Source organism: Electrophorus electricus, chromosome 10 (genome assembly GCF_041902795.1).
Source record: "Electrophorus electricus isolate QZ-2024a chromosome 10, ASM4190279v1, whole genome shotgun sequence".
NCBI classification, from domain to species: Eukaryota; Metazoa; Chordata; class Actinopteri; order Gymnotiformes; family Gymnotidae; genus Electrophorus; species Electrophorus electricus.
The window spans coordinates 19,453,821-19,561,902 of record NC_137506.1 but is presented as its reverse complement, the minus strand read 5'-3'; the positions used below and the strand labels follow the sequence as shown (position 1 = coordinate 19,561,902).

Here is a 108,082-nt window from a genome sequence, read left to right as displayed (position 1 = left end):
GCGGCCGGAGTTGGAGCGGGGAGTGCAGGCCGCCTTGCGCCATGCCTCCCCGCCTGTCAGGCTGATCACACGCGCCCGACTGCGCTGCCACACACCAGCGCACCCGTCAGCAGCAGGCGGGGGAGGGACCTGGGCCATGCGGATAGTGCAACAGTGACAGGCAATAAAATTCAGAGTTAAGGAGGAGGCGAGAAAAAGAAAGGGAGAGAAAGGGACGGGGGGGGGTAGCATGAGCGAGCGACACTCAAAACTCTCAACCCATTTTAACCTCACTCTACCAGCGCTGGCAGTAGAGAGGGAGAACACTACGGCAGAGTGCTGGGCCTCAGTGGCTGCAGATGCACATAAAGACATTAGGAATTCAGCAGAGTCCCACAAGCCCTGCTGCAAGCTCACGCGACCTCAGCCCACCCCAGCCCGCCGAGATCAGGAGAGCCAAGCTTCGGTTGAAACAGCCTGGTAGAGGTGTCTGTTTTAATGAATGCACACGTGGCGACAAGTGTGGAACATCAACTCAAAACACCCATTTATTTGGGAATTGAGTGAGGAAGAGGATGAAAGAGTGTGATGAACGGCATGGAAGGATACATGCACAAGGCAGACAAACCATTTTATTTGGAATGTACAGGGGTAATTGGATAGTGTTACTTACAAATGCAAGATGAGACATAGTCCTATAATTGTTCATCCTGCAATAAAGAGAATTCCTTTCGCAAGGCTCCAAGAACATACATGCCTTTCAATAAATGAGCTCAAACATTTAAATAGAAAATATTTAGTGTCAAACAGAACATACAGAATACACACACCTCCACTCAGCATCTGCCAACACATTGCGAGCTCCTTGTGTTAACTCGTGTTAAAAGTTCAGGTGGTCTTCAGTTCCTCTTTCTGGACAGCTGGGGCTGTTAGTAGGGGAGGGTGTGGCAACTAGGAGAAAGAGTCATCTTGGAGTAAGAGCAGGAGACTGGAGGAAGAGGACAGAGCTTGCTGGGCTGCTTGCCCCTGTATGCCTTCCTCCATGCCTGCGCTTTGTAACCGGCAGTGGGACAGGGGCCAGCCGAGCGACTGCCTGAGGCAGGGTGGCGTGAGGCGAGCCAGGCCTGGCGCCCGGGGCCGGCACTGGCTGTGCACGCGAGGAGCCTTTTCAAAGGCAAACGCCGGCTCCATGCCCGCCGGGCCTCTCCGCTTCAAACAGACCCCCAGTCACCCGGCCGCTCTCTGGGGCTACCTTTAATTGGTGGTGTTAATAGCGGGCGTGTTTTATGCTAATGTCTTCCCATTCTCGCTTTTACAGCCTAACTCCTTTTCCTTCCAGGATCTTGTCTCTCTTGTGTCTATACCATATGTGCTCATAGCTCTCAGTGTCTCGCCTTCGTCTCGCTCTCGTCTCTTGCGTCGGGCAGGTCGGCAAACACCTCTCGTCCACCGCCGCTGTTCCAGTTTGCTCTACAGCAGGATGCGGTATTTGAGTGCGCGGGGCACACGGTTGATGACCAGCCTTCCGTCGTAGCTGAGCGAGGCGAAGAGCCAGGGGTCGGCCGATGACCACTCCGCCGCGTACACGCTGTCCTCGTGCTCCTCGTACGTGGCCACCACGCTGTCCTGGAGCGGTTCCCTGCTCCTGTGCACAGGAAACATGGCTTCAGCTGCACCGCACGCTGAAAGTCTGCCTCCGCCACACCTCAGCCCCTCCCGTGGCCCTGACCCGCACTAACATACACCCAACCCAGACACTCGTACACAAACCAGCTGGATTCCTCCTTGAGTTCAGGAGAGTCCAGACTCCAAATGTATGACAGTTTAATTAAAGCAATGCTTTAGGTTTACGTTTTGCTTTACTTGGCTTTTCATTTCGACTACAAATTCATACAGGGTATTGTGGAGAAGAAAATATGTTTCTACTTTAAGTGCCATGTGTGTATTTTAGGCTGACAGCCATGCCCTGTCATCTGGAATGCTTGCATAGCCCACCTGAACATAAACAAACTTAAATCATGCTTTTAGCCATGTGACTCACATTGTTGCTGCTATTATTGTGCATCTGTCAGAGGCATGGGAGAACAATAAAGGATGACAAACAGACAGCAACACGCTTCTTCAGAGTGGAAGAGAGATGGGGAGGGGGGAGGGAGCGAAGGACGCCCCCCCTCCAAATAAATAAATAAATAAACAAACAAACAAAATCCCTTACTTCTCCTCGTGCCGCGCCTCCTCGCCGTCGCTGAGGTCATCGTCATCCACCAGGTGGCCAAAGGGCTCGGAGGAGATGGACACCATGTTGGACAGGATCACCCTGCTGTCACTGCTGGCGGTGAGCAGCAGCTGGTCATGTGAGTGGTTGTACCTCACGCTCCACACCCTGGAACACGGACGCGCGCTTAGTAATCGTCGCTGCACACACACCCCAGTGTGCGGCTTCCCCTGCATATACAGGACTCGATTTTCACTCTCTAGCTCATCTGTGGGGTTTCTCTCATAATGGTTCCCCCCCCCCCATTTTTCCGTCCCTGTACATTTTGTCTTCTTAGTTTTCTACCCACACTAATACGCTCTCACTTACACACTCACTCCGTTTCTTTCTCCTCATCTCTCTCTCTCTCTTTCTCCCTCTTTCATTCTCTCCCTCTTTAAGCCTCAGGCATGGCTCAGGAGACGCTCCCAGCCCCTCATAGACGGGGATTGTTGGAGGATAACTTGGCTGTTGACAGCAAAATCTGGCTCAGTCAACCCTGCTCCCCCAGCCTAACTAATCTGCCTCCATCCTGAAATATTCCCTAATACTGCTGCCCCAAGGCTCAGCCGAGGTTCTCACTGCCAACGGAACAAATGAGAAAACCCACATAGTGTAGTCTCATTGCAGGGCTGTAATTTCCTATCTAAATAGGATCAAAACTGCACTGATATTGATACAGTGCCTCTGTGTTTTTAAGAGATAAGATCCTATGTCTCACATTTTATCACATAGTGATTTGGGAGAGCATGTGCATGTGTGTATGGCTGGTTGGGGCTATGATATGTGATTGAGCATTACACTCTCTCTCTCTCTCACGCACAGGCACACATGCGTATGCACTCGCAAACACATAACACACACACACACACACACACACACACACACACACACACACACACACACACCTAAGTGGGAAGGGCAGTAAGCCTTCCTGGTTACTGCAGAATACTAACCACTCTGGAATTAATGTATATGACAAAATGCACATCCAAGCACACGCATATGTGCACGTGTACAAATGGATACACCCTAGCAAGCTTTCAGTGTGATCTGATGGTACAAGTTGAGTAAATAAGAATCTTTTGTTTGTATGGGTGGTCATATATAAGCTAAAATTCATTTGTGTTTGTACACAAATGCTTATATGTTTACAACATGTATACTCATGCATAAATCAGCCATTAACTGAGTACTATATGTGCATGTGTGCAAGCATGCGTGTGTGTGCCAACCAGTGAGAATGCTCTTCCAGTGTTTTGACAGGTTCGTTGATATGCCTCACATCCCAGAACTTGACCTTACAGTCATCCCCGCAGCTGGCCAGGTAGTACTGCTTGTTGGGGTTGAAGTCCAAGTCTCGCACCAACTGCCCATGGGCATTCTCGATGCAGTAGATTTGACTGTGTGGGAAAGAAAAAAGGAATCAAACCTGTCCAAATGTTTTTAATGACACAGAGAGACAAAGAGCAACGAATTTACCCGGGGGGGGGGGGAGGGGGGGGGGGGGTACAGGAGGAGGAGGGAGAGAGAGCGAGAGAGAGAGAGAAAAAGAGAGAGAGACGGAGGATGAGACGTCACATGAATCAAAAGTAATCTGCCCCTATAGCTCTGAAGGCCAAACCTCCATCTCATATCATATAAAAGTGTGACAAGCTATAAAGCACAGACTGCTTCAGTCTGCATGCGAGGTGATGACTTCCCAGCATACTTTGCACAGCTGGGCTGGTGGGAGCTTGTAAAAGCTGCCGCGTGTGTATGGACGCCGGTGTTGCAGACAGCTGCGCTCGGTGTGAAGGACCCTGGGTTCATTAGTATGAGCAGCTGACAGGGGCGGTGGCATGCCTTCAACAGCTCGCTGCACCCGGAGCTTTCTGTCTGCCCTAGCCCGCTATCTCGCCATCCCACTGATCTCATTATGCAATTAACATGCTAATTAAAAATCTCATTAAAACTGGAGGTGGAAAAAAAAAAATGACCAGAGGGGAATGTGGGGCTTCAATTAGGTCAAGATTAGAGTCCTGATCTGAGTTGTTCTGTGGGAACTGGTGGTTACCAAGCACAGGCAAAGGTTAAAATCTAGTGGGGCATTACGAGATGAAGTATGAACTGACAACAGCAGGGAAGGCTGAGAAAAACATCATCTCTCATCAGCTTATCAGAAAAGGAGAGGCTGCACTCTGTCAGAGTGCAGAGAGCATGGCAAGTTATGGAACGATCACACTCAACACATTTCCTGCAATGAGGCGGTAGCCGCACGACCTTTGGCCATGGTGACAGTCATGGCTCCTCCCTCCACGGTGAGCCAGGGGGCTGCAGCGGCCAAGGCCAGCCGGGGAAATGGAGCAGGAAATTGGGTTAGCCGCACTGCTTCCGAGCCCTCCATGCTTGCAAATCTGAAATTGGGATCCAATGGAGCAAAGCCCGGGCTCAAGCCTGATTCAGGAGCACACTCCACAAAAAGGAGACCAGGATTATGCTGCCTGCGCTCGTAAGCCTCTGGACACGGCATGGTCCGATCGTCAGAGAAGCCCCCATCTAGCCCCAGGTTTCAGGCCATGAAGACACTCCAAGCCCATCCTGCCTCCACTCAGCCAGTGCAGGCGATGGACGGCCACGGCTGAAGGGATCCGGATGCGTTTCCGAAACACTCACCAATTCATGCCTCTGTTGCCATAACAACAGCCATGAAAAAAAAAGGGTGGTGGGGAGGGGGAGGGTGGGGGGGAAATTTCACACATCACACACACGCTGTTGAAATGAGACTGAAGTCACACTGAGAAGGTTAAGGTAGGGGTCTACTTTAGCATAGAGAGTGAAGTCAGGAAGAAGGCCTTACAGGGAGAGGCTGAACGCTCTCTAGGGCACAGAGGAGTAAAAAGGTCATGGTAGATCAGAGTGACAGCAGAAAATTGTAGAGGTCAGAGCTCAGGAAGTGATCTGCCCCAGTGAATGCCAAAATACGGTCTGACAGGATCATAAATATAATCAGACTTTGAATTAATGTTACTAGCCACAGGATTAGGTAGGTTTTTTGTTTGGTTTTTTTGTTTTTTTAAGAATATCTTGGTTCATCACTAGGAGTTTTGTTACTCCCCCCCCGCATTTTACTTCCCCCTCTTGCCTACAACCAGCGATAGAAACCAGAAACCAGTAACTGTTTAATGCATGTAAGCATACATTTATTCAAATTATTATTAACAACAGTTTTCAAAAGAGCAATGAGAATATGTTTAACCAACTTAAAAAAAAATGTCCTTTATGCTAAACCAGCCTGCTTTGTCAGAGGTTTATCATTTGGCTAGCATAATTTTTGGTTTAACCTAGTAAATGTGAATTGGTTTTGACAATCCATACACCTATATCTGGTTCTTAACTCTGCTTAGTGAGTACTTACACATTTACATTATGTCTAAAGAGCTGAGCTACTCCACCACCTCTGTCTCGGCTCCGCTCCAGTTCACCTATAAGAACTCTACTCCTAGTCCTCCAGTCTTATCTTGACCAAGAACAGTTTGTCATTGACTGACCAATTAAGTCACCATATGCAGATATCATCCCATCACAGGACAACAGCCAAAGAAACTCATAAATGGTACGACACTGATTTACAGTCCCCTATAACCATTTTTGCGCTAAAGTGACCACTTTGACATGACCACCCTTATCTCTGTGAGGCTTTTATTCTCCACTACAATGTCTGCAGTGGCTCGGTGAAGTCACTCAACCATAAGGCTCTCTGCTTCAGCTTCTAATGTTGGACTCAATAATAAGCAGAAATGACAGCAGATCTGAGTTCCATGTTATTTGCTTCATTTGCACAAACTAGAGCCCTTTTCATCATTTTATATAATATATGCCTGAGTTCCAAGATATCATGGGGGCTGTCTTTATATAAATAATCTTTTTGTTCTTATAAGACGGTAAGTTGTTGTAACAGCAAGTGGTCCATTAAGGTGCAGTGCTGGGACTTCTTTAGATTCAACAGCTTCACCTAACCAAACTTAAATGTAAGCAATCAATACCATTCTATTCTGTTAGAGCAAGAACTTTTACCAACCTAACCATTTTTTTTTTTTTTTACATTTATTTGCATACTAGGACTACATTGTGACATTTTAAAACCACAGTCCTGAACCCTTTTACTATTTAAACTATTTTACTTGTTTGACAGTGCGAATTCTGTGATGCATAAAAGCACACAGACAACACTCACTTGCAATGTCTGAGATTGGCCAGAACTACTGCTGTGATGTGTTCCTTCATTCAGATCATTTGCATATTACAGACTTATTTGAGATCGGTCCAGTGTTGCCATCCCGATTATTGAGTGATGTATTGTGCTTCCCAACAATATACATACACTTTTAGACATAGTCCACTGTAAACTGGATTTTAAGGGCTAAGATTCATTCTCAATGTCTCAGGTTATGGAATTCCTTGGGGATAAATAACACACAAAAGTGAACAGATATACAAGCACTAGCAGACATTTCTAAATTCCTACAACGTGTTTATGTTTGTAAGTATGGAAGAGAGTTCCTGTAGGACAAAAGATGGAATGGACTTCCTGCAGGGCAGGATCTACAGGCAAAATTATAGCTAAAAAACAATCATGCATGCTATTAGAGTACAACTGTACATATATGCATAAGTATGCGTTTATCCAAACAACTTATACATGTTTAATTTGTGTATGGGTCTGTATTTGTTTAACATTACTGAATTTAAATAATTGTCCCTTGAATTCCGTTATTTTGCTCTGCATACCAATGTGACAAAGCATACAGCAAAGACAGATTAATGATGTCCCATTGTTCATCCATCTGTACAAGTCCAGTTACAAACTACAATTTACACAATGCAACAAACCAAACTATTAATAGGAATTATCCCCATACAATGTTGCTAGCACTGAATGCAGAGGCCAGGTCCCTCAAATGCCCACTGGTCCTTCTCCCATCCTCACACACATGCACACACACTTCCCCCAGTCCATCCATTCACAGAAGTGTCACTGTAGCACATTACACCGTTTCTGTGTGCATGGGGTGAAGCGTGTCACGGCATCAGTCCGGACAGCTAACAGTGCATCGTCAGTGTTTGCGTTCTAGCTCTCTCCTACAGAGCTTGAGAGGTGTTAAGCATGGTTCCAGACAGATGCACAAAGAGAGCAAAGCTCTGCAGACCTCTGCTACCTACGGCAGCTCAGCATCTCAATTCCTGCCTAAATAAACCAGCATGCACTCCCAGTTCACACCGAGCACACCAGTCTGCACATGTGTGTATACTTATAGACCCTGGAGCCAGAGTGCTGCTATGGAAATATTCTTCATAAAACACCACTGTGTGTGTATGTTGAGATTCTACCAGATTTCAAGTTTGGACCTTCCCCCCGCAAGCAGCGAAATAATTTCAGAAAGATGCAATTATGGATCACGGAGAGAGGATGTGCCTGTGTTATCTGGACAGAAAACAGTATTTCTATCAAAGATGAACATCCTTTGATTAGCTGAGCTAGTGACCCACATATGTAATTACAGGTTTATGATCGACTTTAACAGCACACAATGCTGCCTAAGGCATGCTCCACTTTCTTAACAATATGCAGCCAATGCCAATGTGTTGGCATAGCAACCCTTAACAAGCAAACATCACTTACGGCACTGTTGGGCGAGATCTTTTTTATTAGTAGTATTTTGCTTTAGTACCTCATCAAAACCAATATTTACCTCTAATCCCATTACCTTTAGAAGGCGGAGATTAAAAAAATCTTAGAATCTCACTGTGTGCAGTTTCTGTTAACTGTGTGGTATGGAGAGGTGCTCTGCTCTACTTTGCTATGGTGAGACACTGGGAGAAACCCTGTTCTGGAGCAGGGTGTGAGCTGCTTCCAGCTGTCAACCGAGAAACACAGACAGACAGGACGGGCCACCAGCCCGTGCAGCAGGGCGGAAACGGCTCTTGCCGCTCACACACAGCTGCTACACCAACTGGACGCCTGTGTGCAGCCATGTGGAAGGCTCTGGGTGTGTGGGGGGTGGTGTAGTGAGACCATGTCTTTGCTGTCCCACAGTGCTGCAGCGCAATATATCGCTTGTCCATCATTATCACAATACTGGCCTTTGCAATGCTGACATCGTAGAAGGCTGCATTAAGGCGTAAGCATTCTGACTAAGCTTAGATGATCCAGACTAATGTTCTATGGGTAAATAATTACAAGGTAGGCTAATCATGTCAGAAGGGTTATCAAATGTGTTACAATGTGTTTATACAGCATGGCATATTGCAAAGTGTACCAACATAATTACAGTTTAATGTATTTGCTGATACTTTATAGACATGTCCTGTTTGTTTCTTGGATATGGTATAGTACAATACAAACTTCTACAAAAACATTTATACTTAAATAGATGTATTGTTAGTTAATATTATACACACAGACACACACACACACACATCTATATATATAATCTATATCTATATCTATATATATTATCTATCTATCTATCTATCTATCTATCTATCTATCTATCTCTATATATATATATATATATATATATATATATATATATATATATATATATATATATAATTATCTATATATCTATCTATATATAGATATCTATCCATCAACACACACACACACACACACACACACACACACACACACACACACACTTGTATCAATTGGAGAACACCATCCATTAACTCCTAGTGTTCAGTAATCAAATTCTTTTTTTTGTGGGCTTAGGAAATGTTTTAGCTGGATTCACAAGGAGAGCAAAAGAGAATCTGGGGATAAAACGATGTGCAGAAACTTTCCTAGTGCAACAGCCCCTTTACACTATTCCCAACCTTACACCACCACTGCTGTTCCCAGTTTTCACACATTCCTCCTCTGGCAGATCTGTGCTGGCTCGCCGCGTGCTGCCTCCGCCCCCTCGGCCCAGCTCGCCATCTCCACAGTGTGTGGCGCACTGTCGCTGTGGATTTCTGCTGCTCCTCTCTCGCTCCATGTCCATCGCCCCAACCCCTCATCCCGCATACCCTCTGTTCACCTCCCCAGCTCCCAGCACTGGGATCAATAGCACTGTGATTCGGATTCCTGAAGCAGAGCCCATGTGGGCACCCGCTCCTCCCAGTCACTCATCTGCAGCATGTGACGCAGCACGCTGGGTCTGCCCGCAGTACACACAGACACGGCCTGGCCCGTTAACAGGGAAAAAGCAGGCCTGCCCCTCCAAGTCCTGAATACATCATGACTGTGCTGCAGGCATCCTGGAAGGTATGCGCTTATGTACTAGATAACAAAGCTCCATGTTTAGAGGGAAGCAAAAGCAGCTGGAGCTGCTGGAAATATTTATTTATTTGTTGATTTTTTTTGTGTGTGTATTTATATTGTATATACTTTGGGTTCACGCGATCACATAAAATAAATAAATAAATAAATTTTAAAAAAATCAGATTTCTCGTCATGCCCATGCCCTGTGACCCCTGGCTTACCTCATGCTGCGGAGGTCCCAGCCACGGATGGCCGTGTCATTGGCTGTGGCCAGCTGGGTGCAGTTGTGGTGCGGGCTCCACTTGCCCGAGGTGAACTTCAGCTGCCCTTTGCCTTCCAGGGTGGCGCTGCTGGACATCTGGGGAGGCAAACCAGTCCACACGCATATCAGTCATTGGCCACGCTCTGGGCCAGGAGCCACGTGCGGTCATGGCAGCGACAGCGCCCCCCCAGGGAGCACAGGGGGAACTCGCACTGATGCAAGTCAAAGCGACGGGAGCCCCTGCAAGAGAGAGGCCATACTTCCCACCTTTTCATGGGAAAAGTCAATGACATGGACTGCTGGAAGTCTCTGCTGTAAAAGTGAGAGTGTGTGCGCACGCGCGCATGTGCATGCGAATGAGATAAACAAACAGAGAGAAACTACCATCAGCATTTGTAAACAGACAGGAAAAGGAAATACAAGCAGCTGGAGAGGACTGGGAATTTTGAGCTAGCTACTTTTGAGCACACCCAGAATACTTAATATCCTTCTAGATCAAATTAAGGAATCATTATTACATAAAGCAGCTCAGTTTGAAAATCACCTGTTCTTATTCCAAATTTAATTGACTTTTAATTAGAGAGAATTCTGTAAGATAGATTATGCTTATAATGGCATTTTGCGGCAGTAAGCGCAGTTTTCATATTGTTTCTACATATATATGTACACTGTGTCAGCTTCAACCACAGCAGATGTCTAATAAGAAAATCTTAAACTGCACACCAAGTAATTCTCAGCATGAAGAAAACCACAACGGTTTGTGAGAAGCAATAAAAAGGAGTTGACGACGACCAGCGCTGTGGTTTACAAATCAGCGCTTAAAAGAGAACGGCATCAACGTAGCATCACCACTGCAAAATTGCAGTCCGGAAACGCAACATACAAGAGAAACAATGGTGGCTTATCGAGCGGTGGCAAGGCCAGTGCTGGGAGCATCTGTGTGGCTCCACCCCTCAGTTCCCTCCCTCGCCCCGCCCCGCCCATGCCCTTGCAGGAGGAGATCCAGGGCACAGGGTCTTGCCAGGGTGGACCGATATGTGCCTCGCTGCTCCAGTATTGATGTTGCCCGTCCTAAGCTGGACGACGCAGAGCACGGTGCTCGGGGGGCCAGCCTGCTGCTGTCGCCTCTCTCGCTGGCAAGACCTGGAATGGGTGATGGCAGGCCACTATTCATCACGCCACGGCGCTTGGCAAAACTGGCCTGGCTTTGGTTTGTGCCCGTTTGTGCGGGCGGTGGGGGTGGTGGTTGGGCTGGGTGTGCTTACCCCATTCTCCCCTCTCTGTTCCACAGCGTAGCTAAATTCACGAAGATTTGTGCAACGGCTTCCAGTGGGAGAAGAAGCACGCCTGCGATGAACACATCAACCTGAGCTGCTCCGAGGAGGAGGATGAGCGAAGGAGCTGGAGGAGGAGAGCTGACGCAATCGTCTGTCTCTTTTTCTCTCTCTCTCTCTCTGTGTGTGCGAGCGTGCGTGTGTGTGTGCGCGTGTGTGTGTGAGAGAAAAAAATAAGGGGGCATGGGTAAGGCAGATTAGCATTCCCATCAGCACTGGTAGGATCTGAGTGAATGTGCTCGCTCTCTCTCGCTCTCCCCTTGTTAATGGGCGCCGTGGCCTTAGTGGGCCTTGCCACTCAATAACCCCCCCCCCCCCTTCTCGCTCTGCATGCAAAGCTGACATTAGCCGGACTGCACCAGAGAGGCTTGGCCTGCTACTGACCACAGCCCTCTTCAGTCACCTCTGCGGAGGGTGAGAGCCCGTGTGTACACGTTTGGACTCGCACGTCTGGTGTGAAAGGATGTGTGAGGACAGAGGGAATGGTGATCTCAGTTTTGCAGTCCCCTTCCACACAAAGGCTCCCAAATGCCAAGCCGGGGTGATGTCCTCAAAGGTCTGGCCTGCGTATCTCGGTCTGGGAGGCATTAATTAGTAATGACTGCAGCACATTATTAACAAATACCCTCAACTCAGCGGCTCTGCACTAATGGGACATTAAGTGACCAACCTAAACCCACTTTTCATCTGGACTTTCAGGACTATGGACACTTTAATTGCTTAGGCAGGGACTTATGGGGGAAAAAAAGGCTAATCCAGCGATAGGTGCTACACTGTGATTGGGGCTTTTTGGTGTCTGCTGTAGCTCATGCATCAATCTTAATTCATCAGGTTCACACCGTATTGTTTGTTAAGTCCAAACTCTTTCAATGTTAGTTAGAGTGACACTAAAGTTTTCTTGGACAAACATTATTCTGGAAATACAAATTTTTCCTGGAGAATCCCAACGAGCAGTGGAAGTCAGCCGACGTGTTAAGACTAGTTGTGTCATGAGTAACTATGCGATCAACAGACACTTCAGTGCATAAGCACAGTGGAACTGTTAAGTGACTTAGGCTGGCTGTTTGGTCGACTGCCCCAGTGCTGCAGACTGGGAGAGTGGAGGGGGACGCACGGGTCATGTAATGAGGAGAGGGCTGCTGTCTCACCATTGCCTTGCTGGAGCTCTCCTGGAGGTCCCAGAGCACGGCGTGGCTATCGGCCAGGGAAATGACGCGCTTGCCGTCGCCCATGGGCTCCCATAGCACACTGCGGGAAAAAGAGGAGAGAGTGCTCAGCCAGGATGCCGCATGCTACTCCACTTACTGCGTCCCCCTCGGCGTCCGCCGCCTCACGGAACGCCTTACTTTATAGCGGATTAAGGTGCATCAAGAATAAGGAGGAGGAGAAGAAAAACAAAAAAAACAAAAAACAAAAGTTGCTGTGAATAACTGGTTTTGACAGTGCGCTAGACTCACCAAGCCTGGTTTATAGCAGAATAACAGTCTTTCAAACTCAGTAACTATTCCATAGGAGCCCTGACGAACACAGGCAGAAACGCCACCAGAGAGCATTACACAGGAACGATGCCATAGGGAAGAAAAGCCCTGTTTGGGATTCCACACAACTCTTATCATTTGCATTCCTCTTTTGAGGAGGGATACTAGGGGCTAAAAAGGGGGGAAAAAAACCGCAAAACAAAACAAAAAAAAAACCCAAACAAGAACTATATATATATATATATATATATATATAAAAATATAATATATAATATAAATATATATATATATATATATATATATATATATATATATATATAAAATATATAATATATAATATATATATATATATATATATATATATATATATATATATATATATATATATATGGCGGGGGGGGGGGGGGGGGGGGGGATATGGCGGGGGGGGGGGGGGGGGGGGGTTTACTATGCATCCAAGATGTTGAGAGTCAATGGTCTGTGCGTCAGGACAGTGGGGGCACATTCATTTTGGCCATGTTCACTTTTTTGTTTCATTGGAAAGAAAAAGAAAAAAAAAAACACACAACACACACCTATACTGATTCTAACTCAATTTATTCCTCAGTTGGAGATTTAAAGTCCTCCCAAATGTATCAATTAATTCTTAAGGAAGGAAGGTTCCTTTTTTATAGCTGCTTTTGGTCTTATTATGCCAGACCCATAAGTTAACTAAAAGGGTGGTAAGATTAAAAAAAAAAAAAAAAAAAGTTGAATGTCTGACCTTGAAGAACAGAGGTTTGCATCCTTGAATATGTAAATATAGTCTGGCTCAACCCAACTTTCTTAAAAGGCCTTCATATATTCCAAATTTGGTTTTAACATACTTCATGAATCATGTCTAATCCACTTTGCATGTAAATGAGATGTGTTCAATGTATGAAGCCTATGACCAGATCAATCTTTTAAGTTGGTACATGCAAAAATTATGTTTGGCTGCTAAACCATTAAATGAATCCTGAATAAAACTATAGATGCTCTGAAACCAATATATTTATCCATAAAATGATCCTTGTATGCCAACTTTTATCAACGTACAGTTACTTATACATGCAAAAGGTACAAAAACCCACACGCAACACAACAGTATACTAAGGTCATTCAAGGTGGTTCCGTTATACTTCCACTTCAGAGAGGACAGCTGGGGCCCCCAAATCATTCATGCAGAGTAAATGTGTCCAATATAAGAGGTGCTTGAGGATCGACAGGCCACCAGCCCCCACAGAGATTATTTCATCATTACTGCCAGTATTGACTGACCTATATAACACGCTTCTCCTTCGCTCCTTCTTGGGCCCCCATTGATCTGGCAGCAGCCCCTTGGAGTGCAAATCGCACCGTGATTACGCCGTCTCGCACCGCAGTCACAAGCCAGGCCCCGAGATTCCTCACGGCCCCCTGCAAATGTCTGATTGGCCACGGAGCGCTTATTGGCCATCGATTAGGAGGTGTAAGACGTTCAAAACGAGGCTCTACTGAAAGTTCTCTTTCTGAGGTGCAGCAGAAATGAGATTACAAGAAGCATCTTCTCCCAAGTTTTCTTTGATGTTTTGTCTGTTCTCTTCAGATCCAGGCCAGGCCTAATAGACAGGCCCTCCCTGGTTGTAAGGGAGAACAAAGGGAGTCTCCAAAAAGGGCCAAACCTGCTTGGTCCTGCAGTGGTGGGTGGGGCGCTCGGCTCCCAGCCATGGAGAGGACGTGCCCGTGTGCTCTGTGCGATCGAGATCGAGCGCTACTGCCTGCGAGAGATCGAGGAGACGGGCGGACAACGAGACCATCCATCTTATGAGAAAAAAAAAGCCAATATCAAACAGGCAGTCACAGTGCGAACCCTCATCAAACACAGACTTGTACACACACACCCACACATCCTAAAGTGTGAGTGTACATACAAACAAGCTCATCCCCTCGCACACACACACACACACACACACACACACACACACACACACACACACACACACACACAGCTACTGCCCTTGAGATTTTCACAGCTCTTGAGGTAAGAGGAGGGCAGACACCACCACCATCAATCTCCACCCCAGGGCTCCAACTCTCCAGCCCTGCAATCTCTGCCAAGAGACTGTTCAACCTCCCCACACTCTCTCTCTCTCTCTCTCGCTCACACACACACACACATATAGGCTTACATACACACACCCCCTAATTCAGAACGGAGGACGCATTGCCAAAAACCGATAACAGCCACACTCACCAATAAAGCCAGTCATCCCCTCTTCACCGCAGTTTGATTTTTCAAGAGAGATCATCAGGGAAAGGGACATCTCTGTTGCGCAAGAGGTGTTCTTCATCACACGATTTCACTCTCACAACAGGAAAGGAGACAATTATGCTCTAGATGCCCTCTTATCCTGTTCCGTGGAGCTCACACAAACAGCCAACGGCCGTGCCCAGTTGCCACGGTCACCATCGCTCTGTGATGTTTACCTTCTTTCTGATGTTACATCAGCTTTTAAGTACATATCAGAGTAAATTCTGGATTCTTCCCACTGTTATACTATTATTTGCAGAATCCTGCATATGGAACAGCGTGTGCATGCAGGCATAGTTGCTCTGGGACTGACTCTGCTGCTCTTGTTAAGTATTGAAAGGTATGCCAAGGTATATACAGCATGGACAAGTGTTAACATACTCTTGCCCTTGGCACCATGTTATTATAACATAAGGATACAGGTTGCTGCGGTAAAAGCAAACTTGTGGTGACCTGGCCAGTGAACTGCAGCTATGTAAAAGGAGTGATTATTGTGCCTGCCTGATCAGCGCTCAGGGCTTGCAGACACGATTGCACGGACTGAAGTTATAGCTGCAGAGCCACAGCAGCGGGTTGGCATACAACACACCGCTAGCCGACGAGGGAGTCATTTGTGTTACTTTCGACCTGAAGCTGCGGCACCAGAGCTGACGCTCAGCAGGCCGCCCACAAGCACCACGCGAGCTACAACTGGCAGGACAACAGAGGAGAGCGGAATTCATTGTTTCTCTGCTGAAACCAGAGCTCTGAAACACGGGGCCTCTTTTATTATGACGGATAATGGAAATTCTATCAGAGTGCGCAAGCTCTATAACACTGCACTCCCCAGCGGGAGACAGCGGGAGGCTGGCATTCAGCAAATGCTTAAAAAAAGAAAGAAAAAAGGGGAGAAAAAACAAGGCTGAGTTTTTATTCTTCTCTTGTGAATTATGGCATATGATATAATGCAGGGTTCTAAAACAAAGGCAAGCACACAGGCTGAGCCCTGAAATATGTAGGTCAGGCAATCGGCTCCTGACACAATGGCAAAAGCCATTGAGGAGGAAAGGATGACAGATAAAGAAGAAAGGAGAGCAAGGGGTAGCCAAGAACAAATAGCAAAGAACAAATAGATTCACCAGGAACCAGGATATGGAAAATGCAGAGGAAAATATAATTTAAAGGAAACATAGAGGAGTCAGGAGGAGAGAGAGAGAGAGAGAGAGAGAGAGGGAGGGAGAGAGATGGTGAGTAGTGAAATCCCAAGAACAGCAAAATTAAAAAGGAGACAGTGAGCAAGAATGTATGTAAGAGGAAGGAGAAGGAGGAGGAGGAGGAGGAAGAGGAGGCAGCTGTAGGGTTAAATCGATAGCGTGCACCGTACCAGGCCACGTTGCCGTGGGCTGTGTTGTCAAGGTGACAGAGGAGCTCCAGGGTCTGGGGGTTGTTTGATGAATCGTCGGGGGATTCGTGGCTGCCTGATTCCCATTCCGCGGGCATCCTCCACACCGAAGCACAAGTTAGCACACGGCTCTCTGAGGCTGGCCAACAGGATACACACACATACACACACACGCACGCACGCACGCACGCGACAGTTAGAATCTCACATCAGCATGGACCCACACAGTCTCCCCTTTTCGATCATACACACAGTTACTGTAAGTAAACAAACAATAAAATTCGTTAAACACCATATGTTTGTGTAGAGAGTAAGGACTGTCTGTGTGGTCTCCTTTCTGCTCATGTGTGTAGTGTTGGATAATGATGAATTGGGCACATACTGCCTCCAGACACCCCCCACCCCCACCCCAACACACACACGCGCACACATGCAGAGCCGCTTTACCTCCTCCTGGGAGAAACCCAGAGATAAACAGTTTTGTGGATAAATAACTTGAATAAATGTTGTTTCTCCCTAATATTAACCCTGCATCCTAACCATCTAGGGGTCAGAGGGAGAGATTTACTTTTCTCAGTTCTAAGTGATCTTTTCCCCATCATAGCTTCTACAATAAGGTTTAGTAAAATGAAACAACAGACTACAATCCAGAGTACAGCCTGGATTATCTATTATCCAGATACCCTCCATTATCTACACAATTAACCTCAGGGAGCTGTCAAAACCCTCAACCCAAGTTTGGTGGTTTGAACAATTAACCATGCCAGAGTAAGACTAGTGTTAGACTAGTGTTAAGTTACATTACCTAGTTCCTTTTCCAGTTACTTCTGTGTGTACCAGCAGCAAAGATTCTCAATGCCATTGCATTTTTACTCAGTAGTCTAACTCCCTGTGCCTCATTAATACTGCTGCAGCTGTAACAGGCCTGGTAAAGTGGTGCTGACATGAAAACGTCTGCTACTAGCAGGGGTGCCGCGGGTCTTCAGCTCTCATTACCGTAACGCAGCAGCTAGGCTAGTGTGCTGCAGTGAGAGGGTGACAGAGGGGGCTGCGGTGCCCTCTGATCAGATAGCTGAGTGGTGCGTGGTGTGGCAGCGTCTAGCGGGTGGGGGAGCCATGGGTTTGCTGCCCAACCCCTCCACCAACCCCACGCGTCCCCCCCGGCGCCCGCCTTTGACTCGGGCCGCTCCACGAGATTGAATGTCATGGTAATTACAATCTTCTTTTGAACTCTGTTATGACATCGCTTGCATTGCCCTCGTCAAAATGGAGACTGGGAGGGAAGGAACACAAGTCAAGTCCTTGTTTTTCGCCTACTCTCTACAGAAACAGAGATGCTCCCCACTATTCGGACTGTTGGAAACCAGTCAGGGCCACAGGCTGCAGGCACAAACGCAGGATTTAATTTAACCCCCCTTCAAATCGTTTCTTCATGTTCGTTTAATTTTCTAATTGCCTGGTGGCGAGAGTGTGGAACTTGGAGTGCCGGAATGTGGCATGTTCCATTAGCACTGCTGTGGCCTGGACATGAGCCAGGACGTCTGGGAAAGGAGGCCTCGGTCCACTGGCATGAACATGCTGCGACAGTGCTCTTCTTTGTTTATGTCAATGGCAATTTCAGATGTAAATTCAAATATGTCTGTAAATGAGCATTGTGGGCAGGGTGCCAAGCACAGCTAATTTAAGTATCTTAAAGTTTCACTGACCTGCCCAAGATCTTACTATTAATACGCTGCCGAAGATAACTGTTGTATGTTTTGCAGTGTCTGTGAAATCAATGTTGTTGATAGATTATGCAGTGCAAAATGAGAGAATTTCTTGAGAGAACCATGATCTTAAAGTGTATTGAAGAATTTCTTTCTTTTTCTGAGGGTCAAAGAAAGTCTGTGCCTATCATAGGAAAAACTAAGACAGGGCACTGAACCAACAGGTTGGCAATTTCTGATGCCTCATAATGAAGTAACAGTATTATATAAATGGGCACTTAGACTTCACTTTATTAGAAACACTTATCTTGTACCTACACTCACAGGCCACTTTATTAGCTTACCGGAGCATCTGAAGATTGTACAGAGCGTAGGCCATCTGTTTGTTAGCCTGCATCTACTCTATCAATCACTGGTCAGTATTAATACTGACATGGTAGTGGCATGGTTGCAGGTGCTGAGCTGATACAGGATTATTAGCCACAGCAGTGGGTGTTGGAGTTTTTACATGTGCCGGTACCACACTATCCCGAACAGTGATACCTACAAACTCTTAACTGTATAACTGCTGATATACTTTACATATTCATACATGTGTAAATATATATGCTTCAGATTTTAATATACTTTGTACCAATTGAGAAACTGCTAGCAATGACATCTAATTCATATTATGACTTGCTGTGTCTGCTATGGATAGATGAAGGGAATTAGTGGGGGAAAAAGAAGGTGCCACAGTCACAAAAACTGATGGAAGAGAGAGAGAGAGAGAGAGAGAGAGAGAGAGAGAGAGAGAGAGAGAGAGAGAGAGAGAGAGAGAGACTGAGACTGACTCACTTTTGTTGTAGCACGTGGTCAGCACTCCTTTGTCAGCGGGGCTGGAGCTGATGTGCCATATCTCACCAGCGTGATGCAGGAGCACATTCTTATTAATGATATTGTTCTCATCATCAAAGTCAATGATGTGGATCTGCCAAACAGAGGGAAAAAAGGCAAGTGGAATGAGGCGGGAGGAAGTAAACGCAGGGAGAGTACTGAAGAAGGAAAGGGCGGGGCAGGCTGCATACCACTCTCTCACCCTAACCAGTACAAAACAGATCCCTCACGTCAGTTCAAAGACCAAGATTCACTCCAAGACATTTGCTTTAATATGACAGTAAATGAAATCTTAAGCATCGAAATCACTTTTGATTTTCACCTTCACACATCCTGATCCTTATCTCTTCAACTTTTTTTTTTTTTTTTTTTTTGGCTTTGAAGCTGCTATTAAAAACTCCTTTTGAACTTGATAGATTCATAAAAGTTATGCAAAGTGCCAGACGTTTGTTGGGTCATGGCAGCGTGTGGAGTTGTAGAGTTTAGAGTCTTTTTTAAGGGTCTTGGGGCAAAAGCAATCCTCAGCAAAGCATATTCAATCAATCGTCTATAGGATCAGTTAATAGGACAGGACCAACTGAAAAGGAGCAGGACATGTACTACAAGACAGATGAATGCACATAAAAAGCTTATTACAATATTCCAACTTTCCAAAGGTAAATAGTTCTTCATGCACCAGACTGTGTCACACTATTATAATCTAACCTATTTTCCAATGGATTCTGTGTATTAAGCGATTAAAAACTTCCTTCTGAAATACACATAATATCTGAACACAAACAGTCAACCTGGATAGTTCAGAGCAGGAATATGTTTCTGTGGATACAATGTTTCTGTAGATACAAATATCTAAATATTGAGTAATGCAATGTTAAACAGCCATTTATTTTCTACAAGATCAATATTAATACATATTTAAATGTTAAATAAAATAAATATCCATGTTTAAAAAAGATGCTAGTGAGGATTAAAATATTACTTATATTTTAATATTGTAAAGACACTATTTAAAATTATAAAGAGACTGTTGTTTGATGGCTGCGTTCTGTGCACATGCAGACTCAGCTGAAACTGTCCAGCACCAATCATAATCCAATCACACAAGACTGGAGACTCGGTCTGGCAGGGACACGATTCCTTTGAGGGAATATTAATTGGCTGTACCTGAATATAGCCCATGAGGCATTCTGCCTGGCCACTCTCTCTGTGTGTGTGTGTGTGTGTGTGTGTGTGTGTGTGTGTGTGTGTGTGTGTGTGTGTGTGTGTACACTCTGTCTATACAGTTATGGGGCGGGGGGAAGAGTTCTTGAGAGCAGTCGTGTTGCTCAGACAGCTGAAAGTCGGAGAGGAAACCATTAACCTTGGGTTGGACCACAGTGGAGGAAAATTATTAGGCAAAGTTATAATTTTATGGAGGGGAGCAACACAAATAAATTCCAATGGCTGGACAGGATAATTGGAGGCAAAAGAAGGTCTTATAATAGGGGCAGGAATGAGTCGAGCTCAGGCAGAAGTCCCATCTCATGATTAATGCAACTTTATCCCAGAGATGCAGAGTGAGTCATCACTCTTAGCCACTAGGGCCCTCTTCTCTACCCTCTTAATTATCAGAGGGTTAGGAGAAAAAAAACACACAGGGCTAAGGTGTAAAATAGGACAGGACGTTGGCCTGCAGCTTGGGTGGTCCCACTGGGAGCTCTTTAGGGGGAGTAAGGTGGAGGTATGCCTGGCTCTGGCTGGTGCAGCAGGGTGAGGCGCTGGGGGAGAGGAGCCTCGTTCATCGAACTGCAATGAGGGGCAGGGGGTGGGGTGGAAGACAACCCAACTCACTCTAATCACAGCCTTCAATATGCAGCTCTCTCGAAGGCTTGAGTGGTCATCAATGGAGATGGAGGGTGGAATTAGTCGGCTGAGCTCCCCCCACTAATAGGGCGAGAGGCCAGCGGATGTTATGATAAAGCTTAGGGCTTGTAATAGACCTGAGCTGGAGATGAGCCGAAGTAATACAGCCCAACTGAACATGCAGCATAGCCCGAACATTAAGGATGGTTGCGTAGCACTGCCACTACGCTTTTCTTCACACCGCATAGGTGCATAAAAACAGAGGAAAACTAACCATCACAAAGACCAATAAAGGCATGCCAGGATCATTCCGATAAAGAGAATCTTAAATAAACCATGCATGTAATACACCAAGTGACCACTCGTTTGTTCCATAGGCAGGCATTATGCAAACTAATGCCCAGATTCATTACCAAGCCAAACCAAAAGAGAAACTGCTTAATGAAAAAGAAGTTTCATAAGGGATGCAAAGTTTTCTCTCTAGTACGGGAAGTCCTTAAACGTGATAAATGAAAATATGTGAAGTGCTATAAATTAGGGTTTTAAAAATGACTGTGTGAAAACCATTTTAAATAGAGTGCAGCTGAATTCAAAGCAGTACTGCAGGGGCACTTCATTCCATGCTTCAGGCGCAGTATCCTCTACAACGTTCAGTGTGAATTTCTTTTTAAACTTTTCAGTTCCACACACAAACCCTGTCAGTAGCACTTAATGAACCACAACAAAGACACAATATATACAGTATTATACCAACCATGAACCTCACGTCACTAAATTTAAATGCAATAAGCAACAATAGAGTACAGTGTGAACAACCCATGGATTTTTTTTCCTGTCTTTTATCTCATCAAAGTATGGATGCACATGCGAGCATGCACGCACAGACACTATTATTTTTTTTTACTTTCTTTTTTATTCATTTTTCCTAAAAGCCTCAGAAATGAAGAGGTCTTCTAGAGAGCCATAATTGCTACTAGTATGTAAATGAAATTGAGGGGAGCTTTGTGAACCCAGGCCAGCCTATGACAGAAGAGATGCACTCAGGCAGGAAGGACTTATGGATCACATCTGAGTGAGACCTGAGTCCAGGTTTTCTGTAACTTTATTACTACAGTTACACTGGTTCATCGAACATCAGGCTATTGGGAAATAACTCAGTTCAGGCAACGGTAAAAGTACTCCTTTAGTAATGTCTAATGTTAGAAAAAGCATATGAGATAAAAGGTAAAAGATTACTCCAAATCTACCATCTTTTAGTCCGATTAAGAGCACCGGTGTTTTTCCAAGTCTCAGCCATTAGGTTTATACTGTATGGCCACTTCGGATGTATGCTAACCTTCATATTTTATTAACAAAATAAAATTGAGAGTGCAAGCTAATAAGAGTAGTCTTAGGCCTGGTCTCCAATAGTGCTACTAAAAATAGTTTCAATGGGACATATTTTAGCTAGCTACGATAACTAACTAAGCAGCGTTACTTACCTGATTATCAAATTTGAGCGACTGAGTTCCCACTAAAAACCGTATGGTATCGGTTTCAGCTGTCTGAGCAGTCAAAGCTCGGGCCTAAAACGCAACAGGAAGAAAAAAAAAATCAGATTGGTGCATGGACTGCTTGCTATCTGAAAAATACATACATGGTGCACAACATAAAACATTAAGAGAAATAAATTATAGCCTCAATACTATGCCTAATCTCCCATGGAAAAGTTCAGTGACAGACAAGCTACAGAGACAATTTGCAGACAAACATGCAGTGACATTATTGGGACGGTTCCTATTTTTATAAGCAAAATGAAAAATGCACGTTTATACTGTACACGGAAATGACAAGTTAGCAAACAGAGCTGACTAGCTAACACAGCTAGCGTTAACGGTACCTGAAACTCAAGGCCATAAATGACTGGCGCGTCGTCCTCCATGTTGTCAACAGACTTGTTCTTGAACAATATTACTTTATCGTTTACTTTTATTTTACAACAACTGATCGCAGATCACAGACAGTTTTAAAAACGATATCCCAAATGCTACCTTTTCTCGGAACATCTACCTCACTTCAAAGTTCCGCAACGGTGAAGCTCGTGTACGGAAACAGTGCAGGAACATCGTACGCACTCACGCGCCTCCAGCACTGACGTCTGGGCTTACACGTGCGTATTTGTTTCAAGAATATCGACGCTCGCGTCCTCGCAGATTCTGACCCTTTTCGGACGCCATACATTCTTCTTCCTACTGACTTTACGTATGCGGGTGTTTGCTCCTGTCATTCTACCATAGGGTGAAGCAGAGGTAAGAGTGTCGTTGTTGCTTTATAAATCTATGCGCGACATGCCTCAGCATGGCTAGCGTTAAATTGTTTCAGGACGATGGCTTAAGATGTGTAAGTTCCTTAAAAAAAACAAAACACAAAATCGTTGCAGCACAGATTGTGCGTAGCTAGCCGGCTGCCACTTGCTAGTTAGCGAGCTAGGCTGACTGTCTGGCTATCTAGCTAAATAGTTGGCTAGCTAGCGAACTAGCATTCACCTGCCAATTTGTTTGTAATCAGACAAGTTGCGTCTGCCTGTGTTTTTAATATGTTGCACGAATGAAGACCATTTGTGGCACATTACTTTGCTGTAGTGGATCGTTTGCCTGTTCTAATCGACAATAGCTTACCTAGCTAGCTATGCTAAATAGATGAATTGCAAATAAGCACTTTTGTTCACTTACCTGATCGTGATGAGTAAGTTTACGAAATCTGTAGCTCGTAATAATTTCAATTCAGCTGACCGTCGTGGTGTGTCTCGTGTCAGTGCAGAAGAGCTTTTAGTGTTGCCAGCTTGTAGATCTTAAAACAGAGCTGTATCTGTTATAGTAGAGAAGCTCCTAATACTTCGGACATCAGTGTTATAACAAGCTACGGTTCCACATATACTAAATTCCAATGACTCTATCATGTTTGACAGGAAAAAGTCATGAATAGCACTGAGGATGCAGCAAAGAGACCTTTAACTCTGTATATAGAAGGGGTAAGGAATGATGAGCCCCAGACCAGTGCCCCTTCACAGGCAGCCACCATCAGCAGCCAATCCAGCGCTACAGACACTCTGTTCAGCCAGCCCAATGTCACAGACACTCTTTTCCAGGAGGAGAGCATTGACCTGGATGTCGAGGCATTTGTCTCCCCTCAGGATGACAGCGCTGCTTCAGGAAGCGTGATGGACAGGCTCAATGACCAGATGATGGAGAGTGTTATGATCTCGGACTCGCCCAATAGCGAAGATGACGAAGTCCCTATTGACTCGCTGTTGGAGCAGGTGGAGGACAAGGAGCGACTCGACCCCGAAGAGCCCGATGAAGAGAAAAAGAAGGAGATCGAAGAGGATACGAAGTGTGGGGTCAACCAGAGCACACCCGACACTGCTGGGGAGCTTGAGGAGGCCTCTGTTGTGGAAGAAGAAGAAGAAGCAGAAGCAGAAGCAACAGCAGAAGAAAAGCCTGATGAGGCCTGCGGAAAGGAACCTATCTCAGTCATCCAGACTGGCCCTGGCACCCCCACTCCTGGTAGCCCCAAAGTTCAGGAGACCAAACTTGACATGGGCATAGCTGTCGCTAAAGAGGAGCCCATCCCTGTCTGTACCATTTTCAAACAAGGCACACAGCCCACAGTACACGCCCTGGTTCCTGATGGCTTTCAGCCCACTCTCATCAAATCTCCAAGCTTTGGCAGCAGCAATAGCGAAACTCCCCATAAGTTGGCACCTCTGGTGTGCCAGCCCAGTCCCAGTCTCAGCAAGTTCTTCGCCGACAACGGCTCGATCAACCCTGCCTCAGACTTCTTCGATTCCTTTACCACGTCCTCGTCCTTCATTTCAGTCAGCAACCCCAACGCGGAGTCACCAAAGTCACCTGATCGCCAGCTGTCCTCTGGTTCAGGAGGCATCCCGTCTGCCGGTCTTCAGGACGAAAGGGACCCTGGCATCTTCTTTAGCCCAGGGCCTCAGGATATTTCCCGCCCTAAGCCCCTGACGGGTCCAGCGGAGCCTGTGGTGTCCATGACTAAACTTCAGACTGTCTTCTCGGGCAGTGATGACCCATTTGCCAGTGCCCTGAGCATGAGTGAGGTAGACAGACGCTATGACGCATGGCTGCCCTCAGAGGAGACCAGAAGAGTACTGATCTCTGTGGCAACGCAGCAGGTCAATCCTCTATATGTAGAGAGAGAACGCTTATCTATGCCTGGACTCAAGTTTGACAATTTGCAGGTCAGTATGCTTTTTTTGTGCATAGCTTACACAAAATCAACCCTTTAACATAACTTGGCTAATACCTGTGCATACTTACTTGCTTACTTATTTACTGATTAATTGATTGATTGATTTGAAGCACAGAGCTTTTTAAAACAAAAAAAGCGAAGGAAAAACATCTTGCAACTGTCTGTACGTTCTTTAAGTTCTAATGGACTAATATGAATGTCTTCTTGGTTAATTCACAGTGAATTTATGAATCGGCCTAGATAATACTAAATATTATTTTGCAATATAGATGTCACTGGTTAAGTCCACAGTGGTTAAGTCTACACAGATGGTTTTGGGGGCTTTTCCTGTTCAATGTGGAATCAACTCTTGAATAAAGTAGCAGAGAAACTGTGACAGAAAGCAAATGCTGCAGCTTGAAACTCTCTGTTATAGGGTGATGCAGTGAAGGAGCTGATGGTGCGTTTCCTTGGAGACCAGGCAGCAGCGAAGAGGCAGGTTCTCACAGCTAACTCAGTGGAGCAGAACTTCTTGGGTCTCAAGCAGCTCATTGTAAGTTCTCGTTCTCATTGCTGTCTAATGGAATTCTGCTCGCAATTTTGGAATTTTTACGTATGTGACATCTAGCTCATGCACAGTTTAGTTAGTTTAATCACATTAATGGGTAATCTTTGTCTGAAATGCACCAGACAAAAAAGATGTGTTATTGATGTGAATGAGGAGCAATATTGTGCGTAAATCCATAGAAATGCTGCTTTGTTGCTGCAGGTGTGTGTTTTGTGTTTGTGTGGGCGTAGTCCCAGTTGTAGCCTAAAGGGGCTTAGCCCACTGCATCAATGAGCTGCCTTAGAGCAAAAATGTCAGACACACAGATAGGCCTGAAATGCTCAGCCTTACCTGCTGTGCTCATGCCCTTCAGTGATAGACAAGGATACACAGAGGGTGTGTGTGTGTGTGTGTGTGTGTGTGTGTGTGTGTGTGTGTGTGTGTGTGTGTGTGTGTGTGTGAGTGAGAGAAGCCTATTTTTAAGCATTGAGCATGCAGGTGCAGCCTGTAGGCCTGCTGTGTGTGTGTGTATATATGTATGTATGTGTGTGTGTGTGTGTGTATATGTATGTGTGTGTGTGTGTATATGTATATATGTGTGTGTGTGTACATATATATATATATATATATATATATATATATATATATATATATATATATATATATATATATATATATATAAAAATAAAAATAAAAATTTTATTTATTTATTTTTGAGAGAGAGCGAGAGAGAGAGAGATTCGGCGCAGGGGAGATAAGGGAGCTCCCTGGTTCTGCTGATGCCCTGCGTCCCTCCAGCATGCCCAGTGGGGCGGCGTGGCCTAATCCTGCCTAGCCTCCATTTTATAGCTGCAGCTCAAGGCGTCGTAGGCCAGACGTCTTTCTCAGCCCACTGGAACTGCTAAGAAATATCTCCCTCCACCAACACATGGATTTAGGGCTACTGCATGTGTGCGCATGGAGCCATTTTGTGTCCAGATCGTTCACGCAGCCGTGTTGAACAGCCTTACTGAAGAATTCTTCAGGCTCCGTTTCACTCTGCTTAGGAGTGCATTGAAACTGAAATGCTTTGACCCATGGGCACATGAAAGGCACATCTCAATCACAAGCAACCAAAAAGGGGCAGTTATTTTGTTACTTGTTTTGCGCAGTGGTTATAAATTATGCAATGCTTTGTAGGGATAATTCCAGGACTCTGAGACAGTCTGACTATTCTAGGCTGTTTTCCAGACCTTAGAATGGTTAATCTGATGCTAAAATAAGATCAAATTAAAAATAAACTCCAATACTTTAATTGTGAAGTTTATTTATGATAGAGAAATTGTTAAATATAAAACAAAATTTCATGTAGTATTTGGCCTTTTTTAAATTCTGTGTTTTTCCCCTCTCTAACATGTCACTCTAAAACCCAATTACTTGCTTCATGGAAAATAATTTGCCTCGACTTCTCTAAAGTGCCGCAGAGAGACATCAAAAGACTCAGCTGGATCCATTTTACCTGCAGGCATTCTCTGTTTTAGTATCATTTTAAGCTGCGACTGAAAATAACTCTGGTTTCTTGCGTTTGCTAGTTTTATGGAAGTGACGTGAAGACCAGACTGAAATCACATCACTTTGATGAGGTTCTCAGGACCCAAAGGTTATTGTCAATACTAGAGTACAATACATATATCTGTGGTAATATCTGTCCTGATGCTGATACACATCTTATTAATATGGCCAGTAACCTCAACATACATTGATTTGATTTGCTATCAGCAGCTGTAGCCTTAAAGTAACTGGTCTGGTTGAAAGATCAAGCCTAATACTGGATGAGCAGTAGTTTACTGACATGCAGAATAATTTTCTCTGCCTCTCTCTCTGAGGATGAAGATTCCCACATTCCCCAGAGCCAGTGACATTTTTAGGCACACAGACTATTTATTTATTTAACTGCCTGTCTCTCTGTCTACTGAGAGCTAATGTGTGAATCCTCTTCAGGCTGCAGTATCTAGATGGTAGTCAAATGTCTCTGCATACGTGCATGTAGGATCCGTTTGGGAGAGTCTGAGTGAGCTGGACTCTTGGGTCACTCTGTTTTAACCACGTCTGTTGGATGTTCCGTCGACGCTCTGAGCTTGAGCAGGCTGCCCAGACCTGCCGCAGCAGCTCTTCCGTGGGTGACTCACGCTGCAGTGGCTGTGCGTGCGCGCATGTGCGCGTTTGTGCATGTGTTTGTGCCTGTGCGAGTGTGTGCATGTTTGTATTTAGGCCTGTGATCATGCTCCTGTCAATGTCACTATTGTGATTGTAAATTCCCTCAGCACAGTGCTGGAGAAAGAAAGTGCAGCAAGGATTGAAGTGATGAGGAAGAATAAACCAGCATTGTTAAAAAAAAAAAAAAAATAGCAGATGTCTCTCGGTTTTTCAAAACAAGTCTGGGCTGCATGTTGCTATAGCATGCATGACAAAAAAAGTATAGGAGAACCCACCTTCATTCCTTGCTACGGGGATCCCTAAGAAATTAACCCAATCTCTTCGCCATAGTCTGTAGCACTGTGTCCGTTAAGCTCCGTTTAATGTGCAGGGGTGGCGTGAGAGTTACTTGTGAGGGAGTGCTGAATGAGAGGAAGAGTCTGTCTAGAGGCTCGTGCTTCTGGTGGATGCCAGCCTTGGATGTTCGTCTGGGGTTTTTTCATGTTTCCCTTTACTGATCTTCGGCACTGTTTAGTGAAATTGCTCGTTTTGATCTGGCGCCAAAGTAAGTTTGATGCGTGGCTGCTGGCTCTGGGTCATTTTCCCTAGCCTTCCCAGAACAGGATTCTGACTCTGTCGGGCGGCTTATGTCCTCAACGCTGGTGTCTTGGGAGGTGCATGTTGGGGGCTCCTGAGCCGCTGGTGTAAAATGATGGTGAAGTGGTAGCTGAAATGTGCATGGTTTGAAACATAACAGATATGGGAGTCAGCAGATGGATACTAGTTGGGTGTTGTAGAGTGAGTGGGCCACGTTATCTGTGTAATAGGACAATACGCAATTGTTAACCAGATAAATTATGCCACAATACATGTTTTCTGGACATATGACATATAATTTTAGAACATACTGCAAACAAAAAAAATATTGCAATATGTATCATGTATTGTAAAAAATATCGTGATATTACTTTTTGCCATATTGCCAACCTCTGCCGTGCACCTACATTCACTGGCCACTTTATTACTTTACAGATGCATTTTATAGCTGTATAATTACAGACTGTAGCCCATCAGAGTCTGTCAGCCTTCCTCAATCCCATTTATCAGCGGTTAGTTTATAACCGCAAGCGCGTTTCTGACCAGACATAATTTGGGTGTGAACCATTCTCAACACAGCAGTGATGCAGACCTAGTGGGTGTTTCAAAGGTATATCAGGCACTGCAGTTAAAAATAGGAATATAAAAACATGTACAATGAATGTAATAAAACTAGTTAACATTAATTAATTAGCTGTACCTAATAAAAAACCCATTGGGTGTATAGTGATGTGATGAGGACAAACAGTTTGTCATGATCTTGGCAAGAGTGGGTCTGGACAAGATGAGTGGTCAGGTGATTTGCAGGAACTGCAGCGGTGGTCAGACAGCTCTCCTCGTAAAGAGCCTGCGCGAATATGACTAATGTGGTTGGCAAAGGCGGCTTACATGACATGTGAAGAGTGTTTCAGTTACACCCAGAGCACCTGCCATTCATCTCAGGCTGGGAGTGAGAGAGGCAGAGGGAGAGAGAGAGCGGGAGAGAGAGCAAGGGAGAGAGGGAGAGCAAGGGAGAGCAAGAGAGAGGGGGCGAGGGAGGGGGAGAGAGAGGGGGAGAGCGAGGGAGGGGGAGAGAGAGGGGGAGCGCGAGGGAGGGAGAGAGAGAGAGCGGGAGAGCGAGGGAGGGAGAGAGAGAGAGGGGGAGAGTGGGGGGGAGAGTGAAGGAGAGCGAGGGAGGGAGAGAGAGAGCGGGGGGAGAGTGAAGGAGAGCGAGGGAGGGGGAGAGCGGGGGGGAGAGTGAGGGAGGGAGAGGGGGAGAGCGAGGGAGGGAGAGAGAGCGAGGGAGGGAGAGAGAGAGAGCGAGGGAGGGAGAGAGAGCGAGGGGGAGAGCGGGGGGGAGAGTGAGGGAGGGAGAGGGAGAGGGGGAGAGCGAGGGAGGGAGAGAGAGAGGGGGAGAGAGAGGGGGGAGAGCGAGGGAGGGGGAGAGCGGGGGGGAGAGTGAGGGAGGGAGAGGGGGAGAGCGAGGGAGGGAGAGAGAGCGAGGGAGGGAGGGAGAGAGAGCGAGGGAGGGAGAGAGAGCGAGGGGGAGAGCGGGGGGGAGAGTGAGGGAGGGAGAGGGGGAGAGCGAGGGAGGGAGAGAGAGAGGGGGAGAGCGAGGGAGGGAGAGAGAGAGGGGGAGAGAGAGGGGGGGAGAGCGAGGGAGGGAGAGCGGGGGGGAGAGTGAGGGAGAGCGAGGGAGGGAGAGAGAGAGAGGGGGAGAGAGAGGGGGGGAGAGCGAGGGAGGGGGAGAGCGAGGGAGGGAGAGGGAGAGCAAGAGAGAGCGGGGGGGAGAGTGAAGGAGAGCGAGGGAGGGGGAGAGCGGGGGGGGAGAGGGAGGGAGAGGGGGGAGAGCGGGGGGGAGAGTGAGGGAGGGAGAGGGGGAGAGCGAGGGAGGGAGAGAGAGCGAGGGAGGGAGGGAGAGAGAGCGAGGGAGGGAGAGAGAGCGGGGGGGAGAGTGAGGGAGAGCGAGGGAGGGAGAGAGAGAGAGGGGGAGAGAGAGGGGGGGAGAGCGAGGGAGGGGGAGAGCGAGGGAGGGAGAGGGAGAGCAAGAGAGAGCGGGGGGGAGAGTGAAGGAGAGCGAGGGAGGGGGAGAGCGGGGGGGAGAGGGAGGGAGAGGGGGGGAGAGCGGGGGGGAGAGTGAGGGAGGGAGAGGGGGAGAGCGAGGGAGGGAGAGAGAGCGAGGGAGGGAGGGAGAGAGAGCGAGGGAGGGAGAGAGAGCGAGGGGGAGAGCGGGGGGGAGAGTGAGGGAGGGAGAGGGAGAGGGGGAGAGCGAGGGAGGGAGAGAGAGAGGGGGAGAGCGAGGGAGGGAGAGAGAGAGGGGGAGAGAGAGGGGGGGAGAGCGAGGGAGGGAGAGCGGGGGGGAGAGTGAGGGAGAGCGAGGGAGGGAGAGAGAGAGAGGGGGAGAGCGGGGGGGGAGAGCGAGGGAGGGGGAGAGCGAGGGAGGGAGAGGGAGAGCAAGAGAGAGCGGGGGGAGAGTGAAGGAGAGCGAGGGAGGGGAGAGCGGGGGGGAGAGGGAGGGAGAGGGGGAGAGCGAGGGAGGGAGAGAGAGGGAGGGAGGGAGAGAGAGCGAGGGAGGGAGAGAGAGGGGGGAGAGAGAGGGGGGGAGAGCGAGGGAGGGAGAGAGAGAGGGGGAGAGAGAGGGGGGGAGAGCGAGGGAGGGAGAGCGGGGGGGAGAGTGAGGAGAGCGAGGGAGGGAGAGAGAGAGAGGGGGAGAGCGAGGGAGGGGGAGAGCGAGGGAGGGAGAGGGAGAGCAAGAGAGAGGGGGTGAGGGAGGGGGAGAGCGAGGGAGGGGGAGAGAGAGGGGGAGAGCGAGGGAGGGGGAGAGAGAGGGGGAGCGCGAGGGAGGGAGAGAGAGAGAGCGGGAGAGCGAGGGAGGGAGAGGGAGAGCAAGAGAGAGGGGGTGAGGGAGGGGGAGAGCGAGGGAGGGGGAGAGAGAGGGGGAGAGCGAGGGAGGGGGAGAGAGAGGGGGAGCGCGAGGGAGGGAGAGAGAGAGAGCGGGAGAGCGAGGGAGGGAGGGGGAGAGCGGGGGGAGAGTGAGGGAGGGAGGGGGAGAGCGGGGGGGGAGAGTGAGGGAGGGAGAGGGGGAGAGCGAGGGAGGGAGAGAGAGCGAGGGAGGGAGGGAGAGAGAGCGAGGGAGGGAGAGAGAGCGAGGGGGAGAGCGAGGGAGGGAGGGAGAGAGAGCGAGGGAGGGAGAGAGAGCGAGGGGGAGAGCGGGGGGGAGAGTGAGGGAGGGAGAGGGAGAGGGGGGAGAGCGAGGGAGGGAGAGAGAGAGGGGGAGAGCGAGGGAGGGAGAGAGCGGGGGGGAGAGTGAGGGAGAGCGAGGGAGGGAGAGAGAGAGAGAGGGGGGAGAGCGGGGGGGAGAGCGAGGGAGGGGGAGAGCGAGGGAGGGAGAGGGAGAGCAAGAGAGAGGGGGTGAGGGAGGGGGAGAGCGAGGGAGGGGGAGAGCGGGGGGAGAGTGAGGGAGGGAGGGGGAGAGCGGGGGGGAGAGTGAGGGAGGGAGAGGGGGAGAGCGAGGGAGGGAGAGAGAGCGAGGGAGGGAGGGAGAGAGAGCGAGGGAGGGAGAGAGAGCGAGGGGGAGAGCGGGGGGGAGAGTGAGGGAGGGAGAGGGAGAGGGAGAGGGGGAGAGCGAGGGAGGGAGAGAGAGAGGGGGAGAGCGAGGGAGGGAGAGAGAGGGGGGGAGAGCGGGGGGGAGAGTGAGGGAGAGCGAGGGAGGGAGAGAGAGAGAGGGGGAGAGCGGGGGGGAGAGCGAGGGAGGGGGAGAGCGAGGGAGGGAGAGGGAGAGCAAGAGAGAGGGGGTGAGGGAGGGGGAGAGCGAGGGAGGGGGAGAGAGAGGGGGAGAGCGAGGGAGGGGGAGAGAGAGGGGGAGCGCGAGGGAGGGAGAGAGAGAGAGCGGGAGAGCGAGGGAGGGAGAGAGAGAGAGGGGGAGAGTGGGGGGGAGAGTGAAGGAGAGCGAGGGAGGGAGAGAGAGAGCGGGGGGAGAGTGAAGGAGAGCGAGGGAGGGGGAGAGCGGGGGGGAGAGTGAGGGAGGGAGAGGGGGAGAGCGAGGGAGGGAGAGAGGGTGAGAGGGAGAGGGGGAGAGCAAGTGAGAGGGGGAGGGGGAGAGGGAGAGAGGGGCAGAGGGAGGGAGAGAGAGAGAGGGGGAGAGTGGGGGGGAGAGTGAAGGAGAGCGAGGGAGGGAGAGAGAGAGCGGGGGGGAGAGTGAAGGAGAGCGAGGGAGGGAGAGAGAGAGCGGGGGGGAGAGTGAAGGAGAGCGAGGGAGGGGGGAGAGCGGGGGGGAGAGTGAGGGAGGGAGAGGGGGAGAGCGAGGGAGGGAGAGAGGGTGAGAGGGAGAGGGGGAGAGCAAGTGAGAGGGGGAGGGGGAGAGCGAGGGAGGGAGGGAGAGCGAGGGAGGGAGAGAGAGAGAGGGGGAGAGCGGGGGGGAGAGCGAGGGAGGGGGAGAGCGAGGGAGGGAGAGGGAGAGCAAGAGAGAGGGGGTGAGGGAGGGGGAGAGCGAGAGAGGGGGAGCGCGAGGGAGGGAGAGAGAGAGAGCGGGAGAGCGAGGGAGGGAGAGAGAGAGAGGGGGAGAGTGGGGGGGAGAGTGAAGGAGAGCGAGGGAGGGAGAGAGAGAGCGGGGGGAGAGTGAAGGAGAGCGAGGGAGGGGGAGAGCGGGGGGGAGAGTGAGGGAGGGAGAGGGGGAGAGCGAGGGAGGGAGAGAGGGTGAGAGGGAGAGGGGGAGAGCAAGTGAGAGGGGGAGAGCGAGGGAGGGAGAGAGGGTGAGAGGGAGAGGGGGAGAGCAAGTGAGAGGGGGAGGGGGAGAGGGAGAGAGGGGCAGAGGGAGGGAGAGAGAGAGAGGGGGAGAGTGGGGGGGAGAGTGAAGGAGAGCGAGGGAGGGAGAGAGAGAGCGGGGGGGAGAGTGAAGGAGAGCGAGGGAGGGGGAGAGCGGGGGGAGAGTGAGGGAGGGAGAGGGGGAGAGCGAGGGAGGGAGAGAGGGTGAGAGGGAGAGGGGAGAGCAAGTGAGAGGGGGAGGGGGAGAGCGAGGGAGGGAGGGAGAGCGAGGGAGGGAGAGAGAGAGAGGGGGAGAGCGGGGGGGAGAGCGAGGGAGGGGGAGAGCGAGGGAGGGAGAGGGAGAGCAAGAGAGAGGGGGTGAGGGAGGGGGAGAGCGAGGGAGGGGGAGAGAGAGGGGGAGAGCGAGGGAGGGGGAGAGAGAGGGGGAGCGCGAGGGAGGGAGAGAGAGAGAGCGGGAGAGCGAGGGAGGGAGAGAGAGAGAGGGGGAGAGTGGGGGGAGAGTGAAGGAGAGCGAGGGAGGGGGAGAGCGGGGGGGAGAGTGAGGGAGGGAGAGGGAGAGAGCGAGGGAGGGAGAGAGGGTGAGAGGGAGAGGGGGAGAGCAAGTGAGAGGGGGAGGGGGAGAGGGAGAGAGGGGCAGAGGGAGGGAGAGAGAGAGAGGGGGAGAGTGGGGGGGAGAGTGAAGGAGAGCGAGGGAGGGAGAGAGAGAGCGGGGGGGAGAGTGAAGGAGAGCGAGGGAGGGGGAGAGCGGGGGGGAGAGTGAGGGAGGGAGAGGGGGAGAGCGAGGGAGGGAGAGAGGGAGAGGGGGAGAGCAAGTGAGAGGGGGAGGGGGAGAGCGAGGGAGGGAGAGAGAGCGAGGGGGAGAGCGAGGGAGGGAGAGAGAGAGAGCGGGAGAGCGAGGGAGGGAGAGAGAGAGAGCGGGAGAGCGAGGGAGGGAGAGAGAGAGAGGGGGAGAGTGGGGGGGAGAGTGAAGGAGAGCGAGGGAGGGGGAGAGCGGGGGGGAGAGTGAGGGAGGGAGAGGGAGAGAGCGAGGGAGGGAGAGAGGGTGAGAGGGAGAGGGGGAGAGCAAGTGAGAGGGGGAGGGGGAGAGGGAGAGAGGGGCAGAGGGAGGGAGAGAGAGAGAGGGGGAGAGTGGGGGGGAGAGTGAAGGAGAGCGAGGGAGGGAGAGAGAGAGCGGGGGGGAGAGTGAAGGAGAGCGAGGGAGGGGAGAGCGGGGGGGAGAGTGAGGGAGGGAGAGGGGGAGAGCGAGGGAGGGAGAGAGGGAGAGGGGGAGAGCAAGTGAGAGGGGGAGGGGGAGAGCGAGGGAGGGAGAGAGAGCGAGGGGGAGAGCGAGGGAGGGAGAGAGAGAGAGCGGGAGAGCGAGGGAGGGAGAGAGAGAGAGGGGGAGAGTGGGGGGGAGAGTGAAGGAGAGCGAGGGAGGGAGAGAGAGAGCGGGGGGGAGAGTGAAGGAGAGCGAGGGAGGGGGGAGAGTGAAGGAGAGCGAGGGAGGGGGAGAGCGGGGGGGAGAGTGAGGGAGGGAGAGGGGGAGAGCGAGGGAGGGAGAGAGAGCGAGGGGGAGAGCGGGGGGGAGAGTGAGGGAGGGAGAGGGGGAGAGCGAGGGAGGAGAGAGAGAGGGGGAGAGAGAGGGGGGGAGAGCGAGGGAGGGAGAGAGAGGGGGGGAGAGTGAGGGAGAGCGAGGGAGGGAGAGAGAGAGAGGGGAGAGCGGGGGGGAGAGCGAGGGAGGGGGAGAGCGAGGGAGGGAGAGGGAGAGCAAGAGAGAGGGGGTGAGGGAGGGGGAGAGAGAGGGGGAGAGCGAGGGAGGGGGAGAGAGAGGGGGAGAGCGAGGGAGGGGGAGAGAGAGGGGGAGCGCGAGGGAGGGGGAGAGAGAGGGGGAGGGAGGGGGAGAGAGAGGGGGAGAGCGAGGGGGAGAGCGAGAGCGGGGGGGAGAGTGAAGGAGAGCGAGGGAGGGGGAGAGCGGGGGGGAGAGGGGGAGAGCGAGGGAGGGAGAGAGGGTGAGAGGGAGAGGGGGAGAGCAGGAGAGAGGGTGAGAGAGCGGGGGGGAGAGTGAAGGAGAGCGAGGGAGGGGGAGAGTGAAGGAGAGCGAGGGAGGGGGAGAGCGGGGGGGAGAGTGAGGGAGGGAGAGGGGGAGAGCGAGGGAGGGAGAGAGAGCGAGGGAGGGAGAGAGAGCGAGGGGGAGAGCGGGGGGGAGAGAGAGGGAGAGGGGGAGAGCGAGGGAGGGAGAGAGAGAGGGGGAGAGAGAGGGGGGGAGAGCGAGGGAGGGAGAGAGAGGGGGGGAGAGGGAGAGGGGGAGAGCGAGGGAGGGAGAGAGAGAGGGGGAGAGAGAGGGGGGAGAGCGAGGGAGGGAGAGAGAGGGGGGGAGAGTGAGGGAGAGCGAGGGAGGGAGAGAGAGAGAGGGGGAGAGCGGGGGGGAGAGCGAGGGAGGGGGAGAGCGAGGGAGGGGGAGAGCGAGGGAGGGAGAGGGAGAGCAAGAGAGAGGGGGTGAGGGAGGGGGAGAGAGAGGGGGAGAGCGAAGGAGGGGGAGAGAGAGGGGGAGCGCGAGGGAGGGGGAGAGAGAGGGGGAGGGAGGGGGAGAGAGAGGGGGAGAGCGAGGGGGAGAGCGAGAGCGGGGGGGAGAGTGAAGGAGAGCGAGGGAGGGGGAGAGCGGGGGGGAGAGTGAGGGAGGGAGAGGGGGAGAGCGAGGGAGGGAGAGAGGGTGAGAGGGAGAGGGGGAGAGCAGGAGAGAGGGTGAGAGGGAGAGGGGGAGAGCAAGTGAGAGGGGGAGGGGGAGAGCGAGGGAGGGAGAGAGAGCGAGGGGGAGAGCGAGGGAGGGAGAGAGAGAGAGCGGGAGAGCGAGGGAGGGAGAGAGAGAGAGGGGGAGAGTGGGGGGGAGAGTGAAGGAGAGCGAGGGAGGGAGAGAGAGAGCGGGGGGAGAGTGAAGGAGAGCGAGGGAGGGGGAGAGCGGGGGGGGAGAGTGAGGGAGGGAGAGGGGGAGAGCGAGGGAGGGAGAGAGAGCGAGGGAGGGAGGGAGAGAGAGCGAGGGAGGGAGAGAGAGCGAGGGGGAGAGCGGGGGGGAGAGTGAGGGAGGGAGAGGGGGAGAGCAGGAGAGAGGGTGAGAGGGAGAGGGGGAGAGCAAGTGAGAGGGGGAGGGGGAGAGCGAGGGAGGGAGAGAGAGCGAGGGGGAGAGCGAGGGAGGGAGAGAGGGAGAGCGAGGGAGGGAGAGAGAGAGAGGGGGAGAGTGGGGGGGAGAGTGAAGGAGAGCGAGGGAGGGAGAGAGAGAGCGGGGGGGGAGAGTGAAGGAGAGAGAGCGAGGGGGAGAGCGAGGGAGGGGGAGAGCGAGGGAGGGAGAGGGAGAGCAAGAGAGAGGGGGTGAGGGAGGGGGAGAGAGAGGGGGAGAGCGAAGGAGGGGGAGAGAGAGGGGGAGCGCGAAGGAGGGGGAGAGAGAGGGGGAGCGCGAGGGAGGGGGAGAGAGAGGGGGAGGGAGGGGGAGAGAGAGGGGGAGAGCGAGGGGGAGAGCGAGAGCGGGGGGGAGAGTGAAGGAGAGCGAGGGAGGGGGAGAGCGGGGGGGGAGAGTGAGGGAGGGAGAGGGGGAGAGCGAGGGAGGGAGAGAGGGTGAGAGGGAGAGGGGGAGAGCAGGAGAGAGGGTGAGAGGGAGAGGGGGAGAGCAAGTGAGAGGGGGAGGGGGAGAGCGAGGGAGGGAGAGAGAGCGAGGGGGAGAGCGAGGGAGGGAGAGAGAGCGAGGGGGAGAGCGAGGGAGGGAGAGAGAGAGAGCGGGAGAGCGAGGGAGGGAGAGAGAGAGAGGGGGAGAGTGGGGGGGAGAGTGAAGGAGAGCGAGGGAGGGAGAGAGAGAGCGGGGGGGAGAGTGAAGGAGAGCGAGGGAGGGGGAGAGCGGGGGGGAGAGTGAGGGAGGGAGAGGGGGAGAGCGAGGGAGGGAGAGAGAGCGAGGGAGGGAGGGAGAGAGAGCGAGGGAGGGAGAGAGAGCGAGGGGGAGAGCGGGGGGGAGAGTGAGGGAGGGAGAGGGGGAGAGCAGGAGAGAGGGTGAGAGGGAGAGGGGGAGAGCAAGTGAGAGGGGGAGGGGGAGAGCGAGGGAGGGAGAGAGAGCGAGGGGGAGAGCGAGGGAGGGAGAGAGGGAGAGCGAGGGAGGGAGAGAGAGAGAGGGGGAGAGTGGGGGGGAGAGTGAAGGAGAGCGAGGGAGGGAGAGAGAGAGCGGGGGGGAGAGTGAAGGAGAGAGAGCGAGGGGGAAAGCGGGGGGGAGAGTGAGGGAGGGAGAGGGAGAGGGGGAGAGCGAGGGAGGGAGAGAGAGAGGGGGAGAGGGGGGGGGAGCGAGGGAGAGCGAGGGAGGGAGAGAGAGCGGGGGAGAGAGAGGGGGGAGAGCGAGGGAGGGAGAGAGAGGGGGGAGAGTGAGGGAGAGCGAGGGAGGGAGAGAGAGAGAGGGGGGAGAGCGGGGGGGGAGAGCGAGGGAGGGGGAGAGTGAGGAGGGAGAGGGAGAGGGGGAGAGCTTAGGAGGGAGAGAGAGAGGGGAGAGAGAGGGGGGAGAGCGAGGGAGGGAGAGAGAGGGGGAGAGTGAGGGAGAGCGAGGGAGGGAGAGAGAGAGAGGGGGAGAGCGGGGGGGAGAGCGAGGGAGGGGGAGAGCGAGGAGGGAGAGGGAGAGCAAGAGAGAGGGGGTGAGGGAGGGGGAGAGAGAGGGGGAGAGCGAGGGAGGGGGAGAGAGAGGGGGAGAGCGAGGGAGGGGGAGAGAGAGGGAGGGGAGAGGGAGAGGGAGAGCGAGGGAGGGAGAGAGAGAGGGGGAGAGAGAGGGGGAGAGCGAGGGAGGGAGAGAGAGGGGGAGAGTGAGGGAGAGCGAGGGAGGGAGAGAGAGAGAGGGGGAGAGCGTGGGGGGTGAGAGCGAGGGAGGGGGAGAGCGAGGGAGGGAGAGAGAGCAGAGAGGGGGTGAGAGGGGAGAGAGAGGGGAGAGCGAGGGAGGGGGGAGAGAGAGGGGGAGAGCGAGGGAGGGGAGAGGAGAGGGGAGTGCGAGGGAGGGGAGAGAGAGGGGGAGGGAGGGGGAGAGAGAGGGGGAGAGAGAGAGGGAGGGAGGGGGAGAGAGAGGGGGAGAGCGAGGGAGAGCGGGAGAGCGGGGGGAGAGTGAAGTGAGAGCGAGGGAGGGGGAGAGCGGGGGAGAGTGAGGGAGGGAGAGGGGGAGAGCGAGGAGGGAGAGAGGGTGAGAGGGAGAGGGGGAGAGTGAGGAGAGAGGGTGAGAGAGCGGGGGGAGAGTGGGAAGGGGAGAGCGAGGGAGGGGGAGAGTGAAGGAGAGCGAGGGAGGGGGAGAGCGGGGGAGAGGAGGGAGGGAGGAGGGGAGAGGCGAGGGAGGGAGAGAGAGAGAGCGAGGAGGGAGAGCGAGGGGGAGAGCGGGGGAGAGAGGGAGAGGGGGAGAGCGAGGGAGGGAGAGAGAGAGGGGGTTATGAGAGAGGGGGAGAGCGAGGAGGGAGAGAGAGGGGGAGAGGGAGAGGGGGAGAGCGAGGGAGGGAGAGAGAGGGAGAGAGGGGGAGAGCGAGGGAGGGAGAGAGAGAGAGGGGGGGAGAGTGAGAGAGCGAGGGAGGGAGAGAGAGAGAGAGGGGGAGAGCGGGGGGGAGAGCGAGGGAGGGGGAGAGCGAGGGAGGGAGAGGGAGAGCAAGAGAGAGGGTGAGAGGGGGAGAGAGAGGGGAGAGCGAAGGAGGGGGAGAGAGAGGGGGAGCGTAGGGAGGGAGAGAGGGGGAGGGAGGGGGAGAGAGAGGGGGAGAGCGAGGGGGAGAGCGAGAGCGGGGGAGAGTGAAGGAGAGCGAGGGAGGGGAGAGCGGGGGGGAGAGCAGGGAGGGAGAGGGGGAGAGCGAGGGAGGGAGAGAGGGGTGAGAGGGAGAGGGGAGAGCAGGGAGAGAGGGGTGAGAGGGAGAGGGGAGAGCAAGAGAGGGGAGGGGAGAGCGAGGGAGGGAGAGAGAGCGAGGGGTGAGAGCGAGTGGAGGGAGAGAGAGAGAGCGGGAGAGCTTGGTGGAGGAGAGAGAGAGAGGGGGAGAGGGGGGGAGAGTGAAGGGAGAGCGAGGGAGGGAGGAGAGTGGGGAGAGTGAAGGAGAGTGGAGGGAGGGGGGAGATGTGGGGGAGAGTGAGGGAGGGAGAGGGGGGAGAGTGAGGGAGGGAGAGGGGGAGAGCGAGGAGGGAGGGAGAGAGAGCGAGGGAGGGAGAGAGCCGAGGGGGAGAGCGGGGGGGGGGAGAGTGAGGGGAGGGAGAGGGGGAGAGAGAGAGGGTGAGAGGGAGAGGGGAGAGCAAGTGAGAGGGGAGGGGAGAGCGAGGGAGGGAGAGAGAGCGAGGGGGAGAGCGAGGGAGGGAGAGAGAGGGAGAGCGAGGGAGGGAGAGAGAGAGAGGGGGAGAGTGGGGGGAGAGGAAGGGAGAGCGAGGGAGGGAGAGAGAGAGAGGGGGAGAGAAGGAGAGAGAGCGAGGGGGAGAGCGGGGGGGAGAGTGAGGGAGGGAGAGGGAGAGGGGAGAGCGAGGGAGGGAGAGAGAGAGGGGAGAGGGGGGGAGCGAGGGAGAGCGAGGGAGGGAGAGAGAGCCAGTAGGGGAGAGCGAGGGAGGAGAGAGAGAGGGAGAGCGAGGGAGGGAGAGAGAGAGAGGGGGAGAGTGGGGGGAGAGGAAGGAGAGCGAGGGGAGGGAGAGAGAGAGCGGGGGGAGAGTGAAGGAGAGAGAGCGAGGGGGGAGAGCGGGGGGGGGAGAGTGAGAGGGAGAGGGAGAGGGGGAGAGCGAGGAGGGAGAGAGAGAGAGAGGGGGAGAGGGGGGGGGAGCGAGGGAGGGAGAGAGAGGGGGGAGAGCGGGGGGGAGAGGGAGGGAGAGAGAGAGAGGGGAGACGAGGAGGGGAGAGTGAGGGAGGGAGAGGGAGAGCAAGAGAGAGGTGAGGAGGGGGAGAGCGAGGGAGGGGGAGAGAGAGGGGGATGAGGGAGGGGAGAGAGAGAGGGGAGGGAGGGAGAGAGAGGGGAGAGCGAGGGGGAGAGCGAGGGAGGGGGAGCGAGGGGGAGAGCGAGGGAGGGGGGGAGAGAGAGGGGGAGAGTGAGGGAGGGAGAGGAGAGGGGAGAGCGAGGGAGGGAGAGAGAGAGGGGGAGAGGGGGGGGGGAGCGAGGGAGGGAGAGAGAGGGGGAGATCGGGGGAGAGGGAGGGAGAGCGAGGGGAGGGGAGAGCGAGGGAGGGAGAGGGAGAGCAAGAGAGAGGGAGGGAGGGAGAGGGAGAGCAAGAGAGAGGGGTGAGGGAGGGGAGCGAGGAGGGGGAGAGAGGGAGCGAGGGAGGGGGAGAGAGAGGGGGAGGAGGGGGAGAGAGAGGGGGAGAGTTTGAGGGAGGGGGACAGGGTAGAGAGCGAGGGAGGGGAGAGAGAGAGGGGGAGAGCGAGGGAGGGGGGTGAGGGAGGGAGGAGAGGGGGAGAGCGAGGGAGGGGGGTGAGGGAGGGGGAGAGCGAGGGAGGGGGAGAGTTTTATAGGAGGGAGGAGGGAGAGCAAGAGAGAGGGGGTGAGGGAGGGGGAGAGCGAGGGAGGGGGAGAGAGGGAGCGCAGGAGGGGGAGAGAGAGGGGGAGAGCGAGGGGAGAGCAGGGAGGGGAGCGAGGGGAGAGCAGGGAGGGGAGAGAGAGGGGAGAGCGAGGGAGGGAGAGAGGGGGAGAGCGAGGGGAGGGGGGTGAGGAGGGGGAGAGTGAGGGGAGAGAGAGAGGGGAGAGGGGGAGCGAGGGAGGGAGAGAGAGAGGGGAGATCGGGGGAGAGGGAGGGAGAGCGAGGGAGGGGGAGACAGGAGGGAGAGGGAGAGCAAGAGAGAGGGAGGAGGGAGAGGGAGAGCAAGAGAGAGGGGGTGAGGGAGGGGGAGCGAGGAGGGGGAGAGAGGGAGCGAGGAGGGGGAGAGAGAGAGGGAGGGAGGGGGAGAGAGAGGGGGAGAGCGAGGGAGGGGGAGCTGCAGGGAGAGCGAGGGAGGGGGAGAGAGAGGGGAGAGCGAGGGAGGGGGGTGAGGGAGGGAGAGAGGGGGAGAGCGGAGGGGAGGGGGGGCAGTGAGGGAGGGGAGAGCGAGGGAGGGAGAGCGAGGGAGGGAGAGAGCAAGAGAGGGGGTGAGGGAGGGGAGAGCAGGGAGGAGAGAGAGGGGGAGCGAGAGGGAGAGAGAGGGGGAGAGCGAGCGAGGGAGGGAGAGAGAGAGGGGGAGAGGGGGGAGCGAGGGAGGGAGAGAGAGGGGGAAAGATCGGGGGAGAGGGAGGGAGAGCGAGGGAGGGAGAGGGAGAGCAAGAGAGGGAGAGGGAGAGGGAGAGCAAGAGAGAGGGGGTGAGGGAGGGGGAGCATGGTGAGGGGGAGAGAGGGGGAGCGCGGGGTGGGAGGGGGAGAGAGAGGGGGAGGGAGGGGAGAGAGAGGGAGAGCGAGGGAGGGGGAGCGAGGGAGAGCGAGAGGGGAGAGAGAGGGGGAGAGCGAGGAGGGGGTGAGGGAGGGGAGAGAGGGGGAGAGCGAGAGGGGGTGAGGGAGGGAGAGCGAGGGAGGGGGAGAGCGAGGGAGGGAGGGAGAGAGAGGGGGTGAGGGAGGGAGAGCAGGGAGGGGGAGAGAGAGGGGGAGCGCGCGAGGGAGGGGGAGAGAGAGGGGGAGAGCGGGGGGAGAGCGAGGGAGGGGGAGCGAGGGGGAGAGCGAGGGAGGGGGAGAGAGAGGGGGAGAGCGAGGGAGGGGGAGAGAGGGGAGAGCGAGGGAGGGGGGTGAGGGAGGGGGAGAGGGAGGGGGAGAGAGAGAGGGGGAGAGGGGGGGGGGAGCGAGGGAGGGAGAGAGAGGGGGGAGATCGGGGGGGAGAGGGAGAGAGCGGGTGGGAGGGGAGGAGCGAGGGAGGGAGAGGGAGAGCAAGAGAGAGGGAGGGTGGGAGAGAGAGCAAGAGAGAGGGGGGTGAGGGAGGGGGAGCGCGAGGGAGGGGGAGAGAGGGGGAGCGCGAGGGAGGGGAGAGAGAGGGGGAGGGAGGGGGAGAGAGAGAGGGGGAGAGCGAGGGAGGGGGAGCGAGGGGGGAGAGCTGGTGAGGGGGAGAGAGAGGGGGAGAGCGAGGGAGGGGGGGTGAGGGAGGGGGAGAGAGAGGGGGAGAGCGAGGGAGGGGGGGTGAGGGAGGGGGAGAGCGCAGGAGGGAGAGTGCAGGGAGGGAGAGGGAGACAGGGAGGGGGTGAGGGAGGGGGAGAGCGAGGGAGGGGGAGAGCGAGGAGGGAGAGGGAGAGCAAGAGAGAGGGGGGTGAGGGAGGGGGAGGAGCGAGGGAGGGGAGAGAGGGGGAGCGAGGGAGGGGAGAGAGAGGGGGAGAGCGAGGGGGAGAGCGAGGGAGGGGGGAGCGAGGGGGAGAGCAGAGGGGGAGAGAGAGAGGGGAGGAGCGAGGGAGGGGGAGAGGGAGAGCGAGGGAGTGGGGGGTGGAGGAGGGGAGAGGGAGGGGAGAGAGAGAGGGGGAGAGGGGGGGAGCCAGGGAGGGAGAGAGAGGGGGAGATCGGGGGGGGAGAGGGAGGGAGAGCGAGGGAGGGGGAGAGCGAGGGAGGGAGAGGGAGAGTAAGAGAGGGAGGGGAGGGAGAGGAGAGCAAGAGAGAGGGGTGAGGGAGGGGAGCAGAGGGAGGGGGAGAGGAGGGGGAGCAGGAGGGGGAGAGAGAGGGGGAGGAGGGGAGAGAGAGGGAGAGCGAGGGAGGGACGAGGGGGAGAGCGAGGGGAGGGGGAGAGAGGGGGGAGAGGGAGGGGGGAGAGGCGAGCGGGAGAGGGAGGGAGAGAGAGGCGAGGGGGCGAGAGAGCGAGAGGGGGAGAGCGAGCGAGGGAGGGGGAGAGAGAGGGGGAGGGAGGGGGAGAGAGAGGGGGAGAGCGAGGGAGGGGGGAGCGAGGGGGAGAGCGAGGGAGGGGGAGAGAGAGGGGGAGAGCGAGGGAGGGGGGTGAGGGAGGGGGAGAGAGGGGGAGAGCGAGGGAGGGGGGGTGAGGGAGGGGGAGAGCGAGGGAGGGGGAGAGCGAGGGAGGGAGAGGGAGAGCAAGAGAGAGGGGGTGAGGGAGGGGGGAGAGCGAGGGAGGGGAGGGAGAGGGGGAGCGCGAGGGAGGGGAGAGAGAGGGGGAGAGCGAGCGAGGGGGAGAGCGAGGGAGGGGGAGAGAGAGGGGGAGAGCGAGGGAGGGGGAGAGAGGGGGAGAGCGAGGGAGGGGGGGAGAGGGAGGGGGAGAGGGAGGGGGAGAGCGAGCGGGGAGGAGGGAGAGAGAGCGAGGGGGCGAGAGAGCGGAGGGGGAGAGCGAGCGAGGGAGGGGGAGAGAGAGGGGGAGAGCGAGGGAGGGGGAGAGCGAGGGAGGGGGAGAGGGAGAGAGAGGGGGAGAGAGAGAGAGGGGGAGAGCGAGGGAGGGGGAGAGAGGGGGAGAGCGAGCGAGAGAGGAGGGAGGAGAGAGGGAGGGAGAGAGAGCGAGGGGGAGAGTGAGCGAGAGGGGGAGAGCGAGCGAGGGAGGGGGAGAGAGAGGGGGAGAGCGAGGGAGGGGGAGAGAGAGGGGGAGAGCGAGGGAGAGAGAGAGGGGAGAGAGAGGGTGAGAGGAGAGGGGGAGAGCAAGTGAGAGGGGAGGGGGAGAGAGAGCGAGGGGGCGAGAGAGCGAGAGGGGGAGAGCGAGCGAGGGAGGGGGAGAGAGAGGGGGAGAGCGAGGGAGGGGGAGAGCGAGGGAGGGGGAGAGGGAGAGAGAGGGGGAGAGAGAGAGAGGGGGAGAGCGAGGGAGGGGGAGAGAGGGGGAGAGCGAGCGAGAGAGGGAGGGAGAGAGAGGGAGGGAGAGAGAGCGAGGGGGAGGAGTGAGCGAGAGGGGGAGAGCGAGCGAGGGAGGGGGAGAGAGAGGGGGAGAGCGAGGGAGGGGGAGAGAGAGGGGGAGAGCGAGGGAGAGAGAGAGGGAGAGAGAGAGGGTGAGAGGGAGAGGGGGAGAGCAAGTGAGAGGGGGAGGGGGAGAGAGAGCGAGGGGGAGGGGGAGGGAGGGAGAGGGAGAGCAAGTGAGAGGGGGAGAGTGAGGGGGAGAGAGAGTGAGAGAAAGAGGGAGGGAGGGAGAGGGCGAGCGAGGGAGGGAGAGGGAAAGGGCGAGAGAAAGGGAGAGGGAGAGAGAGAGAGGGGGAGAGGGAGGGGGGGTGAGGGAGGGGGAGAGGGAGGGGGAGAGCGAGCGAGAGAGGGGGTGAGGGAGGGGGAGCGCGAGGGAGGGGGAGAGAGGGGAGCGCGAGGGAGGGGGAGAGAGAGGGGGAGGGAGGGGGAGAGAGAGGGGGAGAGCGAGGGGAGGGGGAGGGGGGAGCGAGGGAGGGGGAGAGAGAGGGGGAGGAGAGGAGGAGGGGGGGTGAGGGAGGGGGAGAGAGGGGGAGAGCGAGGGAGGGGGGGTGAGGGAGGGGGAGAGCGAGGGAGGGGGAGAGCGAGGGAGGGAAGAGGGAGAGCAAGAGAGAGGGGGTGAGGGAGGGGGAGAGCGAGGGAGGGGGAGAGAGGGGGAGCGCGAGGGAGGGGGAGAGAGAGGGGAGAGCGAGCGAGGGGGAGAGCGAGGGAGGGAGAGAGAGGGGAGAGCGAGGGAGGGGGAGAGAGGGGGAGAGCGAGGGAGGGGGGGTGAGGGAGGGGGAGAGGGAGGGGGAGAGCGAGCGGGAGAGGGAGGGAGAGAGAGCGAGGGGGCGAGAGAGCGAGAGGGGGAGAGCGAGCGAGGGAGGGGGAGAGAGAGGGGGAGAGCGAGGGAGGGGGAGAGCGAGGGAGGGGGAGAGGGAGAGAGAGAGGGGGAGAGAGAGAGAGGGGGAGAGCGAGGGAGGGGGAGAGAGGGGGAGAGCGAGCGAGAGAGGGAGGGAGAGAGAGGGAGGGAGAGAGAGCGAGGGGGAGAGTGAGCGAGAGGGGGAGAGCGAGCGAGGGAGGGGGAGAGAGAGGGGGAGAGCGAGGGAGGGGGAGAGAGAGGGGGAGAGCGAGGGAGAGAGAGAGGGGGAGAGAGAGGGTGAGAGGGAGAGGGGAGAGCAAGTGAGAGGGGGAGGGGGAGAGAGAGCGAGGGGGCGAGAGAGCGAGAGGGGGAGAGCGAGCGAGGGAGGGGGAGAGAGAGGGGGAGAGCGAGGGAGGGGGAGAGCGAGGGAGGGGGAGAGGGAGAGAGAGGGGGAGAGAGAGAGAGGGGAGAGCGAGGGAGGGGGAGAGAGGGGGAGAGCGAGCGAGAGAGGGAGGGAGAGAGAGGGAGGGAGAGAGAGCGAGGGGGAGAGTGAGCGAGAGGGGGAGAGCGAGCGAGGGAGGGGAGAGAGAGGGGGGAGAGCGAGGGAGGGGGAGAGAGAGGGGGAGAGCGAGGGAGAGAGAGAGGGGGAGAGAGAGGGTGAGAGGGAGAGGGGGAGAGCAAGTGAGAGGGGGAGGGGGAGAGAGAGCGAGGGGGAGGGGGGAGGGAGGGAGAGGGAGAGCAAGTGAGAGGGGGAGAGTGAGGGGGAGAGAGAGTGAGAGAAAGAGGGAGGGAGGGAGAGGGCGAGCGAGGGAGGGAGAGGGAAAGGGCGAGAGAAAGGGAGAGGGAGAGAGAGAGAGGGGGAGAGGGAGGGGGGGTGAGGGAGGGGGAGAGGGAGGGGGAGAGCGAGCGAGAGAGGGGGTGAGGGAGGGGGAGCGCGAGGGAGGGGGAGAGAGGGGGAGCGCGAGGGAGGGGGAGAGAGAGGGGGAGGGAGGGGGAGAGAGAGGGGGAGAGCGAGGGAGGGGAGCGAGGGGGAGAGCGAGGGAGGGGGAGAGAGAGGGGGAGAGCGAGGGAGGGGGGGTGAGGGAGGGGGAGAGAGGGGAGAGCGAGGGAGGGGGGGTGAGGGAGGGGAGAGAGGGGGAGAGCGAGGGAGGGGGGGTGAGGGAGGGGGAGAGCGAGGGAGGGGGAGAGCGAGGGAGGGAGAGGGAGAGCAAGAGAGAGGGGGTGAGGGAGGGGGAGAGCGAGGGAGGGGGAGAGAGGGGGAGCGCGAGGGAGGGGGAGAGAGAGGGGGAGAGCGAGCGAGGGGGAGAGCGAGGGAGGGGGAGAGAGAGGGGGAGAGCGAGGGAGGGGGGAGAGAGAGGGGGAGAGCGAGGGAGAGAGAGAGGGGGAGAGAGAGGGTGAGAGGGAGAGGGGGAGAGCAAGTGAGAGGGGGAGGGGGAGAGAGAGCGAGGGGGCGAGAGAGCGAGAGGGGGAGAGCGAGCGAGGGAGGGGGAGAGAGAGGGGGAGAGCGAGGGAGGGGGAGAGCGAGGGAGGGGGAGAGGGAGAGAGAGGGGGAGAGAGAGAGAGGGGGAGAGCGAGGGAGGGGGAGAGAGGGGGAGAGCGAGCGAGAGAGGGAGGGAGAGAGAGGGAGGGAGAGAGAGCGAGGGGAGAGTGAGCGAGAGGGGGAGAGCGAGCGAGGGAGGGGGAGAGAGAGGGGGAGAGCGAGGGAGGGGGAGAGAGAGGGGAGAGCGAGGGAGAGAGAGGGGGAGAGAGAGGGTGAGAGGGAGAGGGGGAGAGCAAGTGAGAGGGGGAGGGGGAGAGAGAGCGAGGGGGAGGGGGAGGGAGGGAGAGGGAGAGCAAGTGAGAGGGGAGAGTGAGGGGGAGAGAGAGTGAGAGAAAGAGGGAGGGAGGGAGAGGGCGAGCGAGGGAGGGAGAGGGAAAGGGCGAGAGAAAGGGAGAGGGAGAGAGAGAGAGGGGAGAGGGAGGGGGGGTGAGGAGGGGGAGAGGGAGGGGGAGAGCGAGCGAGAGAGGGGTGAGGGAGGGGGAGCGCGAGGGAGGGGGAGAGAGGGGGAGCGCGAGGGAGGGGGAGGGAGGGGGAGAGAGAGGGGGAGAGCGAGGAGGGGAGCGAGGGGGAGAGCGAGGGAGGGGGAGAGAGAGGGGGAGAGCGAGGGAGGGGGGGTGAGGGAGGGGGAGAGAGGGGGAGAGCGAGGGAGGGGGGGTGAGGGAGGGGGAGAGCGAGGGAGGGGGAGAGCGAGGGAGGGAGAGGGAGAGCAAGAGAGAGGGGGTGAGGGAGGGGGAGAGCGAGGGAGGGGGAGAGAGGGGGAGCGCGAGGGAGGGGGAGAGAGAGGGGGAGAGCGAGCGAGGGGGAGAGCGAGGGAGGGGGAGAGAGAGGGGGAGAGCGAGGGAGGGGGAGAGAGGGGGAGAGCGAGGGAGGGGGGGTGAGGGAGGGGGAGAGGGAGGGGGAGAGCGAGCGGGAGAGGGAGGGAGAGAGAGCGAGGGGGCGAGAGAGCGAGAGGGGGAGAGCGAGCGAGGGAGGGGGAGAGAGAGGGGGAGAGCGAGGGAGGGGGAGAGCGAGGGAGGGGGAGAGGGAGAGAGAGGGGGAGAGAGAGAGAGGGGGAGAGCGAGGGAGGGGGAGAGAGGGGGAGAGCGAGCGAGAGAGGGAGGGAGAGAGAGGGAGGGAGAGAGAGCGAGGGGGAGAGTGAGCGAGAGGGGGAGAGCGAGCGAGGGAGGGGAGAGAGAGGGGGAGAGCGAGGGAGGGGGGAGAGAGAGGGGGAGAGCGAGGGAGAGAGAGAGGGGGAGAGAGGGGGAGAGAGGGGGAGAGAGAGGGGGAGGGGAGGGGGAGAGAGAGGGGGAGAGCGAGGGAGGGGGAGCGAGGGGGAGAGCGAGGGAGGGGAGAGAGAGGGGGAGAGCGAGGGAGGGGGGTGAGGGAGGGGGAGAGAGGGGGAGAGCGAGGAGGGGGGTGAGGGAGGGGAGAGCGAGGGAGGGGGAGAGCGAGGGAGGGAGAGGGAGAGCAAGAGAGAGGGGGTGAGGGAGGGGGAGAGCGAGGGAGGGGGAGAGAGGGGGAGCGCGAGGGAGGGGGAGAGAGAGGGGGAGAGCGAGCGAGGGGGAGAGGGGGAGAGAGAGGGGGAGAGCGAGGGAGGGGGAGAGAGGGGGGAGAGCGAGGGAGGGGGGGTGAGGGAGGGGGAGAGGGAGGGGGAGAGCGAGCGGGAGAGGGAGGGAGAGAGAGCGAGGGGGCGAGAGAGCGAGAGGGGGAGAGCGAGCGAGGGAGGGGGAGAGAGAGGGGGAGAGCGAGGGAGGGGGAGAGCGAGGGAGGGGGAGAGGGAGAGAGGGGGGAGAGAGAGAGAGGGGGAGAGCGAGGGAGGGGGAGAGAGGGGGAGAGCGAGCGAGAGAGGGAGGGAGAGAGAGGGAGGGAGAGAGAGCGAGGGGGAGAGTGAGCGAGAGGGGGAGAGCGAGCGAGGGAGGGGGAGAGAGAGGGGGAGAGCGAGGGAGGGGGAGAGAGAGGGGGAGAGCGAGGGAGAGAGAGAGGGGGAGAGAGAGGGGGAGAGAGAGGGGGAGGGAGGGGGAGAGAGAGGGGGAGAGCGAGGGAGGGGGAGCGAGGGGGAGAGCGAGGGAGGGGGAGAGAGAGGGGGAGAGCGAGGGAGGGGGGGTGAGGGAGGGGGAGAGAGGGGGAGAGCGAGGGAGGGGGGGTGAGGGAGGGGGAGAGCGAGGGAGGGGGAGAGCGAGGGAGGGAGAGGGAGAGCAAGAGAGAGGGGGTGAGGGAGGGGGAGAGCGAGGGAGGGGGAGAGAGGGGGAGCGCGAGGGAGGGGGAGAGAGAGGGGAGAGCGAGCGAGGGGGAGAGCGAGGGAGGGGGAGAGAGAGGGGGAGAGCGAGGGAGGGGGAGAGAGGGGGAGCGAGGGAGGGGGGGTGAGGGAGGGGGGAGAGGGAGGGGGAGAGCGAGCGGGAGAGGGAGGGAGAGAGAGCGAGGGGGCGAGAGAGCGAGAGGGGGGAGAGCGAGCGAGGGAGGGGGAGAGAGAGGGGGAGAGCGAGGGAGGGGGAGAGCGAGGGAGGGGGAGAGGGAGAGAGAGGGGGAGAGAGAGAGAGGGGGAGAGCGAGGGAGGGGGAGAGAGGGGGAGAGCGAGCGAGAGAGGGAGGGAGAGAGAGGGAGGGAGAGAGAGCGAGGGGGAGAGTGAGCGAGAGGGGGAGAGCGAGCGAGGGAGGGGGAGAGAGAGGGGGAGAGCGAGGGAGGGGGAGAGAGAGGGGGAGAGCGAGGGAGAGAGAGAGGGGGAGAGAGAGGGTGAGAGGGAGAGGGGGAGAGCAAGTGAGAGGGGGAGGGGGAGAGAGAGCGAGGGGGAGGGGGAGGGAGGGAGAGGGAGAGCAAGTGAGAGGGGGAGAGTGAGGGGAGAGAGAGTGAGAGAAAGAGGGAGGGAGGGAGAGGGAGGGAGAGGGAAAGGGCGAGAGAAAGGGAGAGGGAGAGAGAGAGAGGGGGAGAGGGAGGGGGGTGAGGGAGGGGGAGAGGGAGGGGGAGAGCGAGCGAGAGAGGGAGGGAGAGAGAGGGAGGGAGAGGGAGAGGGGGAGAGCAAGTGAGAGGGGGAGGGGAGAGAGCGAGGGGGAGAGCGAGGGAGGGAGAGGGAGAGCAAGTGAGAGGGGGAGAGTGAGGGGGAGAGAGAGTGAGAGAAAGAGGGAGGGAGGGAGAGGGCGAGCGAGGGAGGGAGAGGGAAAGGGCGAGAGAAAGGGAGAGGGAGAGAGAGAGAGGGGGAGAGGGAGGGGGGGTGAGGGAGGGGGAGAGGGAGGGGGAGAGCGAGCGAGAGAGGGAGGGCGAGAGAAAGGGAGAGGGAGAGAGAGAGAGGGGGAGAGGGAGGGGGAGGGAGGGAGAGGGCGAGCGAGGGAGGGAGAGGGAAGGGGTGAGGGAGGGGGAGAGCGAGGGAGGGGGAGAGAGGGGGAGCGCGAGGGAGGGGGAGAGAGAGGGGGAGAGCGAGGGGGAGAGCGAGGGAGGGGGAGCGAGGGGGAGAGCGAGGGAGGGGGAGAGAGAGGGGGAGAGCGAGGGAGGGGGAGAGAGGGGGAGAGCGAGGGAGGGGGGGTGAGGGAGGGGGAGAGGGAGGGGGAGAGAGAGAGGGGGAGAGGGGGGGGGAGCGAGGGAGGGAGAGAGAGGGGGGAGATCGGGGGGGAGAGGGAGGGAGAGCGAGGGAGGGGGAGAGCGAGGGAGGGAGAGGGAGAGCAAGAGAGAGGGAGGGAGGGAGAGGGAGAGCAAGAGAGAGGGGGTGAGGGAGGGGGAGCGCGAGGGAGGGGGAGAGAGGGGGAGCGCGAGGGAGGGGGAGAGAGAGGGGGAGGGAGGGGGAGAGAGAGGGGGAGAGCGAGGGAGGGGGAGCGAGGGGGAGAGCGAGGGAGGGGGAGAGAGAGGGGGAGAGCGAGGGAGGGGGGGGTGAGGGAGGGGGAGAGAGGGGGGAGAGCGAGGGAGGGGGGGTGAGGGAGGGGGAGAGCGAGGGAGGGGGAGAGCGAGGGAGGGAGAGGGAGAGCAAGAGAGAGGGGGTGAGGGAGGGGGAGAGCGAGGGAGGGGGAGAGAGGGGGAGCGCGAGGGAGGGGGAGAGAGAGGGGGAGAGCGAGCGAGGGGGAGAGCGAGGGAGGGGGAGAGAGAGGGGGAGAGCGAGGGAGGGGGAGAGAGGGGGAGAGCGAGGGAGGGGGGGTGAGGGAGGGGGAGAGGGAGGGGGAGAGCGAGCGGGAGAGGGAGGGAGAGAGAGCGAGGGGGCGAGAGAGCGAGAGGGGGAGAGCGAGCGAGGGAGGGGGAGAGAGAGGGGGAGAGCGAGGGAGGGGGAGAGCGAGGGAGGGGGAGAGGGAGAGAGAGGGGGAGAGAGAGAGAGGGGGAGAGCGAGGGAGGGGGAGAGAGGGGGAGAGCGAGCGAGAGAGGGAGGGAGAGAGAGGGAGGGAGAGAGAGCGAGGGGGAGAGTGAGCGAGAGGGGGAGAGCGAGCGAGGGAGGGGGAGAGAGAGGGGGAGAGCGAGGGAGGGGGAGAGAGAGGGGGAGAGCGAGGGAGAGAGAGAGGGGGAGAGAGAGGGTGAGAGGGAGAGGGGGAGAGCAAGTGAGAGGGGGAGGGGAGAGAGAGCGAGGGGGCGAGAGAGCGAGAGGGGGAGAGCGAGCGAGGGAGGGGGAGAGAGAGGGGGAGAGCGAGGGAGGGGGAGAGCGAGGGAGGGGGAGAGGGAGAGAGAGGGGGAGAGAGAGAGAGGGGGAGAGCGAGGGAGGGGGAGAGAGGGGGAGAGCGAGCGAGAGAGGGAGGGAGAGAGAGGGAGGGAGAGAGAGCGAGGGGGAGAGTGAGCGAGAGGGGGAGAGCGAGCGAGGGAGGGGGAGAGAGAGGGGGAGAGCGAGGGAGGGGGAGAGAGAGGGGGAGAGCGAGGGAGAGAGAGAGGGGGAGAGAGAGGGTGAGAGGGAGAGGGGGAGAGCAAGTGAGAGGGGGAGGGGGAGAGAGAGCGAGGGGGAGGGGGAGGGAGGGAGAGGGAGAGCAAGTGAGAGGGGGAGAGTGAGGGGGAGAGAGAGTGAGAGAAAGAGGGAGGGAGGGAGAGGGCGAGCGAGGGAGGGAGAGGGAAAGGGCGAGAGAAAGGGAGAGGGAGAGAGAGAGAGGGGAGAGGGAGGGGGGGTGAGGGAGGGGGAGAGGGAGGGGGAGAGAGGGGGAGAGCGAGCGAGAGAGGGAGGGAGAGAGAGGGAGGGAGAGAGAGCGAGGGGGAGAGTGAGCGAGAGGGGGAGAGCGAGCGAGGGAGGGGGAGAGAGAGGGGGAGAGCGAGGGAGGGGGAGAGAGAGGGGGAGAGCGAGGGAGAGAGAGAGGGGGAGAGAGAGGGTGAGAGGGAGAGGGGGAGAGCAAGTGAGAGGGGGAGGGGGAGAGAGAGCGAGGGGGAGGGGGAGGGAGGGAGAGGGAGAGCAAGTGAGAGGGGGAGAGTGAGGGGGAGAGAGAGTGAGAGAAAGAGGGAGGGAGGGAGAGGGCGAGCGAGGGAGGGAGAGGGAAAGGGCGAGAGAAAGGGAGAGGGAGAGAGAGAGAGGGGGAGAGGGAGGGGGGGTGAGGGAGGGGGAGAGGGAGGGGGAGAGCGAGCGAGAGAGGGGGTGAGGGAGGGGGAGCGCGAGGGAGGGGGAGAGAGGGGGAGCGCGAGGGAGGGGGAGAGAGAGGGGGAGGGAGGGGGAGAGAGAGGGGGAGAGCGAGGGAGGGGGAGCGAGGGGGAGAGCGAGGGAGGGGGAGAGAGAGGGGGGAGAGCGAGGGAGGGGGGGTGAGGGAGGGGGAGAGAGGGGGAGAGCGAGGGAGGGGGGGTGAGGGAGGGGGAGAGCGAGGGAGGGGGAGAGCGAGGGAGGGAGAGGGAGAGCAAGAGAGAGGGGGTGAGGGAGGGGGAGAGCGAGGGAGGGGGAGAGAGGGGGAGCGCGAGGGAGGGGGAGAGAGAGGGGGAGAGCGAGCGAGGGGGAGAGCGAGGGAGGGGGAGAGAGAGGGGGAGAGCGAGGGAGGGGGAGAGAGGGGGAGAGCGAGGGAGGGGGGGTGAGGGAGGGGGAGAGGGAGGGGGAGAGCGAGCGGGAGAGGGAGGGAGAGAGAGCGAGGGGGCGAGAGAGCGAGAGGGGGAGAGCGAGCGAGGGAGGGGGAGAGAGAGGGGGAGAGCGAGGGAGGGGGAGAGCGAGGGAGGGGGAGAGGGAGAGAGAGGGGGAGAGAGAGAGAGGGGGAGAGCGAGGGAGGGGGAGAGAGGGGGAGAGCGAGCGAGAGAGGGAGGGAGAGAGAGGGAGGGAGAGAGAGCGAGGGGGAGAGTGAGCGAGAGGGGGAGAGCGAGCGAGGGAGGGGGAGAGAGAGGGGGAGAGCGAGGGAGGGGGAGAGAGAGGGGGAGAGCGAGGGAGAGAGAGAGGGGGAGAGAGAGGGTGAGAGGGAGAGGGGGAGAGCAAGTGAGAGGGGGAGGGGGAGAGAGAGCGAGGGGGAGGGGGAGGGAGGGAGAGGGAGAGCAAGTGAGAGGGGGAGAGTGAGGGGGAGAGAGAGTGAGAGAAAGAGGGAGGGAGGGAGAGGGCGAGCGAGGGAGGGAGAGGGAAAGGGCGAGAGAAAGGGAGAGGGAGAGAGAGAGAGGGGGAGAGGGAGGGGGGGTGAGGGAGGGGGAGAGGGAGGGGGAGAGCGAGCGAGAGAGGGAGGGAGAGAGAGGGAGGGAGAGGGAGAGGGGGAGAGCAAGTGAGAGGGGGAGGGGGAGAGAGCGAGGGGGAGAGCGAGGGAGGGAGAGGGAGAGCAAGTGAGAGGGGGAGAGTGAGGGGGAGAGAGAGTGAGAGAAAGAGGGAGGGAGGGAGAGGGCGAGCGAGGGAGGGAGAGGGAAAGGGCGAGAGAAAGGGAGAGGGAGAGAGAGAGAGGGGGAGAGGGAGGGGGGGTGAGGGAGGGGGAGAGGGAGGGGGAGAGCGAGCGAGAGAGGGAGGGCGAGAGAAAGGGAGAGGGAGAGAGAGAGAGGGGGAGAGGGAGGGGGAGGGAGGGAGAGGGCGAGCGAGGGAGGGAGAGGGAAAGGGCGAGAGAAAGGGAGAGGGAGAGAGAGAGAGGGGGAGAGGGAGGGGGAGAGGGAGGGGGAGAGCGAGCGAGAGAGGGAGGGAGAGAGAGGGAGGGAGAGGGAGAGGGGGAGAGCAAGTGAGAGGGGGAGGGGGAGAGAGAGCGAGGGGGAGAGCGAGGGAGGGAGAGGGAGAGCAAGTGAGAGGGGGAGAGTGAGGGGGAGAGAGAGTGAGAGAAAGAGGGAGGGAGGGAGAGGGCGAGCGAGGGAGGGAGAGGGAAAGGGCGAGAGAAAGGGAGAGGGAGAGAGAGAGAGGGGGAGAGGGAGGGGGGGTGAGGGAGGGGGAGAGGGAGGGGGAGAGCGAGCGAGAGAGGGAGGGCGAGAGAAAGGGAGAGGGAGAGAGAGAGAGGGGGAGAGGGAGGGGGGGTGAGGGAGGGGGAGAGCGAGCGAGAGAGGGAGGGAGAGAGAGGGAGGGAGAGGGAGAGGGGGAGAGCAAGTGAGAGGGGGAGGGGGAGAGAGAGCGAGGGGGAGAGCGAGGGAGGGAGAGGGAGAGCAAGTGAGAGGGGGAGAGTGAGGGGGAGAGAGAGTGAGAGAAAGAGGGAGGGAGGGAGAGGGCGAGCGAGGGAGGGAGAGGGAAAGGGCGAGAGAAAGGGAGAGGGAGAGAGAGAGAGGGGGAGAGGGAGGGGGAGGGAGGGAGAGGGCGAGCGAGGGAGGGAGAGGGAAAGGGCGAGAGAAAGGGAGAGGGAGAGAGAGAGAGGGGGAGAGGGAGGGGGGGTGAGGGAGGGGGAGAGGGAGGGGGAGAGCGAGCGAGAGAGGGAGGGAGAGAGAGGGAGGGAGAGGGAGAGGGGGAGAGCAAGTGAGAGGGGGAGGGGGAGAGAGAGCGAGGGGGAGAGCGAGGGAGGGAGAGGGAGAGCAAGTGAGAGGGGGAGAGTGAGGGGGAGAGAGAGTGAGAGAAAGAGGGAGGGAGGGAGAGGGCGAGCGAGGGAGGGAGAGGGAAAGGGGGAGAGCGAGGGAGGGAGAGGGAGAGCAAGTGAGAGGGGGAGAGTGAGGGGGAGAGAGAGTGAGAGAAAGAGGGAGGGAGGGAGAGGGCGAGCGAGGGAGGGAGAGGGAAAGGGAGAGGGAGAGAGAGAGAGGGGGAGAGGGAGGGGGGGTGAGGGAGGGGGAGAGGGAGGGGGAGAGCGAGCGAGAGAGGGAGGGAGAGAGAGGGAGGGAGAGGGGGAGAGCAAGTGAGAGGGGGAGGGGGAGAGAGAGCGAGGGGGAGAGCGAGGGAGGGAGAGGGAGAGCAAGTGAGAGGGGGAGAGTGAGGGGGAGAGAGAGTGAGAGAAAGAGGGAGGGAGGGAGAGGGCGAGCGAGGGAGGGAGAGGGAAAGGGCGAGAGAAAGGGAGAGGGAGAGAGAGAGAGGGGGAGAGGGAGGGGGGGTGAGGGAGAGGGAGGGGGGAGAGCGAGCGAGAGAGGGAGGGAGAGAGAGGGAGGGAGAGAGAGCGAGGGGGCGAGAGGGCGAGAGGGGGAGAGCGAGCGAGGGAGGGGGAGAGAGAGGGGGAGAGCGAGGGAGGGGGAGAGCGAGGGAGGGGGAGAGGGAGAGAGAGGGGGAGAGAGAGAGAGGGGGAGAGCGAGGGAGGGGGAGAGAGGGGGAGAGCGAGCGAGAGAGGGAGGGAGAGAGAGGGAGGGAGAGAGAGCGAGGGGGAGAGTGAGCGAGAGGGGGAGAGCGAGCGAGGGAGGGGGAGAGAGAGGGGGAGAGCGAGGGAGGGGGAGAGAGAGGGGGAGAGCGAGGGAGAGAGAGAGGGGGAGAGAGAGGGGGAGAGGGAGAGGGGGAGAGCAAGTGAGAGGGGGAGGGGGAGAGAGAGCGAGGGGGAGAGCGAGGGAGGGAGAGGGAGAGAGAGGGAGGGAGAGAGAGCGAGGGGGCGAGAGGGCGAGAGGGGGAGAGCGAGCGAGGGAGGGGGAGAGAGAGGGGGAGAGCGAGGGAGGGGGAGAGCGAGGGAGGGGGAGAGGGAGAGAGAGGGGGAGAGAGAGAGAGGGGGAGAGCGAGGGAGGGGGAGAGAGGGGGAGAGCGAGCGAGAGAGGGAGGGAGAGAGAGGGAGGGAGAGAGAGCGAGGGGGAGAGTGAGCGAGAGGGGGAGAGCGAGCGAGGGAGGGGGAGAGAGAGGGGGAGAGCGAGGGAGGGGGAGAGAGAGGGGGAGAGCGAGGGAGAGAGAGAGGGGGAGAGAGAGGGGGAGAGGGAGAGGGGGAGAGCAAGTGAGAGGGGGAGGGGGAGAGAGAGCGAGGGGGAGAGCGAGGGAGGGAGAGGGAGAGCGAGGGAGGGAGAGGGAAAGGGCGAGAGAAAGGGAGAGGGAGAGAGAGAGAGGGGGAGAGCGAGCGAGGGAGGGGGAGAGAGGGGGAGGGAGAGGGAGGGAGAGAGCAAGAGAAAGGGAGAAGGGGGAGAGAGGGGGAGGGAGAGGGAGGGAGAGAGCAAGAGAAAGGGAGAAGGGGGAGAGAGGGGGAGGGAGAGGGAGGGAGAGAGCAAGAGAAAGGGAGAAGGAGAGGGAGGGAGAGAGTTGTTGTGTTTTTTTTTGTTTGTTTTTTTTTTATCACCACCATTCTTATCCTTAGAGCCTGCTCACCTACTTTCTCCCTTATGTGGGGCTCATTTTTCCTGTCTTAAGGCTGTGGTCATTTCGCAGCTTGCCCAATCTCTCGACACTTTACTTCTGGCTGATTATGGTTGCATAGCCAAATTGTTTATAAACCAAGCTTGTTTAGTATTGGCTGGTATGTTCACTACTTATTCTGCTGCTTATTGTATATATTGTTTAATATTGTAGTGTCTGTTGTCGGCCAGAGGAGGATGGGCCCCGCCCCCCTTTGAGTCTTGGTTTCTTCCTCATGCTCTGGGCAGTTTTTCCTTGCCACTGTCGCCCTTGGCCTGCTCACTGGGGGCTTGGACTCAGAGATGTGTAAAGCTGCTTTGTGACAACAACTGTTGTAAAAAGTGCCATATAAATAAATTTGACTTCACTTTGACTATTAGCTACTCTGGGTGCACTTGTAAACCACCAGTCCACCAGATATCAGTTTAATTTACCATAAATAATAAATGTGGAGGTGTGATGTGGGGGGAGGGGGAGGGGCTCGAGTAGCTGCAGTTCACCTGGACGTTGTGTTGGTCTTCTCTATGTTCAGCCTTGTCTTTGCGTAATTCAGCATGCTTCTCGCTGCATTTTGGTGCAGCGTGCAACAGCGTTGTGTTTGTGTGTCTTATGGATTGAAGCATAAAACAAAGGCACTCTCTGTTTCCAGGGGCACCTCGCGATCCCCGAGCTCGCAGTACATCACGGCGGGGGCCCATCTCCCCTCGCATTGACTTTTTTATGTTCTGTCTCAGTGGCTGCAGCTGCTTTTGCCCATTTCCCTGCCAGTCGTTTTAGGCTTCATTTCCCCCTCTAATGAAGATTTAGAGGCGCCGGCGGTGCAGTGTGAGAGCAGCACTCGGGACGCGCCACGGATGCAGTGGGGAGAATTACAACGGGGAGGGAGGCATGTCAAATGAGAGAAGGAGCTAAGACACAGGGCTGAGGAAGTGCGGCGAGGGGGTGGGGGGTGGGGTGGGGGGGCAGGTGAGCCGACTGTGGGCTGAGAGGATCGGAAAGGGATTTTAATTGTTTATTTCTTTCTTTATTTTTGGCTCACAGCAGTCTCTATAATGTCATCCCCCAGTCTGCTCTGCTGTAGTAAAGGCTGTGGTGCCAGCACTAGTTATTCTGATGTTGTTTTATTCTTGTGTAAAATCTCCTAAGGCACTTCGCTAAAGGTCTAGCAGTAACGAATGACATTCTGGTTTAAAAGAGGATGGCCACAGTGACCTTGTCTTCGTTATGGATGAGGGGGACACTGCTGTGCTCTCTCTCTCTCTCTCTCTCTCTCTCTCTCTCTCGCTCTCTTTCTCACACCCACACATACCCAAGCACACACATGCATGAGTGTGTGCCCGCACTTACACACACACATACACACACACAGGTACATCCTCACCTCCTGCGTGAGCAGCTGTTGACTTAATGGGTTCATCTCTCCCTTAACCTGCCCCCACGCACCAACCAGAGCACCAAGAACTGGAGGGCGGCGGTGGACCTGACGGGCAGACTGCTGACGGCCCACGGCCAGGGCTACGGCAAGAGCGGCCAGGCCAGCAACCACACCAGCGACTCCTTGCAGGTGAGCACTGCGCTGGAGGTGGGGTGCTAGGTTTACCTGCCTGGGTTACACAGTCTCAGCGTAACAGCCACACCACTGCCTGCATGGCACAGGCAGAAAGGGAGCACTTGACTGCGAGCTCAGGGGGTGATGTCTGGTGCCACAAACAGAGGGTTCATTAACGTCAAGCACAGTTGGGGTTCGTGTAGTTAATTGCCATTGGATAGTGTTGTGGATATGTAACTGAGAATGAATTACAGTGCTTACCAGTGCTTCTATTATCGCTTTTCTAAACCTTACACTGTATTCTAGCTTGGTTTTGTTTATGGAGCTTATTACTGATAACAGCCATAATGCTACTCTCTTTGAAGTGCTGTGTTGTGCCCATTTGAAAAATATGTTGGCACCTTAGTTAAAAGTTTGTGCTGTTTTGGCACTGTCTTACTGCGCAGGGCATTTGGGCTCCACCCACACCCTGGCTATACGAATGTGCCAGCTTCCCATTGGCTACCACATCAGGTGCATCAAAGCGCTACGCTCCTCTGATGTACCATCCTCCGGTGGCACATGCGTGCATACATTACATTCCACTGCCTCTCCCTTTGTTAATGCAAAACCACTGACTTGCATTATAAAAGTTCTAGCCCTGTAGGCTATACAAACCACTTTAGGGTAATGAGTCAGATTAGTCCTTAGATACTCCTAACTGACTCACCGTTTCACTGTGTTATGGGGTTTTTTGCTGGTTTTGGGATGTAAAAAGATTTTTTTTAAAATGCTGGAACTGCAGAATTCGCTCTACATTCAGAAAAGTGCCCCATCTGCGGAATTCTACAAATGTTTACTGGACGTCGTTACTAACTAGTGAAGTGTGCATGGGTTCTAATCTGTGGCTGGCCTCCTTCTCGCAGCTGTGGTTCGTACGACTGGCTCTGCTGGTCAAATTGACCCTGTTCCAGAACGCAGAGCTGGAGTTTGAACCCTTTGGCAATCTGGACCAGCCGGACCTGTACTACGAGTTCTACCCTGCAGTGTACCCAGGAAGACGAGGTAACTGCTTAGCAACTCGCCAGTCTGTTTGAATCTCCAAAATAAAAGTCTATTTATTCAAAATTGGAAGTTATATTAGATATATATTGCAAATGCTGGTCTATTCAGACAAAATGTACCCCCCACTGATCTATAATATAGAACTTTATATTATAGATCACTGGTACCCACTGACTGGAAGAATGAATTGAGCAATGGGCTCAAGCTGAGGTGCAGTGCAGCCTTTAAAAGCCTCTTTAACATACCGTAGCTAAGGGTGACAGGAACATTAATGGAGTTCTAATGTGATAGAAGCTAGGCATGTTAGACCGTATTAAAAAAAAAACAAAACAGTAATAGAGGAACACAAACTCCAGCTTGGTCCCTGCCATAGGCCATTTAGGCTCTTTGAGGGTTAGTGTTTGTCTTTTCTGCTTGAGTTGCATGTCAATTACAAGGGATACAGACATTCCAGTCAAAAATAACAATTTCACATGTGACTTTTCTTTGAAATATAAAGAACCTAATTATATTTCTAAGTGTGAAAAGACCTCATATCTGTCAACAAGTGTAGTCATATTCAAAAAGTATATTTTGAATGTGCAGAAACTCCATTTTAAGATCATACAGCTTATTGGGGCAAACTTGGGCTATTTAGTGCTTTTTTTTTTAAGCCGTCAAAAGGCTTGAGATGTTCCAGGCAGAGAGAGACCCTGGCCACCTCAGCACAAGGCTGTGCGTCTGAGTCCTCTAAAGAGGCTAAGTAATCAGTGTGGGCATTAAAGCTGGCTGTGTCTCGGCCGGCACCCATTCCACCCCTGCACGCTGCCTCAGGCACTCTCCACATATCAAAGAGTTATCTGATCAAAGGCAGCACCGAGGTCATAGGTACACGCCTCACCTGGATGGACAAGTTAAAGGGAAAAAAAAAAAAGAAAATGTGAAAAATGGGAGAAAAAGAGAGGTGAATGATGGATGATTGTGTGTGTGTTCAGGCTCCATGGTGCCGTTCTCCATGCGAGTGCTGCACGCTGAGCTGCCTCAGTACTTAAACAAGCCCCAGGAGTCCTTGGACCGCCTGCACAGCATGAGGAGCGTCTGTCAGAAAGTGAGTCCTGCCCACTCACCAGCCCAGAACGTTCCGCCAGCCTGCCTGTCCCGCCTGTCTCTGCTGTGCTCGTGCACACGCTTGGCCTTGTCTGAGGCTCTGCAACTCTGCCTCTCTGCGGACAGATCCTGGCTAACCTGGAGGAGGGCCTTGCGGAGGACGGGAGCACGATGACCCTCGCGCAGGAGAACAGGCAAGGTACCGCGCTCCAAGCAGTGCTCCATCAGCTCCTGCAAAGGCTTCTGCAACAGATGATGATGATGATGATGATGATGATGAGATTACACTGGTTTATGAGAATTACGTACGAGTTAGAACATTCAGCCTTTCAGTTATTGGTTCACTGCTCCACTAGAATATTTAATTGGTTACAGAACTATTGCAAATTTGAAGGTTTTAAATTTTGTATGCATATATGAGCAATAAAATTTGTTTATCATGAATAACTAATGATTTAAAAATGCGCAAATATATGCATATAATTGTAAAATTGCCTGCAGTTTCAGTGAAATAGCACAGGGGGCTTGGTATGTGGAGGTCACAGAATATTTGAAAATGTAATCATTTAAATCTTTTCCCATTAAAGGGGTAATCTGCATATCTCTAATGACATTTTGATATTGCAGATTGTACAATTCTCCAAACACCTACTGTAGTTTTTCTAACACTCTTTCCAACACTATTGTTTCTGAAGCTAGCATCATGTTACTACACGGCTCAGTGAAGCTTGAAAACAACTTGGCAATTACAAAATAAATTAGATCTAATAGAATCAGATAATACATTACAAGATTCAATGCCAAAACATTTGAATATACTTATTAGCAAGTGGGCACCATCCGCTGAAATAACAAGGTTGCAGTATGGAGCAGACCGTGCAGACTGGTATTTGATCCTGGTCTGTTTTGGTGTCAGGTGGAAAGTTGACACCTCTATAAATCCTATAATTGCCTCCCATACCCCAAGCTTTGCTCTCAGCTCTGTTGGATGAAGGCGACAGTGTGCGTAGGGCAGGTGGGGGCATGATGCTAGCCCCCAGGCGGAGAGCCAGTACGCCTGATATGGGCAGAATGCTGCTCCATGCCCCCTTTCACAGGCACATGTCTCTGGAGAAGCAGCCAAGTGCTGACAGCCCAGCTGCCTTCCCCTGACTGCTGCCCCCAATGGCAGGGGCCACAGGGCTGGGGGGAACCTGGACTGCTATTCCCCACTGGGGGCCACAGGGATGGGGCAAACCAGGGGCTGCTCGACACTAATGTTGGCCTTTCCCCTGATGACCAACGGTCCTCCACTGAGATTCAGAGGTTAGACAAAAGTGCAAGGCTGAGAGGCTCTTGAGAATACAAGTAGGTCAGTAGGCAAAAGCTCTGAGTAAAGCATTTAAAAAGAACATATGCTTACAATGGTTCACATGCACAAGGTGAGGCTGTGGTTTCAAAACACTGCAACACTGTTTATGCTTGTGTAGGATAGAGACCGTGTTAAGAGATCAGCAGTGATCAGACTGTGACTAAACTTGGAACAACACAGTCTGATCTTAAAATTGCTGGTTAGCATACAGCAGTAGTGCTCCAGATTAGGAAGGCTTCTGTAAACATGCTTTTGCTATCTGCCCTCTGAAGCGAAAAGTTTTGACTTCCAGCAACTGGCAGCATAACAGCCATCTTTATTATTGGTCACTTTAATAAATTCGATATTATATTCTATTGGGTTGTTTTTAATTCATTTACATGCTTGGAACTGTCATAAAAAGCGTACAAATGTTTGTGTTTTAACCACTAGTCGAATTTCTCATGCAAAAAGGCACAGCTGTGCACACTGAGGAGCACAGATTCCATCACTATCCATTGCTTATTAGAAGTGTGATCGCCGTTTTACGTCGCACTGCTTGCTTGCTTTTTCATATTTTGCTACAGCAAACAGAAGCAACGAAGCTTCTTGGCCTCCCCCCCCCCCTCTCTTTTGCCCCACCTCCTATTCACCGCATTCCACTGCTGTGTAGTCCCTCTTCATTTCTGAGCGGACACCAGATGCACTCTAGCTCTGCTGTGGCTCACAAGAACTCCCTCCCCTGCTCCCTTTTGATGAGTGCAAACAAAAACACACACACACACACACACACACACACACACACACACTATGAGAAGACGCCAGCTAAGTCACAGGGCCTACAGTAAGCCGGAGGGAAAAATCATCATGGTGTCTTTTCCTACTTTCCCATAATTCCCTTTTGCGTGCACATAATTGATGGCTTGAAAAGGATGGGGGGGGAGGGGTGGACGCTGCAACTGGCTATTCCTGTCCTTTGCTCAGCTCTCTCCCTCTCTCCCTCCTTCTCTCTCTCTCTCTCTCTCTCTCTCTCTCTCGCTCAGCCTCTGTTCAGCTTTGGAGGTCACGTCTGAGCCGGGTGATGTACTCCATGGCTAACTGTCTGCTGATGATGAAGGTACGTGGGCGGGGCTGAGGAGGCGCTGCAGGCATGCCATTGCCGTAGTTTCACTCATACACGCGCCACTGGCTGGCAAACTGGCAGCACGGCACAGGACGAAAGCTTGTGGAGACATGAACAAAACGCAGTGCGCTACAGGCGTGATCAAAAAATTAACATTTGCTCACGGTTTATTTTTGTTTTGTTTTGTAACTGCTTCAAAACTACTATTAATAAGTGCAGTATGTGAATTGTAATGTTTCATTTAAATCAATTTCAATATCTGTAATCGTCATGAAATTTGCAGATGTTCGTGTTTGATCCTTCATAGGCTCACAGTTGTGCATACTAAGGAGCAAAGATTCCATCACTATAAATTTCTTATCAAAAGTGCAAGCTTTGCTTTTTCTCTCATATGCTTTTTCATCTTTTACCAAAGCAAATTTCATCTTAACATGGTTTATGCTTGATTTTTGTTTCCTTTTTTTCCGGATATTCTGAGGTCCCTATCTGAGGCTTGACCAGTTCAGATTTCCCTTTCACACGTGTGGAAACTCTTAGGTCCTGGCTCATTGATGGGTTTCAATTTCTCCTTCAGGAGAGGGGGGGGGCTGGGCCAGCAGGTCTGAGCTAAATCCAGGCGTGCGCCGCTGGACCCTCTCTCCCCCCTCTCGGCGCTTTAATAAAAGAGCGAGGCGCTCTGTTTGTTTGCGTGACCCGTCTGACCGCTAGCAATGGCCCAGCGTCTAGACATGAGCTTTCCATAGGATATTGGATCAGAAGCAGGGGCATTTGCTCAACCCACGATCCCGTCCTGCCAATCCGGCGGCATGGTCCCACTCGGAAGGGCCCCGCGTTAGCTAGCTCGTTTTTAGCCAGAGAAAGGTCAACAAAGCAGCATCCTACCTTTATTTGTTTGTAAGAGCTGGAGGTGCAAATTATGCCTAGGATGTATTCTTTTGTCAGGAGGAGAGTGGGCAAAGTCGAATGCAGTGGTGCGGTGCCATCTGCTGGTCTGCTGGCTTTCTACACCACAAATTATTGCACTTAAAACTTGGTGCCTCATAGACCGCGCATGCGTCTATTTCAAATTCATATCGGATTGAATGGAAATGTTGCAACTTTCACTCTTTCCATTCATTCTCTCCGTTCCATGTACAGCCAAAATTTTCATCATGTTCTCCTCTTCTCTGCATGCCATCGTCTGCCCACCCCATATTCTCTCTCACACCCAGGACTACGTACTGGCCGTTGCAACGTACCACTCCATCATCCAGTACGAGCCGCAGCAGAGCGTGCAGCTGCTCAGTGGAATAGGACGGATTTTTCTTCAGGTAAGACCAGATTGCATTCTTCCCACTGAAATGTCTTACTGGTTATTTCTGATGTATTTTTATTTTTTTTTACAATAACAATGGATTTAGAGACAGAAAAAGACACTACCTGTTTGCTGTAGGTTGCAGTGCTTTGATTTTCACCTTCTGTTCAGTTTGTTCTATTGTGTAATCTCTATATGAAGATGATTGCTCAAGCCTGTCCTCCATGTGTGAATTAGGACTGTCTGCAGTTTAGAGACACTTAACGGATCTGCGCACACTGTGTTTTTGGTTATAAGATCGGCGACATCAAAACTGCAGAGAAGTATTTCCAAGAAGTGGACAAGGCCTGTCAGGAAAAGGGGCCAGCGCAGGACACAGCTGTTTTAATGAACAGGTGAGACTGCGGAACAGGTTTCTGTATCAGCCAACTCAATTCATATGGCTTTTTGTATTTTTAACAATGAAGTGTATTTTTGTTAATAACTGGCTCTTTCTTTCCTTTTTAAGGGCATTTGTTTACCTCAGCCAGAATAATTATGGCGAAGCTCACACATGTTTTTTGAACATACTGAAAATTGATCCCAAGAATCCTGTGGTAAACACGTAGTCCATTTTCTGTTATCAGCCCAGGCACATTTTTGAGAAGTTCAGATTGGTTTAATGTCTCTTTTTTAATATACTATATACATTATAATATACTTGTTGTCTTTAGTTTAAAGCACGAGACACCGTATGCTACAAGTTTTGTTTCAATTCCATTCTTAATTCTCCAGGCAAACAACAATGCCGCTGTGTGCTTGCTTTACTTGGGCCGCCTGAAGGAGTCCCTGGGCCAGCTGGAGAGCCTGGTGCAGCAGGACCCAGTGCTGTACCTGCATGAGAGTGTCCTTTTCAACCTAACCACCATGTATGAGCTGGAGTCATCGCGTAGCACCCAGAAGAAGCAGGCGCTGCTAGAGGCGGTGGCGTGCCGTGAGGGTGACAGCTTCAACACGCAGTGCCTCAAACTGCTCTGAGGGGGTAGGGCCTGGGACTCCATAGCCTAACGAGGAGGGCATTAGGTCGACACCTGGGCCTGGCTGCGTGCCAACATCCAGCTCCAGATGTAGTTATGAGTGCTTTAATAAGACTAAGTTAGAAATGCCACCAGTCCATTGCATTTGCAGAAGAAGCAGAATGTTATTGCGTGACCAAAACCAAAGCTGACCTGAAAAGACCTGTCTGCACAAAATGTAAATATTTTAGCAATACTTGCAGGCAAAGGGGATAGAATTGCAGTTTAAATGGCATATAGCATTACAGCAATCAATCAGTCTGTCCCCCCGAAGTTAAAATCACCTAAACTGCTGGTGCATTCTCAGTGAAACTCTTATGATGCTCTTCATGCTACATCACCTTTCAGACACTCCTTCCTGGCTCTCCGCCTTTTATTTTTGTAGCATTTTTACAGTAACCAGAGATTGCAGCCAATGTACCATCTATGTCAAGTTTTAATATGTACTTTCCTCCCCCTGTTCCTTTAACATGCATTATGAAAAGGATTTTGTACAGTTATTTACATGGTGTGTTGTGTTCTGTACATTTCTGGATACTACAAAAGAAACTCTTAATTACTCTTAATAAACTTTGATTATAAGGGACTGCATTTATGCATCTCCACCTTAGCTAATCAGTTAGTAAACCAACAGAGTGCATTTGTATGTGTTAACATTACTGTATTGTAAGCCACCTGAAACCATGCACACAAAGCAGCAGTTCCAAATCACAGTGAAGCATATCATTCACACATTACCACCTAAACTAAGATGGACGTTCATGCCAGAATAGAAAGTAATTTGTTCATTTTTATTTGTGTTAACAGATCAAAACAGTAAAACTATGTTGAAACAGGTGTGTAGATATCTAATCTACACCTCACTCTCCGTGTTTATCAAGTCTGTCTCATTGTTATGCTAAAGCAATTTTTATCCTTAATAATTATATTAATTATGACTACTGCATAGGTCAGTATGAACCAGTTATCAATATCCAGTCTTGTAATGTTGTAAAATTCCAGGCAATATGTATATTGTTGAAGGATCTGCAGTAATGTCATAGTTCTAATATGCAATGAACTGATGGCACTATGACATTAATGTCATCAACTTTGGCTCATCTGAGCTGATTCAGGTACTTCTGGCGAACTTCAAAGTCATCAGCTGGACGGTTGTAGGCCTTCCACACTGGCTCTCCAGCAAACAATCTCATCGCTTTAGTGTAATTCTAAAGCAGAAAGGCAAAGTTTTTCTCAGTAACCTGAATGTCTGAACACAGTTTTCACACATTGATTTCTTTTCAGATTGTATCCCTGAGCTCTGAAATTACGTTTTTAAATGCTGTGACTTAAGTTCTTAGAGGACTTACAGTCTCGTCTAGGGTGAATCTGTGGTAAATTCCTGCTGGAAGTGTTATCAAATCCCCCTTTGTCATAGCAATTCGTATCCAGCGGTCATTTTTGTCCCTAACGTCAAAGTATGCTCTTCCCTCTAGGATGTATCGGATTTCATCATCAACATGCAGGTGTTCTTCATAGAACATTTTCAGCTGAAAGAGGGAAGGTGATTCTCTTTACATTAAAACACGTATGTCACCTAATAATGGAGTTGATTTTTTTTTCATGTGAAATTGACATCAGCAGAGTAGTACTGTTGACCTACTTTATCCTCATAATTTGGCAGTTTATCTGGATGGATAGTTATGATGTCCATATAAGTGTAACCTCTATCTTCACATATCTTCTGTAATTCTGGGTCATTTTCATAGATATCGGCATTTAACTGAAAGAAAGAAACAATGATGATTATTTATTTGCCGTTCAGTATCACCTTAGCTAGCTAGGTTGAGTACCGAACGGATAGCCTACTTTAAATGAATATCTGAATAGTTTGCTGACTGTAATTTTAATTTAGCAGATTTTGAAGTTAGCTGGCCAGCTCGCTGGGTAAAGTTAAATTCTCTCAGTCCATTTTACGATTAGACTTTGTACGTTGACGCCAGTTCTATCAAGAAAGTGGCCAGCTAGGATGCGCCAGCTGGTCTGAAAGGGGTTAAAATAGACGTTTGCCTTCTGTAGTTCTTTTCCATATGACAATTTCTAAATTATATGCAAACTAGCTAGATAGCAACGTCTTGACAGCTTGGTTCAGAATATGCTAACTAGCTAGCGGAACTATGCAGCGTGGTACTTCAGAGAGATTGTCAGAAGACACACTTTACAAACCTGCAGTTCAGTCATTAGGTACTAATTAGCCCACCTCTGCTGCTACAATAATCCAACATATTTTGTTGTATCTAGTCAAGCAGCTAGCTAGTTAAGTAATTAATTGTTGCTAACAATCATAATTATTTTATTTATTTTATTACAGACGCTTCTGTAGGTTAATTCACTTGCTGGCTAACCCAGAGGTATACAGACTCGTTAGCTATAAACGAACCTTTAGATAAAAAACTCCGATTTCCTGTAATCCTTCCAAAGTCACTGGCTGATTTGGTTGTAATTTGTGAGGAAGTCTTTGGTCGTCAGTGCAATCGTCCATTAACCAGGCCTCAATCCGTGGCATGATGAAAACATTCGTGATGACAACAATCCTGCAGAAAGTCTGTAACTTAATTGAATCCTTCCCGGATCCTTCCTAAAAACAAACGTTTTCAAAATAAGTGCCGTGGTGTTTTTGTTGTTTTTGATGATGATGATAATGATGCTTATTTGTTTGTTGAGTGTGGGGATTTTTAGTATCAACAACAAGAACTACAATACTACTACTACTAATTATTATTATTATTATTATTATTATTATTATTATTATTATTATTAGAACATACATATTATGTTACAACAACAACAGCCAAATTATTTCCAAAGGGCGGTTTAAACTTTAGTGTCCTAGCTAGATAGATTGTTTGGCTCCTCTTTGATCTCTGTGCAGTTTATGTGCATCAAAAAGGACATAATTTACAAACATCTCACTGTTCCTTTCTAGCTTTCTTTGCTTTGAAACAAACAACAGAGTTAATGACGTTTGTTTTAAATAGTTAGCACAACTTGATGGTTGTACTGACAAGTACTTCTGACTAGACTTTTATTCTGCCCTCATCGGGAAACTGGACCGAGCACTCGGCTGGCTGGGGGACTTCGTACTGTTTCCATCTTCGAAGTGTATTTGGTGTAGGGAGACATCAAGGTCTGTATGTTAGCAGTTGAATTCGCTGTTGAAAAGTATGTAATGTTGTATTAAATAAAGTAATTTAATGCTTAGTCCAAAAATAACTACGTTGCTTTCAGTTCAAAGAACAAATTAGCTAAATGATTGCTTTGACACCAGTGATTAACCGGTTAGCTAGCTTGCATAAGCTACCTAAGATAGCAAGCTAGCCGAAATGTCTTTTGTAAAATTATTGAGTCGTATCTACGGGTGTAAATAGGTGTGTTCTTGTGTTGATCTTTAGCGTTATGATATCGAACAAGATCCTGTTGGGGGCTTCCTGATATCAACAACCCCATAGCTAGCCAACGTTGCTGCTTATCTTAGCCTAGCTAGCTTATCGCTACCTGTAGTTTCTTGCGACAAGAAAACCCACTAGTTAGGCGCGGTGCTGATCAGGAGCACTGTAGCTCACGCATACCTGGTGAAGCCATTTGAAAATATTGGCTGCACCTTTGAACACGTTAATTTGTTATTAACCTAGTTTTTTAGATTTCAAACTAACAAGCTGTATATCTTATCAGTATACTTGGCTAAGAAGCCAGGTATCTATATAACTAGTTAATACACATTATTAGCTGGTTATTATTAGTATATTTATTACAAGAAATACATGTAAGCCATTGTTCGGTCGGAGACATTTGCTTTGATACGCAGGTTCAAATTATTGTGTTTAGTCCGGCGTTTAGTCTTGCTTATTCTTTTCCAGGTCCAGCGGGGTTGGCCTTTCTATGAGGCTCGAGTCATATCAAAGCACCAATGGCTGACAATGTGGAAAATGTAGTTAATAATGTGGTAAGATTTAATTGGTGTTTTGATTGCTTCATTAATTCTGTTGTTTTTAAATTGCAATGGCAGTATCTTACTTTTAGTTCAATGCTTGTTGATACTACTGGTTGTCAGTTTGAGCTATGTTTGTTGGCACTACATAAACAGTGAAGTTCCAAAAGAACGGGACTATAGTCCTGTCAGTGAAAATAATTTGTCATAGTTACTCCCTTACTTTTATGGTCATTGCAAACATACAGACAGGTGTGGCAAGTAAAGTGGTGATAAAGGAATGAAACAGCTGCAGCATTAGATGCTATAGATACTGTTGGTTTCTGAGGCTGAAGACTTGTTAGAACAAGAATTGTTGTGTTCTGAGATGTACTGAGAATACTGAGATCTGTGAAGTACTTATACAGATAATCTTTGAATGAAAGACATGAATGTAAAAAATAGATGTTACTTGTATCTGAACTTTATGGCATGGCCTTGGGTGAATATTGCACAAGGCCGAAGATCCAGCTATGGCACCTCCAGCGTATACCCCACAGATGTCATGTATCAAAGAGGAGATGGCAATGGCTTTTCCTGAAGTGAACCCTTGTAACATTGTTGTAACTGCAAACTTGCAGCCATAATTGAGAGAGAAGGTTTTAGGGACGCACACCAGATATATTTTAACCTAATGCATATGCATATGATCTTTTCTTTAATTTTATTACAGCAAACCTACATATAGCCACCCATTTTCAATTTTGATGTGAGCAACTGGTCTCATATAGCAGATCTGAACATTTGTATTCAAATATGTAAGATAAAAAAGCACAGCTCAAATCTCAGCATTACTACTTGCTTTTCAAATGTGGTTGGTCCTGTGTGAACTAAGTAGCATTTTCACTATCTCCTGTGCTGCCTGCAAGCAGTCAAATGAAGGGGCAGAGACCAACCGGCACACAAATACCGGGAGGCCCACTGGTCCGGCCCGGGGCGAGGTCGAGCTCAACGGGCAGCCCCCGTCTGCTCGGGCACCCCAGGTGGTCACCGACAGTGAGGAAGATGAGGATGAGGAGCTGACTCTTAAGTATGGGGCCAAGCACGTCATTATGCTCTTCGTCCCCGTTACGCTGTGCATGGTGGTGGTCGTGGCAACTATCAAGTCGGTCAGCTTCTACACACAGAAGGATGGCCAGCAACTGTGAGTGTTTAAAGTCACTTACACAGCTGAATCATCATTTTTATTTGCAGTTTAGGCAGAATGTAGTTTTCTTATAGCAAGAGCATGTGCACAGTTGGGAGCTTAACCCTGTCTTAAATTACAGCTGCAAAATTTGTCAGTATATTTGCAGTTAGCTGTTTAGATTGGATTTCCCTTAATCATTCAGTCATGCATGCAGTTAGGACTCCATTCAGTGTTAACATTGCTAATAAAAGGGAAAATATGCTGGGACACAGCTGATAGTAGTACTTTTGTAAATGGATAGAGCTGCTTCAGAATCACTTAGCAATTTAGAGATACAGAGGCTTGTGTTGCATATATCGGTTAGCTTCAACATGGGAGAGAAATCACTACATAACTGTCCTTCAGTCTCACCCATCCAAAAGACATCATTTAATTGAAACGTGAAAATATAAAAGCACTCTGGCACCTCTACATACTCTGCATTTGTCTACAGTCCTATGCCTGTTGCGTTGCCCCAAATATTCGCTTCTATTATTGACTTACCTTTGATTCTTGAGTTTTGATGTAATTTTGAGGAGCTACCACTAGGAAGAGGAGCAGTCCACTGACTGGAACTGGTTGCATTTAGTTGTAAATTGTGGATTTAATAACTTGAGAATTGCAGAATTGTCTTTTTTATATTTTGCTTTGTTACTTCTGCTTTGTGTACACATTTTAAAGCAATTTTACATTGTGAATGTTTTGCTTGCTGTTACCTGTAGGACTAAAGAGTATCATTTGTGAGCACTATTGAAGGGAATAGCGAAATTAAGCAGGATGTAATAGAATGACCTTTTGGTTATCCCTGCAGCATCTACACGCCCTTCCGAGAGGACACGGACACTGTAGGGCAGCGGGCTATCAACTCCATCCTCAATGCCACCATCATGATCAGTGTTATAGTGGTGATGACGCTCGTCCTCGTACTGCTCTACAAGTACCGCTGCTACAAGGTACAGGCTGCTGGCGAAAGATGATGCTCAACACTTTATTTCCTTATTCCTTGAAAGGAAAGTGGCGGTGCAGATTTATTTGTGTGTAGGTGCCATTTTTCTATGGTGTGAACATATTTACTAAAGTTTGAGGTTTTCCCCAGCATTAGCCTTAATGCTCATCAGTATATATCTGGCTAAGTGCAGCTTACTGACATATTGCTCTTTTAGGTGATCCATGCCTGGTTGTTCCTCTCCTCCCTGCTCCTGCTCTTCTTCTTCTCCTTCATCTACCTCGGGTGAGATCAATTTCTACCAGCCATCATGCGTGCATAACCAACCACACACCCCAGGAACCATTTTACATCATTTTCAAAGCACAGACTGTGTCCTTGCGTGATTTAAACGAATCCCTGCTTCCGTGCACTCTGGCTTACGGTTTAACTGCGACCGGCTTCTCTATGCTGCAGGGAGGTGTTCAAGACGTACAACGTGGCCATGGACTACTTCACGCTGGCGGTGATCGTCTGGAACTTTGGCGTGGTGGGAATGATCTGCATCCACTGGAAGGGCCCGCTGCGTCTGCAGCAGGCCTACCTGATCATGATCAGCGCCCTCATGGCCCTGGTGTTCATCAAGTATCTGCCTGAGTGGACCGCCTGGCTCATCCTGGCCGTCATCTCCGTCTATGGTCAGTAAAGTTCGCTTTCTTGTCTTTGTCTTTCCTGAGATTTGTCAAGCGGGGATAAGCGTGAGATAAGCCAGGATATGTGGTGAGGAAGGATCCCAGGCACCAAACAGGAAGGCCATATTTTTGAGGAGCTGCGAACTGAGCAGAAGAAGTGGAAAGACTTCATCAGACTTCCTTTAAAACCCTTCTTCCTGCTACATGAATTGCACTTTTGTCTTTCCCTTTGTCCTTTGACAGTGCGTAAACTGGGATGGTTATTTTGGGATTTTTTTTATTCTTTGGGTCAGGAATAGAATTACAGATGAGCACAGCTCAGATTTTCCCTCTGTAAACATGAGAAAATGCTTTGTTGCTTTGTTCACGCATTGACCTTTTCCACAAGTTAAAACTGTTCCCTGGGGTTTTAATAAAATGTCTGTGACATGGATTGGGCAAAATACCAAGAGTATCAAGCACCACAGCATCTTTTTCACTCTTTCTAAATGACAATGAGCCACGGCTCTCTCCCCCCCCCCCCCTTTTTTTTTTTTTTTTTTTGGTTGGGATTTCCAGTGTATTTTAGTATTAACTTTGTCATGTCAACATTTCTTTTTATATGTCTGTACATCAGCTGGTTATCCAAAGCTAGGTTTCTAGCATTTAAAATCAGTGCTAGTAATGTAAATGTCATGAAGCTATTCCTGTTACACCAGTTAAACCCAAGCTCATATGTTGTAGCTAACACCCAGGTTGGAGACGATGGCAAACATATACAGGTTTTTTCCGACTTTACCTGGGATGTTGCAATCAAAAATAAACTAAATCCACTCAGCTCTTCTATGCGCCGAGGCTGGGGGCGAAGGTGCTCGTCTATGCTGGCAGCAAGAGTTCCTGTGCTTAGCTTTGACATATAGATATTAGGTCCAGCATTTGCAGGGAAAAACATGGTGCACTTTTGGAAAGGTTGCTCTCAAGCCAGGGGTAGAGTTAGAATTAGAATTAGCATTGGAATTAGACACACCCCTCTTATGACTGATTCCACATCTGATGTAGGAAGGGGCAACAAATCTGAATGGCTTGCTGAATCCCATGTTTTCTGACCTAAGCAGCCCACAAAAAACAAAAGTCTTGGGTTGGTAGGCACTCAAGATACATTTGGGTATGTGCACTGGCACTGCGAAAGTGAGTTTTTCATAATATGTCCTCTTTAAGTACTAGTATCATTACTTTTCCTCATGGCTGCGTTTGCAGTCTAGCTTCCAGCTACGTTTGCATGTCTTGAAGAATGCTACACTTTAAAACCCAGTTCTTCTTAGAGCAGTATATATGACTGTAATTGTCTTCTGTCTCTTCTCTCCTATAGACCTACTGGCTGTGTTGTGCCCTAAAGGCCCCCTTCGCATTCTAGTGGAAATGGCTCAAGAGAGAAATGAGCCCATGTTTCCAGGCCTTATCTACTCTTGTAAGACACTAATCAGAAAATCCATTTCCCACCATGTTTGCTTTTGTCACTTACCCATTATTGGGTTCCATGTCAGTAAAAGTCCTTTGCTTTGGCAGCGACTATGGTGTGGCTGGTTGGCATGGCAGACACCATGGAGACCAGAAATAACTCTGCCCAGGCTGCCCCTCTCCAGGAGAGCCAAGGTGAGTCTCGGCTCTTTCTGCCTCTCAGTTCAAGTTGTCATCCATGTCACCGTTTGCGTGTCTTGGTTATATCTGTTGGCATGACGCACAGACAGCTCATTAACAAAATGTCATGTCCTGCAATTGATATGCCCCCCCCCCACCCCCCCCACTCCGGACTCCTGACTTCCGTTTAATGCATCTCCTTGTATCCTGGAGTTGCTGCAGCACCCACGGCACAGGTGGAGGATGATGCCGGTTTCACATCTGATTGGGTGGGCCAGCAGCAGCAGCAGCTGGGCACGCTGCACTCCACCGAGGAGAGCCGGCGTGAGATCCAGCAGATGCCGTCCACACGTCCGCTGCCACCTGCGGATGACGACGAGGAGAGTGAGTGTCGGGTAGGCCAGGGGTTTCCCCCTCTGGCCCTCTCTGATCTGCAGACAGTCCTTTTTATTGGCCCTCACCACCTCGTGACACACCTTACCCTGGGAATCTAGGGATGCAGAACTCCTAATTACCTGATTCAGGGAGGGGCAGGTCCGGACTGGCTGTCTAATATCCTCAGAGCTGCATCTCACATCTCTTGTGCATGCAATGAATCTCACTATCTCTTCCTTTAGGATTTATCTCAGTGTTTATGAACATGCATGTGTGTTTGCTTGGGCAAGATTATAGAAACTGGTATAATAGATGGCTGGGGTATCATATTATGTGGAAATGACTAAAGTTTAATCTAATGGACCAGGTCCCCGCCCAGTTCTACCCCAGCAAATACTGGGATATAGGAATTTCTCACTAATTACAGCCTGAAATCATGCATAGTTTGCAGTAAGAATGTGTTGTGAGCTGTAACGTGCGCGTGTGTGTGTGTGTGTGTGTGTGTGTGTGTGTGTGTGTGTGTGTGTGTGTGTGTGTGTGTGTTACAGGGGGCGTAAAGCTAGGTCTTGGAGACTTTATCTTCTACAGTATGCTGGTAGGAAAGGCATCAGCCACAGCCAGTGGTGACTGGAACACCACGTTGGCCTGCTTTGTGGCCATTCTCATTGTAAGTGACCAACAGCATCCATCAGTAACTTTAAATCTACTCACACAATGTTGTCTCTAGAAAAACAAAAAAGCTGGGTTAGGCAGTGCATTGGAGTACTACATGGCTTCTTTTTTGATCAAAGGATAGATGGTGTTACTTTTCAGTATTGGTACTTTTGGTGCTTATTGTTGTTGATAGTGTCAGCCCTTGCTGTCTGTGTTTTTTATATTTTCATAAACCCATTTTTATTTCCCGTGTGTGTTTATTTCTGTTCTCCAGGGCTTGTGTCTAACTCTCCTGCTCTTGGCCATCTTTAAGAAGGCCCTCCCCGCTCTCCCCATCTCGATTACTTTTGGCCTGGTCTTCTACTTTGCCACAGATAACCTGGTGCGCCCGTTTATGGACCAGCTAGCTCTGCATCAGTTCTACATATAGCGAAAGGCAGAGGCCTCTGGCCCACACTCAGAGTCCCTGAGCATCAGGGGGAACAGAGGGGGTGGGGGGAGCAGTGCCCTGCCCTGCCCTGCCCTGCCCCGCCCTGCCTCCACTATCATGGATGCGTAGGTCTCAAGCTATTCATTCCTAAGCTGCAAATATGATTTTCATTTCTCATCAAAAGGCCTGTGGGATCAGAGTGCCTCTCTGATGGTCCAGCAGATTGACACTGGTATTTTGATCATGTAGCAATTGTTTGAGGTGAAAACAGTGAAAAGTGGAGAATCTGAAAAAACCCTACAGAGGATCAATCACCAAAAAGTCATATTTACTGTATTAAAGTCCTTTAACTCATGTGAATTAAATGTTTTGTAATAACTGGATGAGGAAGAGCTGCATTACCTTTTTCTTAGTATACTTATTTTTATTCATAATGCCCAGCATTAAATGCTAACTCTGGCTTTGTGTTTTAGAGCCTGATACAGAATCTAGCTATCGTGAACATTCATAATTAAAAATACCTTGCATTAAAGGAAAATTCAAGAAGCACTACTTTTTATTTTGGAAATATGCCTCTAAACTGAGATATAGTGCAACACTCACCCCCATAACCTTCATAACACATACAATAAGACAGCAAAGTAGCTTTTATATACACTCTAATATACAGCTAATGCAGTATTTTCCAACATTTGCACTGTCATTTCCACCTAATGGTAGGACTTGATAAGGAACAGAACACACATAATCTTATATCTTGCTTGAGACTATATTACAGCTCTACTTTTTTTTTCGTGGTTAGTTATGTTACACATATTTAAATAATTTTTCCTGTGTTATGTAGATCACTGGATTAGACAGTGAACCTACAGGTCTGATATTTTTCAACAATCTAATTCATGCCTCCTCCCTCTCAGGGGTAGGAACACTAGGAACAACCTAGTTCAGCCTGAATGCTTGCTAATAACCTCATATTTTCAAGCTATTAGTCTGAATCCATTATTCATTCATAAGTCTGAATTCATTCATAAGTCATGCAACCTGAGTGGTTTGTATCTTAATTTTTTTAAGCGTACAAAATTTTCCTTTAATTCATGTGTAATTGCCTTTCACAAAATGGTTGGTACTAAACAAGGTTTTTCATTGTTTTGTTTGTTCTCTATTATCCTAATTTTTTCTATAGTGTGCCAAGAAATATGGTTTGGAGTGTAATGTAGAACAATTGTATAGTCCAACCATAGTTTATATGGTAAGGCACCACCTACTGACTTAATTCATTTTATTACTGCGTTAAATTAAAAGAAAGTTGCATCCAGACTACTATTTTGTCCTCAAAGAAAGTCTGGGGTGTCATTTTAGAATGTATCATACAGCCTGTACTATCCTCCAGATTTTAACAATGTTCACCAAAGTTTGTTGGGCAGAGTTTGTGTTTTATGTTTTTTTTTTTTCTTGTTTTGCTTTCTTGGTCTTTTCCTTTTGTAGGTAATACCTCCTGATGTTTGTTAATTTCAATGTCCTCTTTTTTTTTCTACGAAAAAGCAGAACCAAATCTTGTTTTTGTAATTGGTTTGTAACCAACGTGAGATATTCTCAAATAAAGGGGAGCTCATTTGAGCAAATTTCTCTCCTGTGTCATCTGCATTAGATTTCCTAAGAAGGGTATATTCAAACTAATCTTCACTGTGAATGTGGAGATGGAATATACTCAGTTCTAATACATGGCATATTTCTTTATAAGCATTCCTGATCTTAAATGTATCAGCATTCATAGAGACTTTTTGTTTGTTGAAGAATGGGCAATATTAGGTTACTTCTGTAACATGCTATAAATTGTAAGTCGTTCTAGATAAGAGCATCTGGAATGCATAAAATGTAAGTTAACTTACATTTGGCAGCAGGTGTGCAGGAGAAATTATCCCTATACAGAAAATGAAGTTTTTCTTTAACCTGACTGCAATGTTTGTAACATGCCATTTCCACTGGAACTCCTTCATTTTTGGTATTATATAACTTTGAAGCTGATTAATTAATTGAATCTGAAATTAATTGAATAAACCTTGTCTGACATGTAACAAATGCATTATGCTCAAAACGGCTTTTGGTAAGGGTTAACCACAGGGGTTGATAAAACAAGTTTGGCTTCACTATCTCTCGTCCACTGTCCGCTGCAATTCACGTAAGGTACAACCAAGGCTAGCCCTTCTAAGGGGATTACAAAAGGCAAGGATGCGATGGCAGAGGGGACTAGGTATTGCATAGGTAAGGAAGATCAGTGCTTCAGTAATCAACCCAGGATCAGCACAAATTATTCTTTCATCAAATTATGCATGAGATGGGCTCACTCATTATGACACAGCCGCTGCACCCATCTTCAAGAAAAGCCAAGCTCTCGACCAGTAGCCATGTCCAAAGATGAGCTGGAGGCCCTGCTGAAGTGCATGGAAGTGACTGTCCAGGATGGAGCACCTGAAGGCACACTGCAGGTGGCAAAGCGAAGAGTTTGTTGTGGAACTCCAGCAGGATAACCAGGAGCTGACTGAGAAGTACAGCCAGCTGGTCCTTGAACTGAAGGAGATCAAGGTGGTCGCTAAGAAGAGGCAAGCACAAAAGTTTAGCCAATATCTATGAAACAACAGTGTTCAGAGAAGGTGTACGATAGAAGAGATCCCATGGATGTCAGCCAAACTCATTGAAGATCTCTTAAGAAAACAAGCATCCTGCCTTTCTACTGGCCAGTAATGATATAATAGCATAGAGTACTCATCACCAAGATAAAAACTACTTTGTATGGGAATCTAATACCGTTTTCTCTTCATTTGACCAGTAAGAATTTTAGCGGCACTGAAATTAATACCTCGCAGGGACATCTCAGTTTAGTTAATGACGGGACCCTCAAAACCCTGTTTGTAGGACACAACTATTGTAGCACAGCTATTGTTACAGCTAAAGCTTAGAAATGCACATTTTATATTTACCACTTGAGTGTTTTTTATTAGCTTTGGAGTTTCAATCTTGAACGCAGCTGTAGTGAGCCACTTTTGGAAACGCGGAGGTTGTTCTTGTTTCTTATTGTGGCTTCAGGGGGTTACCATGAAAAAAAAGCTTGTAATATATGTCGTTTGTATGCTCTGTATATCATGTTACTGCATAGCGGATTTAAAATAAAGTAGAACTGAAAGTATGATTTATTTTTTTTTTGACAAACTCAGCTAAATCTGTTTGGGAAAAGCGCTGACCATATCGTTCACACCAAAAGATTTCTCACTTACCTCACATAAGACAGGGAACCTCTACTTGTCATTAACAGCTGTCTTTACTGGACAATCGCTATTTAAGGTTACCGCACTGCACCGTCATTTCTTGGAGCGCTGCAGTATAATTTCTAGGCAGGCTGCGGTTTACTGAGTGACGCAGTGGGTACGTTCCCGTAGGGGAGCGGAGGAGAAATCCACGCTGACATCCTCGTCTCCAGCCAAAAGTAGCTCCGCACGCCAGCTCACATTCTCTGCATGGCTCGCAGCTAGCGAAGTCGTCAGGTATACTTGAAAGGACTTTCCATCTCATAACTCGTAACTGGTAAGTTTTACTATAGACTCATCGTAAACTTTTGAAGTGTATTCTTTCATCGTAGTCTGCCACGAGAAGCCTAACCCAGCCTATCTCTTAAATTAGAGAGAAACAAGTTCGCGAAGAAAATGTTGGTGTGTTGCATGGGTTGCGTCCCCGTTCGTCCGTTCTCGTGTAAGCGATGAGCCGTACATGAGGATCTTTGGTTTTCTTACGTTTTATCGCGGATCGCGCGCATTCTTTGTTTACAGTAATCGTGATGGTTTTATATAATCCGCGTAATGAAGCAGCTACAGCAGTATTGGTATAAGGCAGAAGAAGGTCCACAGGTAATCTACGATATACAAATTAATTTTGTGTCTGGTATCCAGTTTCACAACACTGGAGTTTGTTTTAGCGTGCATGTACGAACGCCCTAGATATGTCATTCACCCCACCCATACCTATGAAATGGTGCTCGCTTTGTTGACAGATTTACTTAAACCACTTTCTCAATCATCTTTTTATTTTGTTGTTATTTGCTGTGGTTATCTGTGGTAGGCTTCTTATGGGTGGTAGATGGGTGACTTATAACACACTAGGCTTTCAGGAATCTTAAGAAAACGAGTACAGCATGTTTAACAATACATCAGGTGAACATATGGTGGCACAAGCATACGTTGAACTCAGAATAGGCCTACGAGGTCAGAGCATTCAGAATCAACACATTTGAACCTTTTTCATTTCCATGCACCCTGGCACACGGTACTAAACTTTTACTCCAACATAAGTATAAGTGCTCTTCTAGACAAGAACTGTATCCAATGACAGGTGGCAGGTGGCAGCTTGCACATGCTGGCAGACAGTAATATGGGTCCTTCTCTAAAACATATCTTAGCAGCCTTCCTTGGGTGCATATGTGTTTTAGCATATTTGATCTTTTCTTAAGTGTCAGTTCAGCTAAATCACAAACTGTGCTATCTATTTCTATCATGTGTCCAGGCAGAACTGAGATGCTAGGTCTTGATTTGCTGGTTGCCTGCACTGAGACTCCAGTGATGGCTTTCCTACATTACAATACAGAGGGTGGCACTGATGCTGATAACGAGCCTCAAACGTGTGCAAACGAGCAGCTACATTAATTGGAACAATATATTGTCTGCTCCCTCCTGTATCTTTCGGCTCGAGTATGATCTTGACGTCCTGCCCAGTCACACGGGGCACAGGCCTGAACTGACTCCAGACATGATGATGGTGCACTCTCGAAGGTCACTTGCTTTGGGCTTCAGCAGTGGCAGCCTCCTCTTCCATTTCAGGCATCAGAAGCCCCCAGCTGTCTTGATAACAGCCACAAAAACAGCCAGCACTCTATCTGCTCTCACCTGGAGATCCTTAGCCTGCAAATGTCTCAGTTAAGCCATTAAACCTTTTGACGTGATGGGGAGCCTGTGATTTGGTCATCTGGTACAGAGTCCCCATTGAGACAGTTTGTTTTTCTTTCCCATGAAGGGTGAACGGGGTGTTAAGGGGGACTCAAATTGTGTGTAGTTGGCCCCAGGGATACTGTTTCTTCTTGGAATGCAGATTCTATGTTTGATGTGGTCCAGATCAAGAATCTGCTAATTCTCACTTATGTAAATTATTCTTTTATTGTAGGATACTGCGTGCATGACTAGTTAAACAACTGCGGTAAGCCCAGTTTCACCGGAATGTTCTGGTGAACATACATTTAATATCCACATATATTTAATATGCCATCTTTCACTGCATTCCTGAGTAGCACATTTTACATAAGAACTGTCTGTATTCTCTAGTGAACAATGAAGCTGCTTTTGGTTGTGGTCTCACTGCAGTTGGTCCTGGTCCCCGTGTTCATGGTGAGTGGAGGGACAGAGCTGAACAGAAGTGATAAACCAGAGTAAGAGTGTAAAGGTGTCATACCACAACACTAGAAACCAAAGTATTATAAAGTACTGCAAAGTATCAACGATCAATGCTACACTGGAGAGAAGAGGTGGACCAGTACTTTCACTCACCCAGCCTGTGCAGTGCTGAACTTTATAGGCTACAATGTGATTAGTCCTACTGGGAAGCTACGTAGTTAGTTTAAGAGTAAATTAAAACATTTTTTATTGATTGTTTTGTAGTCACACTAAGATTTGAATTCATTTAACCCTTTACGTATTCCAAAATGTCCTAGGATTAGGTGTGACACGACAATAATTCTGTTAGTGTTTTTGACAATTATGGTGGTTACATTAGGAAGCATTTGAGTTGGCTCTTATAGTCAGAGTCTTAAGTACATGAATGACATCGACAAGGTTTAGTATGGCAGTCAGTGTGGCCTTCCCCCAGTGTGGCCTTCACCCAGTGTCGCAGACTGTGTGGTGGTGTGGGTCGTGTCTAAGGACCCTCTCAGCTCTGGGGAATACCGTGTGCTGCAGAGGCCAACACTGCTTTCACTTTGCATTAAATATATATTTGTAAACATCAACATGTAAATCCACTGTAATCCTCTTATCAATAACAGTTGATATTGCTATATACATGTCTATTACAGTGTGTATGTATACTACATTGAAAACATGCAGTGAATGAATTATAGAATTATAGGCTTTGGGTTTTTTCCACATTTTCCACTCCTTTCCACTCACAAAGGCGTGTTCAGTGTAGGTCTATGAATTATCAAGTTACACAGTATCCTAATAGCCTAAAGTGTGAGTGTTGCATTCGCAGCTTCCCAGTGATGATCACTGGGAGGAATGGGGTCCGTATGGTGAGTGCAGCCGCACTTGTGGCACCGGGGTGACGGCCAGGACGAGGCGATGTGTGACTCAACGGTGAGTAGTCTTCGCTCAGACACCCATAGCATCATGTCTGCTGGAGTCTGTGCATCTGAGTCTGGGTGTGTCTGAGTTGCCTTGGGCACTGATTTGTTTAGGAGTTCAAATTCTTTTTAAACTACATGACAGCTTTGAAATTGCTACTGCCAAGAATACCTGATGTGCACAAAATCAGCAGGATTGACTTTTCTGCAATAAGTACACACGTTTCCCCAAAGGCAATATCCTCATAGACTTCTTTCATTCAGGTGGCCAGACCAGATTCTCTCCTGGAGATCCTTTTCAAGCATTTTAACTGGGGAAAAAAAAACCTGAAGTCATCAGATCCCCTGTTTACCCAGGAGGTCTGTGTTAGCTTTATAAACAGGCAACTACACATAACCTCCTGTACTTCAGGTCTTTCATTGGTAATTGCCAGTACATTCTAAAATCACTATTGAAAAGTGTCTGTTGAACTTGGAAGCTGGCTTTTAAGATAAAAGCAGGCGTTTCCCAGACAAGCCCTAATTTGAAAGCCTGAGTGCCCTTTACTGTTCACTCTCATCCTTTCAGACAAAGAAGCTGTCGCACGTCCTTAAAGCTTTTGCAAATTTTCATAGACAGTGTATAAACCTCTGAGACTTTCGAATGTTATTCAGCTGAGAATTACCACCAACAAAAGCGTTTGGATGAAGACCAAGCTTAGCTGGCCAATCAGAGGTCCAGCCTTTGAAGTCTGGTCCTTGGCAGTAGCTGGATCTTTGTTGCTTTCTTCATTCACTGTAGATCAGTGTGGTGAACAGTATGAGTAAGGGAACCATCGTATGTCCTTTATCTGTGCCTTGCTGAAACTGGTGTCTCAAGCTGGCTCATGAGAATCCTCCCCAGTGTAGCGTTGAGTTCATAAATCTGCCCTAGTTGGAATCTGGTCTGCATGTTCTCTCTTGCACCTGATGATAGGAGCTGTACTTCCAAAGAGGAGCTGTGGACTCTGAAAACATTAAGCCACAAAACTGAGTAATGAGGAAATGTGAAGTATAACCATAAGAAACAATTGTTATACTGTCAATGCAAATATATTTTGCACCAGTCAGCATCTGGTCTGTTCATCTGACTAAATGATATTTGTAAGGATTTAGTGCTGCTGGATTTCACATACTCTAGGACGAGTATGTTCCCATATTACATGCCAGACAAACTGAAGCATTATGTAGTGTGAATGTTTGAATGTCATAGATTGCTGAAAGCAGACATTTCAAAACCTAAGAAAGAAAGTCAGGTCTTTGGCATATAACGTTGCCTAAGAACGCATAGTTGACACTTGTCCATGCTCACACACACACATGCATGCACGTACACACACAGCCATATCTAAAAATATTTGCATTTGACTTGCAACTCCAAAGTTGTAATTAATGTAATTACTTTAGTTCAGCTTGTTATTGTAAGCCTAAATGGATAAAGTTAGCTCACATTTCCTGACCTGACAAGTTTGTATGTTGGAATTTGTTATGACTGCTTCACTTTGGCATATAAACATTAAACTTGATATTCACAGCTGTAGGGAGAGGCACTAACACACCCAGGAAGAGTACACATACTTTTGCCAAATGGCAATCTGTATGTGTGTGTGTGTTTATGTGTCTGTTTGTGGCTGTGTGTCTCTTTATGTGTATGCATGCACTGTTGTAGCTGTACCAGCATGCTCTGCTGATTAATATACAGTCATTTGATACCAAAGGCAAACTTAGCATTTTGACATGTGGAGCTATTCTACTGAATGCTCACGCTTGTCCATCACTCAGTGTTGTAATACTTTTCTTTATTCTACAACTCTATTGCTCATAGAACTGATGGAGGCCAAAACTGTGTGGGACCTAGTAAGTCCTATCGCTCCTGTAACATTCAGGTACATACCCCATGAACTATACAACCCATCTGACATGGAACATGCAAGAAATATGAACAAAAAATGAAAATACATGTCTTTGCTTGCTGTAGGTAGCCTCTGATTCATTAGTGAGAGTTCAGCTGACTTTTTAGAACAATCTCTCTCTCTCTCTCTCTCTCTCTCTCTCTCTCTCTCTCTCTCTCTCTCTCTCTGAAAATTCACCCTGTAAATGTATTAGTATCCTGTCAGATGTTTTCTGCCTGTGTGTTATATTCCCTCCTAGGACTGTCCAGAGGGATCCAGGGATTTCAGAGAGGAGCAGTGCTCCCAGTTTGATGGCACTGACTTCCATGGAAAACGCTACAAATGGCTACCTTACTATGGAGGTGTGTATGCAGAGGACCTGACTCCCAGAGGGCAAATCTTACTTCAGCACACAAGTTCATGGATGAGTTCCCTGTAGTTTTGCTGTAAACTTGCTATGGACACTGGAACCCTGTAACTGAGAGACACTCATTAGTGCAAGTCTTCTGTTTGCCTTTTTCAAAAATAATCTGTGACATCTCCATAAGGAGCACACAATGGCCTTCCCTAATTTACTGCTTGCTGTTTTGTTTTGGAATGTTTGCCTAAATGTAAATTACATTCATTTACATTTGCACGGCAGAGAACCCATGCGAGCTGAACTGTATCCCCAGAGCAGAGAACTTCTACTTCCGCCATCGCTCCTCTGTAGTGGATGGCACGCCCTGCCACCCAGGCAGAAAGGACATCTGTGTGGAAGGAGTGTGCAGGGTGAGCTTAAATAATACAGCCCACACCTCTGCTGTGGTTCCCTAGGTTATGCAGCCACTGGTCTGCATATAGAATTGAATGCACCCCACACTGGTTAGGGTGGTGGACCAAACCATTGTAGCTACATGCCACTTGAAGACTATGTGCCGGCTGAAGACTGATTAAATTTTGGCTGTTTTGGGTGCTTAAATGGTCCAGTACATTATTATAGTTGTGTCAAGACACATAATTTGAGCATGCGGGTTTGTTCTCTCAGCTGAAAGTCATAGAACTATTGTTGGTCATATTATGGTCTGTAAGTCCTGACATAATATCTCGCTAAATTGACTTGCCACAAAAATCTGGGTCTATTTGTTTTTAGTTTCCTTTTCATATTTAATCTTTTTTTATGTTTTAATACTACAATTTTATTCATATTATACTAAATTATGTGTGCAAAAGACTTTCCATTGCCATAAAGAGACAAGCACTTCCCCCTTCCTTTAGCCTGTCTCTGAAGGGTTTATAACGTGGTTCCAAAAATTAGTCTCACTCTTCCCCCCTAAACACCTCACGCCTGCCCACATCCTGCTGCCAGCGTCTCGGCTGTGACAACATGCTGGAGTCACAGCAGGAGGAGGACGCATGTCTGCAGTGTGCTGGAGACGGCCAGTCCTGCCACCGCATCGCTAACACCTTCTCCATGCTTAACCTGCCCAAAGGTAACACTAAGGCCAACCGGGCCTGCTGCTCAGAATGAGAGATCTGGGACTTGGCAAACTGCACAAAACTGGCCTTTTTCTGTGTTTTAGGTTATAATCAAATGTTCATTATCCCTGTTGGTGCTACCAGCATCCGTATCAGTGAAACTGTAGCTACTCGTAACTACTTGGGTGAGTTTATGTGAGAATGAGTTTGTGTGTAAATTGAGGCACTCAATCACTCAACTGCATTATTATTAGTAGTAATAGTAGTAATAATAGGTGTGGTTTTAGTAATGTTTTGTCAATGTGAATCCTAACAGCTATTAAGAACCTGCGTGGTGAGTACTATCTTAATGGGCACTGGGTGATTGAATTCTCCCGTGCCACCCCCATCGCTGGCACAATGCTGTACTACCAGAGAGGAGCAGAGGGGGAAATGGCCCCCGAAAGCATCGTGGGTCGTGGCCCCACCACTGAGCCCCTGGTGATTGAGGTGAGAGCCGAGCTGTGAGGCTTCAGGCCTACAGAACCACAGCCAAGGCACTAGTGGCTCCCATGCTGCCACCTTGAAGTGCTTTTCATAAGATGAAATGGGTGCGCTAAAGCTAGGCAAACTCTAAACTCTTCTGTGTGACAGAGAAACGAGACACAGGTGGTTCAATTAAAGGCGGGAATGATTAGTGACATGATGAGTGGAGGGCAGTGACAAAAACAAAGAGCAGATGATGAGCAACGTGAAGCACGTGGCGATCAGCACCATGTAGAGGGTGACGCTGACAAAGTGGAACCATCACGATGATCATGAATTTATATCTGTTGGCTACTATAAAATGGATGATTATTGTGCGTTTGATAAAGCAGTAAAATATTTTTCATATATGCTCCTTTTCAAGTTCAAGTTCAAGTTTGGTTTATTTGTCACATACATAGTCATACACAGTATAACTCGCAGTGAAATGGTTGAGAGTGCTCTGTCTAAACTGAGGAAAGAAAACACTTATGACATACACTTTTCATACACTTAATAATGTTTTATATGGTGTATTTGATGCATACAGATCTTATAGGAACCATAGTATTTATAGGAACCATTTTATATGAAAGTCATATATTGTGTGTGTGTGTGTGTGTGTGTATATATATATATATATTTTTTTTTTCTTTTTTATTTATTTATTTATTTATTTTTAATATGAAATACCCTGTATATTAAGGATTTATTGTAATGTGTAGTAGGAAATCTTATATAGCATTAGCTGTATTGCATTTGCATGCTGAGTTTTTGTGTGTGGGATTGTTTGATTTTTCTGTCTTTGAGATCTGGCTTCCACCTGACACTTTTTAATTGTCTCCTCACAGCTGATCACTCAGGAGCCCAACCAGGGAGTGGAGTACGAGTACTACCTACCTAACGGGCGCTCCCGAGAGGGCTACTACTGGAGCTATGGCTCGTGGTCGGCCTGCAGCAGGGAGTGCGGGTCCGGTCAGTGTTCCGCTCTCCGGAGGGAAAGGGAGCATTCTGTCACTTCTCACTCTGCACACCTGAGCCTCTCTCTGCGGTCTCACTCTGCACACCTGAGCCTCTCTCTGCGGTCTCACTCCGCACACCTGAGCCTCTCTCTGCGGTCTCACTCCGCACACCTGAGCCTCTCTCTGCGGTCTCACTCCGCACACCTGAGCCTCTCTCTGCGGTCTCACTCCGCACACCTGAGCCTCTCTCTGCGGTCTCACTCCGCACACCTGAGCCTCTCTCTGCGGTCTCACTCCGCACACCTGAGCCTCTCTCTGTGGTCTCACTCCGCACACCTGAGCCACTCTCTGCAGTCTCACTCTGCACACCTGAGCCTCTCCCCGCTGTCTTGTCTTGATATCCTGCACAGCTGTTATGAATCACATTTTCTTACCCTTCCAACTCATTAACCCTGGGCGTGTAATTTTGCATTGAAATGCTTTTAAATGTCCTCGTGTTTTATCATTTATTTTTTCAGGTTACCAGTCCCGCCTGGTCTTCTGCACCATCGATAATGAAGCCTATCCTGACTATTTGTGTGCATCCCTGCCTCGCCCTGTAAATAACCGCACATGCAATGAGCAGCAGTGCCCCCTAACCCACAGGTACGAGACGTCAAACGTCTCACAGGCTTTGTGACACTACGATTTACAGGTGGAGGTGACAATGGTCAATCCTTCATATCTTTGGTAATGACCATCTTAATTCCCTCCTACCTTTGTGACTGGTGTAACCATTCTACCTCTGATGTGAGCCTGTTCACTGTTGCGCTGCAATTTATCTGGGCTGTGTGATTAATGGGCAGCCACTGTGCCTGAAACCTCTTGGTGTATTGCTCCTGTTCTGTAAGGATGGCATATGTGTACCAGCCGCAAGCCTGGAGACCCAGGGAACCAGCGCGAGTCTATATACAGGTGTACAGGTAACCCAGCCAGAGGCACCAGATGATCTGCTCAAACACTAACTGATGTCCACAGTCTAGAGCTTAGATGCCCAAAGAATGTAGCAGCTTTTATGGGCTACTTTTAAGGCAACTGGGGTTCAACCAAAGATCATAGAAAAGTTCTGATAGTTGGGGATTAATCCCAGTACCCTTCATATACATCCTCAAAGCTGTGCACTAAATCAGTTTCTTAGACATATATGATTTCCTAGAACTCTCCTGACATAAGACCTTTATACAACAGCTTGCCCACAGGATTTAGTTACACCAGTGATGTGTTTGAGCTGAGTCTGTATGCGTAGGGGTCTGTTCTTCTGCATGTGGAGATGAACCAAGGTCTGAGGCAACTGTCCACCTCAGAGCTTTGCTCCTGTTGAAAACTTCCCTGAGCCTGGCAGCTCTATGCTGCTGGTTCCACTCAGTGGACACATTTCTAAATCCCCCTTGTTATGAGTCATGCCTGCGCACTGTGTGTGACCCATGAACTCAATCTCTGGGGCTCTGAGCTGGGCTGCTGTCCGTGTGCTGTAGTAAAGCTGCCTGGGTTAATATCAGTGTCAGTGGGGCTACCTTTTCCTCTGGATGCTGTAGATATACTTTAGATATATATATATATATATATATATATATATATATATATATATATATATATATATATATATATATATATATATATATATATTTTTTTTTTTTTTTTTTTTTTTTTTTTTTTACTACAAGAGTGGCATCATTGGTGATTTTACTCAAAAAGCTAAAACTATGTTTCTGAATGTTTCTACATCTCTTGCTTAGAGGGATATTATTTCAACCCTTGGAATTATTTTAATTTTTTCTCTCTTCCTAAGGGCTTTTCAGAAGGCTGACAGGGAAAGTGTTGTTTGCAAATTCTTTGAGCATGAATCGAGTTGTTTTCAGTTTTCTTCTAGATTGAATTTGCTTTCTATAAAATTGTATACCATAAGTGTCCTTTGTGGTGTGTGAATTAACTGCCTACAGTAAGAACATGACAAACCTCTGTTGTATGTGGTGCTGCTTCGGGGTGTATCTGTGCTATCTGGTGGTTCTGCATGTTTTGCCAGAGCTTGGTGTTTAGGTCCCATTACCCTCCTGCAACTCAGCATGTAACTGCTGCCCCGGGCTGTGTGTGTGTGCGTATGTGTATGTGTTGCACGTGTGTGTATGTGTGCTTGTATGTATGTGTGTGTGTGTGTGTGTGTGTGTGTGTGTGTGTGTGTGTGTGTGTGCGTGTGTGTGTGTGTTCGCATGCGCGAGGCAGCTGGAAGATTGGTGAGTGGAACCAGTGTTCAGTGACGTGCGGCGGGGGTTCTCAGGGCCGGCGGGTGGAGTGTGTGGCCCACGATGCGTCTGGCTCACGGGTGGTGGAGGACTCTCTGTGTGAGGCCTACACCTCACGGCCCCTCAGCCAGCAGAAGTGCAGCATGCAGCGGTGTGCTCAGTACAGCGTGTCCGCTTGGTCCCAGGTAAAGACCAGCCCTGCACAGCCCAACAACCTCTGCCTCGTCCAGAACATCCCGGGGTCTGAGACACCTTTCCTTGCTCTATTTCTCTGTTGGTTCAGCAAAAGGTGATTTTAGCCTAAAAGGCGTAGTTTAAAATGTGAGCAGCTGACCTATTTCCTGTGTGTGATTCATCCCTGCAAGTGATAATGTCTCTGTTTGGAGTTTCTGGTGCTGGCAGTGCTGAGACTTCCTGGCTTGTTTATCAGCAGGGTCAGCTGGTGATTTCCTTTCATTCAGGGTGTTAAAAATAAAAGCTCAGTCAACAGCTAAGTCTGCCAGGCACTAGAAGAAACATCAGCACTAGTATAAAATAAAATACATTTCAGTATTATTATTAATACAATACAAAACTTAAAAACAAAAATCTAAACATACTGAAAGCATTCAAGTAACATTCTGAACCCCTAAACCGTGTACACTGTTCTATGTAATTGTCCATACTTGTATATGCTACGTGTGGGCTTGTGAACCGTGGGCACTGTTTGTTTATGTCTGTCTGTGTGTGTGTGTTTGTGTGTAGTGCTCTGCGACATGCGGCTCCGGTCAGCAGACGAGGGACGTGTTGTGTGTTGGTTCAGGAGGTGCCCATCTCGAGGACTACATGTGTGGGACTCTCCACACACCTCGCAGGACACAGCCCTGTGAGATGCCTGTCTGCAGAACTGCTGTGGCATGGCACATTGGTGACTGGGGCTTGGTGAGATTAATATGCTACTCCCTGGTTTCATACCTACACTCTACACTTAACAGCTCATAAATTTCATCAATCTCCCTCTATCGCTCCCTTTTTCGCTTTGTCTTTCTCTCTTTCTCTGTTTTTCTCTCTCTTATCCCCTCTCCCCTCTCTATTTCCCTCCCTCTCTCTCATTCTCTCTCTCCCTCTCCTATCCACCCATACCCCCAGTGCTCTAAGAGTTGTAGCTCAGGGCTTCGGGAGCGGCAGGTGATCTGTTCAGACACACAGAGGAACCTTTATGGGGCAGAGCACTGTAACACGCAAATCAAACCCTCAACTGTGGAGAGCTGCAACACCCAGCCCTGCTACCGCCCCCAGGGTACACGCCTGTCCTAGCGCATGCGCACGCACACACACACACACACACACACACACACACACACACACACACACACACACACACACACAGACACACACACACACACACACGACTCACTCAAATCAGTCATAGAGTAATGGATTAAAACTTCTGAAAGTACTTGCATTTAAACTGTGTTGGAAGTTGTTAAGAACTCTCATTACCAGCGCAAACATACTCTTGCTTTTATAGATGTGGAATTATTCCATAGTCCACAAGAGTGCATTACTGATTATCTGTGCAATAAATATGCCTGCCTGAAAACAGCTTCAGGGCCTCGCTACAAATTCGCAATGTGTCTCAGACATTTTATATGCATTTCAAGTCACTGTGTTTTATTCGTGTTGAACAGAGGTGCCGAGCATGCAGGACCCCAGGGGCTATGACAACACGCTGCACGGTTTTCACCGCTACACCCCTGACGACCACGGCCCAGGTGTCCCTTTTCCCATGCCGCCCTTTCCTGCATCCTGCCTGCCTCACTCGCTCCACCACCAGCTCTCCACCAGCCTGTGGCCTGGCCGCTCTCTTCTGTCTCCCTGCCCCGGTGTTGTGTCCTCTGCACCCCCCTGCGCGCTTCCTGGCAGCATGCCCTTTGTCTATCTACCCCTGCCCTGATTATATGGACATGAATGGCGTGCTGTTGAGGAGGGTGTGTGTCAGGGGAGGTTCAGGGATTCCTGTGTGATAAAAGTGTCTAGAACAATTTTAGGGAGTCTGTGCTGGTGTTTACTGGGCTGCCTCTGAGGGTGTGTGTGTGTGTGTGTGTGTGTGTGCGTGTTTGTTTCAAAAGTCCTTGGGATGCCTTAAGATGTGGGCTGTTCTCCTTAAGTGAAACCATTGTGAATGATTTTTAGTTTACTGTCTTTGTACTTGGTCCTTTCATCTTATTATTATTATGTCAGTTGTATCTCTTTCTCTTTCTTTGACTTGCTTGTGCAGTGACTATTTGTTCTCTTCAAACAGAAAGCCATCATTCAGAGAAAATTCACTAATATTTCCTTTCTCTCTCTCTCTGTCTGACTGTCTCTCTCTCTCTCTCTCTCTCTCTCTCTCTCTCTCTCTCTCTCTGTCTCTCTCTCTCTCTCTCTCTCTCTCGCCCTCTCTGTCAGTACACCAGCCAGATACAGTAGGCATTCCTCCCACCAGCACAAACCTGGCACCTCACTGCAGTCAGACTCCATATGGCTGTTGTCCTGATGGCAGGACACCAGCCAGTGATTTCTGGGGTCAGGGCTGCACCACGAGACCATCCTGTACCCACACCAGGTGCTTCTCTGGGAGAAATGAATCCTGCATGTCATCACACTCAGGAGCACTATGCACTCGCACATAATCACACACACAGACACACACATACAGACAGACAGACACACACACACACACACACACACTTGCTGAGACCCAGACTTATTCACTCACATTTCGGTCCCTATCTCTCAGGTATGGCTGTTGTCGAGATGGAGTGAGTCAAGCTCTCGGTCCCAATAAGGAAGGCTGTCCAGAATATGTCCCTCCTACCCCTGCTGTGCGTATCTGTCATTCACCATGTTATAAACCTGGGCAACCTTACTGGGACAACACCATCATTCGTTATTTTCTGCCTGTGTCTCTGTTCCTCTCTCCCTGCTCTCAGCCCTCACATGTAGATTGCCACATGTCCACGTACGGGTGCTGTTATGACGGGGTGAGTGCAGCGTCTGGAGCCTATGGAGAGGGTTGCCCTGACTCCCCCACCAGCGGTGAGTTACGACCATAGCAAGATGAAGGTCAAACAGGTCAGCAAATTACAACCATTTAAATAATCACCCATTTAAAACCTCAAAGGTTATAAGGGCAAGAGTCGAGTAAGATAAGGCCCAGCTGGGAGTCCCTGCATCTGCTGGGAACAGATGTGACATTTAGAGTTCACCGAGGCTCAGCAGCTCAAGCAGAGAGAAGTGAAGTGTGTCGGGTTTGTTGTGAAGTGTGTTTGGCATTTTCACAGCACGGCTTGCACCCTGTGAGCTACCGCATACATCCGGCCCGTGTGACCGGTGGACCGCCCGCTACTACTACGACCCTGCCTCGTCACGCTGCGTGCACTTCTGGTATGGCGGCTGCCACGGAAACAGCAACAACTTTGCTACACTTGACAAGTGCCAGCACACATGTCAGAGTGGAGAGACACTCTCTGTAGAGCATGGCGGTGGCACCCAGAGCCACGCCGCCAAGCACGCACACCGCGGCCGCGTACAGCTGCACGCTCGTCGGCCCGCCCCCAGAGCCGTGCAGATCAGCAGCACTGCCGCCAGGTAAGATCTCCGCCCAAGACTCCACCCTCCCAGTTCAGCCCTCGCCCTCTGCCCCCACCCACTGTGCCTGTCTTAGGAGCCTGAGCCTACCCTGAGAGCGGCGAATGTTTCCTACAGCGCTTTACACACACACATGCGCACGCACACACACTCAGGCCCAGGACCAGCTCACTCACTCATACGTTCTCATGTATTGAAACAGTTCTCATTGTGTTTGCAGAATCTCTGTTCGTTAAATGTATTTCTCTGAATTGAACTACTAATATAGTCAGCATAGCTCATTAGCATAACATTGCTTAGACTAAGGGCAAAGTATGCACATCAATACATGCACACTGCTTACACACACACAGATACCCCCTCTTCCTACATCTATGTCTATAGTACCAGGTTATACAAACAAATATAATGCACTATTATATTTGGTAACTTCTTGCTTAAGTTCATACTTGCCCTAAGTTTATGGTTGCTTTAGTTTATACTTGCCTTAATGCGTGACATTTAATTCCCCTAAACAGCTTATAAATTCTTTCCCTCTGGCTGTGCGTACATACATACACACACAGACACACACACACACTCCCACACTTTGCTCAGGAGAAGCTGACTCTCCTGCACTGTGGCCTGATCGGACATTACTTCGCTTTTGGGACTGGTACATTCCTGCCACCATTGGTTCTCTTTAGGCTTGTGTTTAGTGTGTTAGCCTGGTAGTCTCCACCTTTCACTTGAATCCACAACTACACCTCTCTCTCTCAGTACCATGTGTGGCCCCTGTCATTCAGTGGGATGAATAAAGACAGGTGTCTCAGTAGAGCTGCTTCTGTCTGTGTGTCTCTTGTTGACCCTCAGGGGTGGGACAATATGCGTACACACACTTAAAGAGACAAAATAGTGTTGTGGAACAAAACTTGAACTGCGGTAGCCATGACAGGATCACGACAACTCCAACTCATTGTCCCACCCTTAATTCTAACTCCAAGTTAAATTCAACATGTTGTCTTCTGCCTATGTGTCTCACAACATTCATCTGTTTCTTTTTAATCTTTGTCAGTGTATAAGTGTATCTCATTGTATGTCATGTATTCTCATGTTTGTCATGTATTCTCATGCCCATATCTTTAATCATACCTTTAGTCAAAGAGTGCTAGAATGTGTTGGTTTAGAGCATATATATCAAGACAAAATTGCTACTGCAGCTGTAAACTAACTGTGCTGTAATCATGTGGCCGGTATGGCTTCAAAAATAAACACCACTCAGAGCGGAAAACAAATCTTCAGTCATTTTGCAGTATCACTTCTGTTCCACAAGACAGTCCTGGGCACCTATCCTCTGTTCCTCCTGTTCATGCCGGTGTTTCTGAACTCAGCACAGGGATCTCAAAATGCTAATATGGCCCCAATGAGAACTGAATACTCTGTCTTCTCTGTGTAGTGTAAAGGACGTCTTCCCTTTACACTGAAGCAGAAGCAGCAAAGAGCATAGTGTTAGAGCTGTCTGCTGTTTCTCTGACTGCAGCCAGGTAAAGGCTAACCTTTATGCATACCTTGGTGACTGCTAGACACACTATGCTTTTGCCAATAGTAAAGCATAAAGTGATTTTCTTCCCCTCTTTTTGCTCTTTCCTTATGTGCATTTCTTTCTTTCTTTCTTTCTTTCTTTCTTTCTTTCTTTCTTTCTTCCTTTATGCATGGCATTCCTGTTCTCTCTCTCCTTCTCGTACTGTCTCGTTCCTGCCATGTTGGCATCCCCTGCCTCAGTTGGACTTCTGCGGGTGTGAGTATAGACAAGTCGGACCCCTCTACGGTGGAGGGGTTGGCTGGCCAGCTGGTGGTGTTGCCCTGCAGGGTCAGCCCACCTCCCTCCTCCACTGTGACAGTAGAGTGGAGAAGAGACGGAGTCCATCTGAACCCCTCCAGGTTGGTACATCAAATATTCAGTCACCTCTAGCCTTAGTCATACCAAAAACTCTGTATCTTACATTTCAGTTAGTCCTCACTCACGTAAGATACTGCGTTCCTTCAAACCATCAAGTGCAGTAATGATTTACAAGTTAAAACTTTCTAAATCGTTTTATGTTTAAACCTTTTAACAGTGCAAGTGAACATTTCATATCTATTTTGAAGTCCCTTTATCCCTTATGGACTCCCAGCAGTGCCTTCCTCTAACATGCAGGCACAGGCAGCAGTCTGACGGATCACTGCTGGTGGGGCCTGTCACAGTGCAGGACTCCGGCTGGCTGCTGTGTGTGGCCACGCATGAGCGTGCGAGAGATCATCGCTACATCTACCTGTCTGTCTCAGGTGACCTTCGCCTGCTGCTGCTTTGAGGTTTTTTGGGGGAGAGACCAATATTTGGAACCTATGGTTAGAGTTCTCAGCTTTCATGCCCCACCTCCTCTATGTCTCCTCCCTCCCTGCCTGCTCAGGGGAGCACAACCTGCCAAATTTGTGCCTGCCAAGTTCTTTACGCCTATCCACGATTTTAGATTTGCTCCACAAACTACAAGCAATATGAAGCTGAGGTTGTGGTTGCTGTTGTCACTGTGGGTCTGAAAGTGTTTTTTTTGTTTGTTTGTTTTGTTTTGTGGTTGTAGAGGTTGTTCAGGAGCCATCGTTACCTCAGGACAGAGCAGATCCCGCAGATGCCCTGCCTACAGTCCCTCATGCGCCCTTTCCCCGGTACTTCCCGTTAACCACACCTCCACCAGCATATGGACACACCTAATGGTGCATGGAACTAAGTGCTGTGGGTTCTGTCAGGTTCAGTATCGACAGGGCGGGCTCGGCACTGGTTCAAGCGCGTGCCGCTCAGACAGCCAGACTGTACTGCACCGTTCTGCCCTCCTCTGCAGCTGCCTCAGTCAGAATTCAGTGGACCAAAAACGGAGGCGTCCTTAACACTCCCAGGTGTGTGTGTGTGTGTGTGTGTGTGTGTGTGTATGTGTGTGTATGTGTGTGTATGTGTGTGTGTATGTGTGTGTATGTGTGTGTGTGTGTGTGTGTGTGTGTGTGTGTGTGTGTGTGTGTGTGTGTGTGTGTGTGTGTGTGTGTGTGTGTGTGTGTGTGTGTGTGTGTGTGTGTGTGCATTAATACTCTGTAAACCAAATTAAAAGGTGTTGTATCCAGCAGTTTCTTTGAGTTCGTTTGAGGTATGGACTGTAGTTGATTTCAGGGTGGCTAATATTGGACTATATTGTAACTCTGAACCTGATCTGTAAGAACATACCCAGTATGAATGCATGTATTTGAGGCTTAATGATATTACCAGTACTACATTTTATTATTTTGCCAAGAACTATTACAATGCCCTTAGATTCTACCAATGTACACCACCATGATGCATTTAACTAGTACAATACTACCACCACAGTTCAGATTCAGCCATTTTATAAATTATTAAGTTTTAATAGTCATATTGTATTAAGTACCTCAACATGTTATCATTCTGATTTTCCACACTACTAATTACAAGGTTATAAATGTGGGAGGAGCATCAAGATCAAAGCCATGTAGGAATGCTTCAGCAGAAATATTGCATCTCAGCTGTGGGCTTTTAATTCTAATAAGGCTTTTACTTTTGTAATAATGGATGGAGACAACTTGAAACTAGCTGGGAGAGATTTGTATAAAATTTTAGAGCTTCCTTGTTTGTGTAAGTGTAATTAATTTAAAGTGCAGCTGCCTGTATTTTCAGGCTGGTGTGTTTGCAATCGTAGGAATGCGAGTGTGTATGTTGTGTGCATCTGGTTCTGTGATCTGCCTGTTTTTATGCTTATACCTCCACTCTTTTGTTTGGTGCTGTGACTGGATAGACACTCCCAGGGCTCAGACGGAACACTGGCAATTAACAACCTAAAATCAGATGATTCTGGGCTCTACACATGCACTGTCTCTCGCGGAGAACAGCTGGAGCAGCTGCAAATCCAGCTCAAAGTTTTGGGTTTGATACACCCTCCTTCTAAATGCAGTAACTGTCAAAAGCATACAGGTCCTCCCACTGCACACTGTACAGTCTGAGTTGTATGGCTGTGTCTCTCCCCTCTGCCTCCAGGAGACCTGAGAATCATCACAGCCCCCAGCAGTGCACAGGTGTCACGGGGTGGCACAGCTCAGCTCACCTGCGTAGTTTTGGGGGAAAATGTCAAGGTCGTCTGGTCCAGGTCTGTGTGAACATTGGTCAAATTGAGCAAAAACCCAGCATTTTGTTTGTAACCTGCAACAGTTGCTTTATGAAGCCGAGGGGCATGTTGAACAGTCCGTGTGGCTTTACCGAACTGCTTCTGGGCAGGAATGGCCTCCCGGTACGGCCGGATGGGCTTCGGGTGCAGGTGTCAGCAGATGGCGCTCTCACCTTGCATAATGTGCAGCCTGCAGATGAGGGCTCCTATACCTGCAACGCCTACACGGGATCATCCTCAGTCAGTGCCACTGCTGAGGTCCAGGTGACCAAAGGTAGGGTGTTTCACATTTCATAACATAAAACCGTCAGTCCTCACTAAATACAGTTACTATAGGTTTGTACATAAAGGATGTATTTGTGTATGCACTGTATTTGAGGCAGTATGTCAGATAATCTAGAGTATTTAAAGCCACAATCAGAATGTTCAGAGCAATACAGAATTTTCAGATCAACGCCGAAATTCTTAATGGCATCCTTCCCCCCTCAATGTGTGAAATAATATTTAGGATCATTAATTATGTTTTAAAAGCTTTAGATGATAACTATAACAAATTAATAATTAGCTCACCGATTCCCACCCTGAATCATTTTGTCCTCTCTCCAGATTACAGCGGAGGCCTGGGGCTGTCGGCTGACTGTGTGGACGAGCCAGAGCTGGCCAACTGTGAGCTGATCGTCAGTGCCCGCCTGTGTGGCCACCGCTACTTCTTCAGTTTCTGCTGTGCCAGTTGCTTCAGCTATGCCATGGGCAAGCGCAGGCCTGGAAGCCGGCTCGGGTAGGGGAGAGAGGCCAGAGCCGTCAGCCTTGCCTGCCAGGGGGAGCTGGCGTTCCTTTTCCTGCATACAATTCCGGAACGCCCTGCTCACCGTGCGGCCCTGACGGGTCTGAGATCAGCTTCAGCCAACTGTTTCTACACTGTTCCCCAATATGAGGAGATGATCAAATCTGACCTCAGATGAGCAGCTAGGGGTGGAGCAAGTCTGCTCCAAAGTACAAAGGGCTGTCATGTACAGATTAAATGAATGTAAACGCAATTCAATATGCCAGCTCCTCCTATGGGAATCTAACTGCTTATTTTATTTATAGACATGTACTGTGCATTTATATGTTTGTATCATTATTGTTAATGAAGAAATATGAGTGTAAACCATGCTGTTAATGGTGAGACACCATATAAACAGGTATAATCTGAAATCTTCTCTCCACTGTTTCAGTGATGGTTCAATTATGTTATGAAATGGCTGGGTATTTGACAGCCAGGCAACTTTTATAAATTGTCAGTCATAGCCATTGTAGCTACAGCTGTCCTGGTTGAAAGGGGTTGTTTTAGTATTACATAGGACAGGGACAAACAATACATGAGTCGTGCTCTACCTGACCAGATGGCTCTGCAGGCACTTTGCTGTAGATGAAAACTCTCATAAAAATGATGACCTTTGCTACATCTGTCCATAGATGAAGGGATGGTTTGACAATCAAAATAAAATGTGTATATGCAGCTATGTTTTTTTAACGAAGGTTGATCTGTGTTTAGATTTTGTAGGTGACAAAAGTATTTTGCTCATTTTTGATATCATTGTGTTAAATTAAGAACTGCTTTCAGGGAATATAGTTTTAAAATTTCCAAATACTTTACAAATGTATTTTGATGATGTTTCAATGATGGATATATTATTTTGGAGACCTCGTGTTACATAATATATTTTCATTTTTCCCTTTATAACTTTATATTGTAAAAGAAAACAGAATATCTTCCAAAATAAATTTTGCTTATATCTTTACTGCCATCAAATTATCTTGGAATTCTGCATGCAGCCTGATGTGAAACATATAAACTATAATCTTGTGAAACTTTTGATAAAAGCTTCATTATGAGATATAAGAGATAATAAGAGATTATTGCCCTAAAACGTTGTCAATGATTGCTTGTAGAGACGAATAGCTGCAGTATTCATTAAACATTCCCTAATATAGATGCTTAACTCTTCCATAAAATGCATTTTTATTGGTTTCTGTAAATTAGACAGTTTACAGAAACCATTTTTTGGGTGGTTTTGACAGCTTTGACAGTTTGACTGGATTAAACGCACTGACTATATTTCAATGGCAATTTTCAGAATTTAACTAAATATTCTGGAGGAAAACGACCCGACTGAAAGTACATCTTATACCTACATGTCACCACTAGGGGGAGTTGTTCACATTGGAAATGAGCAAGAAACTTGCTGGGGAACGCTAAGTCAATGATTTACATCAGACAGAAATGTAGGACATAGTTGTAGAGCATTACAAAATTGTTTGATGTGACTAGTGAATTTCAATCCTTTATTAAATGGTTATGCTTTTTTAAATAACAAATGTATAATGTGCTACATATACATACTGCACTAACTAACAGAGGTCTTCAGTTTGCCAGTTAGGAGTGGTAAAGTTCTGGCTTGTAGCTATCACAATGCCACACCTCTATGATATTTAAGAATGAAGCCACTGCTACTACATGTAACTATATTATATGTTACTATATGGTACTTTATGTACGATACAAAATGATCAATTTTTACTTCATTCTCTGCATTTTGATACTACAATGTCCTACAACCATATATAAGTTAATATTGTCATCAATATCAGATGTCTCACAATTGCAAACTGTATTAACTGTATAATTTATTTGAGTAAATGTAATTAATTTTAATTGTCCTAGTTATGCAGATTCTAGAGGTCCATCAGGATCCAGAAGGGCTAGTTCTTTTCTCTGGATCAACCCTGAAAGTCTCCTGTTTTATCACTGGTACTGATTATCCAAACTTGTACTGATACCGCTGGACCCCAGCAGCAGGTTTTACACTGGTGTTCACCTCCCAGTCTGTGGGGTCAGTGGACCCAGTCAGTGAGGGCCAGTTTAGGTCTCAGAGACCTGAAAAGCTTCTAATAGTCCTGGAGTCTGCTGGTGTGAACGAGAATGGGTCTGCTGTGTGGTACTGTGCCGCCAGTCGCCACAGTATCCCAGAACACTCACACAGCTGTACAAAAACCACACCAAGCCATTAGGGAGACCTGAAGGGCAAAACAAGCTGTTTATAATTGACTGAAAGAAGCAGACTCTACAATATCTGCGGTGAAAAATACAAACAGGTGGCAGGTCATGTTTAGGCTGAACGACTCAACAGGAAACCAGCAAAATAGGAAACATGCAAACACTGAAAATGAATTTTGAACAGAGATGGTAGGATTGCTCAAAGTTTGCATGTGTGCCTAATTATTTTTTCCAAGCTGGAAAAGCAAATCTGTAACATGTTGAATAAAATGTACTAAGCACTAGTGCAAACCTATATAACAAAACTATGTAATCTTGCAATACACTCTTGATGCCATTTGTCATCCAGTATCTACCCAGTTTTAGCTTCCTGGAAACTGGTAGCTTTTGCCCTAAAATACTCTGGTACTTAAGTCAATGACATAATTTATTTGGTCAGAATTAGTAGAGCCTTTGAAAATAAAATGTCCAAGGTTTCTTTTTTCTTTCTTTCCTTTTTAATGACTATAGATTTTGTTTCTTTGTTTGTTTTTACAACAAATTCACCTGTGATGTGTGTGGCTTTATTTTAGGCTTATCCCCCCCAAAACAAAAATGAAACAAAAAACCCCCAAGCAAATCAAAACATAAACAAGCAACAAAAAACAAACAGTAAATTCCGGGTGCTGTGATTGTAAAACCTAATTGTGATTGCAATTCCCATAGTAAATTCTCACAATAATAACAATATATCTTGTTAGCATATAGATTGTGTCCTCATAGTTTGGAAGTATTTGAAAATGTGTTTTATAATCTTCCACATATTTCCAGAAAAGTACAGGAATCTAGCACATCATACTTGTGAAAAAATTATTTATTCCTAAATATTTTTTTCTTTTGTAAATTTTGGAAGTTAGATTTCTCCCATGTGTACAGTTAAAGGTCAAGATAATAAACAACAATATCTTTTTGAAAACATTTTTAAAAACATGTTAAGAATGTAAATTTACAATCATGTCAGTCATGTTTATATATATATATATATATATATATATATATATATATATATATATATTTAAAGAAAAATATTTTTTTATTTTTCTGAATGTTGCTGAAATTGTAAGTTAATTCACGTTAATTTTATGACAAAATGCACTATATCAGATATGCAGAGTATACTACATAACAAAGATTTTTTTTTGTGACATATAGTTAGCTACAGAATTACACAGTGTGTGCTAGCCCAGGCCCCACCCACATATCAAGTAAATGTCTTTTAAGCATTAAGCTACTGCTACCATATGTTGTACTAGTCAAAATGATACATCTGAGTTTGATTATCTGCATTTTGACACTAAGAATTCCTTCCACTACATGTAAGCTAATCATGTAATCAACAACACAACATAGTTGAAAGGTGTTTCAATGGTGATGGTCAACCTAATGTCTTTTATTTTTCTTTAATCACAGGTATTGAGCTCATACAGGTCCAACAGGAACCAGAAGAGCTGGTTCTTTCCTCTGGATCATCTCTGAAGGTCTCCTGTTCCATCACTGGTACTAATAATATATTAAACCTCTACTGGTACCGCTGGACTCCAGGAGCAGGCTTCACACTGGTATTCACTTCACTGGGTACTGGGTCAGTGGACCCAGTCAGTGAGGGCCAGTTTAAGTCTCAGAGACCTGAAAAGTTTCAAACAATTCTGGAGTCTGCTGGTGTGAGTGAGAATGGGTCTGCAGTGTGGTACTGTGCAGCCAGTGCCCACAGTATCCCAGAACACTCACACAGCAATACAAAAACCCCACCAAGCCATTAGGGGGACCTGAAGGGCAAAACAAGACTTTTAGGCCTAAAATAGACATTTCTGCACATTTCTCCTCACTGTGAAAGCATATGACCATGCGTTTGCATTATCAGCAGTGAAATATCTACAAACAGAGGCAGCAGAGTCATTTTTAGGCTGAACGACTCAACAGGAAACCAGCAAAACAGGAAACATGCAAACACTGAAAATGAAATTCTCATTTTGAAAAGAGATAGTATCGTAGGTTTGCAAACAGTTTGCATTTGTCCCTAATTATTTTTTTTTCCAAATTTGTGTTAGCTTTTTTGAACATTCAGCACTTAACTCTTAATGGGTATTTTGCTAACAAACATGTTTAGTCCCTCCAAGGACTTGGGACATTTAGTTATAAAACAAAAGAACAACAAAAAACGTTTAATAAAGTGTTCTTTTTGTAAATAATCTTATAACACACTTTTTGATCCCATTTCTCATAAAAAGAAAGAAAGAAAGAGAAAAAAAAAACAAATAAAGAAAAGTAAACAAAAGAAAGCCCATTATTTCCTGGAGCACATGTCCAGGGTTGGCATCCATGTACTGAATGCCCATTTTTCTCTTATGTTTGAAAAGGTGAGAAGACAAAATAAGATCGATATCATCTCCATATTCCTTGCAGTCTCTACATGTTGGTTCACCTATTTAAGTGTGCTTATATGATTTTAGTGGTAACTGTCTTAAGGTACATGGGCTTTGCAAAACCTTTAGATAATTATGCTACTTTAACATCCAGTAACTACCCAGTTTTAGCTTCCTGGAACATGACAGGTTTTGCTCCAAAATCTTTTGGTACTTAAATCAATAACTTAAATTACTCAGACAAAGTTACTAGGGCCTGTGACAGTGAAATATCCTTCAAGCTTTATTTTTCTTTGTGTTTTTCTTTCTTTTCTTTTTTATTGACTATAAATATATTCTTTACAACAAACTCACCTGTGATCTCTGTGCCATAAAAGCTCTATTTTATTTTAGTTTAGTCTAATCAAAACAAAGAAGCAAACAGACACTAGTTACAGTCACATTCCAGGTGCTGTGATTATAAATCAATATAATGTTTTATAAAAATGGAACAATTCGTTTAGCAGTATATATATATATATATATATATATATATATATATATATATATATATAATGTAGTGCAACTTCAAGTTATGCTTTTATATTTGATTCTTAGTGTTTGCTTGCTACAATGCCCTTACAGTATGTGTAAGCTAATAATGTCAACACATGTAGTAATGTTGTGAAGTGTTTTAGCAGCACCTTTTAAGCATATGTATTTTTACAACAGGTATGCAGCTCATACAGGTCTATCAGGATCCAGAAGAGCTGGTACTTTCCTATGGATCAACCCTGAAAGTCTCCTTTACTGGTACTGGTACCACTGGACCCCAGCAGCAGGTTTTACACTGGTGTTCACCTCCCGGTCTGTGGGGTCAGTGGACCCAGTCAGTGAGGGCCAGTTTAAGTCTCAGAGACCTGAAAAGCTTCTAATAGTCCTGGAGTCTGCTGGTGTAAATGAGAATGGGTCTGCTGTGTGGTACTGTGCCGCCAGTCGTCACAGTATCCCAGAACACTCACACAGCTGTACAAAAACCACACCAAGCCATTAGGGGGACCTGAAGGGCAAAATAATGTTTTATGCCTGTTGTAAAGTAAACATTTTTGGACATATTCTCCATTGCTCTTTGAAAGCAGAGGACCTTGCTGTTGTTTATACACTATTAATTTTCATGTCATGCATTTGCTTCATTGACAGTAAAAAATCTACTTGTCCAGGAAGCAAGACTTTTAGGCTGAGAAATTCAGCAGGAAGCCAGCAAAACAGAAAACATGCAAACACTGAAAATGAAATTCTAATTTTTTACAGAGATGGTGCCATTGGCTTGCAATTATTTATTAATCCCCCCCCCCCCCCCCCCCCAATTTGATATCAATTTTTCATTTCACACTTGGCTCTCACACATCATTTCACACTTGGTTCTTAATAGTTACTAATATTTTGCTGGCAAACATGTTATGCCCAGTTCCTTCTAGAACCGCTTGTGTTTATATTTGTGTTTATGTTACACATTCCTATAATTACATAATGTTTTGTGGTGGTGCCGTTATGGGTTTCTAATAGAAAGAAAGCTTAAAAACCCACACAATATTTCCCTCTGATAAAGATATAAAGATGTACTAAAATGTGGGAAAATGGAGGACAAAATAAGGGCTCTGAGATCATCTCCATATTCCATAGAGTCTCTAGCTGGATATTCTGTTCAATTCAATTCTTTTCTAGTCAATGTTTTTTTTTTTTTTTTTTTTTTTTTTTTTTGTGAGATTGTATAAAGTTTTTTTTTTTCTGTAATTGACTGTTTTTTTTTTTACAGTGTTATGTAATTCATGACAAATAGGAAACATCTTCAGCTTTTGGAGTTTTTTTTTTGACAAGTACCTCACTAAAGACCCATGCAGTGTTAGTGACATCAGGGCCCTGCCCCCATAGCAAGTAAATGCCCATTAAGCATTAGTCCACTGCTAGTGTATGTTCTGCCACACAGAATGATGAATTTTTATTTGATAATCTGCATTTTAACATTACAATGGCCTTACACTACATGTAAGCATATCATGTTTATCAGCACTATGGTATAGTTGTCAGTTGTTTCAGTTGTTAAGAATGCTTTCAATATTTTTTACCTTAGGTATCGAGCTCATACAGGTACATCAGAAACCAGAAAATCTTGTTCTTTCTCTTGGAACAAAACTGAACGTCTCCTGTTCCATCACCGGTACTACTAACCCAGACCTCTACTGGTACCGCTGGACTTCAGCAGCAGGCTTCACACTGGTGTTCACCTCTTGGTCTGTAGGCTTAATGGACCCAGTCAGTGAGGGCCAATTTAGGTCTCAAAGACCTTCAGATCTTCAGATGCTCCTGGAGTCTGCTGGTGTGAATGAGATTGGGTCTGCTGTATGGTACTGTGCAGCCAGTCCCCACAGTATCCCAGAACAGTTACACTGCTGTACAAAAACCGCACCAAGACTTTAGTTTGGCTTAGGTTTCTTTTCAGATTGATATTTCTAATGCATTTTGGCATGACCTTGACTGAGAGAACCATGCCTTTAATGTCTGTCTTTATTGACTTTTAAGAAACAATTGATTTAATCTGTTTTAGACTAGAAAATTCAACAGGAAGACAACATTGCTAAGTTCTCATTTTTTTCACAGGTGATAACTTTGGCTTTCTTATAGCTTGCCCATATCTGTCAGACCCCTGCCCCGCCTGCCACGACCTCCAAGTTTCATTCTATTTGATTTTGTGCTACCTAGTCAGACATTTGGTGCAAAGTGTGATTTTTTTGTAAACATATCATCTACATTCTCATGGATCAAACGCCCTACACAGTACTTCACCTATGTACAATTATTTTGTACGATTGTCTCACCAGAAATGAACAGTTGATATTGATGTTTTCATTCCAAAGGACTATTTCATTAGGTGTTAGTTCTTGTGGCCATAGTAACCTGAGAATACTGGCATTTAAGACATACAGCTATCAGAAAATATAAAGCATGACTGAGACATGGTTAGCAGGGAGCTGAGCATGACATCAGAGAGAAACATCCTTACTGAAGCTCAGATACAAAACAAAAGATAGAAGGCTTCAAAAGAACAGCTTGAGTGCACAGAGCACTCCTCAGAAGTTTCTTCTGGATAGCACTGAGGTGAACTGCAAACTGCTGGAGGCAAATGCCTGTGGGCTTAAGTTTGGGAAGGATAATGAACATGAACAAGAGACAGGTTGTGGCTAATACACTGGTGATTGGTAGCGGGGAGGAGCTGTGAAATGGAGCGAGCTTTGCATGTGTGTGGGTGAGTGGGCGTGTCCCTTAGGTTGGGTGCCGGCCGAACCATAACAAGGACACGTAGACTATGAGCTGAGTTAGTGTCTGACTTGAGAACCCCGCAGTGTGCACTACCTCAGGGCCCCGCCCCCACAAACAAGTTAATGCCTACTAAGCATTAAGCCACTGCTACTCTATGTGCCACTCAAAATGATTCATTTGTATTTGTCTCTCTGTCTTTTGACATTACAATGGCCTTCCATTATATGTAAGTTAATAACATTTACAATTAATTATTATCATTCGATCTGTTTTAGCAATACATTTTAAAGACCTTACAGTAATTGTCATAATTTTAGGTATCATACAGGTCTACCAGGACTCAAATGATCTGGTTCTTTCCCTTGGAGCAACCCTAAAGGTCTCCTGTTCCATCACCGGTACTACTAACCCAGACCTCTACTGGTACCGCTGGACTTCAGCAGCAGGCTTCACACTGGTGTTCACCTCTCGGTCTGTGGGTTTAGTGGACCCAGTCAGTGAGGGCCAGTTTAGGTCTCAGAGACCTGCAGATCTTCAGTTGGTCCTGGAGTCTGCTGGTGTGAATGAGACTGGGTCTGCTGTGTGGTACTGTGCAGCCAGTCTCCACACTATCCCAGAGCACACATACAGCTGTACAAAAACCATACCAAGTCAGGTTAGGGTTCTGTTTAGGTTGTTGGCTTTTTTGGATGCAGGTTGCATCGAAAACAGCATCCAAACAGTGACTGAAAGAATCCTGACTGTAATCTTTTAGGTTGCAGGTTTGCTTTATTGAGTGAAAACCAGTTTAGACTGGTGTGTGAGGTTCAGCAGGAAGCATGACAAAGCTGAAAGTGAATCTTACATTTTGAACACAGATGGTGGTGTTGCTTTGCTCTTGGATTGCCTTTGCCTTTGCCATTAGATGCTTTGGTTTGTGTTCTGACTCTGTTCTTTGTTTTCAATACTTGGCATTTACTGGAGAAAACATGGCATATATTTCTGACACTTTTTTACATAAAAAATCTATAGTACCAACATATAAAGAACATATTCAAAACTAAAGATAGAACTGGTGTCTTTAAAATCCATTACCAGAAACTGCGTTCTGTGTCCGCAGTTAAAGGTTTCACTAGGGGCTTGGTTGGGAAATGTAATTGAGCTTGTTGGCCAAGTAAAATTCCAGTTCAAGTATAATTTAAATATAACATCACTTGGATTTTGGTGCTTTCATACTTCTGTATTGACAGGTCTTCTGTCTCTTATACATTTAGTACTTGTTCTAAATGTACCAAACGTGTTATCCCTGCAAAAATGTGCATTTATTTTGCATACAGTGCTGGCCATTTAATTTAGTATTTTACATATTTAATTCAATTCATGAAGCCAAAATTCTACTTTATAAATTTACCATTGAGGCTAGTTTTTTAGGAGAAATGCAGTTAAGCTTGCTAGTCAACTATAAACTCACCAACTAGATGTCACCTGCTCCTGGATTCATTCATCACTACTTATAGCTATACAATTTCAGACTGTAGACCATTTATGCAATCTGTTAACCAACCACTACTCCATTCATCACTGACCAGTTACTGGCCATGGTACCAATGTTGGCTGGATATTATATGTATGGTGTATCTTCAATATAGCATTGAATGTTACATGGTCACAAAGAAGAAAAACCTCAAATTGTAGCCACTGATGAAGGAATGGAGCATGGTTAACACAACTGTGCTTGAACACAGATGGGCTAGAATCTCTGAGTTTGATTTCTTTAAAATATGTGATCATGTGCTCTGTTGTCAGCAGTAATTCTTCCACAAGAGCTTCAGTTTTGAACTCTGAAAGTCTGTGAAAATTTTCTGACTGAAGAACCATGCAGTGTTGTCAGGGCCCCACCCCATAGCCAAGTCTTTATTAAACATTAAGTCACTGACTACTGCTGTTGTACAGATCAGAATGAGGTATTTGTATCTGATTCTATGCATTTTTACTCTTCGATGGACTTCTACTGTGTGTAAGCTAATAACATCATCATTGAAACATTCTTGGGAACTAGGTTTTTATTTCATACAAATGATGGTCATTTTTATCATTACAGGTATGCAGCTCATACAGGTTCATCAGGAACCAACGGATCTGGTTCTTTACTTTGGATCTTCTCTGAATGTTTTTTGCTCCATTACTGGCATTAGTAACCCAAATCTGTATTGGTACCGCTGGACTCCAGAAGCAGGCTTCAAACTGGTATTCACTTCTGTAGGTACCGGGATAATGGACCCAGCCAGTGAGGGCCCATTTAAATCTCAGAGACCTGAAAACCTTCAGTTGGTCCTGGAGTCTGCTGGTGTGAATGAAACTGGGTCCACTGTTTGGTACTGTGCAGCCAGTCCCCACAGTATCCCAGAGCACACATACAGCTGTACAAAAACCACACCAAGCCATTAGAGAGACCTGAGGGGCAAAGTAATGTTTGATGCCTGTTTTAAAGTAGATGCCTGTTGATGCCTGTTTATGGACATATTCTCCATTGCTCTTTGAAAGCACAGGCACTCTTACAAAAAACACTGTTAGAGGTCTAGGCCTCTTCTGCAGTTGTCATTTTCAGAAACATTTTTGGAAACCTTGACTGTGATCATAGAGCTTCAGGGTTTGCTTTGTTCAGTGAGAAACCACTATAGACTGGTATCTCATGCCTAGTTCAAAGGGAAGCAAAACAATAACGGAAAGTAATTTTTCATTTTTTCACCAGAGGGTGGTGGTAGTTTTCTCAAAGCTTACTTCTGTTTTTCATGTAGATTTCCCAATCATTCTGACTAAGCCTTTACTGGACAAAAACATGCAAATATCATATATTAGCTAACTTGCAAGGGTACTAGTACCCTTGTAATATATTACTAGCACTATAGTACTCTCCCCCCACAAATGAATAAGAATCTTGAACTAGATAACTAGATAACTAGATAGGTTTAGTATTTAATAAATTCTCATGACCAAAATTCAGTCTTATATTTTTACCACTAGGGGCTCTGCTGGCAAGTGTGACTGGACTTTCTAGTGTGTTGTATTGTGTTTTGAGGTTTGTACAGGAAAGAACAAAAACAAAAAGCAAATAAAAAGCAGTTTATCGAACATGACCTTATATATGATCCAGGCCGAAGGTTGTCTACAGAGATTGTGTTCTTCAAGTGCTTCGCTGTCAGTAGTGTCCTTTCTAATACATTAGTGATCTTTGACATGTTCCACTTTGTGACCTTCCAGAGGTCTTTTATTGTAAGACTAGAAAGAGCATGTGTTTTTAGTTATTCAATGTAGATTTTCCAATAAGTGACATTGTGTTAGAATTAAACTCTCAATTCTCTAATCCACGCTATGATTCCATTTTCATACATTACATTATATTACACTGTTACAGAAACAGATGGTTTGTGTCAACTTCAGATAAAGTAGGTGGAACATCTTATTTACTGCTCAGTAAGTTCAGTAGCCATCCTCCACCCACATAGGCAGATGTGTGACACAATCCGTGCAAGCTGGAAATGGTGCAGCACTGCTGAGAAACTGCAAGCATCTTTCATAAGGTAACATGCCCTGCACCAGTTTCCAGGCTGCAGCATGAGCTTTGAAATCCAGCGAGCAGAAGCAGGTGTGGGCATGGAGGAGCTGCAAGGCAAGAGGCGGGCCGGAACAGAGGCTTCGTTTCGGGGACTGCTCTTGCCACATCCTCAGCCCCCCCACCACGTCTGCCTTCACATCACACCTCTGTGAACAGGCTTTAACCACATCCTGCAGCACCACGTACCCTGACACAGTTAGCCTCTTCACCCGCTCCCCATACCTGCTGGTATAATCTTTCAAATTATGGTATGTGTATGTTTACATAATAATAATAATGCACTTACGTGCAATGCAATGCTATTTTACATTGTTAGAGGACTTTCAGTCTATAGTAATTAAAACTGCCCACCTTTTATTTGTGTTATTGTCCTAAGGCATGTTAATGCTCTGAAGAAAAAAAAAAGTCACTTTGGTGGTAATTAGTGATCTGTCATACTATAGGTCTGATCTACCAGTGAAAACAGTTCCATTAGTC

At 49.9% G+C, this 108,082-nt stretch overlaps 5 protein-coding genes across 11 annotated transcripts; 3 read left to right on the top strand and 2 right to left on the bottom strand.

Annotated features, from left to right (window-relative positions):
- Window positions 1-502: 502 nt before the first annotated feature.
- Window positions 503-22,781, bottom strand: eipr1 (EARP complex and GARP complex interacting protein 1). Of its 3 annotated transcripts, XM_027015353.3 has the most exons (9): window positions 22,588-22,781; window positions 22,190-22,273; window positions 18,828-18,960; window positions 16,267-16,423; window positions 12,263-12,362; window positions 9,740-9,876; window positions 3,469-3,636; window positions 2,195-2,362; window positions 503-1,624 (listed from the first exon to the last, which is right to left on the bottom strand). In XM_027015353.3, exons 1-9 carry the CDS (start codon window positions 22,627-22,629, stop codon window positions 1,450-1,452), a joined length of 1,164 nt encoding a protein of 387 aa, XP_026871154.1. In that variant the 5' UTR covers window positions 22,630-22,781; the 3' UTR covers window positions 503-1,449. The 3 variants fall into 3 exon arrangements, with proteins under 3 accessions (XP_026871154.1, XP_081578328.1, XP_081578330.1); XM_081722202.1 differs by lacking the exons at window positions 16,267-16,423; window positions 18,828-18,960; window positions 22,190-22,273; window positions 22,588-22,781 and adding exons at window positions 14,275-14,413; window positions 14,847-15,721; XM_081722204.1 differs by lacking the exons at window positions 16,267-16,423; window positions 18,828-18,960; window positions 22,190-22,273; window positions 22,588-22,781 and adding an exon at window positions 13,892-14,237.
- A 97-nt stretch (window positions 22,782-22,878) lies between these two features.
- Window positions 22,879-64,713, top strand: trappc12 (trafficking protein particle complex subunit 12). Its single transcript, XM_027015348.3, has 12 exons — window positions 22,879-22,996; window positions 23,656-24,954; window positions 25,381-25,497; window positions 57,092-57,205; window positions 58,096-58,234; window positions 59,209-59,321; window positions 59,447-59,519; window positions 61,694-61,767; window positions 62,985-63,083; window positions 63,365-63,462; window positions 63,576-63,663; window positions 63,842-64,713. Exons 2-12 carry the CDS (start codon window positions 23,665-23,667, stop codon window positions 64,082-64,084), a joined length of 2,448 nt encoding a protein of 815 aa, XP_026871149.3. The 5' UTR covers window positions 22,879-22,996; window positions 23,656-23,664; the 3' UTR covers window positions 64,085-64,713.
- A 185-nt stretch (window positions 64,714-64,898) lies between these two features.
- Window positions 64,899-66,745, bottom strand: adi1 (acireductone dioxygenase 1). Its single transcript, XM_027015354.3, has 4 exons — window positions 66,542-66,745; window positions 65,765-65,884; window positions 65,472-65,651; window positions 64,899-65,330 (listed from the first exon to the last, which is right to left on the bottom strand). Exons 1-4 carry the CDS (start codon window positions 66,665-66,667, stop codon window positions 65,220-65,222), a joined length of 537 nt encoding a protein of 178 aa, XP_026871155.2. The 5' UTR covers window positions 66,668-66,745; the 3' UTR covers window positions 64,899-65,219.
- A 397-nt stretch (window positions 66,746-67,142) lies between these two features.
- psen1 (presenilin 1) lies at window positions 67,143-75,615 on the top strand. 3 transcript variants are annotated; one of them, XM_027015351.3, is made up of 11 exons: window positions 67,143-67,288; window positions 68,019-68,104; window positions 69,001-69,272; window positions 70,108-70,249; window positions 70,460-70,527; window positions 70,699-70,919; window positions 72,262-72,360; window positions 72,459-72,545; window positions 72,744-72,914; window positions 73,454-73,572; window positions 73,834-75,615. In XM_027015351.3, exons 2-11 carry the CDS (start codon window positions 68,069-68,071, stop codon window positions 73,987-73,989), a joined length of 1,371 nt encoding a protein of 456 aa, XP_026871152.2. In that variant the 5' UTR covers window positions 67,143-67,288; window positions 68,019-68,068; the 3' UTR covers window positions 73,990-75,615. The 3 variants fall into 3 exon arrangements, with proteins under 3 accessions (XP_026871152.2, XP_026871153.2, XP_026871151.2); XM_027015352.3 differs by having other exon boundaries at window positions 68,998-69,272; window positions 72,753-72,914; XM_027015350.3 differs by having other exon boundaries at window positions 68,998-69,272.
- Window positions 75,616-77,433: 1,818 nt separating this feature from the next.
- Window positions 77,434-97,550, top strand: paplna (papilin a, proteoglycan-like sulfated glycoprotein). Of its 3 annotated transcripts, none has more exons than XM_081722201.1 (29): window positions 77,434-77,568; window positions 79,195-79,227; window positions 79,353-79,415; window positions 80,275-80,378; window positions 82,209-82,269; window positions 82,535-82,637; window positions 82,919-83,046; window positions 83,624-83,747; window positions 83,838-83,918; window positions 84,050-84,222; window positions 85,089-85,212; window positions 85,718-85,844; window positions 86,090-86,161; window positions 87,459-87,663; window positions 88,223-88,399; window positions 88,607-88,757; window positions 89,149-89,232; window positions 89,909-90,065; window positions 90,240-90,324; window positions 90,433-90,538; window positions 90,784-91,090; window positions 92,852-93,010; window positions 93,267-93,394; window positions 93,688-93,772; window positions 93,860-94,000; window positions 94,906-95,033; window positions 95,145-95,253; window positions 95,382-95,545; window positions 95,878-97,550. In XM_081722201.1, exons 3-29 carry the CDS (start codon window positions 79,359-79,361, stop codon window positions 96,051-96,053), a joined length of 3,516 nt encoding a protein of 1,171 aa, XP_081578327.1. In that variant the 5' UTR covers window positions 77,434-77,568; window positions 79,195-79,227; window positions 79,353-79,358; the 3' UTR covers window positions 96,054-97,550. The 3 variants fall into 3 exon arrangements, with proteins under 3 accessions (XP_081578327.1, XP_035389016.1, XP_035389018.1); XM_035533123.2 differs by having other exon boundaries at window positions 77,435-77,568; window positions 93,854-94,000; window positions 95,878-97,548; XM_035533125.2 differs by lacking the exon at window positions 86,090-86,161 and having other exon boundaries at window positions 77,436-77,568; window positions 93,854-94,000; window positions 95,878-97,546.
- The last annotated feature ends 10,532 nt before the right edge of the window (window positions 97,551-108,082 follow it).

Excerpts from the sequence above, each read along its gene's own strand:
- paplna (XM_035533123.2), top strand. The coding sequence starts at position 79,359 with ATGAAGCTGCTTTTGGTTGTGGTCTCACTGCAGTTGGTCCTGGTCCCC. Across the intron at positions 84,223-85,088 it reads CTGAGCCCCTGGTGATTGAG|CTGATCACTCAGGAGCCCAA; the intron begins GTGAGAGCCGAG and ends GTCTCCTCACAG. Across the intron at positions 95,546-95,877 it reads TGAGGTCCAGGTGACCAAAG|ATTACAGCGGAGGCCTGGGG; the intron begins GTAGGGTGTTTC and ends TCCTCTCTCCAG.
- trappc12 (XM_027015348.3), top strand. The coding sequence starts at position 23,665 with ATGAATAGCACTGAGGATGCAGCAAAGAGACCTTTAACTCTGTATATA. Across the intron at positions 25,498-57,091 it reads TGGGTCTCAAGCAGCTCATT|AGCACCAAGAACTGGAGGGC; the intron begins GTAAGTTCTCGT and ends CGCACCAACCAG. Across the intron at positions 57,206-58,095 it reads ACACCAGCGACTCCTTGCAG|CTGTGGTTCGTACGACTGGC; the intron begins GTGAGCACTGCG and ends TCCTTCTCGCAG.
- eipr1 (XM_027015353.3), bottom strand. The coding sequence starts at position 22,629 with ATGGAGGACGACGCGCCAGTCATTTATGGCCTTGAGTTTCAG. Across the intron at positions 22,274-22,587 it reads TTTATGGCCTTGAGTTTCAG|GCCCGAGCTTTGACTGCTCA; the intron begins GTACCGTTAACG and ends GTTGCGTTTTAG. Across the intron at positions 16,424-18,827 it reads GACCACGTGCTACAACAAAA|CCTCAGAGAGCCGTGTGCTA; the intron begins GTGAGTCAGTCT and ends CCTGTTGGCCAG.
- adi1 (XM_027015354.3), bottom strand. The coding sequence starts at position 66,667 with ATGCCACGGATTGAGGCCTGGTTAATGGACGATTGCACTGACGACCAA. Across the intron at positions 65,885-66,541 it reads TCGGAGTTTTTTATCTAAAG|TTAAATGCCGATATCTATGA; the intron begins GTTCGTTTATAG and ends TCTTTCTTTCAG. Across the intron at positions 65,331-65,471 it reads GATTCACCCTAGACGAGACT|AATTACACTAAAGCGATGAG; the intron begins GTAAGTCCTCTA and ends TTTCTGCTTTAG.
- psen1 (XM_027015350.3), top strand. The coding sequence starts at position 68,069 with ATGGCTGACAATGTGGAAAATGTAGTTAATAATGTG. Across the intron at positions 69,273-70,107 it reads CAGAAGGATGGCCAGCAACT|CATCTACACGCCCTTCCGAG; the intron begins GTGAGTGTTTAA and ends TTATCCCTGCAG. Across the intron at positions 70,250-70,459 it reads ACAAGTACCGCTGCTACAAG|GTGATCCATGCCTGGTTGTT; the intron begins GTACAGGCTGCT and ends TTGCTCTTTTAG.